The sequence below is a fragment of the Helicoverpa zea genome, chromosome 14 (assembly GCF_022581195.2).
Source record: "Helicoverpa zea isolate HzStark_Cry1AcR chromosome 14, ilHelZeax1.1, whole genome shotgun sequence".
Lineage (NCBI taxonomy): Eukaryota > Metazoa > Arthropoda > Insecta > Lepidoptera > Noctuidae > Helicoverpa > Helicoverpa zea.
In genome coordinates this window covers 5,086,308-5,208,203 of record NC_061465.1, presented here as the reverse complement: position 1 = coordinate 5,208,203, position 121,896 = coordinate 5,086,308, and the positions used below count along the sequence as shown (strand labels likewise).

At 35.8% G+C, this 121,896-nt stretch overlaps 1 protein-coding gene across 1 annotated transcript; it reads right to left on the bottom strand.

The window, feature by feature from the left end:
* Window positions 1-372: 372 nt before the first annotated feature.
* On the bottom strand, window positions 373-78,034 carry LOC124636410. The gene is made up of 17 exons (XM_047172493.1): window positions 77,827-78,034; window positions 76,319-77,704; window positions 68,095-68,183; window positions 45,514-45,700; window positions 32,953-33,096; window positions 20,433-20,694; window positions 12,626-12,806; window positions 7,294-7,438; window positions 6,704-6,961; window positions 6,443-6,572; window positions 5,696-5,859; window positions 4,785-5,016; window positions 4,203-4,364; window positions 3,853-4,004; window positions 3,326-3,438; window positions 2,198-3,207; window positions 373-1,211 (listed from the first exon to the last, which is right to left on the bottom strand). The coding sequence occupies exons 1-16, from the start codon at window positions 78,032-78,034 to the stop codon at window positions 2,509-2,511; spliced, it is 4,512 nt and encodes a 1,503-aa protein (XP_047028449.1). The 3' UTR covers window positions 373-1,211; window positions 2,198-2,508.
* Between the last annotated feature and the right edge of the window lie 43,862 nt (window positions 78,035-121,896).

Here is a 121,896-nt window from a genome sequence, read left to right as displayed (position 1 = left end):
TAAGCACAGACTGCACAATTCAGTTTTGTTGTTAGCATCACCAATATGACGCGAACATCGCTCACGTTGAAAGTATTCGAGACAAACAATAGTTATGTGATGCGTCATTTACACTTGGTCGTTGGCCAAATTCGGCTATCAAATGCAAGCTAAACCTAGGATATAACACCCTGCTATATTATCTACTACATACAATTTACCGAATACAAGGCGTTACTTTACTGATACAAATGGTGACTTTTACACCTAGTATATCGAATACTTTAGACCATTTAGGTATATTATATACTTTCTATACTTACTTTATTCCATCGAACACAGATAGGGGCGAATTGCGAACGAAACGACCAAATGTAATGGAGACAATCGTAGTTGTGCTTCGGGCTATATTTTACATGTACGCCCGGATAATCAACGTTTATTTAAGAGTATAACATTAGAAGAATAAGTATTTTTTTAAAAAATAAACCTGTTAAATCATAAGATACAGAAATGTGTAAAAACTGAGCTTAAGTTAGTGGTAAAATTAAAGCTTTGTTTTTGGATAAAAATTGTGCGAAAGATAAAATTTGTCACCAATTTTCTTAATACGAGTTAAAAAATATATAATACAACATTAGCCTGTCAAATAAAGAAAGTATGAAACGTAGCAAAACTTTTATATTTTAAAAAATCCACTAAAATATCTCGTTATTGGTAAATTATGATAATATAATAGGTACTTAATATGTGCTTAGTTTAGAAATGGTAAAATTGGTGACAATATTTCATGAATTATTTGCTTATATCGTAAATACAACAACAGTATACATATAGGTAGGTATAACATTCTATACACTTCAGAAGGCAATAGCATTATCTATGATAATATTTTGAAAAGGTCTCAAGAACGAGACTTACACAACGGATTTATATATTGAATTTAATTCTACGGATAACTTTTCAATATTAATTTGTACATCTTGTACAAGTTACTGTAATTTGTGAACATTTATAAAGATGATATATTTATATCAAGTTTTATATACTGTACAACTTCGAATAACAGGTTCAGGTCCGCTTCAGTCGTTTACTAGAATCCCGTAGCATTTGAACAAGACGTTGAGTGGCAATTATGTTATTTCTACTTCTCGTGGTATTGTTGGTTATATCGAGAAACTTTCATGATCGATTAGACGAAAAACCACAATAACGTGCTATAACATGGATATGTTATGGACCATGTGATTAATTCGGGCATTATTTATAATGCCCGAGCATTATGAATAATGTCTAGCTTTATCGGGCCAAGTGATTAATAACTATCTTAACTTCATTATTTATCACATTGCACGGGCATTATTATATTGCTACATGACAGTTGGGCAATTTGATAATAAAGCTATATATTTTATGCGGTGCGAGGGTGGCAGTTGTTCTAAAAAATAAATCCTGTTACTTGCCACACATTTTATGATTATTGTTTTAAATTATATGTTCTATTTTAATGGGAAATTATAAGTCTAGCCACAAAATTATTAATTGGACAATTGTCATCTAATTTACTAACTCGGCCTCCTTTTTCTTGATCTCATTTTTCTTGGCTCGTTTTTTTTATGGTAGAATTTAATTTGGATTCAAAACATTGTATTAAAAACCGAACTTAGTGACGAAAACGAATCGCTGCAAAACCGACTCCACGTAGTCTTGTCTGCCCTACCCCTAGAGTGCAATTCAAAACCGCGTAGGCGCGGAGGGGCGAGGCGGCCTGCGAGCTGAGGCGCAGGCATTTGAAGCGCTCGCCGCCGCGGCTGAGGCTGGCCGGCGGGGCCGGCCAGCAAGCCGAAGCTGCGGTGGTGAGCGTGAAAACCATCTGCGACGATAAGCTCGCATGGGACCGCCGGAGCCCCGCAGCGCCGGAGCCGTGACAGAAGCCATGCTTGCTGCATGTTGCATGCTTACTTCTATGCTCTGTCAATTGATCTGGGATGTGTTATATTTAGTTTATTTTAAGTTAAATGTCAATAACAATAAAAAAAATGAATTACTAATAATTTGTATTACTTTGCCCAAAAGGTCACGGGCAATATGTATAGTGACCGGTCAATTTGATTGTTTGAATAATTATTATCAAATTGCGCTCTCATATTGGGCATTATTCATAATGACCGGGTATTATGTATACTGCCCAATTTATCACTTGGTCCATAACAGATATAAACAATATGTTGATGTAAAATTCCTTCGCCAGACGATGAACGTTTTATTCGCAATTTTTGGTACCAAAAATAGAGATGATTATGCTGAACACATCTAGCTAGATGTAAAAAATATAGGTATCAATGAACAACAACAAGGAGTAGGTATCCGAGAAGTGTACAAATATTTCTCGCACCTCTACAGTACTCGAGTACATCTATAACAATAATACTTTTAGAAGGCGTCAACATACCACATTATAAGAAGGACCCAGCCCAGTCACTCTTCATAATCTATCTAATACACTGATATTTCTCACAGCTCCATGTTTTATATACCATAATCGAAACTCTCGAATTCCGAGAACCTCGAGTCCTGTTTCTGAAGGCGCTGTTGGCAGGCCTCGATGTAGCTGTCCTGGATCCTGTACATGCCCGAGTTGGCCTGGTACATGAGGGTCTCCAGGATCCGCTCGTTCTTGATGGCCTTCGACGGGAGCACCACTTTTATCAATTCCTGCGGTGAGATCCTGTACAGTTTCAGATCTCTAGCTAATCTTTCCATAGTGCATTTAAATTCATTTTTGGCATCAGTCTTATTAGCGGACTTGGCTTTGATTTTGTTTCGAGCCCAACTGAGCATCGCCTCGAACTTCCTCACTTCAGGCACCTCGAGGTTTCTGCACATGATCATCTGCACCATGGACTCCGATAAGTTGAGGAACTCTGGCGTTTGGAACAGGGCATAAGCTCGCTGCTCAATGAATGCCAGGATCATGTTTACCAATTCCGACGCTGACGTATATCGCCAGTAGTAATTCTCTAATGATATGAGCATCGTGCATACCACTTCTATTCTAAGAAACTGCTTGGCATGATGGAAACACGCTTGTAATAATTCAGGCAAGTCGTAATGTTCCGCAGCGCAAATGAGTCCGGGTATCGATGCGCAGGTCAATGGACAGCTGCCGGTGTGCAAATAATCGAGAAGAATGCGAAACGTCTCCGGATCGAATTCGATTATTGAAAACTGAAAAACAAACCAAACAAAATATGTCATAATCATTTTTAGAAAACAAATACACAACAGGAACTCTATTGTTGTATCTAAACATAAGGAAAAATATTTAATATGTTTAAAAAAATACCTCAGTTTGTGCCAGCTTGGCGCGATCTACTTTTTGAGCATCGGCGCATACTGATAGCCTTGGTACAGCGAGTGCTGCATTTTTGTCTTTTTCCTTATCTTTTCCTTCTTTATCTGCGAAAAGAAAACGTGTAAATGAGAAAAGTATACAGTTATGTAAATTAAGTCCTAAATAAGTATAAAACACATAGTATCAGCTGTAACGAGGAATGTTGCGCAGAGGTTTATTTTAGGCGCTTTGTCACTATTGTGCTTCGGAATTCCTCTACATAGTATTTCAATACATTTTATTCCACATAGTAACAAGGATTGGAACATTCAATCACAATGTTGTGATTGTGATGAATTTAGAATAGGAATACGGTGACATAACTATGTATATTAACGTTCCGTAATATTTTTGAGTTCGATGGCATTAGCAAACGATGAGATAACAACTTTTTTGTTAAGATTGCTTAAAAAATTAAAAGAGGGGTAGTTGAGGGGTCTCTGGAAGACGTGTGTAATAACAGGAACAGAAATACTTACTGGAACAGTCCTGGGAACTAGCCCATTTCTTTTTGTCTTCCGCGTTAAGTTGGGAATGTTGTTTGCGTATGGAGCGTCCCCAGCCCGCCGTGATGGTGCCGAGGCGGGAGAAAGCGCGCTTCACCATCGGCGAACTTGGTACGCTTTTTGGTCTGAAATTGAACAAGGAGTTTGTAAAAGGCTATCAGGCATTGTTGTTAGTCCACATATCTACTAAGTAGCCCTTTCTTACGCCTGAGTAGTATTTCTTAATTTCACCTCCATATTATTGCATTGAAATTTTCATTGTTCCTTTTATTGTACTTATGGAAATAATCATTAGTGTTATATTAGTGGATGTTTTATATTACCTAGGTGATTCAATGTCGGGAACTTGTAAGAAGTTGCTGCTCTTTTGTCTAGCAGGAGTAGGGGACAGCAAGGTTGGAGCCGGACGCGCCAAAAGTTCTGCCACCGGGACTTGAGGCGACCCGAAGCCGGTTTGTATGCCATATAACATCTCTTGGAACACCCTGAAAACACAAAATTAAGGATACATAAGATATTATAAAAAAGACCATAAGTTTTTTAGTCGCTCATATGCATTTAACACTCACAGAGTTCCACAGACTCGTCAGAAGAACCCACATTCATTTATCAAATTATTTTTGGAGCGAAAAAACAAAGAAATAATTATGGGCAGGACATATCTGTCAAGTGTCAAATAAGCGTACGGTGAAAATAGAAAGGGAATAGGGGTCACAAAAAGCCAAAATCAGAACAGATAATTATTTTGATGCGACCAGACGAATAAAATGGAAGCTACAATATTGTTTAGGTTTACTAGAAAATCTATTGCAACTGAGCGTCAATAAACGTTAGTATGATCTTATGTAGTGTATCTGTGTATTGTATGGTATGGTATAATATACATATATGTTCCTTATTTTTACCTGCTCCTAACACCAAGAATGGCCCTAACGCCAATAAACTTGGTCTTCTGCTTAGACTGGCCCACTAAGAAGACTACATCAAACAGTTGAGCGTTCTGCGCCATGTTGAGCTCGCTGTTGAGGAAGACTCGTGTGAAGTCCTTGGCGAGCTGGTCATAGTCTTCGAACTGGTCCCGCACTGAGTCCAGTAGAGGTGAGGATGGTCGCATGTGACCGATGGGACGCCATGAACCTGGTGATAAGATTGTGCTCTGTAAGATATTTTCCTAAATGATGAAACAATTTTATTGGCTTCAATCAACTGTTCGGATCATTTCCTCTGATTTTTCAACAATTTTCGAATACCTACATAATGAACTGGTAAAGAAATCACCAAATACTATATATCACTAAATACATGATTTCCATGTATCGAATTTGAAAGTCTGCCAACAGTGCATTTGTGTTAAAAAAAAAAATGAATTTCATGTTATAATTTCGGAAAAAAATCCCGTTGCATGCATTTTATGTACCCAATCGTTATCTACCAATATATGATAATGATTAGAAACTGTTACAAACTAGTTGATATTAAATTAATTTCTAATGCATTTGGTGTCACTTAACTGTAATGAAAGCTGACTCATAAGATTATGATTCAGAAATATGTATATTAATTGGCATGTGTCATATCTGCTTTTCACTTCTACTCAAGGTCACGTCTCGTGAACAAAAATCGAGAGATATACAAGAAATTACTTCTTTATTTCTGATGGGAAATCATCAAATGACCCTTAACGCCGTGGGTGCAGCGTGAGGGAGTGTCAGACTCTTAATGACTAAAACCCATCACGTTCCTTCTTAAGCACTTATGTACCAGGGACGCGGTTACTCTTTCGGACAAGTCCGCAGCCTCGGCAGGGAAAACTTACCTCTTCGGTACGGTTTGGGTATTTGTCCAGTCTCAGCATGATTCTGTAAGTTAGCTACAATGTCTTCAAGCATTTGGCTACGCGTTCTTTCTTGCATTCTTGCGAATTTGGGCGCGGAATACGATGCTCTTTCTCCATTCACTATTTTTGTGAGTAACCATTCCCTGAAAATTAAAACAGTTGAATGTGAGATAAAGTCAAGGATGCAGTTTAAATTGAACTTCTGAAATATAGAAGTTGTGAGGATAAACATTCGAACAAACATAGAAACTGATTCAACTAGTTCTACTTTTAGTAATGTAGTCTACTCAAATAACTGTTACACCCCAATCCCTAATCTTCTCATCAAAAACTTTACTACATTTCGCATATCTGTTCAGTGCGGTCAATTATAACTTTACCTAAAGCATGTTCGCAGTAAAACTAATTGCAATAGTTTTGTTGAAATTCTAGCAAAAGGATTTTGATTCCAGCTCTAATATAGGTGCGAATTTATCGTGAAGTAGATTCAGTTGTAGACAAACTAAACCGCGCCATCAAGTTTGCGGTTTGACGTGCGGTTTCTTTGTACGACGGCGTTTAATCCTATGTGCTGTTTATTGGATTTTCAATCATGGAAAGAGTTCGACTTAAATTGAAACAAATGAATGTTGAAGTTATCCAAAATTCGAAATTTGAATTTGATTTTACCAACAATCGTGTCTACAATGCTTAGATCAATGACTAGTGAACTTGAGTAGATCTCACCTGAACATAGGTCCTTTGTCAAAGACGCTCTGTTCCCACAAGTAAGGCTTGTACGCGCCCACTTCATCTCGCGTTACCACTGACACTTCGTATCGTGTTGGACGACGCTTGATCTTAGCTGATACTCGGACTGAAACGTTCCATGACAAGAGCTAATATATTTAGAGCAATATTTGAAATTAGAAATGAAGGAATGGTCTAGGCAAGACAATGACAAAATCATGAGTTTCACTAAGGTAAAGTAGGTAATTGTTGTCTTACCTAGTATAAACGTGTGCAAAAAGTGGCTCTTGATGCAAGCAGGGGAAAATGCAGTGTTATCGGCTTCCAGGAACACGACGCAAACAATGTCGTTCCCTATATGCCGCTTCCTTTGTAGTTTTTGAGGGTCGTGTCTCTCGTAAGGCAATAGAGTCGATACGTGAAACATGATTTCAATTCCTCTCCAGTTTGTATAGACGGAATACAAGCCCGTCAGGTCGTGTACTGTGTCTAAACCTCCTTTGTATTTGTCGAAACCTGCGAAGATATTGGATTGCATAGTCATTATAGATTTGTCTATTGTTTCGTTATTTTCGGCCAGGTTAACAAGGTTTTTATGACCACCTGCTTTTAACACAAACCATAGTAACGAGTTGTAATTTTATATATATATAGCTGTTTAATTAGGGGACTGTTGTTTTCGTCCAAATGACGTTAAGATTTGGCTAAATGTTTAAGATGCTCTTTTAATGTCAGCTTTGAAATTAATGTTTATTTGCCGTTGTCTGTGTTAACTGCATGTACTTACGTTTAGTGATCATTGGCAATATAGTCTTTACAGAAACTGTTATTTATATTAGTAATTTTACCTTTAAGTCTGACTTTCTCCCCTAATACTTGTAAGAACTCTTCAAACATTGGTGAGTTTTCATTATTGTCCAGAATCTCTTCTTCAGTGTACTGGTTTTCCTTCACGTATATAACGCCGACTTTGAGCTCAGACTTTATGAATACCTGAAATAGACAACACGAGTTTGTTCAATACAATGTTAAATAGCCATTTTGGTTTTGGCAAATACTGTCGAAAAAAATTATCTACATCTAGAATACCTATATAACTTTAAATACCTAGGCTTTGCGCTTGGCTAAGCTATAATATGCTTGATAAAATTCTGAACGAAAAGCCATTGTCGTTATTAGTGAATTAAATGAGGAAGGTAGCAATTTATTCCAGCATGGCGTCTTTGATCAGAGTGGCGGTACTGTTCGATCGCCAAAGGCCCCGGGGACCCCGCTCATTATCTTTCCTATCTCAGCCTTCATATAACGATCCCCGATGTCCCGGAATAATAACTCCACTTCATTGATGAACTACCTACATTATTAGAAAAGCCTGTAAAGCTTGCAGGATAATGTTTTAAGCTTCGGCTTTTTAATTCTTCTTGTTGGTGAGAGTTCCGCAAATAATAGAACAGCAACTGTCAACGTTCAGACGCACGAAGGCATTACTGATAAAATATTTACTCAGAAGAAAGAACTTTTCTTCGCTCTCAAAATAAATACTAAAAGCATTGAGCCGTATACCTCTTCTTAGTGACGAATTGATAGGAGCTTACCAATTTGACATTAAGACGAACCGTAATCCGGATTAATATGAATACTTTTTCGAAATCGAATCTAGTTTCTCTAGGGACACTTCTAATCTATTTGGGTGCGATTGAGGGCATAGAAAAATGAGAAGATATCTTATTACTGTGTAGGTAAATGTCCACAGAATCGATAGTCCTTTGACACTGAGAATGACAATGAAAATTAGATTCTGAAACAAGATTTTTCATCTTAAGTGCTGCATGTTACAAATTCCAGCAAATACAAACAAATAACTGTACTGAAAATAAATTTTTGTGTTATTCACTAAATTGCCATTGAATGATACAATAAATAAATAATGCCTCAAAATTCTCGTAGACGTCGCCCACTTTTATACTACGATATTTCAATAACGATTGAAAGGGCTTTGTATCCACCTATTTTCTATCTATAGAATCGTTCATTACTATTAGTGGTTCGGAAAGTCTAATTAATATTTGAGTGGGTTCAATACGTATCTATTTCGATTGATTGACAGCAGGTCAATAGTGAATAGTAGACGACACGAAACTCCACTCAATTTTACACGATACACAACTAGAAACTAAATGAATGAATATAAGTTTATTTTTACGATAATCCTTGACTATTTTAGAAACATTTGGTGATCTTGTGATTATAATAAATAATATTTTCGAAATGAACATTTTAATTTATCGCAGTCAGAAGTGTTGACGCACGCAAGAAACATGTCTTGAACATTTTTTCGTGAAACTAAAAAACCGATATTCAGATCCATGAAATTTATTGAAGTACAATCACGAACAACTGCGTTAGCGTGTGCCCGCATACATCAGGTGCGAACTCCAATATTTCAGCTCAGTAACAAAACAACAGACTAGACAAGTATTTCGTTTGATGAGAACACATTTTACTGCCGTTCTACTACCTAATAAAGGCGACATAAAGTTCTGTACATAGCTAGTACTATATTCTCGAGTAGGTACTTACATACCTACATTGGTAGCAGTGTCGCGAACCGAGCATACTTTATGTTTAGTTTAGTAGCACCTTTTGTATCAGTGAAATGTTCATGTTGAAATGGTTGAGCGAAATTGCAAATAAAGTGGAGATGAAAAGTGGACGAATATTTCCTGATGTAATATAAATGACGTCACTCGCAATGCTTTATGAATATGATGCTTACGGTGTAACATGTTATATGGATGTACGTAGCACCACGTAAGAACATTCCGAAACGGTAATTATGACGCGGTTACGCGGTGTCAGAGTATTTTTCAAGTGACTTCATATGGTGAAAAGTTTGCAAAATCTTATGAAACCTTTATCGAATATTTAAAATCCGACTAAACAGAAATGTCGAGCTGAGAAAGTTGTTAATATGGATGGATATGACGGCCACAACTTTCATTTTAAAATGAAAATCTCAACTTGTGGTTGTGACCGCTATCGAAAGGTTATTTAAATTTTCTTTACAGCTAGATTTCTTTCTTTATTGTTCGACTATTGCCATTGTATTTGTGAGTAAATATTATAATTGTATTAAAGGTTAAGGGTGAGTTGTGGATATTTTCTACAGTCGTAGGTACAATTGTAAAAGATACACGTTTTATGACTTCGTTAACGTTTAATGGAGAACGCAGAGATAAGGTAAAGGTATGGGCGAAACCGAGGGGATCTTAATGTTTCCGTGCAAAGCTTTTGAAAATTGATTCTAAATGGTTTTAACAGTGCCGCTGGTATAATTTAGTTTGTCCGCTTTTGTTGCTAATTTGAATAAGATTTGAAAGTTCTTTTGTGTTACTTTTATAGTAAGCCGTAAAAAAAAAAACTAACAGACATGAAAAGCTCATCTTTCATAAAGTTAAAAAATAAGACATTTTCCTACTCCATTTACATCCCATTAAGTCTCAACAGCACCAATTCCAGCGTAAGATAAACAAACAATAACCCAATAATTTTAGAAAACCCCCCAAAGCTAAAGAGGTCGGAGATCATAAATCATTCAGGTGGAAGAAGCCGTCAGCATCGATCTCAAACAAACTCTCCGATAAAAGAAAAAAAAAAGCAACCAAAGAGTCTCAAAGTAGTCGGACTTCTTGTCAAGGCATCCATGTCAAGATGTGTTACTTTATTTCATGTTTTCGGTCAGATTACATTATAGTCGGGAAAAAGTTACAGACGTTTTTCTTATTTATAGGTTTCAATCAAGAAGAGTGTATAACAACCGAAGATTGAAACGCCATTATTAATAGTGTTCGGACGGGCGTTCATCTCAATAGAAATGTAGGTAAGTGCTACAGATAATGGAATTGGATATTCGTTTTCTTAGGCCTCTCTTGCTGTACTAATAAATGTTCTCGTTTACACGTAATTTAACGTAGGCTTCGATAATTGTAATATGTGTTTGGCGAATGACGCCATTATTACAATTCTTTTTAGTTCATTCAGCTACGTAAAAAATAATATCTTATCAATTCTGAAGGAACGAAGCATTCACTGTATGTCTGTGTATCCTATGTAATACTATGTATGCCATATTAATAGTTTATACATACAAATTATTACTAATCGAAGCAATAGCTGAGAATAGAATATATTTTATTCTCACTAAGCTCTTTTAATATTTGAGCAAGTTTTCAATAGATTTTCAGTTTATAATGACTGATAAACTTTCGGTTGGAATAGTAGCAGTTTTTAATGAGTTACACAATTGGGAATGAATCAGCATATTATTTCACGCTGTGTTAACTTCACATTATCCTTGGCAAGGGCATACATTAACTTAGTATATTTGTAGTAGGTAAGTAGGTTGATGTATCAATACTAATATTATTGTTAGTTCTATAGTGCGCTGTCTATTCTTTCGTATCTCTTCAACAAATGTAAATGCTCCTGTGGAAATTAATGAAACTTTGTTATTTTAACGAACGTTCTTAATTGGTCAAATTATGTAGGTATTCGGGTTGCCAAGCAATTAGATTTATTGAAACTTGACATTTTTATTTTGGTCAACGTTTCTCACGCAGTTTCATTCGATAAAGCTTGGCCAAATTGATATACAACTCTTCCGAAATGGCCAGCTGTAAATATATAGTGTGCATTAACATTTTCCGCATTTTCTATTTTATTTTCCTTCATATTGTATGCCCCACTCAACATTATATTTACAAAGCCGACATAAACAGTGGATTCAAAATGTATAGGACGGACAGGGCCGGGCCGGGCTCAACAAAGTTCCCACTTACAAGCGTACGTTACCTAATGAAAATTGGCAGTTCAGTGGATGGAAGCCTAACAACCACTACATTCAAAATTGAATCTTTTGCACCAGATTTTTACGTGTATTTTCCTTTCACACCACTATAAAGACATTTGAAACATTTTTTTATTTGCCTGTGGACGTTTATTGTATCACTTTATAATGGTAGTGGCCAGTTTAATTTATTTTCGCTTTTCGTCAATCTGTTATTTAAACGTCCGTTGCCTGGGAGTTGGGTAATTATTCGGTATTTGTAATATTTAGGTAATGCGCGTTACTAATTGCCCGCGGTGGGATTTATTATTACGCATTTTGTTCTAAGTATTTTCTTCATAATATTCAAACAATAAAGTGTCGGTTTTTGGCTTAATAAATGTGTCAAGTTTCTTTGAAGGTGAATAATTTATTAGTATTTATTACATTATTTTGGCGTACGACATTAGGGTCCTCTTGTAGGTTATTTTATTTTACTTCTAATTTTATATACTTCACTCTGAATAGGAATAAGCACACGAGAATTTATTCCGGTACCTTTGTTCTTAACTTAAGGTGAGCAAACGTTTGAAGTTCATTTAAACGACTGGTTGTTACGAGTAAGATGAAGTCTAAAGTAATTAGCTGTTACGTTCCACACACGTTACGTTCCGCGGTAACTCGCGTTTCCAATTCAAAGTTATTGCCGGCTAATATTTTAATGTGTCCCATCGTACAGGATTTCATGTGAGCATGAAGTTTGTGAGGCCGGAGAAGTAGTTGCGTCTAACTTGTCATTACTCCATTACCGTGAATAGCTCGGAGCTACGGCGAGGCACGTTCCCCGGGGGGTGTAAGGAGAGTGCGCCGATAGACGTCCCCCTACGCTTCTCGCGACTAACGGGCCTCATCAATGTTTCACGGCAGTAAGCGGCGGCATCGTTTATTCGTAATTGGGAACTGAAAAAACAATCGCAGCGACGAGGGAAAGGTTTTACTGCTAATTTACTTGCGATCCTGTGTTCGCTTCGTGCCGAATGCTAAATGAGATAAGACGGGTTCGGGCGTGATTTTCTAATGTTTGTTTTGCTTTCTCAGTGTGTGCTCACCCTTGCCGTGACGTAAGCAAATGTATTAGGATCTAACTTTACTTGGAAACCTTGTTATGTAATTTGCGGAATGATGTTACTACTTTATATAATTTGTATTATCTGAAAGCATATTATGTTTCTTTTTCTATTTTATTGTCATACCTACTGTTCTCTCTTCAGAGGCCTTCTAAGTTTCCAAAGTGGTTTTAGGCAAATAGAAGCCCTATTTACCTGGATATTACGTTTTAATTTCAATGCTCTCACCTGGTCCAGCTTGAGCAGTTCTTCGGGCGTGTCGGGCAGCTGACCCAGCATGAGTGGCGGGTTGATGTTGACCTCCTTGCCGAGCGAACGCACCACCTCCTCACGGTTGTACCGGTCGGCGAAGACGCATGATGCAGGAATCAGCCCGTGTACTGTGTAGCTTATTGCTCGGACTAAGATCCTGTGACCAAAAAGAAGAAGATTTTATTTATCTAAACTAATATAATGGGGGCTCCAATAGGCTCCAAAACTACTGCACCGATTAAACTGAAAAGTGACATAAAATTTCACTGTTGGGAAGCTAGATTACCCCCGAATAACACAGGCTATGTTTTTATGGGCTGGAGTACAAAGGGACGCGGGTGAAACCGCGGGACAACGGCTAGTAAGTAGATAATGACTGAATTCGTTAATGATGATATTATCCAGATTATCTCCGAAAATATAAAATTCAATAACAATCCACAAAAAATATGTAACCTGAAAACTATAAAATAATTTACGCAGTCGTTTTGGCAAAGCCGACAAGTATTAAGCCGGGATAATCACGTTCGAACCTCAACCAGATTTTGGTTTACATTCGCATTAAAACGACTCACAGCTAAACGCTTTGCCTGAAAGGGTTTGTTCGAAACGTCGACAAATTGAAGGGTCTGACCAAAGAGGTTTAGGTACCTCCTTATTGGGTATAGCAAGCTATGTACCCTGCCTTTTTGATACAGGCAATCTGCATTAAGAAGAAATATAAAAGACTTGTTTGCCTTTGGAGTCCGCCAAAATTTTAATTTTAACTTATACGAAAAATTTACCATACTTGACGCTAAAAAAACACGAGATGATGCAACTGCCTCTTAACCCGTTGTATGCTGGAGCGCAGATATACGCGAGAAACAATTGATTACCTTTTGTTTTATAATTAGCAACATACAAGCAGTTAATCTGTATTCCGAGGCTTCAATATTGTGGGGACTGCATCTAAAATTTCCTGTCTAAATAAACATGCGGTTACTTTAGTGCATCCGAGCCAAAATAACAGCAAAGGTAAGCAAACAGAATTATAAGAGCGCCGTGGTTTGCAATTGTTGACTTGAGATAATAGACACGACGAAATTAAACTACCATTAACTAGGGACTGTCATTTGTTCTGGCTTTGTTTGGCGGTAATTAGGTTAACTGCTTTGCTCCACTCATTTACTTTATCCGGAAAGTTTTTCCTAGTTTTCTGATTTCAACCTTCATGTTCGGTTAGAATGTGGTACTTTGTGAACTGATCAACAATATATATCGAACCCTTTTTCTGATTCGGATCATCAGCTCTTTTCATTACAAAACAGATGTTGATGAGTATTCCGATGGCTAATTGTAAACAGTAAAGCATTAGATTACTGAATAGCATTAGCAATGTTAATCAAATTAGTTGTTTATATCGATCAAAACCCACATCAATACATATCGATCACAATGCCATACTAAGTGATTTAGCGCTAATCTCATTGTTCTGTTTTAGCGACAATAAATTGAACACTCCAAACGATCCAATGCATGATATTCTGAAATTAATTGCATTGCACTCTATTAATGGTTTAGGTATTCAATGAACGAATGAACTATGAATGAATGAGTAATGGAATGAAACCATTAATCGGGGTTAATGGCTTTATAACCCCGAAGGTAAAAAGTAAGCAATTATTAGCTACATGGGCTAATAACTATCGGTAACTAAACATGCTAGTACCAACTACGAAATTGGTAGGCTTTCGATTTTATTATGAACAAAGTTATTTCCCGTCATTAAAGGCCATGTTATATGTGATTAATTTTATGGTGTTATTGTCCAATTAAATATGGAACTTTATGTTTAAATTACGATAGCCTTATTCTAGCTCTATTTTGGACAATTATTTTCTTATTTACAAGATGTTGGTACGTATTTCATGTGTGGTAATGCTACCCTCGGGAAGAGGGCGCGACTATTGGCAGCTGGGGACCACGAACACGCAATTACAATAGCCGAGCACCTATTAATTATAAAATTAATTCGCTACTTACTATTGTTTTGGGTCACATGCGTTTTAAGTAAAACCAACCTATTATAATAACCATATTTCACATTTCCTCCCCTTTCGGTATATTTTACTACAACAACAAGCCTATAAATATTAATAGATACACATATTGTGCTCGAAACATTAATAGGTTCTAAGAAATGTTCCCACTAAATAATACCTGCGTATTGTTATATCGGGTGTGTCGTTCACAATCACATTAAATCATATCGCATATACTTTATGATAATCTAAAAAATAACCTAATCCATTCAGTGGTTTAACCACAGGAGTCATTTTTCGTTTTTATAATTTACAACATCATGTGTAAAGCAGAGATAAAGTTAGGAGTATCGTATGTTTTGATCAGTTGACAGCTGTCAGTTTTCAATGGAGAATTTCAGTTGTTTGTAATGACTGACTTTTATATGGTGTTCTAATTTTTGCACATTTTTATTCCATTTACTTTGTTTGAAAAAAACATTTTTTTATTTTTACGTATTTTTCTTTTATCTTTGTGTTAATCGACATATATTAACCAGTATATTAACGCATTTCATTTAATGTGATTATGAACGATACACCCGATATATTGGTGAATTCGTATAATAATTAATGATTAGTAATTAAGGTTCTGGAAATACAACAATTCATAACAAGAAGACGAATACCTGTTTATGATAATAAAATATAAATCTTTCTATGAGACTCCGTGCATCGAATAATTTAATTTGCTAAATAAAACGTCTAATTACGCAAGCTTAGTTAATCTTAGTGTCGAAGATGAACACGTATATTTGAGATCAGCTAAATCGGTCTAAAAATTTGAACAGGCAACGTTTTTAATTAAATTCTCCCAGTGTCTCGCCGTTTCAGTTTTCCTATGACAGAGAATAATGAAAATGCCGGAATTTACGGCAAGCGGCCGAGGAATCTCCGCGCGAGCAATTCCTATGTAAAAAGGAGACATTTTTGCGGCGTGTCTTGATTTTATATGATGTAGTGTTTTGTTGTTTGTAGCCAGCTCAATTTGTTTTACACATTTGGCTTGATTCAATTTTTACAACGTTAAGTTAAGAAAATGAGTTTCGGATGGCCCGTCAAGTTGGCATTCGTCGAAAGTAAAAAAAACTGACAACGCGTCTTACCAAGGATATCGAGTAGGTACTTACGGAGTAACTGGGAAACTGGGTTGAGAATGTTAGTCCAGCTCGAGTGAAAAAGACCCCAATATAGTTCGACAAAGTCTTCGTTTTTTTAATATATTCGAAAAGGAACAGATTACAACGAACCAGTTAAAAAGTGGCTCAATATTTTTTTTAATGTAAAAAAAACAGCCGTACTGTACGTAACAATGCAGATGGAAATGTATAAGAATTCCGGTGAACAAGAATGGAAATGCACGAAAAATTCGTAGGAAATATTTCAGTTTCAACGCGCCCGTTCCGTGGTACCCCAAAATGAAATCAACTTGATTGACAATAAAATACGAGTTCCAGTTGATTAGTAAGGGGAAAATTTGGGTAAATGGAAATGGCGATGGCCACTTCACTTTAACTGACTGAGAATACAAGCCTTTTAATATTAATATTTTCTCTAAGTTACGCTAAGGCTTGTTCAATATTTTATGTGAATATAATATTTATTTTTTATTATTAAGTAGGCGGTAAACTAGGTACATTATTATGCTTGAGATAGTCACTGGACCAACAGAGGTCTCCTTCAGATTGAGCACAAAATAAAGCATGAAAATATTTTTGCAAAAAAAAGATGTGACGTATTTATTATTTCTTTGTTAAATTATTTAAAAATACTAGTTGCATTGAAAGTTAGTACTTTATTAGTTAGGTGATCTCACCACAAGAATTTAGACGATTATAATAAGCTCGTTGCAGCTATTATTGCGCGCCTATTTTAAGAAGCCATGACAGCTGTCGTTTAGAAATTAATACGACGACGCGATGAGCAAAAATATTGTTGAGACGGAACAATTTCTGAATGTTTTTAATGTAATTTGTATCTCTCGTGAAGTCGCGCCTGTCATGTCAACAACTGACTGTTGTAATGCCAAAATAATTATTGAATTTTTTGTGTGTTGTGAAGACTGTCCTGTGTAGTTTGAAGTGGATTCCGAAAATGTTGCTAGATTGAATCGTGAAATATTAATGAGTGTGAAAGCCTTTTGTCAATCGAATTTCTGGATTTACAGCTCTTATCTAAATTTTATTTTTTTTATTTTTTTTTATTTTTTTTTAAGCCGTCTCTGCCTTTGAGCCGTTTGGGGTTGTAACCCTCGGGCCGTGGGGTCCAAGTGCTCATCTCCTATATAAGGATATCGCTAAGCGACTTGCTGACACTTCAGGTGACCCAAGGGCTGGTTTTTATTTTGGCCAAAAAGTAAGCATTGCCATCCAACGTGGCAATGCTGCCAGCCTCTTGGGTACACTCCCGGTGGGCAGCGATGAGGAGGAGTTTTTTGAAGCAATTTTTTAAATATTTTTATTTATAGTAAGTGTATATATTAGGTAATAAGTTAGTTGTATGTTGTATATATATTTATTTGTAAAACTGTGCATAATGAATAAATATATATTATGTGTCATAATGAATAAATATACTTATCTATATTAATATTATAAAGCTGAAGAGTTTGATTGTTTGTTTGTTTGTTTGTTTGAACGCGCTAATCTCAGGAACTACTGGTCCGATTTGAAAATTTCTTTCAGTGTTATATAGCCCATTTATCGAGGAAGGCTATAGGCTACGGTACGGGAAGTAGTTCCCACGGGATGCGGGTGAAACCGCTGGCAGAAGCTATATAATATACTATAATATTTGTTTCTGGTACTATTTTTTCATACCTTTAGGTATCGTAAAAAATAAATTATAAAATATTTTACTATCATACTAACTTAAGATAAAATTTGTGAAAATAGTAATAAAATACTCTTACTTTATTTACGGAGGTCTCCGTTTGTGAACTAAAATTTAATTTATCAATTTTCGATGTTCGAAGTTTTTTGCAAAGTCTACAAGTTTACATTTCTTGGAATTCCATTGTATAAACTTTCATAGACATCGGTCTGATTTTCGGCCTTAGAAGCCTACGTAATTGACGGGTCTATTTATACAGTAAATAAATACTTTAGTACGTACTATAATGGAGTGAATTTAAACAGTTCAGAGTAGATTTAAACACGAGTGTGTGAAATTCGCTGGTAGTCAATTTGAATAGTCCAAATACGCCTACCCTTTGAACAAACCCTTTGCTATCCAATTGCATGTAAATCAGGCATCAGGGTCAATCCTATGTTAAATTTTATAGGCTTACAGTAAACATGAAAGTATGATCTTGTAGAGAATTTGGCCTTTTCAAAGCAGTGACCACGCGACGGTTAACTATTCTTGGGCACGCTATAGTCTCGTTGAAGAATATTGCCAATCTGGATGTTGTTTCTTGAAGGGTACGTCTATATTTAGAATTGTAAGGTTACGTTAGTTCGCTTATAGAATAACCAGAGGATTTTTTTTACAGGCTGTAGGACAATTTAGTATATTGTTAGGATTTTTCAGCCTGTTCTGCTAAAGCAAATTACACGTTTTGTCTAGATACGATTCTTATGCCTGGTCTACTTTTGCCAAAATAATTTCGACAGAATACAATTTCGTACCTTAATATTTTAGTACGATTTTTTAGACCTATTTTTTTAGTAGGTAAGCCAGATCAAAAGCCAGGTAAAATATCGAATTCCTCGTAGCCAGGAATATTGCGTCCTACTTACAGTTTTATACAAATTTGGTGGGAGTAATCATTTGCGGAGACCTTAATAAAAATGCCAATGTTTACGCAGGCCTACAGGAGGGCGATGTATCATGGTATTCGCGATCAAAATGAATTCCATATCGCGGAATTTTACTTCAAAGAGAGAGATAGAAATTTATATGTTTTTTTTATAGTCTTACAAATTACTCCCAAAATTCTAAAAGGCATATTAGGCAATTTTATATAGGTCCTATATTAATTTTCTCATCTTCCATCCAGGCTATATAAGTGTAACAGAAGGACCTAATTAAAACGAAAGTATTTAATCATTAAGGTTTAATAAAACCATCATAGAACGACCGCCTGAAATTCCAGAGTTATTTTATTACTAAAAATGATGGCACTGCTCTCTCATATTTCGAAGACAGGAATGTGATTACACGGAGATACCTTGTTTAAAACATCGTACCAGAAATATCTGCTTGGTTATGAAAATTTTCTAAGTGCTGCCAATGTAACGAACTTTGTGATACGAATTTCGTTTTAATGAAATACCTAAAGGTATAATTAAAATTCGGTGGAATTGTAATAACACGTTTTCCGCGTGTAAGGGTGAGGCCACATTTGAATCGCCTAGTCACCTTCGCAACTGCGCTCGCTGCCATTAAAGGCCGTTTGTGACATTTATTGCTTTTTAAGACGTACGAACGACTTGGCTGTAGGTCGGATTGTCTCTCGTGTACGAGAAATAAAAGCCTAATGAATTTTACCTTAATTAAGGAAATGGAAGGGTGGCACGAACAACTGACACGGCTAACTTTAAACATTTTCGTTGATGTGTTGTGTATTCACACCGTCATTATTGAGTAGCTTTTGGGGAGTTTAACACTTTGCTTCTACATTATGCTAATTGAATTCTTGGTTTACGAGAGGGTCTTGGAGGTAAACCCAAGTGAGGTCATCGTCGTTACGGGCCAGTTAATTATAGCTCCTACAAACACTATACAAAGCCCATTCCGTTTACAATACCTTGCCATTTTTAATTAAAATGCACCCCACGGAGGCAGATAGCACTCCCATTTATATTGAGAATAAAATAGGTACGCAAAAGTTTATTTGCTTTGCGTAATAGATAAAAAGATCCTTAAAAGTACTCCTTGTGCATCAGAAAGATTTAATTGAGATAAGGAAAGATGTATTGTTGTTCATTAAAGAAGTTGAATATAAAAGGCAATTCCTTTGATAGAGGTGATAATAACGTTGTATCCTCAACTAGAGTCAACTCAGTTAGTAAATATGTTTAGGATGCTCTATTTACACATATATTTACATAAGACTAAAATCTACATATTTATAAATAATAAATTATATTAGTCAGTCATAACAATAATAAATCAGTAATAAACTCCACCATAACGCCGAGACTCAAAGACGGCCGTGGATGCCTCATTAGGAATTTCATATTTTGCTAATCACTTGTCGGCTCCATCCTGAGGAATATTGGTTTAATATAATGATATCTAATTAAATTCCATTATCTGTGCGATATGATAGGATTCAGTACATTCCGAGAGTTTCAATATTTACAAATATGCTGGAGTTTATCGATTCGCTGTTAACTTATAATATTAGATCTTTGTCGGCATCGCTCGGATATTCATTGCTTATGCCGAGTGTTTATTGTGTAGACTGTATGCTCGATCAACGGATATTTGATTTAAGTTTGCAGAACACATAGAAATCATGTTTAGCTGGTTACATTTGTACTAAACTTAATATTATAAAGCTGAAGAGTTTGCTTGTTTAAAAGCTTTAATTCCAGGAAGTACCAGACCGATTTTTTTTTATCAGTGTTAGATGTCCCATACGCATTTATCGAGGTTGGCTATAAGCTACTTTTTGTTTGAATGAGTAAGTAGTTTCGGAAGGACATGGTTGAAACCTCAGACATAACCGTAGCAGAAGCTAGTTGAATAAAAAACTCCTTTTTGAAACATACCTGAACTGGTCCCTGCCATTAAGCGTCTCCTGCTTAATCGACAGTATAACGGGCCCCAAGTCTTCATCATTCGTGAAGTAGTTCCAATGCTCAGTTCCATAGAAGTACTTCTCATAAGTTTCTTGTTCCACCGAGGTAAGCTCGAAGCCTCCCGACCTCTCCCACTGTTCCTCGATGGCTGTTTTCTTCTTTGGTGTGCTGCCTCCATTGTCACTACTGTCTTCGGCTGCCTCGTCGAGAGACCCTGATCTTCTGTGGCGATCTGTTGGTGAAGAAGAATAGGCACTTTGTTAATAAGTGTTGGGTGATTGGTTTACTGCGTTCAGGGGAAGTAGTGAGTTTTGGTTACCAAGATGTGGTAAATGCTATCGGATTTTGTATGTCTTCGTAGAGGTCCTTGATTTCTGGAATGTTGATCTTATTTGATGGGCACTCATCTAGGATTAAATACAAACCATTAATATAGCGATTGGAATGTGAGTGGATGCATATACATAACTGCCATATTCTATAGGACGTTAATGCATTTACTTACACATTGGTTTTACCGAGAAGGACAAAGATTTTTAACTGGTTTCTACATATACATAACTCTAAAATAGCTAAATGCGAGTGCAAAAATTGAAATGTCTTGGAAAAAAGAAATACTTAATCCCATCCCGTATTTAATAAATCGCCATTGGACATCTATCCGAATTTACCATCTTTATCCAATAAATATGTGGGATTACTAGTAAGACGATACACAGTTTAAGACAAGAAATATCAGACTGAGACCCACTTTATCTAGGCCAAAAAAATAAGTCTTAGAGAGAATCCTTTTAGCCCGTCTAGCTCGCACACTACAGACTAAACAGCAGGCCGACAGTTGTCCCTATGGCAATTTTTTAAAGAACATCTCGAATCCAATCAAAATTTTCAGTCGGTCCGACGCTCACTAAATATCTGACTGTTGCAATGTGCGTAACTACCATTCATCGACTGCTTTATAAGCCCAAACACGCTATCACCCGACTAAAAGTTAGCAACGTGCGGGAGCTGTAAGTCTGAATGACTAATACGTAGTACGTACTTATATATAGAAATCCACAGATATTGGCCGATGACGTACCCGACCCCAGCTTGTCACAGATAAATGATGACGATAAAGTTTTGTTGTCACGCTTCGATATGTCACGAGCGATTTCTTTCCAAGCATTTTAGTCACGCAACTGGGATGTGGTGTGACTCACCCTTAACTTTGCCTTTAAAATGTGATACTTCCTAAGTAGACTTGAAGAGATATGCAGTAAGAAGAGAGAGAGTTATATTTAGAGAATATGCCTTTAAGTAAAACTAAGTTGGTGCAATTAAAAAAACTACTTTTCCAATCGGGGCGGCGGGATTTTTCGGAAGAGTTATCGCGGCCCTAGTACATCAAAGGCTTAAGAAGAAACATGATGGGTTTTAGTCAGTAAGAGTCTGACACTCCCTCACTTTCATAATTCAATGGTTTCCCATAAAAAAGTACTATTCCAATAAAATATTCAAGTTTGGGTGTGAAAAATGAAATGGTTCAAGTTCATTAATAAACATGTCATTATATAGGCACATATAGAAGTCATAACAAAGTTAAGTATGCTCACACGTTGTTTCAAACAGTCTTATTTTACGAACGCAATGATAACACGATTTGTCCATTAGCCTTTTATTAATAAGACAAAGAAATGAGGCGTGTACGAGCTCAAAGACAATAAGATGTCTTAGCTTATTAGGTGTATAAATATACTTAAGATTTTACAGTAACTTTCAATATGGGTGGAAAGTTTTGAAAGTGACTTTGATGGCCCATACAGTGGGATATTTAGAGAGCTTTTGAAAATGAGGAAATTATCCACAAAAAAATATAAGTAGGTAAAAATATTGATGGTAAAATATACATATATATCAAAATCAAAAATCATTTATTGGCTTGGCTGCAAAATAGCACTTTTCGAACGACAAAAAACATAGAAATAGGTACCATTACATAAGTTACTACCTATATTTTCCAAAACTGAACGAATTTCTTTGTTTAATTTTTTCAGGCTCAATATAGATGATGTTAATCAGATTATTAAGTAAGAGACACGTGACGCCCACATAAAGCAATGAACGGCAGATGTCCTGCGGTTATATTGCCTCAGAAGTTATTGCATCCATGAAGTGAGATCATTTAAATTTAATATTTCCATAATAAAGCTTCAGCGGCGCTGTAAAGGAGAAATGGCTGTTATATGGATGGATTTTTCCTTAGATAAATTGATGAATGTGGACCTCTAAAGCTTTTGTTTAAAAACCACACTTTGCAAGTCATAATATTTACATAATACCTGCGAGCCAATGTTAGCAAGAAAAATTCCTTTAAAAATCTTTTCTTTTTATCTGGGTGCGTAAATCTCGCATGATGCGGATGAAAACAGAAAAACGCTGGCAGATGGTAGTGTAATCATAAAATAGCTAAAACAAATCCCCGAGACATAAACGGACTATATAACACTATTTAGTTATAAACAGTATCTTATTCAAATAATCACTTAATACAAGGCTTAGTATTCTCACCGGAGGACTACGTTTGGAAGGCACGTGTCACCACTGTTATCGGCACGGCTCGCATGTCGGCCGTCGCAAAGCCCAAGCTTACCATGTCAGAACTGCCTCAGTTCACATATTCGAACAGTTTGAATTTAATATTACGGCATATCTATATGGTTCTAATAAAATAGTGGGTTAATAATACTATATAGTAACTCATATAGTGTTATTAAATAAAGTTAAGCAAACGCTTGAGAAGTGTTTAAGAAAATGTTTTTAAACACGTGCAAAACGTCTGTTTACTTTTTTTTGTAGTAACACCAATGGTATTTAGTGAGTGTAAAACCAAAAGTATCTAAGAAAATTGAAGCCTCCTCTTTTTGGGAAGTCGGTTAAAAATAGAACAGAGAGATGGAAGTGATTTTGTTTTGGCCTGAAGGAGTAAACTGCTTGGACTAACATGCAAGTATTTTATTTTACATCAACATAATTAAATATTTACTTCATTTATTGTAGTTTGTATGTAAAATCCGTTCCACTATGTTAATAGGAGCATATATTTTGTTAGCTCCTCAGTATTCAATGGGAGTTGATTGCGGCTGATGACGTATCATTTACAAGTCGCTCTAATTGGGTCAGGATTTATAATAGACGGCTCTTGTTTGTAATTAATGTATTAATTATTATTTCATATTGTGTGGCTGTAACAAGCTTGCCTTCTTGTTAGTGGGTTCTGGATTATTCCTGTGATGTATAGCTGTACCTATAAAATGTATGATTTTGACATGGTGCTTTTCTGCCTGTCAAGGGTCTATCCATACATATTTTCGTACCGTAACAGCCTCCGCAAACTGCAGACGAAAAGTCCGTCGATAGTTGGCTAATGGCAGCTTGACAGTTTATTTTGATGGTGCGAATGCAATAGGCGGTCTGATGCCTGGTCGTTGCAATGATCGCACTATCATTAATCTCCATACGGAATTACGAGCCCGATTGACTTATCTGCAGACTAAAAGTTTGCAGTGTGCTGTCTACGGATGCTTGTAACGAACGAGAACCTTTCCTCTTAATTTATTTGAGCAATCCAAACCAATACGGGTGTAAGCTTTTCCCAGTAGGTGTACACTCCTTTCAGTGACCCATTTTTTACCCACTACCTATATGAAAATACCGTTTGTTTGTCCAGGCCTATGTATAGCGTCGCCAGCCGACAAATTGCTATGAAACCCGATCCATAGCAAACATTGTACTACTGAGTAGAACATACATACCTCACCTCTATCGGGAACGTCTATCAACTGTACTATGTACATCAATATTTTGTGGGTTTGTCGATTTGATATAGGAATATACCTCTGGGTTTCAATTCCTCGTTTTACCTAGTGTATGAGGATGCTATTGTTTCTCTGTATTATGTGGAGCTTTGGATATTGTATTCTGATGACCATACCTAGGGAAATGCTTTTAAAAATACACGTACATACTAATAAATTCTGTGCTGGTCTGAGTACCTAACATAACGTTTGCCTAGTTTACTTTGATGACGCTCTAAATCTATTTAATTTGTTTTTTTTTTGGTGCAACCAATAAACAGACCGTTGATCCATTACTCGCTTAGGTATCGCACACCAACTTTTTGATTAGCCGAACCATTTACAACCGTTAAGAGAATTTATTTCAAAATAGAATTATGAGCTTGTAAACGTTCTTCCAATGGTAAAAATATGGTAACACCAAAAGGGTAATAAATTAACATAAACGATGTCTTCATTTCTATAACAGTTTTCAGTTCTCAATCAGTAAGGCGCACGCTCTTACGCTAATCCTCAGCATAAGCCTCTGTATTCGTAGCTTTGAAAACATATACGAAATCATCTCATTTAAGCTGCTATCTACACTTGACTTAACTCGAAATACACTCATTCTTATGCAGCAAAGTTAGTTTAGTTTCTATTTATATTGCAACAAAAGCAAATTGTAAGTAAATATTTAAATCATTAACTAGCTCCCATCACCTACCTAGATTTTAGTCGGGAAACTTTTCGAACCAACCCTTCATCGAATACTATGTCGATAACGCTGAAATGAGAATCGAGAAACTAATTAAAAATATCGTTATCAATACAATACAGAAATTATTGGAAAAATCTCCAACAGACTGAAGGGTTCAAACGAAATAGAAAAGAACAAAAGATTTAATACTCTCTAAAGATTGATGAAAAAATATAAACTTCGTTTTCATTCAGCGTCACCAAAATAAATTTTGTCGCCAACATTTTTGAAGTCTGTGAAATGACAGGGCGTCAGAATAAATTATGGGGAATCATATTTTTGTTCAGCATTAATCTTTGAACTAGATATTTTACTGTCGCATCGCAATTGCACGAATATGATTTTGTTTGTTCGCAATATACATAGAAATATTATACTCATTTTGTTTCAAATATAAAACAAAGACACCAAAATTTGATTTTAAACTGATTTATATTTTCTATCAAGGTCTGATTGGAGTCATAAAATTATATATAATAAAACCTAGCATCAAATAGAGAAACATCTGAAATACATATGTCACTTACTACATCTTACTTATATCTTACTTCTTACTTATATTATAAATGTGAAAGTTTGTGAGAATGTATGGATGTATGTTTGTTATTCAATCACGCAAAAACGGCTGGACCGATTTGATTGAAATTTGGTATGTAGATAGGTGATACCCTGGATTAACACATAGGTAATTTTTCATCAACACACCACGCGGGCGAAGCCGCTGGCGGAAGCTAGTAAGATATACATATAAACGTAGCTTCCAGGGGCGCCATACAATTTTATAGGCGATATATTTTCGCCATATCATGCTTGTTATTCGTCCTCGCGCTGATCCGTTTCCGAAGATGATGTGACAATTTTATAAGAATATCATTGGCGAAGATCAGATCACGTTTCATTCAATTCTTCGAATGATAAATTATATTCGTACAAATTTTATTACTGCGTAAGGAGAGATGTTGCTATAAATGAATGTATTTGAAATTATGGCGATAATAATATCCTTATTTTGGAATACATATTTATTTCGTCTGCGTTTGCCAAAAGTCTTATAGGTATGCTGTTAGGTACAATCCTCATATAAAAAGGATACGAGTATTTCAGTGAGTAGAGTCTTTCTACATCCAAATATAACTAATTAAACTCCAAGAAAAGTATGTAACAAATAACTATGCAGTGATTGATGATCTCTCGGGGGTAGGGAACTAAAACAAACAGCGAATGCTAGTGTATTCGATACCTATCTAATTTGGAAATGGATTCGCCATTGAAAGGTAGTGAGCTTTGTAGCCCGTATTGATTTTAACTTCCAGTTCGGGTTACGTTTGTTTGGTCCAATCCACATGTGAATAAATAAAAGCTAGTAGCCAGAGAATAAGGTTTTGTTTTTCATTCCAGAACTGATTTTAGCCAATACAATGAGATAATACGGAGAACTTTGTACAATTAAAGTCATCAATTCATTGTGTATTGTGAGGTTTTTTTCAACTTAAGTTCTTTGATATTATGTATGGTATCAGTGTAACATATTTTAGGCTTCATACATAATATGATATCTTGATAGGCAGGCCTACAGACTGATTGGATCTACAAATCCTATTTGGCCTATGTGTTAGGCAGAACGTGTATAATATTATGGCTATCAAATACGCACATTGATACTTTGATCTTGTTACTTATCATGAAGACTGATTGATTCCTATTTTTTCTTGTTATCTGATAAAAATGTGTATAACTTAAATAAATGCCATTATATAAAACAGTTTCACCATGTCTCTTAGAAAGTAGATGCCAAAAAAATATTTAATTGGTAGGTTCTTATATCTTTTTCCATTACGTTCCGGGAAAACCGATCGTGTTAAAACTGTGTCTACTAAGGTATAAAGAAAACACTACAGTAAAGTAGAATTTATAATGAAGTGTGTATTTAATCTCTCTCTACTAAATATAGATTCCGTGACCGCTACTATGAAGGTAAATATTTAATGAAAATAGAATTTTAATAATAAACATGGAATTGGGTTAGAAATATTCGCGGATATTTTTGTGAAACGACGTGTACCTGCCTATTTATAAATAGTTAAGAACACAAATAATACAATATGTCTCTCACAGGTTTATGAGATCTAAAATATAGTCAAAAACAAAAGGAAGAAGGATCTTTTATTTAAAGAGTGTCCATGGAGTTTCTTGCCGGCTCTTCTCCATGAGACCAATTTTTTGGAACTAGCGTGATGTTTCATAAGAGCCTGCAAAGTCCTATTTGAAATAAAAACATTTGACTTTGAACTTATTTCGATCCTTGAGATTTTTCAAGAAAAAAAATGGCATTTGGATTGCTGATAGAATCAACAAACTGAATGTATATACATCTAACTGTAATGGAAACGAATGGTTTTCCATCAACAACATCCATCCATCAAGTATCTATTTCTGTTCGCGTATGTAGACGCATTGTTTCATGTTTATGGTAATTTTCGGGTTTCTAATCTCAATAAAATAAAACTGATAGGATAGGTTAGGTAGGACTGATAGGTTGAAATCAGAGTACAATTTTAAGGGTTTCTATAAAAATCTTCGCTTTATATCTATAACTAGCCGTTTTCCCGCGGTTTCACCCGCGTTCCGTGGGAACTACTGCCCGTACCGGGATAAAATATAGCCTATGTTACTCGTGGATAATGTAGCTTTCGAATGGTGAAAGAATTTTTTAAAACGGTCCAGTAGTTTTTGAGCCTATTCATTACAACCAAACAAACAAACAAAGTTTTCCTCTTTATAATATTAGTATAGATTTAATACGTTGACCGTCAGGTTTCGTACAACTCAGTTAAATAAATATTGAACAGAATTCCTTTGCCTTACTAACGAGGCGAGTATCTTGTTCCGTGTTCCCGAAGCCATTTCTCAAGCAAGATAAAATAATAACAAGAAAATTACAGGGTACCAGCTACAATTTAAATTAATTGATACCATAATTGATGCCATAAATTAAAAGGGGTCGATACGAGCTAAATTAAATTTCACATACACAAGCTCTTGAAAGCCCTTCAAGATATTATTGGGAGGCCGTAACCATGATTGAAGACATCGCGGCTAGGTCAATGCGTCCCATTATCCACTGCTTCAGCCCCACTTAACTTCATGTCTTCATAATCAATTTCATTTATACGTCAAATGTGAGGGGAGCACGCGATCTTAATAGTGGCGAGGAAAATATTTTCTACATTTATGGTTCGAGAAATATTTATGAATTGTGTGTGTCTTCTTTAATGAATGGCTTTTGATAAAGTGGAACACGTGTGTTTATGTTTATAGAATTGTTTGCTTTACTGTTAAAAAGTCAATTCAGTTGGGCAATAGTGACCAAATAAATAGTTTAAACGTAAGAATTGCCGACTAACGTCCTTAAATATAAACAAACGAGACCAGTCACGTACTGATTGTGATGAAGACTACACTGCGTGCAAAATGACCGGGTCAGTGTGCCATTACAGTATCGCTGTACATTTACACATGACGTGACTTTTGAATAGGGCGACCGATAAGGGAGGAGACGCGACGGCGGGCGCCACAGATCCTCTCACCATCCCAGACAATGAAGGGAACGATAAATTGAAAACGTGTGTCGAATGAGACATCGCCGATGGACAAGGGCGTCCGTTTACACAGCCCGGGTGTCCGGGCAAACATTTTAACTAGAAAAATAGTCAAACAACTTGTGTGCAACTGTATCTGAATGTTGACCTGCTGATATGTTTGTAAAGGGAATTCGCGGAACCGCTCCAATTTTACCAATGAGTTTCCTGTGAATTCATTTCACATAAAAGCGAATGGTATGACCTAGTCACTCTTTCCCCTTTAACATCAATCAAAGCCTTTTGTCCGATGATGACATCTAAATAAAATCACATATACATTAAGTACGACGTTTTAAAATAATAATATCAGCTAGCTTCATTCCTTACAAAACCTATCCCAAAATTTTCAAAACCTCAACACTTAATTATCATTCATAGACCAACAAACTTCTAATAGCAGCCTTAAAGTATGATGTATCTAGCGCCGAGTCTGTTGAGGTACCTTAATACAAGTCAACCAGTAAAACATCACCCGTCTCCCCTGGTCGAAGACGTGTACTCTAAATAATCCGCTTTGCATAACCAATGCGCTTCCAAGTTTCGAACTGAAACACCATTTTCCCTCGCCTACGAACTAACAGTCATTATGGATAGAATGCATGATAAGAGCTGGAAAGATTGAATCTTTAACATCGTATACAGTTCAGAGTTAGTTTATTAGATTTCTCTTTTTTATTTAGGTGCATATTGTTTTGTTTTATTTTTATTATGAACTATAATTATGTGAATAAATATTACCCAAATACCCATTAATGTTTTGCTATGTTGATTAAATAAAATAACTATTAAAAACAGTAACAGTTCAGAATGTAAACATAAGCATTATAATCAGTGTTGCATTTTGCTTATCATAGCAAATTAACGAAACGATTCGAATAGTTGCCATATTTACAAAGTACACAGTTTAATTAGCTCTCAAACACCGATATTTTGTACACTCATTTCGCATTATTTGCGGTCAATAAATTGAAATTCCCCGTTAAAGTTATTTTTATGAAGCCTCGTTACGAACGTTGTGGTATTAAGTTTGTAATACCAACAAGGGCAAAAAGTATACTTAAAATGAATTATATTTTCCAGGTAGAAGCGGCAAAGTTTCGAAATTGCTGGAATTTTATGATATTCGATACTCAAGACAGTAAGTTTTATTATATTGTGAATCGTTCCGCCGTGATTGGATGCTTCTGTTCCATCTTGGTTATTGGAATAATAGGAACTATTTTGTCCTGAAGGCATGTTATTGAGCTAGTTTGATATCTTCGCATTTCCTTTGATATTGGGTTATTGGTAAAAGTATTGTTATTTTTCAGGGATATCGTGATTTATACAGTTTCTTCTTTTTCGTTGCGTAATTAGCAACCAAAAATAACTAATCTTTGGTACTAATTAGAATCAGCCAATTAGCGTGTATAGCTAATCTAACTCTACTTTTAAGGTAATATTAACATTCTATTTTTATACAGGCACGTGTTGACTGAAGGCCGTTTGGGTGTACAAATTCATCATCCCATGTGACACTATCAATATTCACCCAAAACCATCCTCATCATGTATAAGAATACCTATCTAATATAGAAGTACAATAAACCTGATAGGTATTACCAGGAAAATATGTAGGAGTAATCCAAGGATACAGCAACAGAAATATGCTTTTATTTCATTCGAGGTGTTTGTACATTGTCTCCATGTTTCATCTCAGATATACGGAGCAAATATCATTATAGGTAGCATGTATCTCTCAGCTTACATAGAAACACTATCACAATTTTTATAATAAAAAAATACTGGTATATTTTTTGCTACGTCATATAAGAAGAATTATAGTTCGGCCATTCAGAGAATGCGTTCCTGACACGTCGCGATTGAACTGACGACGTAACTACATTCATTGATTATTGATATAATAATGTTGTTTTAATGCTCCTCAATTGTTAAAACGGTAAACAACCAGCAAAAATATTTTTATCGTAACTGCAACGCCATTGCAAAGTTACGTCGTCAGTTCAATCGCGACGTGTCAGGAACGCATTCTCTGAATGGCCGAACTATAGAATGGAACATTATTTCAAATTCATAAATGGATCTATAAAAGCATTTGCAAATCAAAATCCAACACCAGTTTATTAATTCAAATAATTTTAAAGTAGGAACGAACATTCTGAATTCAAAATAAACTTTGTCACATAACGAGTATTTCAAGAAGCGTTCCGAGTTCAGAATCACATTTCACATCACGCTTATATTCAAAATTGAACTGTGAATGTTCACGGCGGGGTTTGCAAAGGTTGTTACATATTGTATGAGGTTTTACTGAATCGATGCGCCGGAAAAAGGAGGCAAATTTAATTTTCGTCTCGACTGTGCGCCAATGTGACAGCAGAAGAATTATCTCGCAACTCTTACGCTTAGTTCTATTGAACTTTGTTTCAGCGTGGCACCGCCTTTTGCCTTTTGCTCGTCCTTTGATTATTTAATAAAGGTTTCAATTGTATTGCTTTTGTAAACGGTTTTAGAGTTATATGAAGTATCTTGGCTATTTTTGGATATTCAGTACCTGCTCTAGTTCTTGTATTCTATACGTTATATCTCACGTAATAGGTATTTTATTAAATGTATACTACAAAAGGAATATCGACAGTAGTCCAGTGAAAATAAAAGAAAGTTAAAAGTTACTTATTCGTCAAAATTATGTTCATGGTTGCGGCATGCGTCGACTGGTATGAAAAGGCCGTACATACATTTGCTTTCAATGAATTCCTACAACATTGCGTTGACTATGTGTCCCTTGCAATCTATTCAAAGCTTTTCGTGCCTTGCGTATTTTACGCGTTCCTTTATTCGCCATCAGATGTTAGTAATTTCATTCGAATTTGAGTTCAACCGCCGTAACCAAATGGAGGTAAGGAAAGTATAAAATTTCATTTTCTTCTCACAGCTAATATGACAGGGGAGGAATCACCGCTAGTGCGACCCCTTATTTAATAAACGCTGAACCCTATATTCATATTTAGGAATAAGATGTTAGTCTTTATCTGGTAGACGGGTTGAGGTGTAAATGCATATTGTATATAAAGATGCAATAAAAGCTAAGCTCGTAAAATGCAAAATTGTAAGATACTAAACAGGCATCGCGATAACTCCTTAGTAAGCTTTGTACCAGCTAATTATTCTTCAAAGAAATGATATCTTGGAAAGTTTTCCTGACTCCGCTCGGGTTGGAGAAAAATATGGTCTCAGAAAGTGTCGGAGTGAGGCAAAGTAATTGCAAGGTCCACTTTGCCGACGGTCGCAAGCCCTCTTTGTGAAGGCTGGGGTTACTTTAGTAGCTTATTGAATGTACGGTGAAAACTTTCCACAGGTACTTTCATATTTGAAAGACGTGTTTGAAACACAAAACATTTTCTTACAATTTAGCAGTGATTTTAAGAGTTAAGAATTAACAAAATTCTTTAACAAAATAAAATGCTTATTTGCAATTAGTATGTCCAATTGAAATGAGATAACGACAACATGTATAAATCTTGTCGCTTGTTTGAAAACGGTATTTAGTTTATATATAATTATTCGTCAACAAATTTTGAGACTTAAAGGCTTATCTCTAAAAACGCAAAATATTAATTCGAAATTAAACGAAATAAATATAATATTCTATTCCAAAGTAAAAGCTAGGTCCAATTTGCGATGGACGTCAAAGTCCCCTTATTCGAAAGTGGGTACTTTAATGCTCTTTTGATAGACTTATTAAATATACCGACGAAACTTCGTTGAAAATATTATGAGCACTTTGATTTTCGGTAAAATACATTTTGTGTAATATATTTTTTTCTCTGGTTCTGACTAAAAGTTCTTGTTGAGGTTTTTAGAACATCACGGACTGGAAATTTATGGTACTGCTGCTTTATTATTTACCACCCAATAATAGTACTCAAAGACTTCCTTGTAGATTTTGTATGAAACTTTAATAAATGCTGAAAATGTAAAATGGAATGGTTTTCATCATACAGAATGAGTGATGAATTTAGCTTCTAAAAATTATCACTGTACATTTTTAGTTGAAGGGAGATATAGTTAATTTTTGATGATAGTAAATGTATTGGTGTCGGAAAAGTCGTCCATCAGCAGTCTCTCTTATGACATAAAAGTTGTACGTGACGGCGGAGTTTTTAGAGAGTATAAGTCCCACATAACCACCTTGTTTGTCCCAAACGCTGGTGGTTTGTATAGGCAATTTCTAAGCTTGATAAAAAGGGTCCTTTATAAAATTTAAATCTTACCGTTATCATCCCGGTCAGGTCCACTGTCGTGTTCCGACTCGGATTCGTCCCAAATGGTGTCCGTGGCTATCTTCTGTCGCGAGCACTCGATCCAGTAGCCGGGAGTAGGGATCAGGCTATGTGGGTACTCTTCGCAGAATTCATCTGGGTAACAAAAAAGGTAATAAGTAAAATGAAGTATGCCCTACAAATGAGCTGCAGGATTGTTTGAAAGAGTAACCGCGGCCCTGGTAAATGAAGGGCTTAAGAAGGAACATGGTGGGTTTTAGTCAGTAAGAGTCTGACACTCCCAGACGGGGTCATATGACGATTTCCCACCAAAAAAACGTATGTACGCGTAAATTGTTTACAGCAGTAAATGTCTATTTTTCTAACTGACAAAAACAACCCAAAACGATATCATTGAGTTTTTCTTTGAAATTAATTTGGTTATCGTTGTTTGAAGGCCACGATCGGCGCTTCCCTTTAATGACTATTAATTTATTTCGCTTCGTTATGTGCCCATTTGAGCGTAACTCTGAGTTTTGATCATTATACAACTTGGTTGTGTACTGATTTTATAGTCAGTAAATCATTGTAACACAGATAAAAAAATAATTTCAGTATTTCACGCAAGAGATATTATGGTTGCAAAGTGAAATGAAATATCAAACAGATCCTCCATTTCAGTGCCTAATTTTCAGGAGCAATATAATCCTTTCAGTCGCTTTAAACGCTTTGAAACTCACGCCAGTTGTCAAAATTTAGCGGAACTCACCAACACTGAACGAGCACTTTATTAACTGAATGTTTCGTGAAAATTTCAATCACTGGAGCTTGGTAAATGTGAAAGTGAAAAGCTTAGATATTCATATGATATGAATATTGAACAAACATGGGAGTCGTAACATTTTTATTTATTTCTGCACTTATCCTTGGGAGGGAAATCTGGTGCTGATGCCATTACCGGGCCGGTTGTGAAATGTGAATAAAATATTTACACTGAAGAGCGAATGCGGAAGCGCCCGTCACGGCCGCTCGGGCCACGGTCCGATAAGTCGCGTCTTTACACTTTTACATATTCAGTTTTGCAAGAATCTCTGCCCTTGTATTTTTATATCATAAAGTTACATGAACATAGATATATTGGAATATTACTAACAATAGTCCTAAGCATTCATCATCATCATCGTCATCTCACCCATAGGACGTCCACTGCTGAACATAGGCCTCCCCCTTAGATCTCCACAGATACCTGTTGGAGGCGACCTGCATCCAGCGTCCTAAGCATTACTTAAAATAATTACCAAGAAATTCATAATAATTCTCTTACTGACTAAGTATCTTTTGTTCCTTGTTGTAATCTTCGGTCTTCTTTCTTCTGAAGTGTGATATTTTCAGTTCTCAGTTCACTGTAAGGTAGAACACCAAACTCTAATCAATATGCTTGGCGTTCATACTTAGAGTGGACCGAAACACTGAATTTCTTCTGTCTGCGGTTGAAGGCTGTCTTCAATCTTGAAAGTTCTGAAGTACCTATTAAAAATTGTAACATTAACATTGTCAGAACTTTACCTATTATAATGAAAAAGTATCTTAATCCTAGGAATTAATTAGTTAGTATAGCTACTAGTTTCATTAGTCGGAATACCTCATTATTTTCCTGCGATAATCCGAATTTTATTCGGGGTCGGCGCAGTATGTTTTCTCCTTCCATACTCTTCTTCAAAATAATCCGGTGTTAATATTATATTCAAGATATTTCTTAAACGGCTCGAAGTTTAGTCCTTAACAGACAGAATATTTCTGTTTATTATTATTCAAGAGCCTTCAACAAACCGTAACGTTGCACTCGTAAAATAAACTTCCATGGATCTTGAGATTTGTTCAATGTGGCCGCTGGGAGCTTATTTTCAAATAAATATAAGATATTTTGAGCCTTTGTTTAGATGCAACTGACCAGACAATCTTGAACTTTGTAAAAAAGATCGACTTTATTTTGAACTCTGTTTCACGCACGAAACTAAACTGAACTTTCCACACCAGTTAGTCTGTCTTTAAATTACTGAATTTTAATTTTAAATCGGACTAGTAGTTCCTGATATGGAAGCCGACCCCAACATAGTTGGGAAAAAGGCTCGGAGGATAATGAGTTAGTGAGAGTGGCGCAAACGAACATTCAGTTTTTTTTTAAGTATTAGTAGGTATAGGTGTAGCATCTTGTTTATAAAGTACACATATACTTAAAACGCGAATCAGTAGCTATCCCATATCTATTTGACATATTCTTATTTGTAAGTATACATATACATAATAAATACGAGCTTTATCGTCACAAGTTGCGTAGTAAAATGGAGGCCGTTCTGTTAACGACACACGTGGGAGGGATACCAGCTGATATTATACATTTACTTGCATATAAAAGTACATATTTTAAATGGATAAAGTAAATATGTAATGGCTCCCGTGAATAGTGAATAACTTCCTGAACCCAAACCTCTTTGGATATGTAAGGAGTATCACTACTTTATGTGGTGGTTTAAATGAAATATAGGTTTTCGGGTTTGGTTATCCATTTACTATGAACAGTTTAAAAAATTTGGGTAACTGTTAGAATTGCTAGCACAATGTTCATCTAGAAAATATTCTCATAGTTATCTTAACGTGAACGCAGACTAAAATGAAGACACAATTTCAAACTAAATCAATATCGCTTAACATTGTTTATGGTTTTTTATGACCACTATTGCATACAGTATTTTTTTTTTATAAATAAAACGCGTTCTAAAACAGCCCTAATATTTAAGAACAGTTATTAAAATTTGGAGAAAACCACGAATTAGCAAGAACAATAAGGTTTTCATTTTATTTATGTGACCCACATATTCGTATCTCTTTGATAAAAGCACAAAGAAAATATTAATTTCCGTTTCCGTAAAGGGTTCCCTTTTGGACTAGACTAGGCTTGTACGACAATGCTGGTGAACATATTTTTATTTCCATACAATACACAAGAGGGAAAAATGTTCAGAAATGTGAATTGGAAGATTTTTTTGGATATACATTTCGGTGGGTAAAGAAAGTTTCTGCAATGTCTTTTTATAACAAGAGAATATTTTCCAAAAAAATAAGAAAAAAGTTGTAGGTATTACAGAAAAGACTGTTTGAGACAGAAAATAAAACTGAAAATGTTACAAGGTTTCAGTAATACAGGTGGACATAGGTTTTCTTGAACAAAACCTTGATAAACTCAAGCAAGGTTGCTACCAACAGATAAACTTATTAAAAACTTTGCTCACAAACTCACTAGAACTTCAGTAACGTTATACTCGGAAGACGTATCAATCGTTGGATTTTCCCTCTATGTACATAATAAAACAAACAAAATATCACATTTTACACGTGCGCTTCATTATTTTTTAATCTCGTTCCTATGTAATGCTATATGTCAGCCATACTTTATGAAGGGCGCGTTATAATAAAGGGTGTTTGTTTCGGCAAACATGGCAACTTAGTGAGTCTCCCGAGTTTGCTCGGCGTTTAATTTTATTGCGTACCTTCGGAATTTGTTAGTCATATTAATGTATAGCTTATCAGCTGGCTTTTGAAATGCTTGGATTTCATTTTTTTCAGCATGGCATATACAGTAATTTAACTGCAATTATATGATCAAGTGAATACATAATTCATCCATGATGGTTCAGGACTATCTCTGAACTTTTATTTCTTACAGTTAAGATCATGATAGTCGATTATTGATGTGATATTCGAACTATTTCAATAAGCGGGTGTATCAAATTATTGTATAGTTCGGCCATTCAGAGAATGCGTTCCTGACACGTCGCGATTGAACTGACGACGTAATAACATTCATTGATTATTGATATAATAATGTTGTTTTAATGCTCCTCAATTGTTAAAACGGTAAACAACCAGCAAAAATATTTTTATCGTAACTGCAACGCCATTGCAAAGTTACGTCGTCAGTTCAATCGCGACGTGTCAGGAACGCATTCTCTGAATGGCCGAACTATAATACCTATGTCTAGTTTCAATTAATTGTTAGTATAATATACCTAGCAGTAGATTAGTACGCTGGCACTAATCTGTTTAAACCTGGGTTATGAACCTGATCTTATGAAGTGGTCTTGTGATTGTGATATTGATTGCTTATTGGATTATGTCTGTTATTACCTCAGTAGGTAATAACTAGTATTGTAATATATGGATTAATCGTTTGGGAAAGCTTTCATCGTGTACCAAGTTAGTATTTATAATTTAATTTGCACGATTTTGTAATAGCTTTAAAATTTTGTAGGTCACGTTAGCCACAGACAAATTTTAACCGCCTTACCACAAAAACTTTTAAACGTCAGTTTATGCCTTGTCTAAAAAAATGTCAAATTATGACGTTGACATATGGTTCATTTTGCAGCCAACATTTTATTAGACAAGTGTTAAACAGGGTTTAAAGTTTTTGTAGTAAGGCCATAAATGTTTGTCTCACACAGGAATATCGCATATTTACCCACAGACAAACATGCAAAAATGTAGAAAGTAAACAAAACGAGAAAAATGATTATTTACTACGTCAAGCTGTAATTAATAAGCATCGTTACGTTTTAATTACTAACGAACACACTCTTCTGTACAAAATTCATTCTTCATTATACTTCGTTGAAACAAATTCTGGCCTGGCAAATTTTTGAAGCATTTAAACCAGAGGTTGGAAAGTGATTAGCTCGGAAAGTTTCTCTTTGTTACAGTTACGATGTCACACCAATTAGTATCGGAAAAGGCTAGTTTGAACTTGCAAACGGCAGCCGATCATTGGTTAAGTGGAGTCAGTTTGCATACCTAGTCGATTGTGATTGATTTACGTCGACTGGAAAATCTGTCCAGTGATGAGAGCTACAAAACTATAGGAGAGCTGTGACTTTAATTGAAACCGTATTTTTATTCTCACAAGACCGTATCTGCTCTTTTGTTTTCAGATTTTCTAGAAAACTAAGCTCTGTCACCTCGGGTAAGTCATTTCCTCAGATTCCCACTCCATCTTAAAGTGCAATTTTACTCTATAATCTTTCAAAAATATGACTTTCTTTTCTAAAATTTACCCATGCAGCTTATTTATTTATTCAAAGTAGCTGCATATATAGGTGGCAAAGAAAGGTAAACAGGAAAAATACCCTTAAAATATGTTGCCCTATATTAAGGTTTATGCATAAGATATGCGTAGGAGTGCGCGGTCCTTTAAAGAAAGTTGGAAAGGGAGGTCATAAAATATGGCGTAATAAGTTGGTGATGTATGGTGTATAAAATTATGTTACCCTTTTTGGACGCGGAACTTGTACGGGAGTGATGTTTGCTCAATATTGGTTGGTGCCCTATAAAATAATAGGGCACGAAGTAAGTCAATTTACTTATATAATATTTTTAATTTTAGCATATTGCCAGAAAAAAAACCAATTTGCTCAAATACCCCAAAACACTGGACTTTTAAGATAACATCTCTATTTCGGACCCATATTTATCCGTGCCGTATCTTAAAAATACACATGTAAGTACATAAAACCTTTTTATCCATTATTTAACCAACCTACATCCCTTAAACAGTCCCAACATAACTTGTATAACACGAAAGAAAAATTACTCACTTCCACTATTTTTCACATTACCGAATCCAGGTTAAGCCGTTTCGGATACAAGGAAACTTGGGTACGAAGGGGCGAAACTTTGCAAATATATTAGGTCCACAGAATGGGCCCACACAAACACAATTTGGTGTTGGGTACCGCGGGGCCCTTTGGTCCAGGGCTGCAATCGGCACGTTCGTGTCCTTAACTATAAATTGAAATGAGATTAAAGAAAATAAAGCAAGGAGACTATTTCGGAAGATTAAACAATCGTTTGTAAGCAAAACAATAATTTGAATGATGGAAAATTTGCTGTTTCCCTATTTCAGTATCCAAAGAATTTCTAGCCGACCGTGAAACACGAATATATTTTATCTACATAATTCTTTATAAAGAAGTAATTTTTTGTTACTGATCGATTTCGCTATTTATTTTTTTTCTCTTTTATGCAAGCCCTACAAAAATGTTACCAACAGTCCAATCAATTGCAAAAAGTCCAATCGGGATGTGGCGTGTGATAAATCAATTTTTAACTAAGTGCCAAACTGTTGGCTTATTGATTAAAAGCTCTTCGGGTTTTCGGCAGGGTACTAAGTTAATAACAGAAGTTTTCAGACAGATCTTATTGAGTAAGGAATAGTTGGCCGTCTGTAACTAGGTAATCAAGAGGTAGGCGCCAAAAATATTGAGGAGACCTTAGATGGATCAGTTCTGGGTAACGAGCGGTCATATCATGCCAAAAGTTTGATTGTGATTCCCTAACTACTAACCCGCTAAGATTTTTGTCTGTTTCACGTAGCACGTGCTATGTTTCATCAGATCAGTGCAGATAATAATATATTTATAGCAATAAATTTTGTCCACCCTTTTAAGCAAACAAAATGAAACAAAACAAAAGACCTCTAATATCTATAACATAACCTTTTATGAAAGTTTCCACTACCCACGCAATGTTATTCTCGTTCAACATAGACTGTTTGAAGTCCTAAAATATCTTTCAATAGAACATTATAATCTCAAATGGATCTAATTTTAGGCTTAAACGTGACCTAATTATGTCTGCGCGGATTGTGCTGGACAGACGCAGACAAACGTTGCATTAGCAAACGTCATACAAGAAGGAACATTAGCCATAATTACGAGGTTTTTGTAAATAATTGTGTCAAAGAGATAATATAAGATGTTAAAAATATTCGTTATACTAAGCAAATAGTTGAATTACCCCTAATCTTTTTTGGGTGGAGGGGCAGGGAGTGTCCGACTTTTACTGACTGAAATTTAGCCATGTCTTTATTCCAATGGCGTGTTATCTCTATCGTGACACTGGATCAGAAGAATTGTGCAACCCCAAAAAGATCAAACAGAGGACAGAAGAAATTTCACGAGAAACCTCGGCTCCCAAGACGAAAAATCAAATCCCAAAAAAGTTAAATATACTTCGAAGAATACCTAGCCTCACAATACCTACAAAATAAATTTTGCAAGACACCATGTCCCGTATCCCGTACTTCAAAACAACTCAACGAGTCCCACTTGCCAAAAAGTGTTGACAATGCATTACCTTCTACATACAGTGCCAACAAAGGTTGCGTGCCAAAATAACGACGCCTAAATATTGTACAGACCTACCTATTTGTTTACCAAAGCCTCCTTATTCATGTGGCTGGCCACTGGATTTATTATTAGAAAAGTTTTTACCTTTTCGCGGTTTCTGGGTTTTGTTGATCAGCTCAAACGGGGCAGGATGCGGCGGAAATTAAGTTCCTTGCATTTGGTTTCGTGATCGCTGGGAGGGTACTGTCAAATTGTGGACTTTGGAGTGACGTCACGGATTGGTTGATGTATTAAAAGTTTTGTGTGCATTGGGATCCCCTCTGCGGTGACGTTTGTTGGCAGTTGATAGACGAGGTTATAGTGGTGTGTCTTAACTGGTTAGCAATAAATCATGTTAAGGGAATTCAGCTTAGCCTAGAAAGGTAGGATTTCTTACAGATTTTTTACTAAAAGTTTGTCATTTTAAAAGCGATTTGGTCAAAAAGTCTTTTAGATTTGTATATTTTATATCTGTATTCATATACCTATTTTATAACTAGCCCGCTCAAAAATCTGCTCGTAATAAGGCCAAAATATCATTTTAGCAAATATTTTCTCTATTAATGTTGTATGTATTTCTACGTAGTAATAAACACGGTTGATTAATATGGATACAGTAAAAGTAATTGTTCGATGAAAGTAACATAAATTTGTATCTAATGGAAAATATACAATATATGAAGTCCTATTTACAGTCCTTTTCCAATTATATGTTGTTTATATTTTATATAAAATTTTGCATTCCGTTAAAATTTGTTTATATAGTTCTTCCATTCCTAATGTCATCATCATCCATGTCCTGCCCTTATCCCAATTGTATTTGGGGTCGGCGTAGCTTCTTATTTACTTCTCCTTATGGGTATTAATACCATATATTGAATACCAATCTAACCTATTTCCCAGCTACGCATACATCTTGTAAATTAAACTTAACACACAGGTATGCAACATATGTATGTAAGTCAATGCTGTCAGGTAACACATATTCTCCATTGGCGCCGACAGTTATTGACTGGCCGAGGTTAACCGGCACCTGACGGCTTCCGAATACTGGCAAGTTTATGTTCTTACAGGTATTTCATATTTCACTTGAGAATGGAGCTGACTGGTGGTTTCGTAAGTATGGGACCTTGTGAGATGTAATGTTAATGGTTTGTGTATAGTGTGTCCTAAAATATCTGTTGGTGTGCTAAATTTGAGCCATGTTTGGAAAAACTTAAAAAAAATGTTTTATTTTGAAAGGAAAAGATAATCTTGTAATGTAATAATCTATAAGGTCTATACTCTATTATGTACTAGCTACCACCAGCGGTAGTCAACACCCGAAGCCAGTGGGAATTCACCCGAATAAAATGTACCAACAAACTATCATCCTCGATAAGTGGGCTATATGTCACACTGAGACTTTTTCAAATCTTCTTCACTCAAAAATAAGGACAGAATTGTCAAAATCGGTTGAGTTAATCCAGAGGTTACAAAGTCACAAAACCTCTCTCCGATGTTAGTGTCCTAAATGACGAACTACAAACATTTCTACATAAACACTGATTGAAACACAAGTCAAGACCTAGATAGGTTATGTAATTACGGTTTAACTATTGGCAATAATGATTACTCTGTAATTAGGACATACGGATCAAATATCTGGGTCTAACTAAGTACATAGAATACTATGTGTTAAGCATTAACTTGCTTAATATGTATAATTACGGTCGCTCATTAAACCAAATGACGTGAGAAAAGCCTTTGGAAAATTGATTTAGGCAACGGCTTTTGGTCTAGAAACTTCTATAATTTCATTATTTTAATGAGGTCGTTAAATGTCCATGTAAAATCTTGGGTAAAAAGAATTTTAATGAGAAAAATCTCCAACTCAAAAATAAAAAATAACTTAATATTTTTTTACATAAAAAAACAGATATAATAGATGTTTAAAAATAAAATAAGGTCGCAAGGTAAGCATTATGATGAATGGAAAATCATCTGCATGTCTTGCAGTTGATACACTCGACAGAGGGAAATTGGATTTCAAATACAACTTTTTACTTCCATAGAGCGATGAAATTGTGACACGTGTCCAGAATATTTTGATTTTGTTTATTATTGTTTGAAATGGATTTTTATATTTTTGCATCGGGGTTAATATAACAGCAGTGCTACGGATAGTAATTTATTGACGGTGAATATTTGAATCACTTTTATCCAATAAGTACTTAGTAAAAGTAATATTGGAAAAAACGTCACATTTCTAGAATCATCTTTATAAGAATCCGATCCTACTTTAATTAGATTTTTTATTAATTCCGTCAGAATTCTCATACTGCTTTTATTAATACTACGCTCTGATTTCAGTTCCTCGAACTTAGGTTAGAAACCCATATTTTTATATTAAAGCTGTTCGCCAGTGTTGGTTTTTAATTTAAAAAAACACTCCAGGTTTAAAAGGAGAAGCAACAAAACATTACTCAAATATTTATCACTGGCAAACTGTGGATGTACGAAAACATACCTCAGTGTAATCCTCCGGGATTCACAGGCGTGGGTCAAAGAGCAGAGTACATAAACTCTTGACAGACAACCCTGTATCATTTACAACATTACAACTAAAAGTTCAGCCTACGTGCCCTTTGAACGTTACAACAAACCCTCAAACCTAACCTGTAAAACGTAAGTAGCTAAGACGAAATAAACTCTTTACTCCGCACTAATTCGGCTCGAACTTCGCAAAATCTTAATTTGAATGAAAGTAAAACTGTACGTAATTATTCTGTGAATTTAGGAACGTTTAAAAGGAGAGGGGAATGGTTGGCGTGTTTAATCTTGTCAATTATCCGGAAAATTGGCGCGGCCGGAGTCGGTGGCAGTCCCACAGAGGTTTTATCAGCATTAGCAGACTTTGGAGCCAGACTAATTGCGGTCACTGACCGATTAATACTATATTTTCATGTAATCACAATTTCAGGCTCAGAGTTGCTGAGGGTTAAAGTTCAGAATAAAAACTGTAGTACCTAATGGCTTTTAAAATTACTTAATTCCATCTTACATAGATTTGGAAAATTTAATGTAACTTATAATTACGTAACTCATCATAATTTTTATTTAGTTTCAATCCTAGTAAACAGAAATACTTTCGCTTTCATAGCAACATATATTGAAAAAGTATACGTTGAGCATACAACCAAGCAATATTTACGAAGAGACAACCATTTACTCCAAAACTTATCTATAAAAAATATCAATTTAGAGTTCTTTGAACTTTGAAACCGTTAAGACATTATTCCGTTAACGGTTTCATCTCACATCGCTCTCATCGATTCCATTTTATATCTGATCTTTTCATCTACAATCGAATTTGCTGTGAAGATGAAGCCATTCAGGGGAACACGTATTTGATACTTTCTGTTCGTACGTGAGGACGGTTAGGACTTTCAGGCTTTGTATGGAAATCTTGTCTAGGTAATAATGTAGGTGGATGACGAAGGAAAAGCCAAACATATGTAATTTATGAACTGAACAACAGTTAAATAATAGACGCCTGTTTTAGTCACTGAAAGTCCTATAATTATATAATTTTGTCCATAATTTTGTCGACGGGCGTGGGTAGTAAATCACATGTAAAACCTTAGGTTAAGACCTCAGCCAAACTGCATTGCCTGTTTACGAGCTCAACTACAAAGTTCTGTTACCACCACACCACGACAGGTCCTGAGAGAATTCGTCAGGTTCCACACATACATTATTTAAATTCCTTCAATTTTGCCGAGACAGACTTCGGTCGTTGACTTCTACGTTATAATGTACAGCAGAAATAGTTGAGACTTACGGGCTGCTTCGGAGCGATAAACAAGAGTCTTGGTTTTATACTAGCGTCACGTACAACGCGAATTTTTGCTCCACGATCGAAATTATGTTGAGGGATATCGAATATTAAATGAAAGAATAGGGTACATATATAGTAGGTACAGAGTATTACATCTTAGCAACTATATTGTGCTTTCTTTTATGTAAGTTAAGATACCATTATAACGATTACAATTGCGTATGACCCGGGTTTGACAACGACGGATAATAATAAACGGTTTGATAGCTTAAAGTAATTACCGTCAGGATAATCAAGAGAACTCTCTAAGAGTAATTTTTACCTTATATATTTACATATGTAAATGATTGCTGATATTTTTTTCAAAATTAAAGAATTTTAAAAATCTTCGTTACTTTCACTTTCAAATTCTTAGCTGCAGCTGAAAGTCGAGAACTTGTCAAGGATCTACAAGTTTATCAGTCCTAAGTCACTTCAATCGGATATCTATCCACTTTATCTGAACTTTAAGAGGTGTCAGGGGTCAGATTAACGACCTTACAAAAAACCAGCTTCCCTCAGCTTATGATACTGATCTTCCTTAGTACTACTTAGTAGCAATTACGAGCTTGTTTTCCGAACATTATCGAGTTCATAATGACCTTTGAAAAATCTCCCCTGAAGCCTTAAAGGCCGGATTGTGTTGAAAGAATAGCCGATTGTTGGTACTTTCGCGCCGCACTTTATGAATGAAACAATGGAGGAAGTTTTGAATTAATTGATGTTGCTGTTTTTATTTGATTTAGGACTTTTTGTCGTACGTAATTTATTTTTGCAAGAACTTCTGTACATGCTGTTTTCGATGTTAAGTAGTTATGTATTTTGACTTTGACATTATTGTTACTTGAATTTATTAGTTCTTAGGTCCACAAATGTTTCTAAGCCTGCATTATTATATCCCTAAATAATTTATACCAGCTATTAAAACATGCAGCTATGAAACGACTAAAATGATTAATCTAAAAGCATGGATATAAGTTTCAGTTTACTTTTATTATCATCTTAGCGCTAAGCTGCCCAGCGCACTGGATATGTCAAGAGCCCTGAACAGCGTTGAGAGATACTTTATCTAATTATGTTAATTTCGCTTTTTCAAACGAGATTCCATTTAAATGTTTTTCTTCTGACATTTGAATATGAATGACAAAAATCTTGGCGGTAGGTTAAAGGTCTTACGCTTACAGTTAAATGTTTTGGGACATACAAAAAAAAATGTCCGTGGTTAAATGAAGATTGTGCTGGCTATTTTGTTACAATAAGTCACATTTATCATAATATATTTTTACATCAGAAAAAGGTACACTTAAAATAGTGAAACTTACGCAATGTACAAAAATGCAATATCCAATACCTAGGTAGTAACATAATAATCTATTTAGTTTGACATGCATTTTTCACATTCAATAACAAACGACCACAGAAAAAAGTTTGTTTTATACTACATTTACCCTGAAAAAAAAAACAAAAGCAACTCACACAGAACATTTGACATACCTGAGCAAGCCTGCGGCGGCAGAGGGAATATGAGCGTGGTGGAAGACTTGCGCCTGGCCACGGCGCAGCCCAAGGACTGGGGTTTGAAGCTGCGCAGCTGCTGCATGAAGTCACTGCACTCCATCAGCGCCACGTCCGCGAAGTGCAAGTCGCACAGGATCTGGTTCTTGAAACGGCGAGCGCGTTTCTGAGGAGACGGAGTTAGGTTAGGTCTTGCCTGTTTATTTCAGTAGTTAACTACGAAAGTGTCAAAAGTCATGTTGACCTATTGGTTAAAGCACCTCCTGCTTGTATTTGCCTTAGGTCAGGCAAATACCAATATATCTTTTCTAAGTTATATATTACGTACATGTGTTTTTTCAGTTCATCTTTCATACCAATGGGCAATGACTGAGGAAAGGTGAAGAAAAAAATCTTGGGAAACCTGGACTTTAATCAAATCTTAAATTGCATTGAGTAAAAGTGTTAATTGACGCTCATCCCTTATCTGTATAAGAAGAGACCTGCAGTGGGATGACAAAAAGCTCATGATAAACTAACGAGATACTTTTGACCATTAACCTAAGCTTGTGTAAAAAAGTTGCTATGCAGTTAATCTGATATCAGAACAAAGCTCAACAAAACCGATATAAGAAAGTTCCGAAACCATCAGTCAAGTGACTTTTCAACTGACAGCTCAAACCTCGAGGGGATAGAAAAGTAACGCAATCCTGAATCGTGGTATCACTCTTTGGAAACAATATCGGTATTACACAGAGTAGACAATACGTCTCTTTCACCGATCAACCCCAAAAATGTGATGGAAAACCCATTACTTTCATAATAAATTCAACAGCGAATAAATATTACACCTTGAATAAAGCAGACGTGTATATAAACGTAGGTAATCCTTTTGGGAGACCTTAACAATATAACAGTTGGACCGAATTACAAATTAATATGCTCGTAATATTTCATTTTGTATTGAGAACCATTTAGCCTTTATCTGTTTTTGAATATTACCAATTTATTTCGGTATGTGTATTCTGTGTAGGTAGAGGGTGAATGTATTGAAAGTCGGTGCTAACAGCCGAATTGAGGTTAATTCTTTGAGATTGAACGCTAAAGTTGAGTTAGTCCGTATCGATATTTTCACACTTAAGAAATAAGGTTGTGAAGTCACATATAGACCGATTTTTGTGAAACAAAATCCCCTTATGATATAACCTACAGTAAATTAATTCGTATAGGTAAAATATACACACTTTCATACAGGTACAAAATTACGAGTACTAAATAATAATATTGGCTAACATTAACTACACAGCTACACATCCCAAATGAGAAGCTCTCAAAAACATTTTATCCCAAACTATTCCTGATGAGTTTTTCCATAGTCAATAATTTGAAAAGCTGAGCAAACAATACCGACTCCGTTTAGTGTTATTTCAACAAAGGGCCCTCTTATTAATTTCATTCGCAGCCTCCATAGCTAATAATAATCCTCGTTTGACAAGGAGTAAAGAACAAAGGAGTTTTTCATATGACGTTGTTTATTAGCTTTGCCGATTGCCAATTGTTTTTTTTTAGAATATCAATATTCTTATTTCAAATGCATAGTTAGCTTTTGTTATATAGCTTTATTTTTCTTTTATTCGTCATTCTTTTGTTTTAATTTGGTTTCTATTCGAATGTGTTTCAAATTATTTATTTGCATTCTAGTGTAATGTAGGTACAGGTTAGACTTTCAGATGGATCTAGATTGTTTTTGAAATTTTTGTTGCTCATTCGTATGTCTACAGCTGTTGACAATTCTGAAATGCAAATAGTAGCTACATTTATTTAGTACTCTCCTATTTATAATTTCCACCTATTACACCTAACCCAAATAAATATTCTGATAGCAATTTTCTTCTATTGTTCATATAAAATTGCTAAATAAATAACTTAAGAACAAAAGCGTTCATTGTTGTTACAAAGGATTGCTATTAGCGGGTCCGTAAGGACCTGACCGAGTAAATCTTAGCTATCGGGGATTAGCGATTGTCTAAAAACAATTTTCTTAAGATATTTGGGTAAACTGTAATACATATAACCATCTACGTACCCTTTATGTATAGATAAGTCCTACAATTGTCATCTTTTTTTTCTAGAATTTAGACCTTTTAGGCCTACTTTACGCAAAAATTTGATCAAATTGTTATACCATGAATACGGGTAACATATTAAAATCATATGCATAAAGCACCTAATGTCATATATGGACCAATCTCCGCTGCAAACTACAGGGTTTACGCAGCATGAAATGAATGAAGTCGGATTGAGGACACGAAGTAGCAACCGTAATAGGGAACTAAGGTACAGCTGCGTCACTGGGTGATAGGTTCGCGTGCCAGCCCTGTCATGCAACGTTGGGGTATGGGGCAAGTTAAAAACTGGCGCGTTTGTGATTCCTTGCTTTCGATAACTAATGTTAGGAAGTACTGTTCTGATTTGAAAAAAAAAAAAAACAGTAAGATAGTCTATTTATTAAGGACGGGTGTGCGGACCAATGATGAGATATGTGGATAAAACAGCTGGCAGGCTCTAGTATGTTGATAACGTAAGTTTTGTGTGTAATTGGTTACATAGTAAATGGTGCAGCTTTGTTTAATTGCCTTAAGTGATTCAGTTCCTTTATGGTAAGTTAACATGATTTACTTACAGAATACTGTTACCAGTAAAGCTTGTAAACAAAAATAGATGAAGCCAATTATTTAAGAAACTACTCTTAAAGTATTTATGAATTAAAATAGCTTTTCATTTCTCACCATAATAATATGACGTAAGATCTACCTTTGCCTCAAAGCAAAATTCAGACTTGTCACGTTCTATAACTTCGAATATTGGCTCCAATTGAAGCCAACATATTGGCTTCATGGAAATTTATCGGCTATACCAAACCTTATTACCTTGGCCAAATGTCGACAAATATTGGGCCCGAGACGGTTTTCATTTTATCCAATTGTTTATGACTTGCACAGATCAATAAGACTTACATTTTATTGATATGTTTTAGCTTGGAAGAAAGCGTGCATGGAAAGCATTTTCTTTTCCATACGGTTCGCTTAGTCTTGCATTTTTAAACTGAAAATTACGATGTCTGGTGTATACAGAAAATAAAAGTTGTTCTTATTCACATTTATATACCTAATACAATATTATATTAGGTCAAAATTGGAATAAAATGTATAAATGCTGGCACAATATTTTAATATGGAGTTGATAATTTCTCATAACTACTTTTCAATGATTCAAGAGGATTACCTCATTCTTAAAGGTTAATTCTTATTTGATTACAACCTATTTGCTAGATTGAGAGGCATCCAGTAAATTTTATGTACGACTACGAGTAACTGGCCGTTAATGATGATTAAAAAACTTTATTTTATGGGAGCACATTCCCAGTTTATGTCCATTGTTATTTATGACATTAGGAACACCCGACGTTGTAAAAGTACCTACTAATAAGTTCAGAGTCGGAGGCCCGTTTTGCGTTCTGAATTTCAAATGAAATAAAGATTTTTCTTTTTTTGGCTCCTTTGAATGGTTTGGTTTCGCGGCTGGGAATGTACGAACCGTAAAATTGGGTGTTATTTCCATGTTCTTTGTGTTTATTACAAACTGATTGGGTTCGATCTATTGTGACAGATTGAACGATACCAGACGAATACCAAAATGTAATGCTCTAATTTTATAGTCAAAATAATCAGTATACTGCCGTTCTTTAATTCTTGATTTGTTTTGTTCGTGCTCATCAAAGTTTAAACTTTAAATTCACATTCATTATGTTAGCCAAACTAGCATTTTCACTTTTCTCATTCCTCCGAATATCAAATCTGTGCTTGTTTAGCACAAAATCTGAGATAAAGTATATTTTAAAAGCACGTAGGTACCACTCCTTCATAAATACCATCACATGTCAAACAGTATACTGACAAAAGACAAGTTTAACTAAAACCTAATTCAGTACAAAAGCCGTTGAGTACGAAACAAAATGAAGCAGACTTTCTTTTGTTTACAGGCGACGGGAATTTTATGCAGTCTTTTGAACCCTGTCTCGGGCCTTAGATGGTATTTTTCTAGCGTATCGCTGTAGTTTTGTTGTTCAGGTTTATTTACTCGAACATCTTATTATGCCCTGGTCATGTTAAAGAATTTGCTGAGGATAATTTTGTTAGTTTTCTTTTTTAAAAGAGTTTTTTTGAAAAAAGATTTATTTTGTACTTTTTAAACGCTGTGGAGTTTTTGTTAGAGTTCATTAGTTCGTGATCTCTCAAGCATTTAAAATTATTGTTAAAGCTACACAATGCTATAGAAACAACAAATATAACTGTTATAATTGGGAATCCCAAACAAAGCAAAAATTTAATTAAAACCGGAGCCCTACTCACAAAGTTTAAAGTTTGATGGATTTATTTGATACCTGCCAAGTCTTTGTAGGCGGACCGATCAAAGATGTCCAATACCGCCAACTTGGGCCGTTAGTACTGAAACGCTAACAATTTCATGGAGACAAATTTTCATTTAGATCATTTAGCGCGATAAGTCAAACGTATTATCGGCTGAATTTTGATATGAAACGAAATATTGTTTTTTGAAGTGTTTGCAATTTTATTTTTTAGAGGGAATTTATCAAGTGGTGATCGGTCTTCAATCAGAAATCATTGTTAGCTTATTCTTGCATGAAGACAATTTACAATTGAATTAGGAAACTTAACTTTCATCTTTTCTTGAAAATTCATAATAAGTATATCTTATATTTTCAGAGCAACGAAGCGCTTCTCGCAAAATAAAACGAATATTTTCTATTTTCATTACAGGTAAAAAATAATTAAATTTTCAATTTAAATACAAAGGCTGTTTGTTTAAAAACAGCTAACATTTGTAGCAGCGTCACTTTGCTGATACGTTCAAAAATCCTTTAATTTATTGTGCTTAAATATGTTATGGACCGTTTGGTTACTGGCGTGGAAAACCTACCTTATTCGAAAAAAACATATAGTTGATAGAGAGAATGCAAACTCCAATTGGCTTTGCGCTGAGGTAAATAAATATTGATACGATAGACTGCGGGAGACAAAATGAAATATGAAACGTTTGCACAAATATTGCATGCAAGGAATATTGCTTTGTGTTCTGTAGTAGTTTGATAAGCTACGCGGCCAATAATAAGAATACATAGGAATAAAGAAAACCACGAAAATTGATACATATTTGCTGCTGAAGATAGCTTATAATATCGTATTTTTTGTGCAAAAGCTGTCTCGACTAGCAACAGTAAGAGCTTCAGTCATTTAAGTTTTTAATTAAATAAAGTTTATTTTGTCTGTTCATTCACACATTTGAAAATGCTCTACATTTACTTTTCCTTTCCTCAAAGAATGGAAAACACCGAATCGAATGAACAATAGGCTCACAATGGTCTTCCTAATTAGCCCAAACTCATTCATTCACCGTTGAATAGGCGTATGAATGACAAAGGAAAAGCGTTTCAGTGAAAAATCGTTTGCTCGAGTATTTTGTCATATTAGACGTATTGGATTAAAACTGAGGGAATAGGGAATAGAGGTGACTTTTATTTCAAATAACTGTAAAGGTTTTCCTTTGTACGGACTTCATATGCAAACAAAATAAACCTCTGTTACAGATTTATTAAGTTGCCTATTCGGCCTTTGTGTTTAGGAATTCGGTACGGTATGCTTTGTGTGTGACGCCCAGCGTTGGTCGAACCCATGAATCCCGGTCCCATATTAAAAAGAGAGAACAAAGTATGGAGATGGGAAAATTAAATGGCTTCCAATATTTGCATAATACTGGTTCGTTAATAGAATGCGTGTTTACATAACTTGGTACATAAGCAATAACTATAATCATTCGTGCTGTAATGTTACTCGATTCCCGAATTTGAATACAATTTGAATATTGTTAGATTGGGTTAGTATGATATCGGTTGCTACGTTGCATGAAATGTAGGTATTGATAGTAGAATGATTAGATTGTAACATAAATTATTTAATTTTGTAATACCTATTTAAAACTTTTTATATATTTTAAATAGTTAGATAAGATCGCATCGCAATCCTGTCTGCAAGTCAGTGCTTCTATTTCATTTCATGTCAATGAATATTGCGATCTGTTTAAAAACCTCCGGATATTAAGTACTGTACTTCAATCGAAGCCACTATTTTCTTTTGTTTCCGTTCAGGCGATAATATTGAGTTTCATTTTAGTGTGATAGTGTCCAGTTTTATTGGTTTCATCTTTTTTAAATAGAATTAAAATATATAAAATTTTACTCATTTTTTTTCGAATAAAATATTACCTACTTAAATTAAGCGTTTTATCACCTACTGACTGTAGATTAAAGTCACCCAAATATATACAAGAATATTTATTGTTAGCCAGTAACTACATATTCAATTAAATTAACACTACTACACTATTATAGTAATCTGTGCTACTACATCAAATAAGGATAATATCATCTCTGAAACCTGTATCTCATTAAGTAACATCCCACGTGTTAATAGTATAATGGGTATGACGTCATCAAAGGCAGGATTCCTTGAACTATATAACGATGGGGGAACCTCGTGAGTTGTCTCTTGTTATAAGAGGTTTTGCCTCTTGTCAGGCTGTGTGGGGAAATACAGGGCATAAGGGGAGGATAAAAAGGCTCTTTAAAAACACTTTTTGTAATAAAGTATTAAAAAAAAAATGTTTTCGGAAGTGTGTGAATCATCTTACCGGATTGTTCGAAAGAGTTACCGCTGACCACATAGTGGGCTAACGAAGGAGCATAGACGGTTTTAGTTAGTAAGTAAGAGTATGACACTTCATCATATATCGGAAAATCATCATATAATTTGCCATAAAAATATGGATATGTATACAGATGTTAAAACTCCCACAAGATGCTCCAATCGTAGGAATGCTAAATGAGATGTAAGTGCCATTTTGTTTGTTTAAAAAATGTTGTTTGTAAATAAAAAAGATTTGGTCAGAAAGTCCACGAATCTATGTTAATGAAGTAACCCTCTTCTATTCATTGCAGCATTAGCAAAATGAGGAAAAACGTCTTTTTACTTGCCCGTCTTTTCATAATATTTTATGTTCGTTGTCATTAAGAGTTCTTAAAGTGATGGGACAAAGCTTACTTCGTGAAAATGTCATAACGTAAAAAAAAGCCTTTTTATATTATACTATGGAGATGAATTCCAGTTGAATCTGTCTTTTTCAATAACTACAAGCCTTGAGTCTTCTGGTCACGAGTGGATGGGCTATCTAGACAAGCGTGCTCCAACTTTGACCACATCATTGGTCACCATCAAGTGAGACAGTGATCAAACGCGAGCCTATTGTGACTGTCGTCACCTAGCCCTAAATATTATCAAATAATATTAATTTATTTTACAAGGCGCCACGATGACGGGCCTCTTAAGAACACATTAACTTTCTATTTTATGGGTAGGGATATTTGCCGGCTGCCATGGAGTGCAATAAAAACTTAACAAAATATTTTAAGGGTCTGAAAGTTTCTCACAGCAAAGCAATCAAACATGTGCTAAGCAGAACTTACAAGCCAATGCCAACCGTTAGGGCAATTAGGACCTTGAGACAAAGGACTCAGTATTGAATAGAAGTGCACATGTGCCAAATCCCAAATGGACCCCGACAACGATACTTTGAACAATTGAGAATGTGTACAAAAAGACTAATAAATCTATCTCATAACAAATAAACGAATACGTGAAACAGGACCTTAAGAACAGGGTGGAGTCAGCGCCGAAGGTGGGACTTGCGAGGATGTAGGAAGGGATAGCAGGCCACAAGGGTTTTGAGGGAACTGAAATGGGGACAGTCGGAGCTGAGTCACGAAGAGTACTAGTAACCAAATACTGTAGTCGAGTCTAGTAGGGAGTCTATATAATAGTTTCTATCAAGTAAGTGATGCGGGAAGAATGTGCGAGTATCGTGTTTGGTGATGGTCCGGTGAGTAAGACGAATACAATTTACTATGAGCAGATATCTGGTGAGTGATCCCTATTATTACATTGGCTCCAGGTATACCAAAGACCGTGACTGGCATCCCAAGGCTGTTATTTCTAATTACTTTGATATTTGAACTTAATTATAGCAAAGCGTAAAACGAGACTTGGCAATAAGCGTAATGATACTGTGCACTGGCGTAAGCGTAAGAATACTGAGCTTTGATTTATGTATTGCGCTTCTAAATATATGTATCTGTCTGGCATATTCTCTCTTGACTACATTGAGGTACCTCTGACATGCGTTTGGTTATAGGGAGGCGGAGAAGGCCTTCTACTACACTTGCATTAATAATACACCTACACACCCACAACATTGCCGTGGACTAGAGCATGACTACTATCATATCGAATACACATTTAGAAGGCAGAACCGCATTGACAGATCGCAATATACATATTTACTATACGGCACTAGCCGTATGCCATGTGCTATTGATAACTATACTTTATCTTGTACCGGGATTCAAATGAACCAAACGCTAGTTAAAGCTACTTCTCATGGACTGACAAACCGGCAGCTGGCCTTGTCTTGCATTTGTTGTACGCACTCTTCCAGGGAGCGGGGGTAGGCTTCACCAACCAACCTAAAACTGAACGATAGACCCGTCCCGAGGGAAGCTAGAGATCGTGTCGCGTCAGCTGCCACCATACCTTAGGGCCCATATTGGATATTAAGGTGGTAGATGGCAAGACACGCATACTGGACAGGCTAGGTTTGGGGATTTGCCGATGCCTGTCAAGAACGGGGCAGATTAAAGGAAGAGGAAGTGACGAAATACCACTTCGGTGTATACCAATAGCGCTTCTAAGGAAAGTTGCCACCGACCGACGAGACACTGCGCTTGCGTTAGATTTGTATATACCAGTAAAGGGTGAATAGGCTCGCGATGGGGCTTAATATGAGCACGCGCCCAGCATGGCTGGAGACTGTCTTGCCCAATGGCAGTTGTACTTCGTAGTACCCTGCCTTAGGATTGGGTAAGACATTTAGAACATAGGGAACGTGACCGCTAGAATCTTCTGTGTTAGTCCTGGCGGCACACGTACGACATGCCAACTGCCCTGTGGTAGCCCATGTCACTAATCGGGGATTGTAGTTTTAAAGTGTAGATTGAAACATACATTGTTGTACGCAAGCGTTATGTATATTTTATGTTAGGTAGGGTTGCTACTCCTCTCACTCTCTACTAGTATCTGTAATTCAATTTGTACCCTGCATGTTAAGTTTGATTTGATTTGCTGACGTCCCGTCTACCCCTGTCCCTAGTTTTTATCAGGCGAGACTAAAAGTAAAGTTAATGCATGGTCCTCTAAGGTGGAAGAGCGTCCAGTAAGGTGACGAGCTCTACAGGGTTGCGCGGACGGCGGGGCGCAACCTCTTCCCCTTCGGGGGAAGCCTGCGGTATTTATATATGTTAGGAAAAACGAAAATTTTTACAGCCTAGGGTTGTCTTGGAACGGTTACATTTGGCGCTGCGTGACCAGGATTCTCGTCATTAAATGTACTGATTCACATCAGTGCAACGAGAATAAAAGATCTAAATCGGTTACTACACAAAAACACAACGTAGATTTGATTTCATACTTATGGTCCTAGACGAGGCATTACGGCAATAAAACAGCATTGGGTTCGATTCCCTGTGATTTTTTTGTACAACGTGATGAACTGTGAGTTCATATGGCGATGATTACGGTTACGGGTTCGACTCCCTAACAGAAGTGTTGTATAAAACGAGTCATAATTACGACGAATTTTATTTATGGGTTCGATTCCCTAACGAAGACCTAGACTCTGGCTAGAGGTGAAAGATAATGCAAAAATTAAGAGAAATATAACTACGGTTATGATTTACGGTAATGGGTTCGATTCCCATATATTACCAAGGGCGTGAATTGTATATACTTATGGATGGATACAGTTGGAAATACAGTTATGGGTTCGAGTCCCTAACAAAAATGTGCAGCCTATGTATTTATGTATGTGATTGTAATTATGAAAGAAATGAATATGTGAAATACTAGGACAGAAAAAAATGGCAGATGGCTAGAGGCAGGATGTTGGTTCTTAAATATTAAAATAATGTTGTTCTGAAATTTCACTATAAGCGTAAAACTGTTTCAATAAGCGTTATGACACTGCGTATTTGCATAAGCGTAAGGATCGAATTAGTGTAAGAATACTGAGCGTACCTACCTTAAAGAAAATAAACGTCATGGCCGTACACCCCGCTTCTATATAAGTATATAACGACGTATATAATTACTTTTGGTTTAACTGACGAAGCGACAGCTCCCTCTAAGTTGTATTTACGGGTGATTTAAATATTTATCTTTGTAATTCCTCCACGCGTGGGAAAACAATATATTGTGTGGCTATTGATATAGCCTCTGTCTTCTGTAAATAGATACTTGGCTGGTTATGTTTTAAATTCCAGGACACTAACAGTCTTCATGTACGAGACTACATATGTAGTTTCGGCATAAATCTGCGTCGCTGGGGTTCAAAGTTTCATCAAAATCGTCGTGCGCGTTCGTCGGCTGATGTACCTACGTACTAGCAGCCCTAGTGTGGATGCGGTTGCGAAGCTAAGTTGCCAAATTATTTAAGTTAATCGATAGTGCTTAATCATATTCCAGCTCGTGATGATTGAATCAATGTGGACATGAGCTATCACGGCTGTGTGGAATGCACAGTGTATCCTTTAATGACAGACTTATATTGGCGTTTCCATTTAAATCGGGAAAAAAAAAAAAAAGGGGAACTGAATTAATGTTTGTTCAATGTTCTGTCTTATTAGTTGTTTTACAACCGGCTCTATCCTCTTAGAATCGGAGGGGGGTAAACCCAGTTGGGACGAATTTTTACATTGTTATAAATAAATTATACAACTATCATTGGATTAACTTCCAATTAGAATCAACTTCTAATTAGTACATGTGCGAACTATTCCAGGATAAAAATGCTGCAATAATTATCACGACGCAACGGAGAGGCCTAAGTTCAGCAGCTGTAGTAGGCTGAGTTGATAAGGGAAGGTAACGCGGTGCCATTATGAAAAGCTCTAGTAGAAGAAACTCTGGTATGTATATTCAACTTATAAGCATGCGCAGATTCTTCTACTAGACCGAAACCAGAGTGATTTCATCAAAACGTTGTTTCATCTAGTACGAATCTTATTGGTGGAAATATTCCGTTAGACAAGCCTTATGTTTTAACTGACTGATGGTAGGAGCTCTCCGGCCTATTGTGAAATCTCATACGCTGTACTGCGTCACGCGTCTGATTTTCAGAGGGGGGAATGTGACTGTCGTCACCTAGCCCTAAATATTATCAAATAATATTAATTTATTTTACAAGGCGCCACGATGACGGGCCTCTTAAGAACACATTAACTTTCTATTTTATGGGTAGGGATATTTGCCGGCTGCCATGGAGTGCAATAAAAACTTAACAAAATATTTTAAGGGTCTGAAAGTTTCTCACAGCAAAGCAATCAAACATGTGCTAAGCAGAACTTACAAGCCAATGCCAACCGTTAGGGCAATTAGGACCTTGAGACAAAGGACTCAGTATTGAATAGAAGTGCACATGTGCCAAATCCCAAATGGACCCCGACAACGATACTTTGAACAATTGAGAATGTGTACAAAAAGACTAATAAATCTATCTCATAACAAATAAACGAATACGTGAAACAGGACCTTAAGAACAGGGTGGAGTCAGCGCCGAAGGTGGGACTTGCGAGGATGTAGGAAGGGATAGCAGGCCACAAGGGTTTTGAGGGAACTGAAATGGGGACAGTCGGAGCTGAGTCACGAAGAGTACTAGTAACCAAATACTGTAGTCGAGTCTAGTAGGGAGTCTATATAATAGTTTCTATCAAGTAAGTGATGCGGGAAGAATGTGCGAGTATCGTGTTTGGTGATGGTCCGGTGAGTAAGACGAATACAATTTACTATGAGCAGATATCTGGTGAGTGATCCCTATTATTACATTGGCTCCAGGTATACCAAAGACCGTGACTGGCATCCCAAGGCTGTTATTTCTAATTACTTTGATATTTGAACTTAATTATAGCAAAGCGTAAAACGAGACTTGGCAATAAGCGTAATGATACTGTGCACTGGCGTAAGCGTAAGAATACTGAGCTTTGATTTATGTATTGCGCTTCTAAATATATGTATCTGTCTGGCATATTCTCTCTTGACTACATTGAGGTACCTCTGACATGCGTTTGGTTATAGGGAGGCGGAGAAGGCCTTCTACTACACTTGCATTAATAATACACCTACACACCCACAACATTGCCGTGGACTAGAGCATGACTACTATCATATCGAATACACATTTAGAAGGCAGAACCGCATTGACAGATCGCAATATACATATTTACTATACGGCACTAGCCGTATGCCATGTGCTATTGATAACTATACTTTATCTTGTACCGGGATTCAAATGAACCAAACGCTAGTTAAAGCTACTTCTCATGGACTGACAAACCGGCAGCTGGCCTTGTCTTGCATTTGTTGTACGCACTCTTCCAGGGAGCGGGGGTAGGCTTCACCAACCAACCTAAAACTGAACGATAGACCCGTCCCGAGGGAAGCTAGAGATCGTGTCGCGTCAGCTGCCACCATACCTTAGGGCCCATATTGGATATTAAGGTGGTAGATGGCAAGACACGCATACTGGACAGGCTAGGTTTGGGGATTTGCCGATGCCTGTCAAGAACGGGGCAGATTAAAGGAAGAGGAAGTGACGAAATACCACTTCGGTGTATACCAATAGCGCTTCTAAGGAAAGTTGCCACCGACCGACGAGACACTGCGCTTGCGTTAGATTTGTATATACCAGTAAAGGGTGAATAGGCTCGCGATGGGGCTTAATATGAGCACGCGCCCAGCATGGCTGGAGACTGTCTTGCCCAATGGCAGTTGTACTTCGTAGTACCCTGCCTTAGGATTGGGTAAGACATTTAGAACATAGGGAACGTGACCGCTAGAATCTTCTGTGTTAGTCCTGGCGGCACACGTACGACATGCCAACTGCCCTGTGGTAGCCCATGTCACTAATCGGGGATTGTAGTTTTAAAGTGTAGATTGAAACATACATTGTTGTACGCAAGCGTTATGTATATTTTATGTTAGGTAGGGTTGCTACTCCTCTCACTCTCTACTAGTATCTGTAATTCAATTTGTACCCTGCATGTTAAGTTTGATTTGATTTGCTGACGTCCCGTCTACCCCTGTCCCTAGTTTTTATCAGGCGAGACTAAAAGTAAAGTTAATGCATGGTCCTCTAAGGTGGAAGAGCGTCCAGTAAGGTGACGAGCTCTACAGGGTTGCGCGGACGGCGGGGCGCAACCTCTTCCCCTTCGGGGGAAGCCTGCGGTATTTATATATGTTAGGAAAAACGAAAATTTTTACAGCCTAGGGTTGTCTTGGAACGGTTACACTATCATTATGAAAAAAAAAATATTATGCTACTTACGACTACTTCTTTATTAATACTGGCACATTGTAGCCAAATAAATCAAATGAAACCTCATTAATCAAAAACGAAAGTTTGAGACAAGCAATATTTACTCTTATTATGGACGAGCCGAGACTTAAACTGATTTATTACCTTCATTATTTGTTAATATTAAGGCAATTAAGATGACACGATGGGGATGTTTTAATGGATAAAGACGACCCAAGTTTCTTATTTCGAAATATAGGTTAATTCTTATCATTGCCAGTTTTAAATTAGGCTTCTGGCCTAATTAGTGCTGTTAGACGACAGAGTTACAAGATTTTAGGACAATCTTGTATCGTGTCGAATAAAAATGGTCTTAAGAAAAATATCTGTTATCCTTTCTTTTTTCCTTGCACCTGAATTTCGTTAGACATATATGTATACTTCTTAAAGGGTTTATAGTTATTAGATTTGCTCGTTTATCAACTAATGCAATGTCTATTTAAAACTATGCTCATTTAAATTTAAATTCTGCTAAATTCTCCAAAGAACCCAGACAATTTCTGTAATGATGTAAAATAATGACGTAAGATATCCAAGGAGAGAACTAAATCTAACTGACCATCTACGAAGGATATTGAAGATCAGATTGAACAAGATTGAGCCGGAAGGTCATGATAGCGGCCGGGATTAATCACGTCAAGCTGACTAGCCCATGAGATATAAACCAAAGTTTACGCTCCAACTATTGTGTAGAACTGTTTATTGTACCTTGATAATATACTTAATGATTTAATTAATAGCTGAATACAGTGCTTGAATGAAATCGACAGGGGGGTTTTGTTGAAACAAAAGTACAGGTTTTCATAAGCAGGTTTGCAACTCAACCAAGTTACCAATTTCAGCAGTTTATTGGCAGAAATGTCTATTCTTTATTACCTACTTTTTTTTTGAAGACGTCATCATAATGTATCCTTACACCCGAGCCAAGATACCATGACAATAAAAGATACATCGTCTAACACGGGCAAAAGCACATAAATAAAATCTTTATTTCCATAAAACTCCGGGCCAACCGTCCATCTCGCCATTGTCCGACCGAAAAGAGATTTCAGCATTTGTTTCGTCATTCCCCGAGTGATTGATTCGCCTCCGCGGTAATAACTCAGCGTTGGGCTTCCCACGTAATTCGTCTTTGATTAATTTAGATCAAAGTCGCCTTGTCCTTGCGGTATAAGTGCGGCCCTTTATTTTCTGTGCTGTAACAAGGTCATTGGGATCTAATGAGGTCGTTTAGGCTTGTGTGGTTGGACATCTGGGTTTCGCGGTTTCGGAGGTGCATGAACAGAAGCTCATCGTTAAGCAACTTTCGAAATATAACGATCCTTTTTTCATTCTTGCATAGGTGGTACTATTATTAATGCTTGTTTTATTATTTTTTTTTTCAAGTCTCTAACTAAAACCATATACCACTTTTCAAACTTTTGAATCTATACCTAATTACCCTAAAACCAAAATAATGTACAAGTCCTTCCCGCATCACCGCCCATTAATTTTCTATTAGCCGCGAGTCAAAACATGAGTTGCTCCCAAAAAACCTCTTAACACAGGAAGGCAAAATCCAGTCGGACTAATAATTATTTCACTAGGGTTGTGGGCTAACCCTACTCAATGTTTCAGTACAAAAGAGTACCTAGTTTGTTTGATTGACGGTTCGATAATGTAGGGGCGCCGGCCACGCTGTGGTTGGTGTTAAGAAAGCGCTCAGCAGCTCAACTCTGGTCGCGAGTCGAAAAATGATTGATGACTATTGTGCGACCAGGTGAAATGGGCTAGGTTTAGGTGTAAAAATGGATGGACTAGAAATAATCTATACATATAATAAATCTGTAGAAAAGTAATTTTTGTACATTGAAGAAATTGGCAAAAAAAATATCTATACATATAATAAATCTGTAGAAAAGTAATTTTTGTACATTGAAGAAATTGGCAAAAAAAATAGCCAGCATTTTAAAGGATAACTAACAGAACCCATTTCCATCATTTTTGTCATTTTTGTCTGTTTGTCTGTTTATCTGTTTGTTTGTTCGGGATTCACGTAAAATCTACGAATTAAATGCAGACAATGCTTATATACAAAAACTCTACGTAGCTTGGGGTATTACTTAGTTTTTGTTTCATCGAAATCGATTCACTCTATCAAAAGATATGATTAATTTTGTGAATTCAAGATGTAAAATATTACGACACGCAATCTTTTTGTCAAAACTGTACATTTGAATGTTGTACTTATATTAGTTGATCGGCCTATTATTAATCTTTACACAGAAAATCACACCTTAATAAGTAACTTCGGAAGAAAAAAAAATATGAAAATTTTGTTTAGCCAAGGTTAAAGTAGCTCCATCTGTGGTAAATAAAATACATCATCAATTTGTCAAAGGAGCGAGGTGGTAAATGACAATATTACCATACATTCTTTATAGAGGATTATTATTTCAACAGATGGAGTTGTGTATTTTCCGTAATTCACCATATTTTAAGACGAAGTGTAATTTTTCGATAGACATTTCAATAGTGTTTGTCAGTTTGCCGTGCCACATCAAAATCCAACCATAATTATTACCTTGATGAAAGGAAAATTAATAGTTCTCGGCCAAATTTAAAACGGTGCCATCTAAATTATTTTTTGAACATTATGTCAAAAATGATGACTTTAGTGGAACAATTAATTATCATTTAAAGTTGCAGATGGAGTTCATATCAGGATTTTTTCATAAACATAGTTTAGCTTATCTTCCACTAATGTGGTGGCCTTAAAACAAATTACTTTGAGTGAGTAGTATTAAGTAGACCTTAATTATTTTTTTCTGATGCAAAATATGTAAACTTAATCCTAGAAGAAATGAGGATCTATCTCTCGCAAGCGCTGCTAAGCGTGAGGTAGGTAATGTAGGATTCTGTAGCTTTAAAAACAAGCCCAGATACAAAGTGCAGATAAGAAATGGGAGCTTTCTCGATTTAATACCATACACACGTAAAATGCTTTATGCGTCTGAAAACGTACAAATTACGCGCCGCATATCAGAGACATGTTTACTTTCAACTTCTGATCGCAAATACACTGTTCACGATTACGAACAGTCTCAGTAAGACCCGAGCCAAGTCTAAAAAAACACCTTTTATATAAAACTACGTTTGATGTCATTTAATCACAAAGACAGAATTGTTCTCTGTTGCAAATCCTATCCACCTATATCCTATCCTAATCCAGAATGCATTGCAGGTGTGCATTGCACAAAAACCAATGGTATCCTATTCGAGAAGTCAAAAGACTTGACCTGCTAACGTCAGCTTCTGCGCTAAGCAAGTGTTCTTAATAGTAATGAGGTGAATAAATTTTCAGAAACCACAATAACAGTAGGAGCCAAAGCGTATGATCGCTTCATAGAGCTCTGATTGGCCCCAGGTGACCAAGTCAGCTCTGATTTGTTCGTTCATCAGATCCTTGAAAGTGTTTCGATGGATACTTACTGTCGTCCTGTTTACGTGTGACACAAAATATGGTACATAAACGTCCTCCGCAAGAGCGAAATTTTCCCGGTGTGCGGTAGTGACGCACAGTATACAACACTTATGTTTCTTTTGATTTGCTGGCTCCACCAAGAAATGGCAAATTGCGAGCGTACATTTTGAAAATCTTGGCAAAACTGCAGGTTTCAAGTACGAACACATGAAGTGGACTCGCACAGATACGTACATTTTGCCTATTCGTGAACTAATGCAAACATTTCGGTGGAGTCCCGGCTTAGGCCACCACATTAGGCGTGCGTGATCCTCGGGCGTGTGAGTAGTAATGTGGGGTCAGCCTTACCATAGTGAGTAAGTGCACAGAAAATCCCCGTCATACAAGTGTTTCTCCCCAGTAGTGAAACTATCCTACCCTATGCGCCTGCTGATGATGATGACTCATTTTATCATCCATCCAGCTATTCCCCAACTATGTTGGTGTTGGCTTCCAGTCACCGAATCTGTTTGAGTACCAATATTTTGCTTGGAGCGACTACCTATCTACCTATCTTCAATCCAGTCAACTACACAAGACGATATCCATGGTAAGACTGACAGACTTTCTGGCTTCTGATTAGTCGCAGCAGCTGTAGAAAATGTACAAATGACAGCTTTGTCAGACTCAAAGCATATAGACATAGATTTTAGCTGTTTCCTGTAAAAATTACTGACACACCATACGTAATAATTTTCCAAATTGGCTGCCTAGATCCAGAGATATTCACAACGTCACAAACTTTACTTCTTTTGTTTAGATAAATGGTCACATCCACAACACAACCTTGATCAATGAATCTATGCGACTGCTAAGTGCTAATCCTAATTATACTGTCACGTGAAAGAATGCACCTACGGGATAAGTAGTATTTTGACTATTCTATATTGCCCACGCAGACGAAGTTGCGGGCAACAGCTAGTATAACCTATATTACCTACATTTTGTATTTGTTATTTGAAGTCATACAATGGGTCTGTGGTCGACTAACGTGTGAATAATTTGGGACAAATGTAAGAATTATTTACGTCACATAACGTAGTTTATTTATCAGTTTTTCTCGGTATTATATATTGGATATTTTATAGTTTTTATTTGGTTGACGGTTCGATAATGTAGGGGCGCCGGCCACGTTGTGGTTGGCGTTAAGAAAGCGCTCAGCGCGACCGGTGGCTGTGGTCGCGAGTCGAGAAATGATTGATGACTATTGTGCGACCAGGTGAAATGGGCTAGGTTTACTTATAAGAATGAATGGACTAGAAATATAAAGGTTATACTGTATTTCGTGTTTGTTATTTAAAGTTATGCAATGGATCAGTATGTACCTCTAACCTTTTGATAATGTGGGGCAGTGAAGGCACTTTTAAGATAAGAAAAGAAAATATTTTAGAATTATAGTTATTATTTATCGGCTTGTAACGATATCAGTAGTAAATATTTCAAAACTAGATATCCTATATTTTAAATACAATTCCATCTTTAACTACACTTAAATTCATACAAAACTCTCAAACTAGTTAACGAAGACATTTAAATAATCACAAACTTATTACAAACAGCTGTTAGGGTGCTATTATTTATAATAACATTAAAAAGTTACCACTAATTCGTTAACATAGTTTAACAGAACTAAGTGTTAAGCCAATGATAATAATATTATTATTTTAATGTGGAACAACGGTGCTGCCAAATTGTTATTAGTGTGAAGTAACTTTAAACTCTGTATAGATATTAGGAATGTTTTCTGCGCTAAACATATAAACCTTTAGTGCTGTTAGAATTTAGAAGCCATTATATAAATAACTAAATACCAAATGCCATCTCCGGTCTGCGTCAGGGCCGCCGTCACAACTCATCGATCCTCTTGAAATACATATAGAGAGTTGCTACCTAATTGCTACCAGCTACCATTAGTTGCTACCAATTGCTACCCTCGTAGTTTTGAAGATATTCAGCATCCAAAGGTGACAGCCATCCTGATATCAGAATGGCTCAGGCGAATGAATCAGAATGGGATCCTGACGCAGACCATCTCCGGAGTGTCTATTTCGAGTGGGTTGTAAAAATGGGCTGAATATATCATTATAATGCCTAACACCAGTAACTTACTTAATCAACACCACAAACATTACTTTGCTTTACTGTACTTTAATCTATTACTACAGCTATTTCATTAATTTCTATATCTGTGTGTTTGAACGCACTACAATGAAAATAGGCTATTAGTACATTGGCACCGGTATCGGCTTCATCCCTATATTGGTTATCGCCCAATAAGGGTGGGTCACCATTACGCTTTCCAAACGTATTTGTTTCGGTCCCGTGCTAAAAGGGGAATCGAATGGAATACTTGTTCTAATAAAACTTTGATCCAATTTGAAGAAGCAATTATGAATAAAACGTTTATTAGTGCTAAAAATAGATTTCAGTGTAGACATGTTTTTAAATTACATTATTTTTATAATTTCGAAATTCATGACTTGTAGAAAGTCAAACGAGAAAAATCTTTACAATATCTAAGAAACTTATAGCATAAGCATATTAAATATTATAGGCTGTACCTTTGTAGTGACTTTGAGTCAAATATATAATCTGCTAAGGATAGCTTAAAGCTGGTGAGGATACTTGCAATAAGCGTGAGGACTTAACCTGACCTCTTTGAAAGTGAAAGCCAACAAAAACTCATTCGTTCGTTATTTGAGTTTCAGAATTGAATTGTTTAGACGCAGCTGGGTATACTTGGCACCGCTAATTTATAACACGATCCCAAGAGGATAGTTGACCTGCCCTATCGTAAATTTTGTTGTAGCTTACGAAAATGGCAAATTTAAGAGGGCTTTTATTTAATTATCGAATCCCTTCAAAATTCTCGTCTTACGTCTGACATTTTTGTGATCTTGATATTATTTTATATTGATTCCATTTTGTGTTCCTATAAGTAGGTACATATAAGAATTAATTACTACAGTTTTGTGTTTATTTGCTCAGTTTGAATCGAAAAATGGCATTATTTTCAATACTCTTTGGGAAAACATTTACACATCTGCAGTTATTCACCTAAATCTTTAATCACAAGTTCTTAACCGACAAATACAAACAAATTATATTCTTCAGTTAAAGAGGTATTCGTGGCTGAGAGAACAACCGTTATTGTTTACAAACTTCTTGCTTAATTCCATATTTTGCCAAATTCTCCAAACTTTCTTGTCCTCAAACCTTTCAAAAGCCTTCACTTCAGTCCACAAAGCGTGGAAAATCCTTTGGTTTACATTCAAATACTTCGCCACAATGTTGCAGAGGGAAAATGGAAAAACCTGATCTGCATATTTTTGGAAGGCGACTCAATCTGATCAATATATTCGCTACTTTAGTTATAGTGCGTCCTTTTATGATCCAAGTTAAAGAAATTGAATATTTTCTTGTAGCAAGTCGGTTGAGTGGTCACAGCTCAGGGTTAACTGAAGTCACTGCAGTTTGTTAAGTTTGTTCAGCTTTGAATATGTATTCAAATCAATATGAACTTTCAAGTTGATCTTAAACCATTTTTTTATAAAACTTTACAAAAAGTCTTTTTGCTTTCAAGAATATTCAATGAACAATTAAGTTTGATTTATCAATTCTTCTGATGTCGGAGAATAAATGAGGTGTTTCAACAATAAAAGTAAATAAAAGAACTATCCGAATTCACTTATTCAACAAAGATAATTTAATTGATTCAGTTGAAAAGCAACATTTTACGAATTCAAAACAATTTAAAGTCGAATCAAAGAATTAGGAGTACTTTCAGCAATTTAAATGAATTAACGAATTTGAGTATTTTGCTAGGTTAAAAGGATTGAAGAAAAATCGAGGAAACGTTGAGTGGAATTCCAGTTAGCAAAGTAACACATTGAAATGTAAGGTAAAAGAATTTAAAGGGAAATATTAGCTATATTTTTCACTTAAACAGAATCGAATTTAGAAACTTTTAAGTGTTAAAATTGCCTTTGGATTTTTTTCTCTTAGCGCATCCAATCATGATAGGTACAAGTAATGCGACTTCTTTGTAAATTGACGTTTGATTATGTGGTATTTATCTGAAGATTTCAAGTTACCTTGGGTCTATAACAGTAAAACTAGTTAATATTTTACTAAGGTAACATTTCTAACGTTTTAATAATAATGAAGTCCCTGAGTATGATATCTAATCCCTACAAGACTCGACTTAAGTATCTGAGCGTAATACGCTTGCAGCGACTAAGAGGTTTAGTTTATCTTCCATAACAGCTACACAAATACCGTCTTTATAGCTTGCTTCTAACTTGCAACTATTACTAGACTATAACCGTCGTACCACAAAAACTTTTAAACGTCAGTTTAAAACTTGTCTAAAAAAACAAAATACCCGACTGCACACTAAAAAAAGAGTAAAACAAGCCCCACAATAATATTTAATTTATAAATATTGATGGAAAGCATCGCAGGCGGGGACCAACAGAGGCTTATTTATAGTCATTTCGGTTGTGCACCATTTAGCAGAATTTTCGTTGGTGGCGGTCAAGGTGGTCCCCGCCTGCGAAAATTGCGGAAATTTAGAAAAAATATCCCGTGGGACTTTTAGGATAAAATGTATCCTATGACACTCCCGTAATCAAGACAAATCTAACGATACCTCATACATCAAAATCCATCAAGCCGTTTAGGCTACAGGAGGTCACAAAGGAACAGACATACATACATACTTACATACACTCGAAAAACATTACCCTCCTTCTTTGGCAGTCGGGTAAAAATGACAGATAATGACGTTGAAATAAGGTCCATTTTGCAGCCACAATTTTTAGACAAGTGTTGGACACATGTTTAAGTTTTTGTAGTAAGACCATAACTGTCTAAACTTGTTGTCGAAATGTTAGAAACTGAAAGGAATGACTATTTATTTGTCATAGAATTGCAAGCGGAATGTTTAACTTTAAGTTAACATTTTTGATGGTACCTACTTGGGCAGGCAATATTGTCGTTATTATATGGTCATAACAGTTATGATCGTGTCATATTTATGAGCTTTTTTACAAGCCCAGCATGCAATTAAAAATATTACGTTTAAAATCCCATTTTTGTGGGTCAAAACTCTCGGTTTTGCTACATGCGAAAATCTACCAGTGTGAAAGCGCTGCCAGAATATTATCAGAATATTCGAAAAGTTACATTGTTATCAACTGAATATGAAGGTGCTTTAACAACTAGCCTATCGTAATATATACAGATATCGTCATTTAAGGTAAGGCCGGCAACACACGGGCCGCTTGAAGCAGTCAGGGGCGACAGCTTAAAGCTGTCCACTGCACAGTGAACTGCAGAGTTCTATGGACGCACATACACGAACCGCTCGAGCAGTTGCAACTGATTCGGGCGGTCGCAGCTTGAAGCTGTCGCCCCTAACTGCTTTAAGCGGTCCGTGTGTTGCCGGCCTAAGGTAAACATAATAAGGTAAGGTAACTGACCTGGTTGGGCCCGGTGAGGTTCAGCCCGCAGGAGTTGCAGCGGAGACATTCCTCGTGGTAGTGGTTGTTGTCGTATAGGGGGGATGGTTCTGAAATGTTTGGTAAATATTAGTACATAATCAATTAAGATGATGTGGCTAAGGTACATAGCCTTATTATGGTGTGACTAGATGCCGGTTTCCGGGAATAATAAATCATGCTAGAACTGAAAATGTTTCCTTTTTAATTTCCCATGACATTATTTATGTTTTTGTTTATTGATTTAGCGTAGCGCACTTTTTCATATTTTTTTTAATATCTTGTGGAAAATTTTGTAGGTTATATACCTATTTGTATTGTGTGTTAACCAATTTAATTTAAGACTCTAATGTATAGCTGATATTTTTTAAGGTAAGTTAGCCGGTTATAAAAGTCATCGAATGAAATCGATGCTTCAACTTATGAAGTTTGTCTATCATAAGTTACGGAGTTAGGAGTTGATGGACTAACTTAACAAACGATATCAAGAATTAACTGTTTTTTTTTTTTATATATTTGAAATATTGATGTTTCATGATTATTTCAGTTCAAGTTTTTAATTGTCATGTGTGGACTGATAAATAGTTAGGTAATTAATTGGAAATGTAATAACAGCATTCGTTACCTTTACACTTAAATATTAAATTTTTATTGTAAACCCCTATTTTTACTTCACATGAAACTGTTTTACGAAAATCATTAATAATAACACACCAACACAAGTTGCTTTAATAAATCAAGATAACTGACTCTTAAGAAAACAGATGGGCCTTCAATTTGCTCTCAAAATGAACCTTTACCTTATAATAATTGAGCAATAAAAATTCTAAGGGCCGCCTAAAATGGTTAGGAAGGAAAAATAAATTTGAATGTATAACAAGGTGAATCCAAAGCAGCATACGACTGGGTTTAGTTTAAATCCGAATCTTAAAAGTCTATGAGTACTGTAATTCTTTCACTTAAAAGGTCCCATAAAAATAACCTTCAGCGAAGTATTTATTCTCTAATCCTTCATTTTTAATTTGTTCAAAGATATATAATCTCTTTCGTATTTTTTTAGAAATTTTATTAATTCGTCTCCGTATCGGCGTTTTGGGGGTGCTATCATTCTTGTAATTTTGATATTAAAAAGTGCTAATCGTATTGGCCTACTTTAATAAATGATTTTGACTTTGACTTTGACTATCAAAATATGAGCACTTGCCATTTATTGATGACAACTGTGTCAATATTGAGTTATTGAGACTGAAATTGTTGTTAGCGAATATAAAAGCGGGTATCAAATCAAAATACTCTTTAACATAATTATGTGTCTCCATAGACAAATGTAAAATTCTATTTTACAAAGGCTATATTGCAAACATTCTTGAACATAAAAAAATAATTAAGATGGCAACTGCACATTTATCAAGTAACTTTTCAGCTTGCAGCGTAGCAACACTAAGTTGGCATTTTAAACATAATTTTATCTTAAAGCTGAGCTGCCTCGTAAAATTACAAACCCATTTATTAAAAAGTGAAAGCAGAATTTCCCCGTTGCTTGGCTTCGTGCCAAAGGGCGTAGTGGTGTGCCTCGGAAACTTGCCAAAAATCCACACTCCACATTTGAAGACCAAGTTATTGACGACCCCTGTCGTAACATGTGACAACCACTTAGCTATTCTCAGTGGACATTCAAGAGTCTCAAACATAATGCATTATTGATCAACTATATTTCTTTCACAAAAATATAAGAAACAAACTTGACACGAGTACCTATCTAAGTTGATGAAAAGGGCCTCCTCTTTTTAAAAGGTTACTCAGACAGCAAACTGACAGTTCTTTATTTGGATGAATGAGATTTCTCTTTACGTTTTACGAAAACCAATTTTTCTGCGACAAAGTTTTGATTGATCATAGATTAAACTATTTGACACTTTAATGCTACTCGAACAAGGCTCGCAGCCCAAATGTTAGATAGTCGACTGATCATTGTGTTTCTTTGAACAAATTTTGATAAATGGCTCCCGGCTAAGATATAAAGTTAAAAAAACTTTGGCAGGGTACTTGAGAGTCAATATTGATTTTGTATTCATAACAGTAATTTGTTAGACACTCGAAGTACCTTCATAATTTCGAGTTTAAAATTCAATGAACTTGTCGAAAGTGAATACTATATCGTTAGCGTTACATCGTAGTCAGTGAATTGATTCGCTTTACAAGTTAATAAAATGCTATTGGGCGTCGATAAGTACTTGAGACAGTCATAAAACTTAGTTGCCGGTTTCTCTATTGAAATATTAAACGTTCGTCGTAGAAAACAGAGCGTAATTAATGTGATCATAGTAGACGCAATAAAGTGGGCAGTAAATAAGTATTTTCATCTTTTTATAGCTGAGGAAGTATATAGCGGCGATAATATTGCTACATAATGTTATGAGAGGCCATAACAGTGTTGTTTCAATATTCTATGCGTTTATCGTTCTCGTCAGTTATATAATTTTGTTATTAAAATAAGGCAGGCGTCGTATATTGGCTGTTAGAAATTTATGTTGAGCGTGTTTTATCTTTACGCTGTATATCGTGCTTAGATCTGGGAGTCATATTGGAATAAAATTACTGTCTAGATAAGCTTATCAGCTGTTGTGACGGGAGACGCATCGCAGTATTTGTAACAGACAAAAAATGTTGCATCAATGCGGACTTGTTATTGCTAAGCCAATTTTGTATTAAACAAAAAAATCTTTAAAGGTAAGCTTAGAATTAGGCAAAATATTTCAGCAATATTAATTTGTTCTTAATTATTAGTTTTATTTATAGACGTTCTAAGACAACAACTTTTTGTTTGTGGTCTGGATAACAAGCTAGGGTTCTTAATTTTTAAGATCTCATTTATTAAAGTTACGGCTTTATAAACTAACAACAGTATCTAACTATTGAAAAGTTCAAAAAACTAGCCAGACAAAGATATTTTTGACTCATTTCACTGTCTAGCGACCAACGGTCGATTGTAGATAGAAACTGAGAACTTAGAATAGGGCTTGGAATAAAAATAAGTGGTCAAAATTTCACCTGGATTTTGTCCACTATTACACTGCAACTTTTAGTCGATCGACAGTTTGTTTGGGCTCATAAACGAGTATGAAGAAGAATGGTAGTACGCACATTACAAAGATCACTGAAAACGTCGATTGGAATCAAGATTCTCTTTAAAAAAATACATTTGTTTTATATATATTCGGTTTAACTGTCGACTGTTTAACCTGCAGTGTGTAGTTATTATTAAACGTTTTTATGGACAATTGAAGAAATATTACGGTTATGTAATAGACTTCAGAGAAAAGACACCCAATTATATATAAGCATGTTTCAGTAAGCAGAAAGGCTGATATTTTATGGAATTAAGTCCTTTGAGTAGGTACACATGTTTTTCTGAAATTATTATTGGTATCGTTTATACGATGTTGTAGGTACCTACATATGAATAAAATATTGTTGTGATACTGGAGACATGATGTTAAATTGATGTTAAACTTCTCGCAAATAAATGATGAATTTACTTTTCTATATGTAGAAACCTTAAAAGATCTAGTTTTTTTTTGTGAGATTTTGGTTATGTCACTATAAAGGATTATTAATTACTAGCTGTTGCCCGCAACTTCGTCTGCGTGGGCAATATAGAATAGTCAAAATACTACTTATCCCGTAGGTGCATTCTTTCACGTGACAGTATAATTAGGATTAGCACTTAGCAGTCGCATAGATTCATTGATCAAGGTTGTGTTGTGGATGTGACCATTTATCTAAACAAAAGAAGTAAAGTTTGTGACGTTGTGAATATCTCTGGATCTAGGCAGCCAATTTGGAAAATTATTACGTATGGTGTGTCAGTAATTTTTACAGGAAACAGCTAAAATCTATGTCTATATGCTTTGAGTCTGACAAAGCTGTCATTTGTACATTTTCTACAGCTGCTGCGACTAATCAGAAGCCAGAAAGTCTGTCAGTCTTACCATGGATATCGTCTTGTGTAGTTGACTGGATTGAAGATAGGTAGATAGGTAGTCGCTCCAAGCAAAATATTGGTACTCAAACAGATTCGGTGACTGGAAGCCAACACCAACATAGTTGGGGAATAGCTGGATGGATGATAAAATGAGTCATCATCATCAGCAGGCGCATAGGGTAGGATAGTTTCACTACTGGGGAGAAACACTTGTATGACGGGGATTTTCTGTGCACTTACTCACTATGGTAAGGCTGACCCCACATTACTACTCACACGCCCGAGGATCACGCACGCCTAATGTGGTGGCCTAAGCCGGGACTCCACCGAAATGTTTGCATTAGTTCACGAATAGGCAAAATGTACGTATCTGTGCGAGTCCACTTCATGTGTTCGTACTTGAAACCTGCAGTTTTGCCAAGATTTTCAAAATGTACGCTCGCAATTTGCCATTTCTTGGTGGAGCCAGCAAATCAAAAGAAACATAAGTGTTGTATACTGTGCGTCACTACCGCACACCGGGAAAATTTCGCTCTTGCGGAGGACGTTTATGTACCATATTTTGTGTCACACGTAAACAGGACGACAGTAAGTATCCATCGAAACACTTTCAAGGATCTGATGAACGAACAAATCAGAGCTGACTTGGTCACCTGGGGCCAATCAGAGCTCTATGAAGCGATCATACGCTTTGGCTCCTACTGTTATTGTGGTTTCTGAAAATTTATTCACCTCATTACTATTAAGAACACTTGCTTAGCGCAGAAGCTGACGTTAGCAGGTCAAGTCTTTTGACTTCTCGAATAGGATACCATTGGTTTTTGTGCAATGCACACCTGCAATGCATTCTGGATTAGGATAGGATATAGGTGGATAGGATTTGCAACAGAGAACAATTCTGTCTTTGTGATTAAATGACATCAAACGTAGTTTTATATAAAAGGTGTTTTTTTAGACTTGGCTCGGGTCTTACTGAGACTGTTCGTAATCGTGAACAGTGTATTTGCGATCAGAAGTTGAAAGTAAACATGTCTCTGATATGCGGCGCGTAATTTGTACGTTTTCAGACGCATAAAGCATTTTACGTGTGTATGGTATTAAATCGAGAAAGCTCCCATTTCTTATCTGCACTTTGTATCTGGGCTTGTTTTTAAAGCTACAGAATCCTACATTACCTACCTCACGCTTAGCAGCGCTTGCGAGAGATAGATCCTCATTTCTTCTAGGATTAAGTTTACATATTTTGCATCAGAAAAAAATAATTAAGGTCTACTTAATACTACTCACTCAAAGTAATTTGTTTTAAGGCCACCACATTAGTGGAAGATAAGCTAAACTATGTTTATGAAAAAATCCTGATATGAACTCCATCTGCAACTTTAAATGATAATTAATTGTTCCACTAAAGTCATCATTTTTGACATAATGTTCAAAAAATAATTTAGATGGCACCGTTTTAAATTTGGCCGAGAACTATTAATTTTCCTTTCATCAAGGTAATAATTATGGTTGGATTTTGATGTGGCACGGCAAACTGACAAACACTATTGAAATGTCTATCGAAAAATTACACTTCGTCTTAAAATATGGTGAATTACGGAAAATACACAACTCCATCTGTTGAAATAATAATCCTCTATAAAGAATGTATGGTAATATTGTCATTTACCACCTCGCTCCTTTGACAAATTGATGATGTATTTTATTTACCACAGATGGAGCTACTTTAACCTTGGCTAAACAAAATTTTCATATTTTTTTTTCTTCCGAAGTTACTTATTAAGGTGTGATTTTCTGTGTAAAGATTAATAATAGGCCGATCAACTAATATAAGTACAACATTCAAATGTACAGTTTTGACAAAAAGATTGCGTGTCGTAATATTTTACATCTTGAATTCACAAAATTAATCATATCTTTTGATAGAGTGAATCGATTTCGATGAAACAAAAACTAAGTAATACCCCAAGCTACGTAGAGTTTTTGTATATAAGCATTGTCTGCATTTAATTCGTAGATTTTACGTGAATCCCGAACAAACAAACAGATAAACAGACAAACAGACAAAAATGACAAAAATGATGGAAATGGGTTCTGTTAGTTATCCTTTAAAATGCTGGCTATTTTTTTTGCCAATTTCTTCAATGTACAAAAATTACTTTTCTACAGATTTATTATATGTATAGATATGATCTGAATAATTTGTACAAAAATAAGCACGTGAAATCAGTGGACCGCAATAGCGAAGTGAGTAATATTTTCAGGCTTTTTTTCTTGTTTTATCATTTTCTCTAGAACCAAAACTTATGTGCAGTAGTACATATGTAATTTCGATCAACCGGGCAACCTGTGTGCAGTATAAATAAATAAAATATAAAACCTCCTGTAAACTTTCAGAAGAACAGTTCAGAAACAATAAGGAATTGAGGAAGCAACTTGATTTTAGTTCAAATGCAGACCAGAATCAATAGGCACCACTGAACTATTGAATTAACGATAGAACGCGGTTGACGAGAGACCATCACAATATCTATGCCATCTCGATTTTCAAAGGGCTTTGTCCCTTTGTCGTTTTTCAGTGGGGCGGACAATTATATCAAAGGGTACCCATCCTGAATGTGATTGCTAAAAGAAAACGATGTCACAAACTGTTTGTGTTTTTTTTAAACAGACTTTTTTAGGAAAATTCCGAGGTAAATGTTTGAGACAGTATGTAGTGAAGGGGTTTGAGAACCAGTATAGAGCTTTAAATTCTAGTGACATTTATTTTTATCCCAATTTAGTTTTGTTAAATACATTTTGAAAGTTTAATTATTTGATTTTGTATTTAGGTACACTTATTCAAATATTTAAGGGCTTTTTAAGTTTGGTTATATCGTGGAGCAACTAAATTAAAATGTAAACAAATTGATTCACATGACAATAGGCTTATAGTCATCATTACACATGGTTTAAGTTTCTAACTTGTAACATAAGTATCTATATCAGAATTAAATAGACGGCGAGGTACGTCAATATCCACCCCATACCGTAATTTAAATAGAAATTTATCGGAAATGTATTAGTAGCAATACACTTACCATATCGTTTCGGCTCAATGATGACACACGTGATTTAACTTGCGATTAAGTATAAGGACTTTTTATGTCTTAATATATCTAAACAAGGATATACTTAATACGACATTAATTTTAACGCTAACATTTATTTACGACACGACTACTACTTGGTGTTTTGTTATTTTACAGTACACTTATTTACAATTTCGTCCTTAGTAAATATTGTGTTTCACTGATGACACTGGCTGATAAGAAACTATTCTTATCACGTAAACCTTTTCACGACACGAGCAGCAAAACATACAACAAAAATATATTTTCCCGAGAGTACAAACTGTGGATTGTCAAATAATATTTAATAACACAAACCGGGATTCTACTTCGGCTACAACTGTATTTTATAGGAAAACAAGATTCGTTGTAACGTCTACGTTGGAGTATTGCTCACGAATTTTTTCTCGCGAATTTAGGCTGTCAATGTTATGTTATTTGAGGTTATTCGTTGTGTACAGCACGTCACTTTCGTTCTAGTAAACATGGCAGCATTCGGCAACAGATGACAGGGCGCGGGCGGGCGAGCCTGCGCCGATCGCTCGCGTTCATCTCATCTCGTGGTCCGCGCGACCGCGCTGCCAGTTCAAAGTGGCCGCCTGAAACTGCTGGCCCGCCGGTGGCGCCACCGGGCCCCACTCCCTCGGTAAAGAGGGATTTTCACCCGTCAACCCTCTTCTTCCCGTCGGTAAAGCAGTACCGCGAGACAGAGACAAGCGAGCAGCGAGTGAATCGATTGGCTGATCAAAAGGGGCGGGGGCCGAGCACGTGGCAATGGCTGTTGTCAGTGAGTAGTGCTTGTATAGCGATTGAGTTTGCTGTTGTAATGCGTTTCACGTTCCGCAAAAGCTCTTTAGCGCGTGTTAGCTGAAAGTTGTTCGTCGCCCGCCCGCCACTACAGTTAACTTTAATAAAGTTCAAATACCGATTTTCAGAATAACCAAAGTATTATACTTCCAACAATGATATTTAGGTACTTTGTAGGAACTACTAGTTTCATTAATGTGTTTTAAAGCCCGTTTTGTCTTATTTTGTCTTTAGGACAGTTTTGAGCTCTAAAGATGATAAAACGGTTATGTACTCTATAAAATTATATTTAACAAAAACTTACCAGTTTGTGTGCTGGAATCGAAGAACGTGCTCGTAGTCTCAACGGTCATGGTCCCAATAGTTCCATCTAGTATTTGTGTTGAGGAGTCCCGACGACCGCGCGCTCGCATACAAGCATCATCACTTTGCGAACTTTGTCGTCGAAAGTTCCTGCATCTAATCATTTCCTCAGTAGTCGACTGCCGGCGAAAGCCTCTGGCTATTAGTATTTCTTCAGTAGTAGATTGTCTACGGATCATTGTCCTCTCAGGTGGCCGAGCACAAGGACTAGGATCTCTACTCGAGCACGAGCTAGATTCTGGGCTTCGTGCTCGGCCCATCCTGGCACATGATGCTTGTCTCCGTAGTCGACTTCGTCGCCTTGCAGCTGATGGACTTAACTCACCTCCTCCAGCACGATCAGGACTTAGTTGGGAGCGTTCTCTTCTTGGCCTTACTGCAGAGTCAGGGCTTAAAGAATCTCTTCTCGCCCTTCCTTCATCGTCAGGACCTAGTGATGGCCCCGAATCTCTACGTCTAGTACCAGGTGGTCCTATTGGATCATCAAAGGCAGTAGCTTGGCGTTGTAGCCTACCGAGTCTTCGTTCTGGACTGGCCGCAGCTCTAGAATCTCTTCGAGCACGACCGCATTGGGTAGTGGAATCCCGACGACCACCTAAGTTTGGTGGAGACCGGCCGCCAGGAGTGGCTTGGGTAGCTTGAGCTGATTGTGTTGTTTGGGAAGTCTGCACTGTTTGAGTGGCACTACTGTTTGGTGGTGTAGGTGATGTAGGTGAGGGTGTCACAGCAGATGTAATGATAGTGGGCATTGTCATCGTAGGTTGGCACTCTCCATCGGATCGGCTTGGTTCATGAATAGCAACTACAGTCACGCACGGCATATGTGTAGAGGGTCCAGGATCAGAAGATGCATCAACAAAAGATGGTGGTGCTGGAGTTGGGGGTGATGTTCGCCTTTTTCTATGGGTCGCTACTATCCTAGGAGGTGCTGCGACAGAGTCACGACGGTGGCGATGTCCATCTACTGAGTCTCTGCGCTCCTTATTTTCTTCAGAGCCACGTCTCTTGATACGTCGTTCTCTGGTAGGCATGATGGTTATTGAATCTTTGCGGTCCCAGTTGGGAAAATCTGCGCGAAAATCTTGAGGTGCTTTTGAGTCACGGCGCTTGGAGGCCATGGATTTGATGCCTGAGTCGGCAGAAGAATCGCGTCGGCGCCTCGGTGGTGGTTCGTGCCGCGCCCAAGGCAGGGAGCGGGCGAGGTCCGCCAGGGTCTCTCGCCGGGAGAGCGGGGCCCGCTGGCGTCGGGGCGCGCTGCCCCCGCCACCCCACTCGCGCAGTATATCGGTTAATTGAGCCAAAGAGGAGCGGCGGCGACGGGGTCCACCTATAAATAAGTGATTCTAATGACATATTTGCATACTTTATGGATTCAATTATTTCGTAAAATGTTCGTTGGATGTTGGATGTTCGTTGTTTCATGGTTAAGAATGACAATATTCTGCGTACCTCTGGGTTGATTTTCGACGTCTGGCTCCGGCGGTGATAGGCAAGACACTTGCGCTGCCGAATCCCTCCGACTGCCGAGTCTCTGTCTGAGAGTGGATTCTTCTAAGGTAGATCGTGTCAGCTCGTCCCAGCCGTTGCCTCCAGCCCAAACCAAGCCCACTTGATGCGACAGTATTGGTAGGTTGCAAACGAAACATATTGCTGTCATAGTCCTGTACAAAAATAAAAGCACCATTAGAACACTTGCCTTTTGCCTGATAGTAAACTTTGGGAGAGTTGTTGCACTAACGATTTATTATTCCGAAAATTGATACCACGATACATGGTGGTTCGTGTACCCGGTAGTCGGTGCGAATAAGCGTGAAGCGACATATCGCGCCCTTGTGCTCGCATCACCGGCCTGATAACCAAACTACCGATATTAAGTAATAACCACTCCCCTAGCTGTCGACGTGTATTACTTTATCAATAAACAATTGATGCGATACTACAATATTCTTGTCGGATTATAATTGTATTGATTATCACCGACAAATGCCAAGTTCCTTATCATCTTGATTAATTCAGGGATGTGTAAATTGGGTAAAGTTTCATCAGTGGAAAGTGCTTTCCCATATCCATGTTTATCGAGAGCCTTGGAGACGTGTTTATGATGTAGGTACACACCACCTATCGCTAGATAAAAGCTTGTGATTGTTATTGTTGCGGCATAGTCAGTCGACGCATGATGTTTTGATAATACCTATCTGCCGGCTATTCGGATGAGCGAATTTCCCTCAGTGTGACTGACGATCGAGAAACGGTGTTTGATATTATTGAAGTGGAAACGGGGAATGTGTTCAGTCAGTTTGAAATCTATTGGCAATGGGATCCAATTTTCTTGTAAACTTAAGAGTACCTTGTAATAGATAAGTCAGTACATGGCAATGAACACATGAGATTCGAGTTGCGTCATTGATATTAAGTGAGCGTCAAATTGACAAAAAAAGACGTTATGTTCAATAAGCTTTGTTAGAAAAATATTTATTTTTAAAACTAAATAGGTATAATTAAGCTAATTACATTCTACTTTCCTAAATTAGAACCTTTTCCGGAAAACTCTAATGTCTAGGTGACAGATCCAAAGAACGATAACAATTTTCTTAACTTTTGTAATTAATCAAATGTTTTCTGGTAAAAGTTCTAAGAAGTATTAAATTAGGTAATTTTAATCTAGAATTTTATAAGAATTCTAAAGTATTTTACCTTGCTATTAAAAAGGTTGAATTAATCTACGAAGTTTTAACTGCTTACCTATTTACTTTAACTACTAAAAGTTATCGAGATGAGCCTGCCTACCTACATTTATGTCTACAGTGCTATAACTCATGAACTACTTATTATGATAATTCATTAACTTTTAACAATGATATTGTATATGTTTATGAGTGTTTGTTATGAAGTAGTGTTTTAAGAAAAGTGCAGATTGATTTCAAAAGTTTGAAAGAGATAAGAGAGAGAGTTTTCAGATGATTATATTTTCGGCGCTTTTATGTTTGGATTTGATTAAGGAAGACTTCCAATTAAGAACACGGAATTCAGTATACTAGGAACACCTTTAGGTAATATGTCACCTTTAGTGTGTACCTTTAAGTATATGTGACCTGTTGTAACTGAAGTGAATAGAAAAAATATAGACATAATGTTTTAGAAGTCAACCTTTTGATAATCCTTAAATAATAGTTGGAACCTCAAAAGAAAAAATAAACAAAAGAATAAACTGAAAAGAAAAAGCGAAAGTTTGTTTACCAAAGCTTATCGCGTTTAAGATACGTATTTTAATTTTAATGCCATGCAGTTTAATTAAGTTATTTTTCTTTATTTAGGTTCCTGAAACTATTGTTGAATTTTAGTTTAAGAAATTAAAGTAAGAATTTTAAAGCAAAATTTGCTGGGATTTGTCATGCAAAAATAAACTTAAAGTGGCTCAACTTAAAGCAGATTTTAGAGTAGAGAGACATGCGAGGTTCGTACATGTGTTTTGCGGATGATGTTCGATGCTCATGATTTCATGCTTGGTACGTTTCATGCTTGGTTTATATAACCATGCTTGGTTTCCAGGGACCTGTAATGGCGCAGACGAGGTGAGGGGGACTGAGGCATGTCGAAAGCCGGGTCATTGGGTCAGGGCGCTAACTGAGGGTAATTCCCATACACAATTATCACATCAAACAGTTTGTACATCTGAAACAATAGGTAAAATAAATTAATCGTATTAGTTGCAGAATCAGTCTTTAGAGCAGCCGTCTTCCTATATTGACGTTGGTCAGGTACTTTTGGCACATGATGCCAACTTTTCTCATTCATCAAATCTTTAAAAAGCATTGTAACGTCAATATGACGTCATGGTTGCGAATCATTCTGACGTGAAATTCAGTTTCCGTAGGTAACCAACGTCAGAATAGGTGGTCGGCCTAAATATCGCTGAAAAATAAAATCTTTCGTAGAAAATCAGAACAGTTTTTGAGATCGTGTTATGTTTTGTAGAGACTGAAGTATAAAAAGTGAAGTAGTGAAACAGATATAAGTAGACTGTGTATTGTGTTTGCTTGTGTTGTGTTGTGTTCTTAAATTAACCTTGCCAACTTACTTACAAACATCATACTTTTCCTTAGTGTTAATTGGTAACTGTATTTATGTAATGTCATTTCAAATATACCTAAAATAAAAGTAAGAACGTAGGCACCTTCTAATTTTGTATTTTATTTATCCAACAGCTTTACAATTCTTACCTAAAATCTTATACAAACAAAGGAAATAAACAGCATTATTTGTTCCTTAATTATGTAAAGTATAAATGGAGGATTCGTGTTCGGTGTCAGAAAGTAACAAATAAAGGCCTACGTTATGAGATGTCAACTCACAAAATTACCGTTGATACGTCAAATTTGCGATCTCGAAAATAACTCGTAATTTTAGCTTATGTTATTGTTCTATCTTTGGTTATTTTAGAAGAATTATCTGTAGGTATTTGTATTGTGAAATAATAATTTAGTATCTAATCCGTCTCTTCAGTAAGAGAAAAAGAAGTGTTTGTTAAAGTGAGGATAATCTCTAGAACTTACAGAAACTCACGTACTGGTCATAAGGAAAAATCTGAAGAGTAAACGTCCATATTAGCGACCTTTTTTATTGAGACCATTATTAAATACTAAAACCGTGTGCCTCATGATAGATAAGAAGGTGATCAACGTTAAAAGCTATGTTCTTGTTTCGTTTCAGTGGTGATGATGATGAGTGATTTTAATACTTATTCTATGATTTATCGGATCGTTCTTCTACCCAAATTGTGTCTTCATAAGCCTTGCTCGACAGTTAATAAAGTTGAGCAGTACCATATTTTTGTAGATAAACTACGGCAATTCATCAAATGCACCACAAGCTGAAAAGACGCTCATATTTATGACAGCTGTGAATACTCAGTGAGAAAGAAAAAAATTAAATGTTGGAAAAGCGACATGTAGTGAGAACTTTCTACACTATTTTCTAGTAGTAGACCAGCTGCTTAGCTTTTCAGTTCATAGTTAAAGTTGTTAGTCATAGATGGCGGTACTGTGCTAACCGCAATGAAGAAAGCTTGCACAGAATGTCCGCCACCGATACAGAGATGGCGCTAGTAGTAGCTAAGTGAAGTGCTCTTGAACTTTTATCAAGAGAAAATTGTAAATAAAACACCTTTAAAATCACCACCTTTAAAATCATTGCAATTTAAATTATTTAGCATATTATCATCATTTTGTGGTTGTTTATTTTGCAGCCCACTATATGTACTGATTCATAGTTGACTAAAGTTTTCATTGATTAAAAGCCGTAATTAGTGGACGGATCATTTATCAGGAGGCCTTTGTACCTATATATTAGGCGTTTGGTTTAGTGACGGTTCTTCTAATGAATAACACTTACTGAATGGTTTTTGTTTTACTTAAAATTTTGTCGCACACCATTTGCTAAGCATGCTACAAAAGTTTGAGCTTCATGAAGTATTCCTTTTTTAGAAACGATGTATCTGACCTGTGTCATGGATAATATTTCTGTTCAATGCAATGAATATCACGTTACCATTTCATGGAAGCTGTGTAGGTATTCGAAGCGGGAAACTAAATCCCAGCAAAGGAGAGCTTACCAACCTGTTTCATACAACGCAACCAATTAGACATTCACAAGCCGACTTTACTGTACTTCTCAGGTATTTTCTCAATTAAATTTCATGTTGGATTTCCATCTTTTGTGCAGTTTCCTGCTACCATCATAAAGGCAGTTTATGCCCTCGTTCGCAATAGCCGTATAATGGCACTCGAATCGGCTGCTTTTAAGTCGTTAATTTTTTTAAAGAATAGTCCATGAACAAACGGGAATGTTGTTCAATTTAGATTGGTTTTTGATTGATGGGGACGGGTAAAGTTTTAAATGAATTTTGTTGAGTGCGTCCCGTCGCCCGCGGCTGCTGCCTGTCGGCCTCCGGGCCGCTTCATTCAATTAGTCCTCAACAAATAATACGCTCTCTGTAACGACATATTTTGGCGTGAAAGAGTCCATTAAGTAGGTATAGAATTTCACAGAATTGATCGCAGTTAACTTCGCCATACAGAGTTTTGGCACGAAATTGATCGCCCAGAACTTTATTATCTAATTTGTGCTTATTCTGTTGGTACTTGTTCGTTTTCCTGTACCTACACGGTGAATTCTAAATTAGAATTGGAAACAACGCTGAGTTTTGAGAGAACAAACAACTTTTGCATTACTAAACGCTCTGTCAAGCGCAAATAAACTTACATACAAAGTGGAACAGTTAATACATTAGAAATGTTTAACGAGTTAATGGAGCTTAGGCCGCAATTTAGATTAACTGAGCATCAAATAAATGCTGACAAGTTAACACCAAGGACAGGCCTCATGGTGAACTTATGGGGGACCCTATTTGGCTGCGGTAAATTCACAGTCTTACTTTTAAATTTAAATTCACAGACTTCAAAATTTCGATAACCTAATGTTATAGACCCAATGTAGACCTTTACATTAGGTCCTGGTCTACAAAATAGGTTTCCTATGACTATGGGCATCTCGTTAAGCATGATTGGTCTTTATTCAGGTATTTGATGTTATCGTGTTACGTGTCGGGTCGCTCCAATATTGGACATGCTTTGTTACCGTAGGCAGCTCCCAGCGTTCATTGTGAATCCTGCGTTAGTCTCTGGTATTCATTGTTGGATGTTCCAAACCAAAGCTTTTGTACGTGAATTGAAAAATGTTTGTACAAAATTCCTATGTTGTAATGCAATTTGAATGGTAAATTATTTGAAGAAGTCTCTAAAGCATTCACGAGACCGTACAAACCTTTTCGAATTAAAAGTTAGAATTGAGAAGCTCTGTTTATTACCAAAGTTGAGGAGAGTTGTGTCACTTAATTTATTTTGCGTTAGTTGAAGTCTATGTGATCCTTTGATGTCCTACCTATATATCGAGTCCTTTGACGCAGGTGCCTAAGATATTCACATGCAGACTTGGGTATAATATTCTGCACGAGTAGAGGCCATCGGAGCGCACTTAGATGCTTTCGTGCGAAATACAGTAATCGTTATATGTGCTAGATTACTGGGCGCTCAAGGCTGTAGCGATTCACAGAATGTTCGAGTAGGTTTGTGTATCCGAGTGTAGTTATGACGTGATATGAATTGATGAGCGCGAGGATTTCGCCCGCTGACACGCTTTTGTTTTACGAACGAACAGCGTTAGCTAAAACAACAAAAAACCTAATCTGACAGTGAATAATACAAAATGTTATCCACCACATACAGTAAAAATTGCTTGTGCATGTATGCAATTAGTTTTTAAAAGGAAAACCCTAGAGAGTTTACTTTTACTTCTAGTTAATATTTGAGACCTAGGGCCATCACATTAGTATTTTTTATAGTTAAGACTGAATAAAGGAAAAAAGTCAGTTGTGTTAACTTTAGTAGCTGGTTACCATATGACTTTATTATTATAGAGGAGATATTTATGAAAGTTATAAGTTTCACAACAACAGTAAATAGGTATCAAAACTTTTACGCGTATCCCTCCACAAATTTAATTAAACTTGGCTGTATTCCGATATTATGGTTTCATATGATGGTAATATTTGTTCGGTGGGTACGTAGTTCAGAATTGTCGAGTTCCACCGTCGGATAGCCCTTGTTAAAACTTGATGCCGATTACCTCCGATTTTGAACTTCCAATTTCGTAACACGAGTATCGAGGCAATTCTAGATTTGTGGCAGCTAAACGTACCTCAAGCGGCTTCGGGGGTACAGTTACCTGTTTTGCGATAAAACCGAGAAATTCTATAATGATGCAAGGGATCAGGAAAATTGAACTGAAAATTATTACTATGGAAATTGAAATTGATGGCTGTCAAATAAGGTTCGTACAGAAAATGGCCTTATTGAAAGCCGAGTTAAGAACATAATTTATGTGGGCGTTTGATGTTCTCTGATGGTTACATTAAGTGGCTGGCGGTTTATTATTATTGTTATTGCTTTGGTACTGCCATTTTGTATTATTTACTTGACCTATTTTTGTGTCAAAAATGTTGCATATACTGACGACTGTTTTTAACACATTTTGATATTGATCGACTATAACAATAAGAAAGTCAGGGCGTATCATAGTCACAGAGGGGACGTTAATCATTATCAGACAAGAGTAATGCGATTATTCCTGGCTTTCCAACGGCCAGTCGCCATCAGTTACAAGACGGTGACTAATGACGCTATATCTCATACATCAACATAATTTCTTTGGAGTTCTCTCGTGAAATGTAATGAGAAACTTTCTTCGTGCAATATTACTTAGTTGAGAACACTACTACAACCATTTGGTGATCAAGGTAAAGTAAGATTGAGACGTAACAGGTGAGACGAATCACGTCACACAAAAAAAGGGAACCATTTGTCAAAAAGGTTTCTTTCATATTCACTGTTCCCTTTTATATACAAAGGTTGGGTTGCTTAAATTGGTGCGAGTAACACTGATATTTTATTTTTACACAAATATACTTTAGCTTATCAAGGTTTTTGAAATCTTGTTTGGCTTAGTAAGTGAATATATTGGATTTTGTGATTATTGGTTCTGAAAATGTAGCTGCATTGTCCCATGGTCTGCTTTCAAATGGATACTTAAGCTCTGTTCATTCAAGCCATGTTAGATACCTACCTGCATGGTCACTTTCTGCAGAAGAATAATTGGCTTTTGATTTGATTCATATAACTTATTTTCGTCCTTAATCCTTTAACTTGTTTGATCTATTTGGCTTAATATATGAATATACATAATGGGTTTTCACACGAGCCAAAGATAAATTACCAAGTACTCTCAACAAATTGCAGGGTTTACAAAATGGCTGACAAAACAAGGTTTTACTGTCAATTCGATTGTTGTAGAATCCCGAAACAAAACAATACGTGTGAGGAAGTTTGCATATAAACGTATTTGAAACCAGTTTCCGTGGGTCGGCTCAATGAAACGAGCTCTAAACCCACGGGACCATTTCCCTTTATGATTCGATGATAATAAACAGTTACGAATGTAAGCAGGTACGAATGTATAACATGTATTTTTGTATGTTTAGCCCCGAACTTACAAATGTAAGTTGCTTCGGTAAAAAATGAAAGTGGTTTTACATTTGGAAATTTATCGTAAGTTTCTTCCTAAGTAAAGTGTAAGGCCGGCCGATAATGCCTATTAATTATTGTAGCCGTTACAATGTTACATCTGATGTGACTGCCTCGTTGGTCTAGCTGTCGCAAGTGCGGCTGCTGAGCACGAGGTCTCGGGTTCGATTCCCGAGTCGGGCCGAAATCGCTTTGTGGGTTTTAGAAGACTTTCACATAGCAGCCCGGAGCCTGGAAGGTGGTGATTGATACACCCGTGCATCGGAGAGCACGTAAATGTCGGTCCTGCGCCTGATCTCTTTCCGGTCGTGTCGGATTGCCGTCCCATCGGGCTATGAGAGTTAAGGAATAGTAAGTGCACCTGTGTCTGCGCAAATGCTCGTGCACTATAATATGTCCTGCGCAGTTGGCTAATCTCCTTACATGAGAACAGCCGCCGTAGCCGATAATCGGCTAGGAGAACATCATCATCACATCTGATGTTTGCTTTGAGACACTTTTAGGCTTCCATAGATTTGGCAATAAATATCTCGCATACAAATATTTTTACTGCTTGTTTATAATTTATGTGAAACTCGCTATTTTTCAGATAAAATTTAGACTATGTTACTCGGGGATAGTGTAGTTTAACTTAGCTCCCTAGCATTGAAAGAATTTTCCAAAACGGTTCAGTAGTTTTGCAGCTTTTGCGGTACAAACAATTACTTGCGTCATTGTTATTTAATTATATTACTAACTATTGATTAGGTCGAGGCTCAAAATACTACAATAGTTTTAGAATAGAGGTGGTCAGATCAGCTTTATATTCAACAGTAAACTAATTGTCTAATTCTATTTGATTTCGACATTTGTCAACCACAAAGCCTGAATTTCAATACACACACACATTTCTATAACACAGTAATTTTTCGGTCATTTCAATATTAATCTGAATAATAATTATCGAAATTGTTCACGGCTTTGAAATTCCAGCATTCATTTGGATGCTTAACGTGCATACAATAGAATCGGTTTTGAGTGGTAATAAAATGAAAATCATTTTCAGTATTTAGGTAATTCTAGGAAATGCTTTCATAGTTTATATACATATTTTTCAGTATATAATGTTACAAAATCCTTTAACATATATAATTGGTTAATAATTCCATTGTAGTTACGATGAATTTTATAATGATTTCACATTGCTTTTCCACTTCGCAATTATTAATATTCAGTTGAAGAGATTTCATTACTGCTAATTATTTCCTCGTATTTCGTTTGCATTGCGGCTGACGTTTATCATATTACAGTTTCAGTGATATTTGAGTATGTAGGCTATGTATAGGTCAACGAACATATTCAAGCAATCAATAAGGGTATTTAATCCAATCAGATTTGTCTCTGTGTTCAGCATTTACGTCTATACTAGGTAGCATAATTAAGAGGTACCTAACATTTTTTTGTTGGTTTGTTTGAAACTTAAAAGCTACGAAACTTTGGTAAGCTATATTATCCCCGAGTAACATATGTATGCTCTATTTAAACTGGGTACGGGCCCTAGTTCTCACGGAACGTGACTGAAACCGCGTGAAAACCGCTTGTAAAGAAAATCTTATGTAACCTTTAACTATAACCTTTTTCAATAAAACCACTGAAACATTGATTTTAGATAATTTAGTTTTCTTGGTTTAACTTACGCTAGAAACAGTAAACATAAATCACTATGGCCATCCTCATTGCGCTTTTAGCGAAACAAACAGTCCTATGTAAACTTTGCCTTAAGCTTTTATACTGAGAATAGACAGCTTACATTAAAAGATAGTCAAAGCCAATGAATACAGATTTAAATAGCTATCGTATCCTTACTTATAATATACATGCGAAAGGTTATTTGTAAGTCTGTTTTTCCGTTACAATACTGGTCGAAAACTACTAAACTGATTTACATGCTTCATCCCGGCAAAAATTCGTAGGAAGTGGTGGGTGGGCGTTTTTGGCGGCAGTCTTTTGTAAACTTGACTTTCAAAAGTGAGGTTTTTCAGCCTTCTTTGAATAAATTACTTTTTGTTTAGTATCTTTTTATGTTTGGTAAACGGATAGGCTCTAGAGTTTGAGAAAGGACATATGCTACTTTTGAGATGGGCGAACACGTGGGGATAACAAGCCGTAATGAATGATAAATGAAACCAATAAGCTGTAAAGTTTGTAATAATGTCGCGACAATAATAATAATGTCGCGACACCTTTTCACACACGGTCGGTTAGCCCCATGGTAAGTTATTTATTAACTTGTGTTATGGGTGCTAACACAACTGATAAACTACATATAGCTACATATATACATATTTATAAATACATATAGTAACACCCAGACCACGGCCAACAAGCATGCTCATCACACAAATATCGACCGAACCGGGAATCGAACCCGGGACCTCAGGTTCGGCAGTCCGGCTTGGTGACCTTTGCGCCACAGAGGTCGTCAGTTTGTGATCATTTTCTTTTATTGTTGACCCGATTATATTTATGTCGTTTCAGTAGCATGATTACAGCAGAAACACGCATGTTCGACATTGGTTGTGGGTCTGATGTATGCGAAATTTACGCCGTCATCAGCAAAAATATTATGAAGTATTTTGTTACTGATTATAATTTATTGAGGATTTTGACATTAAATTTGACATGTGCATAAGCATAGTAACAATGAGAGTATTCATTTGTTTTTGTGTCTTCGTCGCGGTGCATCAATCAATCTAAGCCAAATACATATAAAAATCTATAACTCCCAGGAGTTGTCCTACAAGTTTTTGAAAGGTTATCTATACGTAAGAGAAAATACATGTTTCACGCACTTTATGTAAGTCGTAAAAACGGTTTCGAAGGGAAAAGGGTTAGGTACCCAGAGCCATGACATCATTAATTTCAATATAACGCGTCCTCTTTAGACATGAATTTTGTAGGGCAACCTCGTAACTCAGATGTCTGACCTGACTACACTAGTTTTTTGATGAAAATATTTTATTTGGCAGAGAATTTAAAATTAAAAATTTGTTTTGACTTTTGTGTTTTTTGTGGGAAATTATCAAATTACCACTCCCGCTTTGGCTTGTTGCATAAGGGAGTGTCAAAATCGTACTGACTAAAACCCCACCATGTTCCTTCTAGAGCCTTTCATACAAGCTGTTGATTTGCATCCGTGCCATATTAAAGGACGTAATGTTATGCTAATGATTCTCGACCCAAATCAACAAAAAAATTGGTACGTAATTTTTTTATTTTTATTTTTTTTCGGGATTCCTTCAATGTCATCTAGCCGTATTTTAATCTTGGCGCGTGTGTTACTGGCCTTAAAACCATGTTGCGCCCTCAAACAAACGCAAACACAAAGCATACGCAACGATCATTCATACATTCATAAAATTGGATTACTTTACTTCTGAAATACTACGACATTACAATGACAAAAAAAGCAGTGTATATTAGCTATTTCCCGTCTACTGTAATTCCAATCGATTATTTACGTATTTTATGTCCTCCTCCTGAAGCATGGCACAAATGCAAATCAACACCTTGTATAATAGGACTGCGTTAACTCTTTCGAACAATCCTGTACCCTTGACATTTATATCTGACATTTGTGTCGTAAAAAAAAATACACAAAATTTGAAGCTTCTTACAATAGAGAAATTACGTGGATGTAATAGGTCTTTACAACGAGTACTTTGGTACGTAATAAAAGACAGTTGAAGGAGTAGAAACAAAGCGATGTTACCCATCATGTTGGAGACTCATAAATGTTGAAAACAACATTTGTATGGCGAGGGCATGGGTTTTATTGTTTATGACACCGTTTATTGGTTTTAGGACATCGTTCGGACAAGATTGTGTGTAGATGATGATAAGAGGTCGGAATTGGTACTCTGGTATTGAAAGGAACATATTGAGGTTTTTGGACTTAAAATATGCACTGATGTTTTAAAAGATGAGAAATATTTTTTGCCCTTAAAAATTACATTGTGATGAAAATCAGGTCAAAACAATAGCATACCTTTTTAAACAAATTACATTTGAACCCTTCTAATGTCACAAAGCAGCAATCGAATAATCAAACTTGGAAACGCAGTCGTAACAAACCTTTTAATCACGAACTTAAATAGTACTTTACTAAGTACATTTGAGTACTTACGTAGTTTATGTTTGTTCTTCAGTAAGTACTAAATGCTGAGGATGCGGCCCAGAGTTTCTTAAACGATTTTGCACTAAGTAGTGAGTTAATTAAATTTCATGCTAATTTATTCGTGCTAATGACTCCTGTGTGGGAATAACAATGAAGATACTTTGGAACGAGTTTTTGTGCAAGTGAGTTATGATAAACTTATGGAAAGGGAGTTTTTTGTTTCCTAATGCGTTATTATAGTTTGTAAGGGCAAACTATTGTACAAAAATTACGTGGCTTATTGTGATTACGTTGCTTATTGTATTTTACGGTAATTAAGGTATTGAAATTTATATTTAAAAGAACTGTTTTTAAATAATGCCGAATATTTCCTTGTTGTATCTCTGTATTTAATACAATTCTGAATACAAATGGGAAAGCTGCTGGAAAATTGAAAATTTATACGTCTAAAACTGATTCCTACATTTGCTGTTGACTATTGTTTTTTTAAAGTATTGTATGTATAGTAACATTAAAATGTGTTAGTTTCACTAAAAGCTTACCTTTACGATTATAGAATTCAGACAGTAGTGTATTATATATTTCCTAAAATCCTGACCTAATTTTAGTGTGCTTACAAAACTTGAGTGCTATTTGAAATTTAAACTATTGTAATATTAAATACATAAACAATATGGTAAGTAAACAAGTAGCATATCCTTCCATAGACCTATTGAGTCTTTACTAATGGTCGTGAGGTAAATACACAACAATATTATCCGGTACTTATATTGTTATGTGCGTTAAGTCTATCAAAAATTATCCAAAATTACTATTGACAAAAGAATTAAACACATACTTATATAATACATTAAATTGACCTACTAAATAAAGGCCAAAGACTAAACTAATTTGGCGTACGTTTTCTTATTGAACTACCTATCAAATTACTCCATAGAGTACCTAATACTTTAAATAATGTCAATAAATGTATAATATCTGTAATGTTTTAAACTTAAACACATCACCATTGACATATAAAGAGAGGAACCGCACGCTATCACGGACTGCAAAATGAAATCAATGTTAATTGGAAGCACATATTAATTTACTTAATTACTAGCCGCGGTCGACTGAAAACAAACATTGTTGGTGAAACAATTTAATGTGTTTGTACTTACATTTTGCTTAATAAATATCACCGATTTCTGCGTCTGTATTGTCTGTTTCAGCATCTGTAACAAGGAAAATGTACATTTTAAAATGTGTCGACGAATTTCCAATATAATTATTGTGTGATATTTTATGTACTTCTGTGCTCGTACTCAGTTATGTCTCTGTTTTTGCGCTTTTAAAGTAGTCCCACTTAACCGGTGAGATGCTATAACATGCGATTTTATATGGAGATAGGTAGGAGTTTCTTTTACATACATTCTAATCATTGTCAAGGCCACGACACACCAACGGCCGATGACGCCAAAAGGTGCTCGAATGAAGACCACGGACTGACAAACGGCCGGTAAGGTGGTTGGGCTATTATCTGGCAAACAGTGAACGCTTCCAACTGGTCTCTTTTTAAATCAATGGGTTCAGTAGCGAACGTGTTACAGCTGAAATAATTATCATGATACCTTAGATAAATTAAACTGTAGGGTTTGTTATGAAGTAGCATGGAACTGTTATTAAATAACACGTAATGCGAAGACACGAAGCACAAACTTAGACCATTATGCTTGCACCGATATCTTATCCCTATTAGTTCAAACCGAACTGGGTTCAAACTTCAGTGTTAGTGAATTAGAATTTAGTAAGTTGAGTTGTATAGAGTTCAAACTATTTTCATTGATTCATAAACAATTCGATATTAGATTAGAAACTCTTCGTCAATTCCTAAAATTGTTTAATAGACCCACTATTGAACAAATTTAGGAATTACGAAAACAAAACATCAAAACTCATCAGCCTTGATAAAAGTTGACTTAAAGATATCCACCCATCCATCACAGCCCCTAGGTTGTCCGTCTTCGGACGTAGGCCTCCTCCAAATCTTTCCATTTCTGCCTACTTCTTGCCACGAAAGATATCATCTTTTATTATTTCAATGTTTTTCTATAGAAGTTGAAATAGAGCACCCTGTAGTAGCTACTTAGTACTTAGTACTAACTTAGGTCAGATTACAACTCCTGCGTAAGTAGCACAATGGAATGAGATGAATACAATAGGAAACAAAAGTTAGCTTTCAAGCAAGTAGCGAATAAAATCTCGATTTCTTTTTTATTTTGTTTTTTTCATAGCGACAGCAGATTGTAGAGGAAAAATATAATAGTGCAAAATGTTTTATTAAATAATAAAAATAGTGGCATTTTCATTCTGTTATAAGTATATTTTGTTTCCTTGTCATCAGCTTTTCTCTTCTTCATAGGTAAGACAACTTTTTTGTTAGGGCTATTACGCACTGTCAACTAGTCGGCGGGCGGCGACTCAGTCCCTCGGCGACCGAAACAGCAACAACCGCTGACCAAGTGCGTAACACCGTATTTAAACTAATGAAAGTCACGGTCGCTGGCGACACGGTCATCAGCGACTAATCGACAGTGCGTACAGGCCCTTAAGCAAAATAGCAATACCTACTTATATGACATTTATAATTTCAGTTAACTATACGAAAAAAAGATTTCTGTTACCCAACGTACACCTAAGTTGCAACTCTTAGGTATAATATAGCCGTAACGAGAAGGTGTTGATTCTCAAAGACCCCAACACCTCTTATTTGCAAGGCTTTAAGCCCGGGGCCAAATTACAAGTCCTCAGGATCACTCTTTCTATTACGTCCGTCCCGTGCCCGTCTTTGTATTACGTTCCGATGTTCACAAAGAAATACATATTTTATATCAACTCTGATTTGTATGTATATTTTTTATCCTTAATTGGTCTCTTAGAGTATTTGTATACTGTAGACTAAACAGTCGGCCGACAGTTGGCCGAAACGATGGAAAAAAATATTTTTTTAAGAAACTAGTAACTTAATTAAATCAAAGTTTTTACCTGAGAGAGAGAGAGAGATAGAGAGTTTTTACAAAGTCTGATACCGGCCAAACAATTAATCGTTGTTACGTGCGTACTACTACCTATTCATTTCCATACTGTTTTATAACCACGAAGAAACTGTCGGCCGACTAAAAGTTTGCAGTGTGCTCTTACTCAGGAGATTCAATGAAGCCTTACATACATACACGTAAAGTTTATGTCAACTTCATATTTTTCTCCTTAATTGGTTTACTTTACTACGAGTGACTTTGAATGAAACTCTGACACATATAAACTTTATATGTAGTTAGCTAACTTTTTTACTTAGTAGAATTTCATGATGTTTCGAAGTTTATGTCGAGTATATTTTTGTATGTTTATTAATTATGTAAATTGATGTTCTACATACAAGAATATACATAGGAATATCTTGAGTTGTTTTCAACCTTTTTTATTTTTTTAGTGATATTTTTTTTAACATTACAATTCATTAAAAGTTCTCCCACGGCAAGGGCAATACTCGCTTCGGCAAACGTAGTGTAGGACGTCCTCAGGCACGGTGGAGTGATGACTTGCGCAAGACGGCTGGCAGGAGCTGGATGCGAGAAGCCGAAAATCGATCTCAGTGGCGTGCACTTGGAGAGGCCTATGTCCAGCAGTGGACTGCGATAGGATGATGATGATGATGAAGGGCAATACATATAACGACAATTTTCAGTATTTATAGTAGATCTATTACAAACCAACATATTTATATTTCGACCTAAATTCGATTAACAACTTTTACCTAATATAAAAAATATGAAATTGAATAATCCCATGTCCTATTTACATGCGCTAATCTAATTAGCGTCACTTAACTGCATCTACCAACAGATAGCTGCCAGTATTAATTAGTTATTAATTAGTGCTCTCGTACTACATTCACATAATTAATTTGGAAAATGATTATTACTTAAACATACTATAATTATGTACTAGATAGTGTAGTTCCTGATATATAGGTACATAAATAATTCTTCTTTTATTAATTCGATTGTGGCTTTGTTCTTGTGTTATTCTTGATAATAGAGCTGGACTTATTAAGTTACAATTTTGCAAGCCTATACCTGGAATACTGTAGACAGTTTCTCGGCAAGTATTCATCTCAGAACGCGGTTTAAACCATGAGAAACCGCAACGTATAAAAATAGTTTGTCGGTAAACGTTTCTTCTCAAACAAAGAAACTTCGGTAATTATTGGTCACGAGACTAGTTCGGAGTACCGATTGCGGAGTTAAAAAAAAAACTAGGTTGCTTCCAAGATAAACTTAGGAAGAACAGATGGAAAGTTTTAAGCTCGCATTTAAGTGCAGCGTTCTCGAACAACCACGATATTGATATATTTGTAGATTCATTTGCAACCGTATATCGACGAATTCTGCTAATTGGAACAGAATTTGAAGTCTCGAAATATTAATGTTATATTGTGGTAATAGTTATTGCAATATTTTTCATCTGACTAGCCTTTTCCCATAGCAATACTTTTGTTTGCCTTAAAAAGCCGTCACATATGGCTTAAGATCCATTTTTTGCCCATAAAGCCAGGATCTAAATTATGGCAGAGGAATACAAAATAATACTCCTCAAATATCTAAGGGAAATCTCAAGTAGGTACGCTGAAGATAATTAGTGCAATTTTCTCGATAATTTTCCCTTACTGTGTCCTATGGGATCGTACTCTGACAAACCAATATTCTTTTCCTGGAACTAGGGTATCGCTATACCTTCCACGATTTGGTTCATCATATGAACGAAAGAAATGTTCAACCTACAAAAATAGAACTGAGATTCGATGCCGCTCTTCTTAGTCTAACTCGTCTAGTTAGTCTTCTTTAACCACTACTTCTACAAGGTTGCTTAGAAATTTTATTTTACACAAAAGAGTGAACCATGGATGTGAACCTGTGTGCGTAAATGTACTTACACATGTATCATTGTCTTTTCATGACGGTGATCCTGCAAGTTCATGGGTACAAAGACAATGTGCATACACACAACAGTATGGCTGCAACTGCTTTCATAAATACATGAAATATAATATACAACGTCATAAAATGGTCAATTTTCCTGCATAAACTTTAAAACTCTAAAATAGATAAAAGATGATGATCTTGTTAGTTCGCTACAGTTACCTGCACTAACGAGAACCCGATACACAATTTGTGAAATAGGGGTATGTGAATATTTCAGTGGAATAAAATTATATCATTTCTGCATATTATATAAAATAATGTATAAAAATATCTTCTTATCATATTTATTTATTAAATTTGGGTCGCTCTGTTCCAAATTAACTTGAAGGGTGACAAACTGTCACAGAATTTTCACGGCGTTGAAGCGTCTTATTGTTTATTTTTATCGTGTATGAGTAGTACCTATGTATGTACGTACCATAGAACTTTTTATGTAAGAATTAATTATTAGTTTAATTTTGTACTTAAAGTACTAAACTGATTTAAATAAATGCTGTTTTATGTGACTGTATAAACATCAGTACCAGTACTCTAGCTAGAGTCTAGAGCCTGAGAAACAAGATGGGCTCCTTTTTATCCAGATATGGGAAGCAGTTCCCTCAGGACAGAGACGTAACTACGGGAAGTAGCTAGTCTGCTATATGTGTGTAACAAAACGAGAAAGGAATTTACGCAATAGTTGCATATACAGGTAAAATCAGTTCCCAAAGCATCCTTAAATAGCAACGTTGATGTGAATAATTGCTGAATTAATTTGACATTGCTTTCATCTGGCTCCGTCAAAGGCTAGTTGGATATAAAGCCGGAATGCACAATACTCGTACATATCAATTTCAACTGAACTCTCTGTAGGATTCAGACGAAATTGGAAATTTTAAACAAAGGCTTTGGCAAGCGAAATAAAGCAATGAGCCTTCCTTTAGTAGAAAGTATTGAGGGTCGTGTATGCAGGTGCTTTTGGTAAAGCCCGAATATTACACAAAGAGGCCTATTGAATGATGATGATTATATTTGTACGATGGTGGTTACTATAGAGGGGATATAGCGTTTTGAAGAGCATAGTGTTTTGTTCATAAGAAATTAAAAGATTTAGAGATATATAGAAAATTATTGTATAAGATAATGCGAGAACACTCGCTTTACATAAAACAATACAAATAAAATCAAATATTTGTTCCACAAACCAATTTCAAAGTACGTACGTGATTCGGAAAATCCTCTACACACAAGAATCACTTGAAATGCAGTTTGACCTTGTATCCCGTATCCCAGAATCCAAAATGCAGGCAGAATAAAGCGAGTAACATCCATATCTAGTTTTATGGCTTTGAACATTTGGAGTGCGTCCCTCAGAGCTTTGTGTATGGAAAAGTTCAAAGAACAAAGCCTGTTCCAATTCCATTCAGAATTTTCAATGGCACTGTACAAAAATGTGAATGAAAAAAAAACTTCGATATCAATCAAATTACGAGAATTTGTACCAGAACTCTGTGGTTTCATTTCATTTATCAACAAAAAAATTTGCTTACGAAAATCTATCAGATTTAGAGATCTATTCTATTCGAACAGCGAGACCATTTTAAAATTCGAACTCCCTTCTCTAAATACACAACCAAAATAGGGCTCAGTCTATTCAAGGCTCGTAAAGTTAGTTCACAAGCGGCAACTACAGAACATTAGTGAATAAGTACTTATGTAGGAATAGGCACACGAGAGGAGCAGACTTGTGCCACCGATCACCGCCGGAACAATTGAAATAGGCATTCCAATTTCCTGCGACTGTTCGCGGAAATAGAATCCGTTTTTAAATGTTATTTTTAGAAGCGTGCGTTTTCTTCGTTTGCTGGTGAATAAATGAAGTTCCATGTATTTGCGTGGGCATGTAAATGTGAAATTTTGGTTTACATACATGACATTAATAAAATCATGTTTTTAATTAAACAGTAATATTTATGATGTAACTAGGTATGTCTGAATAATAAATCAAAAACTCGTGTAACGATTTCCAAATTATATTCCACAGTCCAATTATCACTGAAGCCACAAGTAAACAAGCACTTTGTATAATAAACAATAAACTTTCAATAGCAATCAGTTTTATTTTCTCGTTCAAATTAACTTAGCGAAGTAAGTTCGAGGTGTAATGTTGACGATTAGTTTCCAACAGTTTGTCCGCCGAAAATAATTGCGTTCCAACTAGTTAGTAAGAAGGGAGCCTTGAAAGTTTTTATGTTTTCACACAATCTTGGGCTTATTGAGGCATGTTTCCGTGCGACACAACTTACAAGTTACAACTGCGTGTTTTCTCTTCTTTCAATAAATGGCTTGGCTTAAAGGTTGATCGTGTAATCGTATATAGGTACCTACATATACTGATGGGTCTATGTACTGTAAGTTTACATTCGACTGCTAAGGTATTGAAATAAATAACATCAGTAAAAAGTATATTATAGTGTTCTCGGATTATGAAGACGGTCTTTCCCTGACACAATATTTAATCAACTTTACAAAAAACAGTCGTATAAACCACTAAGAAAATAAAAACAAAACCATAAGCTCGGTCGCCTTCCCAAACATTTTAAACCCCATAAATAAATGGCATTTTTAATCAAGAAAAAAAAAACAAACAAAGCAGCCTCTACGTCCTTGTTATCATTTCCCACCAAAAAGGTTTATTAACGCCATTACGTTTCATTTCAGGCAGAGTCGGCAGGTCCCTTGGAAACTCTCGAATGTTCGCTGGAGCGTCAGAACTCACCTTGATATATTGACAGCTTTTGGACGCAAACTTGCCAACGTAGAAATATTGAGCAGTTCGTGTGAATAATAGGGTTGTACCTCAAGTGTGTGTGTGTGAGTGCCCTGCGAGTGTTCGGGATGATTTGCCAGTACTCACTTGTTTGCTGAAGTTATATGTTGGTATATATTCTTGGGGTCGATTATGCTGTAGTTTCTTGTTGGCGTTTAAGTTTAATAGACGATTATGTAGGCGTGTTAATTTGAGTTGGTTTACCATGTGTATATTGGTATTGACGGTGTTTAATATTAAAGGTTACACTTTGAGTCAAAACGAAGTGATTGAAGATGACGATAGTTGGCTGAAAAACACAATTAGTTAATTTCCACTCCGATATAACCACACTCCTATATTGGCGTATTTTTGCTATAACGTACAGAGAACAAAAACAACAATGACTCCTAAGATACAATCAGCAATTAAGCATCCCTTTCATCTAACAGTGCTATTGTACAGATAAACAATGAATTAAGCTCGTATCCAACGTTTAGAGGAAAAACTTCTCGTTGACATGAAAGAATGAAGGAGGAAGGAAAATGCAATAATAACTCAATTAGTATAGTTAAGAGGGAACATCTTGGTTCTCTCATTAATTACGTTGTTGGTAGTGGCATGGCGGGCCGACCCGGTGCGGTTTGATACGCTGGTGAACGAAATACGCTAGCTTCTTGTCAGTTTGGGAATTTGCGAATTGTTCACAAAGACAGGTTAGATAGTGTATTATTAGTCGCTTGTCAATTATGTTATTTAGTGAAGCTTAATATTTGGTAAGTGGTTTGATTTCGTGTGTAGCTAGTTTAATTTGCCAATTATTTATAGGTTTCTTTTTTGTATAGGTAATAAAATATTGGTGTTCAGGAGTTTATGGAATAGCAAACCTTATTTTAATTAAATGATGTAAGGGTTAATTTTAATTCAAATTAAGCACATTTGAGAATGCTTATTTTAGATATTGATTTTTTCAATATCACCTGCTCACCGCACTTAAAGCGATTGAAAAGTAAAACGCTTTGTATAATGAAGACTAATAAACATTGTAAGAAAACAAATGATACAATGGTTCGCTGTCGTTGATTAATATCCACCTAGTGTTCCGTAGGCACTAAAATTGATATCATAACTCATTCAACCAGATGGATTCGGGTGTATTAATTTCAATTTATTAAATACAAAAAGAATAATAACTGTAAAAGTACCTATTGTATTTCTCTCTCAATTTTGTTGTTTCCAATTTGTTTCGACGGTTTGAGTAATTACTTCTGGTAAGCAAATTGGACAATGTTTTTTTTTGTGATTTTGTAAACTGGAGAGGATTTAAGTCGTGTATTTTTAAGCGTTGAAAATACAATTAACAACTAATTGAATTCAAAATTCAAGAAAAAGAAGTTCTAAGTAAAGAAGGCTTGTTTAATGACAGGCAAGCGTGATCACCGCTATTGTAAATCTGTATAAAAGAGCCCTTCGTGTGGTAATAATATGGTAGATGGAGTGCACCATCTATTTTCATTATATAAGTCCATTCGAAAGGATTACTCTTTTTAATCTCAACCTTGGTACGTGTTTTCCGTTGCTAAGCAACAAAAGTAAATGAAAGTGTGTATATGTGCGGATATTACTCGCCGAAATAAACTTGGTCCATTACAAAATTTATGTTGTGCGAAGCTTATCCGTAGATTAAACAATAGGCCTAAAGCTCTGTGGACGTAAACCTACCAATTTGCATTAGATAAACCAGTTTTGTTGATGATTGTACATATTCATGATTCCATTGTTGAATGAATGTTATACTGAGCAAGTGAGCAACAGAATGTTATGCAAACTGGATTCGTGTTATGGGTGATATTGGCTATCAAAGCTTATAATTTCACCGTTCCGTGGAAACTTCTGCCAGTACCCGGATAAAATATAGCCTATGTTACTCAGGAATTACTTATAGCTATATATACTACTAGTATTTTCTAGCTTTCCAACAATGAGAATTTTTCAATATAATGTTTATTTTTCATTGTATTAGTATAGATTTTTATTTATGAACTTTAGATCTAATCTTTAGAACCTATACTTTTGATTTGGCGGTCAGTAAGCTAAATTGTTTGAGAACGTAAACAATACATATAGGTACGAAGGTGTAAGATGAACATGGTATGATGTAGGTGAGTTTGTTAGACGAAAAAATATGTCCCAGTCAATAGCAGGATTTACAAATGACATTCCAGGTTCGGTGAGAATTTCGGCGTAGAGTGGTGGCTTTTAAACCGATTATTGGAGGGACTGGCACTCGATTAGATTTTCTCATACGCTGGTATTGCCCCAACGGCTGCGAGTACGCTGGTACACAGATAAATGCGGTCAAACACACCACTAACAACACTGGATTTTGTGACAACTAGATTTTGTCCGCGGTTTTGCGAATGTGACGAGGAAGTGTACTTCAAACAACGTTGTGGATAAAAAAGCATATCTGTACCTATTAGTGTTCAAAACTATGTATTAGTTTCTTCATAGTTAGTATATTATAACTAATACAGTTTATCTTTTCTCGTTACTCTTAATCTTAAATTACAAAGTGCAACACAATTACATTAACGTAATCGTGTTAAGATTACATTATTCAACTTTTGCGACTAAGTGTACTACTTATACTTTTTTTATATCTAAACATAAATCTACTAAAATTGTATGGGAAATACAACGCAGCTTACATCTATCGAGATAAAAGTATGGGCCAGCCCTCAATGCATTAGCCGTCCATAATGCGATTCCCATGTCCGCTAAGAAATATGCCTTTAGCTTAATTACGAGTAATGAGAGAAACAATTAAGTAGAGTGCAAAATAAGAAAAAGTGTTAAGCACAAAGACTCTTAAATAATAAAAAAGGATTTTAAAGTAGGTACAAATATCCACAGGGTTTGAGAAAATGTTCTAGTAGTACCCGAATTGTAAAATTTTGGTTAACCTTACAGCTCATAGATTGCTTTTGAGCGATAAGACCGTCTATTGTACCCACACATATTTGTTGGTAATGTCCTTTTCCATGTTTGGTGTACAATAAAGAATATTCTATCTCATAGTACCGCCTGCCATGATACCTCTATAGTATGTACTGTATTAAAATAAATAATAAAAAGTTTTTGATTTAGACAAAGTCCGTTTGGTTAGTAAACTAGAGACGAATGAAAGAGTTGAATTTAAAAAGTTGCTAACACGCTTTATCTTCTGACTAATGCAATTTTCGATGTTTATAAACTTTTGCATAATTTTCAAACTCGTTTATTTTAATTGCTTCTTTTTTGAAAGACTGCAAAATTAGATCAATCAAAACTTTGTAACTCTTTTGCACAGCCTATTTAACGCTCAACCAATCAGAGTTGTATATAATTTCCCACCAACTGGATTCATTACTTGTTTAATTAGAATTCATTATGAAGAAAACTTAAGAGTTTCAGATTTCCGGAGAATGCTTTTCACAACGTAATCGGATCTACTTGTTTAACTTCTGTTTTCTTTGGATCAGCGTTTTTGCTTTACCAGGTTAAATTATTACGTTGATCAGGCCGGCTGCATTTAAATTCCTATAATAAGTACCTTTACAAATTAATAGTGTAAACTTATACATAGTAAATAGGTAAACTAAAAGACGATTCTATACAAAATTGCAATTTTATATAGGTATCATATAGTTCAAAATGAACGAATTTAAAAGCATACAATTGTACCTACGTTTTCCAAAATTCTCACATATTCTTTTAAAATCCATAAAATTCAGCAGTGAAAACATACATTTTAGGGAGTTGGAAATTGAGCTAGATTTCTTTCATCAATGACGCTAAACATGCCAATGGCGTGAGGTGTTTGCCATAGGTACACCGGCAAGCAGTACCTATACTCACGGTATAAGTAAAATTGAACTTTAAATCAAGGTTACTAGAGTGCACATTTGTGTTCATTCCAAGCACGATTCATTCACTGGCGGTTTTAGTAAAAAGGGCGTGCGTTTTGTATGCAAAAATACGTTTGAAACCAACTTTAAGTGTTTCAGCGAGGTATTTCCTAGATTTTAAAAGTATTAACATTAGTAATTACTGAGAACGAATTAACCTACTGAAAAAAATATATATTTCTTGACTAAATATAAGGTTCCAAATAATGTAAACTAAACTAACGAATAAATAGGCATCACCACTTTTATTCAATCTGCTGGAATGGTGGCCAGCGTAATTTATACGTATGAAAGTATAGTCTTAATTGGTACAAAAACATTAGGATAAATGCAAATCGAATAACACATTTACATTTATAGTTTCCACGTTCAGATACCAGCTAAGAGCAATTACTTTTATCACATAAGCAGTTCTTAGTAACACGACTCCCAATTTCGAGTGTATAAGTAGCACTTGAGCGAAGTGAACTACTCAGAACGTTTATACCAACGTTAATACAAAGTAGTTCGCTTATATTGAAATGGGGTTAATTGAAGAAGGTGAACGGATATGAAGATAGTTCACGTCATCATCTCCCGAGCCTTTTCCTAACTAGGGTCGGCTTCCAGTCTAACCAGATGCAGCTGAGTACCATGTTCTACAAGGAGTGACAGTCTATCTGACAACCTCAACCCAGTTACCCGGGCAACCCAATACCTCTTGGTAAGACTGGTGTCAGACTTACGTTCACGTGTTATTGTTTATTATTTTAACGTTACGAGAACAATTAATTAGCTAACTCCTGTTTCCGTGGAAGTTTCCGTTTAATTAATTTGAAGTAACAAAACATTATCTGTGTTTATATATGTGTACCTACTACTTTCGCTACAATGTTTCTGTAGTAGTATTAGATCTTGAGCTTTATTTGTAGGTGTAGCTAATGAAGAAAATGTAATAAAAAAAATAAGCAACGCTAATAAATCGCAAATAATATGCTATCATGCTCTGGACGAATAATTTTTTAATAATTATACTAACTAGGCAAACCTGAAATAAAATACAAGATGTACTTATCTGTTTTCAAAAACAGATCAACTGTTATTATGTTCAAATCACACGTATCACCTCACGGTCCATTACAAGACAAACAAACTAATTATTATTGATACGAGATCATGTTCAAACAAGTCTCTTTATGATATTTGTGTAGGGTGACGGCGGCCGCGAAGTTGAGCAAACTCATTTATCTGCGGCCTGCCTCCGCTCCGAAGTCTCGGCCCAACCGATGTGTTTTATTTACCTATTTTCCTTCTAAAGTCAACGGAGTGTGTATTCTGTCCGCCAATTTTCTAGTAAAAACCTCCGCTGTTTAATCGCTGTGGAAATGAAAAAGATACGTGGAAAATCACATCTATTTCCAAGTACGTGTTACCTTTACTCTATATAATCTTTTAAGTCTCCATTCATCCGAGTATATATTTACTCTCGGTACAGACTGCCCACTTTGATACAGCACAAAGAGATTAAATAATAATGCTTCTCAAACACAACAGGGGGAAATCACGTAAAGATAAAAAGCTCTTTGCTAAAAAGATAATAACGCACACATGCCCGCAATTTGCTCATAAAGCATTCATGTTTGTTTTTAGTAAATTATTATAAAAGAATGCACGTTTATTTTTGCCGTGTCTTGTATGTAAATAAGGTAAAAATTTTGATTGCTCTTTGCGGAGCTGCTTTTGTTTTGAACAAAGAAGTTAACAACAATGGCATTAACCGCTGAATGGAGTGCTTTTTTAGGAAACGACTTTGAAAACGTTTAAGCTAAGTGGAAAACACTGTGTAACTTCATGTGTTTAGAGTACAAACATTTGTATGTACAGAAAATTGAGTTTTTTGTGTCTTCCGTCAATATGAACAGTGACTACAATCTGAGAACACTCCTCAACTAGGATCCAACAGAATCAATACTCATGTTGACAACATAGGCAATTATCGTTTTAGCAAAAACTTTTAAACGTCCGTTGAACACTTGACTAAAAAAATGAGATATTATGACGTTGAAATAAGGCTAGTTTTGCAACCACACTTTTTTTAGATAAGTGTTCAACAGATGTTTAAGTTGTTGTAGTAAGGCTGTAGGTTTTTATTCTCAGATTACTCAGGGATGGTTCGAAATATCGATTTATCTTTAGTAATATATGTAGACAGATATTGTAAAACAAGTTGTCCTAAAACGTAACTCTGACTAACATAATATAAGCTTAAGATAATATTATTCTATTTAACTTTCGTTTGAATACCTAAGTATCGTTTAGGTACAGAAACCTCGGAAAACGGAATTAGATATCCAGTCACGTTTCATGAACTTAGAAGCTAAAGCCTTGAAGGTTGAAATATTCGATACATTCTTATGTTAACCTCGGGTAACTACTGAATTTCGCTGAAAAACCTTTAGGTTTAAGTAGTGACTGTGGCAAACATTAAAATGTATTACATGACATTACAAACAGGTCTTGATAAATAATAATACTTTTTTATTCACAGGCTGTGTGTTAAACTTAAAAAAATGTGAGTCCTATTTATCTGTGTATTAAATATCATGTTAATAACCCGGGACATTTAACACATTTAATTCAGACATGGTATTTTATATTTTGCTGTACTCATTCAGTTCTCTTTTAAATTGAGCAAAATATTTCAGAAATAAAAAGTTTTATTGAAGAGCCTACGTTGGCACCAAGTTAGTTTATTAGAAGTGAAAGCGGGTTTTGCCAAAGTTAAATTATGTGGGGCGAGATACCGGAAAATTTAAGGCGTTAACTCTGTTATTTCTTATCAAGGTCAAACCTGAGACGATTTACGTTTTTATTCAAAGCCAGCATGATAATCCAACTGATTTCATTTTTTAGTTATGGCCTGTTTGTATTTTTAGATCTGTTACATATACCGCAATCACAATAGATAAAAACTTGTCTCACATTTTAAATTGCAGTCTGAAACATTATGTCTTGCACTGAGTGATTTTTAACTTCGTCGATCAAAACATACTAATGGATCGCCTACGTCGTAGCACATTGGCGTAGTAGCGACTACGACGTAGTCGTTTTGACGGCAAACATTTTAATAGGATGAAATATTACACTATTGAGTTCAAAAGAGTATTTGGTATACATAAAGTAATCTGCTAGGTTCATGTTCATTCCAAGCAAAGAATGGCAATAATTACTCGTCATAAATTAGAAGCACTCAGTGGAAACGCTTAACATTAATTTTATTCGCCTTTTGTTCAAACGGCAGCTGTTTTCTGAAAACATAAGCCTATAGCAAAACTCGTGTTTATTTCCTTAGAAATATGGATTGTTAATTACTTACCTCTTTGGATGACTAGGTAGATCTTTACGTGGTGTTAAGATACAAGGTGTTGATTTGCATCTTTGCAATATTTCTGGAGGTTGACATAGAATACGTAAATAGTCGATTGAAATTACGGTAGACGGGAAATAGCTAATATGCGCAGCTTTTTTTGTCATTGTAATTTCATAGTATTTCAGAATTCACCAAATTTTACGAATGAAATTTATGAATTATCGTTGCGTATACTTTGTGTTTGCATTTGTGTGAGATCGCAGTGTACTTTTAAGGCCAGTAACACACGCGCCGAGTTTAAATATGGCTAGGTGACACGGAGGGATTTAGGAAAAAAAATTACGTACCAATTTTTTTGTTGATTTGGGTCGAGAATCATTATCACAATTACGTCCTTGAATATTGCACGAATGCAAATCAAAAGGTGTATGTTCTCTTGTAAACAGTTTTGAAGCTACCTATTAACGTTCATAAAGATGTCACTCACATTAGTATCTATCAGTACTGAGTGTCGTGTATCGAGCACATGCGTATGTGTGTAACACTATTACAAATGATACAACGTGGTTTCAAAACTTGCAAGGGACTATATTTAAACTGTGTTTATACTGTCACAAAATAATTAAATTTATGATTGTTTGTCATTCTTCTTCGCCGTAATAACTATGAATTCTTGGAGTGACATCCCACGCTGCAGGATAATATTTCAATAAAAGCGCTGAATGTAAAGCAAGAATTTATAATATGAAGCATCTTAAGCTAATTTTTGATGGCGTGGGTAGTTGCTTTGGGGAAGAGATTTATTAAACATATTTCTTAAAATAGCATTAAATTGAATCGTGTTTATTTTTGAAATAATAAATATTTACGTTACTGAAACATCTTTTCCGTAGTGAAGTAGATTATACAGCGGTATGCATTCTATAAGACAACATTACTTACAGCCCTTACTGCTAATAGATATATGTACCATACCTATTTCAGAGATAAGATTCATTTTTCTAATGCCATTATCTAGAAATAGTAGATGGATTTAAAGAGAAATATAAAGGTAACTACTACTAACCCCAACATATCCCGATGCTAACCTTTACAATACACATTTCTAGTTCAACCTTTTTCAGGAAAACTACAATACATATAAGTACTTTGTTCTGTAAGTTACATTGCTGAAACAACAACAAAAGATACCTTTTTGCTGTATTAAAAGTACTGAAAGGCTCTCTTTTACTTATTACTGGTTTCAGACTAAAAAAACAAAAGAAGACTGTGTCTATCGAGGTTATACGGTGGTGTTTATGTCCATAAAGTGCTATAGTCCCCAGGCCGGCGAACAATTTTTTTTTTGATACATATACATTTAAGACTTTGTGAGTGCCTTCCTTACGATGAGTCCGACAAACTTTTCGAATGCGCAAATTTTAGTGCCGCTGCGTTTTTTAATGCTTGACTCCTGAAATTGTCGATATGACGTCACTGTGGCTCTTCGTACATACACGTTTCATCTTTTGAGATTCGTTTAATAAAGTTAACTAGAGAGTGGTGGTCAACTTGTCCGATAAAGATCGTGCTGCGTTTGGAGTGTCCACCATCCTGAAAATGTCGGTATGACGTCACTACGACTCTTCGTACATACACGTTTCATTTTTTGAGGTTTGTTTAATAAAGTTAACTAGAAAATTGTGGTACTCTACACCTTATTTGGGAATTCAATTAATCGGCGTCACAATACTATACTTATATTATGAAGTAGAATTTCAGGAGCTAGGCCGTTTTGAAAATCTCTCTTTAAGTTTTACCCCATTTATCTAGAGAATAGGTACATTTGCCAACGAGGCAGTTGCCGCACTTGCGACAACTGCCTCGTTGGTCTAGTTGTCGCAAGTGCGGCTGCTGAGCACGAGGTCTCGGGTTCGATTCCCGAGTCGGGCCGAAATCGCTTTGTGGGTTTTAGAAGACTTTCACAAAGCAGCCCGGAGCCTGGAAGTTGGTGATTGATACACCCGTGCATCGGAGAGCACGTAAATGTCGGTCCTGCGCCTGATCTCTCTCCGGTCGTGTTGGATTGCCGTCCCATCGGGCTATGAGAGTGAAGGAATAGGGAGTGCACCTGTGTCTGCGCAAATGCTTGTTCACTATAATATGTCCTGCGCAGTTGGCTAATCTCCTTACATGAGAACAGCCGCCGTAGCCGATAATCGGCTAGGAGGACATCATCATCATCAGGTACATTTATATAGACATTATAAAAAAGCAAAACAAAACAGGAATAACGAAAATAAAATTATTCCTGTGGCCTTGCTTCCATCATAATCCATTATCCTTTAAACATGAATACAAATAGGCAAAAATAGATCCAGTAAAAGTCGTGGTGGCCTAGTGGGTAAAGAACCAACCTCTCGAGTATGAGGGCGTGGGTTCGATTCCAGGTCAGGCAAGTACCAATGCAACTTTTCTAAGTTTGTATGTACTTTCTAAGTATATCTTAGACACCAATGGCTGACATAAAGGTGAAGGAAAACATCTTGAGGAAACCTGGACTATAAAGTCTGTAATCACCAACCCGCATTGAGCAAGCGTGGTGATTAATGCTCAATCCTTCTCCATGTGAGAGGAGGCCTGTGCCTAGCAGTGGCACGATAAAAAAGGCTGTAACAGTAACAGTAACACCAGATCCAGTACACTTAGTTCTTAAACTTCTTTGGACAAACTCTAAATAAAGTCCACTTATACGCCACGATTAGAAAAAGCAGAGTAATCACAGCGTATAAAAATAAAATACCGAATAAAAAGGAAAATTCCAATAACAATGGCTTGACACCGCACCTTCACAATGATTTAGGATCTCATTATTTTTGAAACACATATCCCCGAGTTCATCGCTGAAAAGAATGATTTAGACTGGGACCTGTCTTATCTTGATTTAATATTAAATGGGGACAGTTAGTAATTTTAGGATGAAATATTCCTCTTTTTTTACGGCTGAGGGTTGCGATTTTAAGCCTATACTTGTCACTTCTATCGAAATAAATGTGTGAATTTGAGTCCAGTTTCTTTTTTCACAATAATATACAAAGGTAGTCAACTGTTCAATAATAAGTGGCAAGTGACATTTAAATTGTGATTAGTCGTCAATGAGTGATTTTTTTACCATTATCCTGTGAAAGCTTCCGAGGACATATTTTGTGCTACCTACATTGAGGAAGGTCTAAATAGTCTACTTTTATCTAGGTGTGTACAGTAAATAACTCTAAATATTGACCACATCATGACCCTGACCTAGAAACCGTTCTAATAATACCAGTAAAACGAAACAATAATTTGAAACATGGATGACAAACAGGGTCATAAATCTTTCGGAAGTCGACAATAATTTTGATGTAGCATAGCAATATCTTGGCTGGCTCATCGCAAGACCAATTTGTAAGGGGACGCACCTGCTTCTCGATTGAGAGCAAACAAGCCTATCTATGTATATACATACTCAACATGTCTACTGTTACATATGTAGGTGCTTATCATACTTCCTACTAATATTATAAATGTGAAAGTTTGTGAGAATGCATGGACGTTTGTTTGTTATTTTTCCTACATTGTATGCAGCTGTCTGTCGATTCTTCTAAAACTTAATACGCGCCTGAAAGTTATTTACGCTAACTGGCGGTACAAACGTGTTGACGACAAAATATAGTACAAACTAATACTTACCAATAATAGCTTTGAATGTTGATTTTAATCTGGAAAAGAGAAATAATTACTTGTTAATATAACATATACTTGTTTGATTACAGTTAATGATGAGGTAAGTAGAATCACAAAAATTGCCTTTGTGAGTGCCTAAAAGGCAAATTATTATAATCCCCTACATCACCCCAATATGTTGTAAGTAGATGTTTTATATTTTAAGCAAAGTATGATGCCACTACTTATGTAAATAACTTCAAACATACAGCAAGTCACACTTAGAACAAAACTGAGGTGGGAAAAAATATGCTCGTTCTGCGTCATTTTATACAAAAGAATAGTTTCCACATTTTTTTATTCGCCGCAGTAAGCGTTATATCTGCACGCGAAGATTTGCAGACAGCGACAAATTATGAATAATATATCTTCTATTGATGCAGGTTTTTTGTATACGACCATTTGTACTGACACAGACATCTCTCACTTTTGTCAAATCTTTAGCTATTTCGATGAATGTGCTACTACGATAATAGAATGGGTAATTATGGTTCTAGTCAAGTAACTTTGCATCTCTGAAGTTCCTTATTTCATGATTGCCAAAATGAATAAAACCTTCTGTGCATGTTTGAGGTTTTGATTGGCTAACTTCGGTAGCTTGGTGGGAGCTGCAATGTTAAGTAAGAGTGTGCAAAGAATGATGTTGCAATGCAAGATGTATTCATGATTGGTTGCTAACAGGTTGCCAGGGAGTGGGCGACATGACACTCGTTAGGGTCTTGGAATACTTGGCAAAATTATACAAAGTCAAAAAGAATTCAATTCTAAAAATTAAATAAAACACTTTTAGCATAAATATTCATTGTACGGAATTGTATTTTGCACTACAACTTAGCAAAGGACTGTGCATTTAACATTTCCATCGTTATCTCTAAATTGTAGAAACTTTGTAGTCAAATATTCTGTAATATAATGATACCATTTCAAACGAGATGCACATAGGTTAGTGACCTGCAGTTCTTTCAACTTAACTACGGGTAACGAACTCCCTTTGAGAATAAAACCTGTATATCATACAATTTAAAGTAGCTAACATTCCATTACCTGCGCTCATTGCTTTTATTATGACCTTCATTGTTAAAATTTATAGACTCTCTTGTTTGTACCTTAATTAGCTTTGAAGCAGTTATGAGGGCCTTTCTGAGGAGCTCAAATGCTTCAGAACATTTTCCGGTTTCGAAGAGCTTCAAATATTGTTAAAGAGTTACGGAGTGTCCTTGACGAGGCAGCTATTTTGGTAATGCATAATTGAAATCACCAATTAGCCATCAGAGATCGTGATGATCAGTGCTCTTGTATTCAGTCCTCATTTTGTGAGGAAAGGTGTATGCCCACAAAATATATGACGAAAAAACAGAAATGCTATAAGGTACGAAACAATAAAGGTAAAGCTTTATTGTGTCCTTACGAGCCTAAAAACTATGTCAACGCGACTGTACTGAAATTACATCCATTTGCAGAAAGGCTGACTTCATCACTTCAACGTAATGTCACTCTGGCTTAAAACGTAGTAGGTGTCTTTCAACTTTTCTGAAAGGAATGTGGGCTTACATCAACTTAGTTAAGTAATGGATATAGGTACACAACGAGAGAACTGGGTATCTTTTGCGACATGAATTAGGATAACCATTAGGTAAAGTCTGCAAATTATGTAGACATTTTATGAATGTAAATAATAAAGCATGGAACAACTGTTTCTTCTGGCTATACCCATGCATGGCAGTAGACGTCAACCAAATAAAATAAATGAGCATCAATAATGATTCCCAATTTAAAAGAATGCTTGCTAAAAGCTGTTAAAGAAACTCGCAAAATTCAAACATCGAATTCACAACATAAGTCGCCCAAAGTCCGCAATATGGCGCATAATTCCGATGTAACGGCTTCTATGGCGTCACACAAATCGATATCATCCCGATACGGTTGCAAAGCATTCAATAGGCCTATCAAATGGATGACCATTACCTTTGTGATTCAACCACTTCTGTGGTGGCTCACTCCGGCTAATTAGTTGCCAGTTCGGCTGAATGCACCGACCAATCTCGGATTACATATCGATACGGAGATATGAATTTTTAATAGACTGTTTGTACTAATTGGTTGTTGAATTTTTATGCTCTTTGTAAAAATTTTAACAGATTTATTTTTTAGTTTTTTATTTATGTTATACATCAGTGTCAACTCCAAGCAGTTTATATTTCGCTTATATTTTGTTTCACTAATTATTTGTCATTTATTTCATTTTAAATCGAATCTGCTTCATTTTCTTGTAATGCGATGAAATTAGTTCTATCTTTTAGAAAGATTTAATACGCTTAATCAGGTCGGACGCTGTTAAAGGTTCATTTATTCCTTAGTGTACCGTAAGATTAAAAGTCTTACCCAGACTAAGGTTGAGTTTATTCGTTAGCGCAATTATGAAGGATCTAATAACCATATTGAGTCTTGACGACCATTTAAATGTACATATAAAATGGGTATTCATTAAAAAATCTTTGCGAATTATTTTATTTCATGTCTAAATGCTATTTTGAGAGAGGACAAAAACAGCCGTGACATCAAAGTCAATGCACAAAGGAAAAGCGTGCACTTTTCAACCTGTCATAAACATTCATTAAATCAAAGTAGGTCACAGCCAGTAAGCAGGGGAAAATCATTAAAATAAAACCTCCTCCGTATTTACAGATTTAGTTCCCAAAAACCTGGCATGTGGGCACAGACAAAGAATGATAACATCCCGACATTTCTGTGCCGTGTCACTGTGGAGAAAACAAAAAAGTTTTTTATCTGACGCCCTTTGAAGATAACATAGTGGAAACAAATAGACTGTTTGAAGTAGAAAGCGAAACTGATAGGGACACGTACCGCATTCAATTGTTTTGCGTGAAAAATTGCCTATCACAATAGTGGTGTTTGGTTTGCTCGGGGTATTTGGGTTTGAATTGACTTTGCTTTTTTCTGTGTGTGCTTTTTTATGTTCGGTCAATGGGAATTGTTCTTTTTAAGGTGAAGACTTTAGTTATTTCTATTTCACTTTTTTAATTAATTCTGCTACCAACGTTTAATTACATAACTATTTTAAAGTCTCGATGAAACCTATCTATTCAATCTTTAACTTAATTGCATTATATATCAAGCTGCTGTAACGGTGTTTGTTCCCCCATTTATGGATTTTCCATTATCATCATTTTTACTTGTTTGTAGTTAAACATGTACGTAAAAGATTTACCTAAAAATACAAACAAAAAAATGATGATACATCACCGTCAAACCGAGTGATTTTATTCAAAACCCAGAACGACAAACAATAAAAAATCTTGCGGAAAAATAAAGCCAATCCCTGGAGATGAATTTACATAATAAAGAACGGTTTTACGAAGGTTTGGGATACAAATATCTGCGCATAATCGAGCACTTTGTGGAGGAATTGAATTTTCTATCCATGTAGTTAGGTGTAAGCATTTTATTCCTGTCCTGTTACATTTTCATAATCTTTGTCCTGTTACATTTTCATAATCTAGACTATTTATATCGCCAATTTCAATCAATCACTTAGCAATGACAAATCGTTCTTCCGGGACTATATTTGTGAGTCCACCCACTCAAAACCAAAAATAAATACAGGTAGGTAATAAATTTCAAAAATATAAGAGCCTACTTGCGTGTAACGGACCAATTTGTCGTCAAAATCGAAACACATTATTCTCTGACGTAATATTCTATGAACCCTCGTCCATGTAAGCTTTTATAATTGAGCACCTCCTCGCTACGGTATAAGCATGAAAGAGAAAATGGAGTGTGTTACCCGCTTGTTTCTGCACGAAGAGCACGGGTCATCTGAGGGGCTAATATCACTTTTATAATGGACCTGACGACAATATGACGAACAAAATCTCTGAGCTGATGCTTGTAAATGAGTAGTATAGTCTCTCTTTAGCCAGCCTTTGGTTCATTATGCGTCTTGCGTAGAAAAAAAAGCTTGATTTGGCTTATGAACGTTGCGTGCAAAGTCATGGTCAAATATTTTGCAGGCTCTTTTAAAACGGCAGTCTAGTTGCACTGTGTTCGCCTAATGACACCCTATAGTCATAGGATTATCCTCTGTCTTTTGGTTAATTACAATACATTTTAGGTGAGTTAAATCTGAATCTGGATTGATTGAAATCTTGTAACACTTTCAAGTTTTATCGAAGTGTAGGTAAATGTGCAGATTCTGGAAGACCTTACTTAGTCTTCATAGGTTCCCTGAACACGAGTTCAAACATTCATAATGCATCAATAGGTACAAAGCCCAAGGCCACAGCAGGAATTCTAGCAAATCCCTAAACAATAAAGTATTGCATTTACCCTTAACAATAGGGTATTAAGTTCAGAAATTGCAAGGTACATCATTATGTAGCGAGGCTGCCTACGCTTACACAGTATATGACATGCTTTGAAGTTTCCGAACGAGATCAATACCTATTGGTTACGTCATGCTTGGGACTTGGTAATTTTTATAACGAAGTGCATATTTTATGGATCGGTCATATTTTATAAATTTCTTTTTCGTTAGAGATAGTGATCTATATACTGTGAAATGTTATAATGCTGTTCATAGTGTTCATAAAAACACAAATAATAGACTAACTTGCATCCTAAAAATATGTATTGCTTAGTTGCATTGGCTACTACAACCAAGCAGTTAAATTATCGTGTTGCATTACCATGTAAGTCTATAGATCGTGCCTCACATACGACATTCACAAAAAAAGTTTCACCAGCGAAAACACAAAAAAACTGCCTCACAACTCATTCTCATCAAATACCTGTTGCACCAAATACAGCCAACAAAAAAAAAACACTTGCCAGCAATATTCATGAAAATAAAGACACAAAATAATCTAGGCCATCCACGCACGAGGTATACTGCGCGCCATGGGCACTGACCTGTTCTACAATTTCACGCTGTTACAAGTTTAAAACAACGCCGGTCCGACTTGCACGCAGCCTATATACACGACACATCAAAGGGACCCGCCGAGACATAAGGCTCGGTGAATGAACAAGCGAGTCTGAATGACATTGGTGTTAGGTTTGAAGTATTGAGTTCTAGTTCGGTAGGAGTAAAATGAAAGTTATGTATTTTTGAAGATTTTTAGTCTCCTGTTTTTACTTAAGAATAATATATTCGTGGCTAATTGACAGCCACACAGGTCTAATGATCGTAAGGTTAAGCAGCGCTTGGCGCGGTCGGTCCGTTGGGCGTGATGAGCGACCATCTTGTCATGACAAGTTCCTCCGCGTCTCAGAGGTAGGGCATGCAATACCGGTTTACCGGTTTCGGTTTTACCGGTAAAACCGCCCATTTTCGCGATTTTTAATTTACCGGTAAAAATAATATGTAACCGGTAATTTACCGGTTTATACGTTTTTGCGATAATATATAGCAATTGTTCATTTAACGTCAAATCTTCATTATGTGGGCTGAACATAATGTAATATTGCATACATTACATATTGTAAGAGTGTTAAAATTGCTGTTTTTTAGGAAAGTAAACTTATGTGGCTCCATAACTACTCTAGGTTAGATACAAATCTTCATTCTCATCTTAATTTATAATATCTAAACAAATTTTATTCATTCGGTTATTCTGAAAATCCTCATAGCTGTCAGCTCCTATTAGGTAAAAATGTAGGTTATGCTTATTTTACCTACTCTATGACCTTATTGAGCAAGGGCTTTTACTGCACTACCATGCGGACAGCTCTGAGGACACGGTGGAGCACACAGTCTAGGTGTGCACGGCCGTGGAAGGGTACCGCCGTCTCGTCGTCGAGCCAATAGGCAGCGGCGACCTCTCGCGTTCGGCCCTGGTTCAAGCCATGGTCCGGAGTGAGAGGAAATGGGAAGCCCTCGGCTCCTTCTGCGAAGCAGTCATGCTCGAGGAGACGGTTTAGCGCCTGCGAGTTCGCACCTCTCATCCCAGCCGCTGTAGTGGACCAGGAAGACACCACGGGCGCCGAGTGTCGAGAGACGACTCCCGGCCACCGTAGGCGTCGGTCTGTGGACGGTGAGTTCGGGTGGCTCATCGTTCCTCCGTCTGCATAAACAACAGACCCGTGTCGGCGGCCCGAGTTATTCCACGCGCAGGGCTAAGGCCTGCCGGGGTTGCGGGATTGTTCGAAATGTCCATTTTTTCACGGTAATTCTTAGCGTTTATCCCGTCTTGTGACGGGGTCCGCTTTCCGTATCTTCTTCTTCCACTTCAATCTATCCAGGACATCTTCCTCTTCGAGTTCGTAGATATTCATGTCATTCATTACGACACTCAACCACCACCGTTTCCGTATATTGAGATACAACATTGGCGATGTATTCAGGTGGTCTCCTTTTTACATGGCCGAACCATCGCAGCCGTTTCTCTTGCATTTTGTCGGCGACATCACGTACGGATGGTACTGACATGTTTTTTTGTTACGGCCCACGTCACAAAAAATGTTTACTACCTTATACCTTGTATTTTTAATTATTTTTTGCTTTTAGAATACCCAATCTTATTGATATAATATCACATTTTAAAAAAATACAAAAATTAAAAAGTAAAAAATATTTTAATTACCGAATTTTTACCGGTAATTTTTATTTTACCGAAATTGCATGCCCTACTGGTTCTCGGCCATGATATAAACATCTTTAATAGACAGTAGCTCCATACAAAAAATTGCAACTCAGCTGCATTCGTTTATACTGGAAGCCAACCTCATCATAATTGTGAAAAAGTTAGGCGGATGATGATGAGTCATTATTAGAACATGCTAAATAACAAGCAACATCTTTGTTAAAAGTTGATAGAATTATCTAAAAAAATGTTTCAAGCTTGTTGTTCCTTCCTCCCGCCCGTGTGTAACACTTCGGTCTACATCAGCTGTTGTCCGAGAATATGGACGCTACAATATGATGTCCAAGCCGTCCTAAGTACACTCTCGTCTATGGAAATTCACCATCCCTCGTTATTACACGTGGGCGCAACCACTCAAAATGATAATCATATACGTTATATTAAACTGATATTACGGTCCCAATGTATTAATGTACTTAGATTATCAATAGCTTTAGATTTTTGCTGAATAGGTGCAAAGGTGCTACTTAATTTAGTTAATAGTTCATAAGTATAATTAGCAACAGTAAGTAAGCTATTTTAAATATAATATCTTTGAACTGATTCAGGCTTAATAATTACGCTTTTAACTAATAGGTGTTTCAGAGTTTGGGCTCTTCTTAATACAGATTGATTATTTTTGTAAAAAATTACCTCTGATGAAGGGCTTTGTCAACCCACCTTATTTAAATAGTAATTTATAATTTTAATTAAACAAAATGAAGTTGCTGACTAGTTGTACATATTATTAATAAAGAAATTGAATATTGTACTTTTTACTATAATAATTGAATAAACAAAATATTTTTTCGTTAAATAAATTGCATATTTCTTTAAGATGTCTTTAAAAGCTGCGCAATTATTTTCTGTAATGAGAATGTAATTCCATCCCTATATTAAAAGCTACGATAGTTTAATTTTCATTATTTAACTCCGTGAAATATAAAATAATGAAAACGAGAGAATGAAGAATATTTCAATATTAAATCTCTGGATAAATTCCAGTTCGGTATTTGGTAATTAACATTAATTATATCACGGAACCCTTTTATTGAGCAAAAGGTATTTCAATTAACTTGAATTGAAAAAATATGTTTTAAATAATAATATGATATTCGTAGGCGATTTTTTTTGTAAATTCATTTTGCAATAATATTGTTGAAACTCTGTTCATCAAAAAGTTGTACTATTTCATACGTTTTTACATAAATCTGTTATCTGAAGTATTTGATTAAATCTTGAAGAAAAAAATCCTACCGCACCAACAAAAATTTACGTAATTTTGTAATAACAAGATACCTGTTTACATATACCTAAACGAATAACTACACCACAGTCTAATTAGCTACACCTCACACACACTATTCAACTGTCAAAGCGTTCTCAATAAGCCCTACCAAGTGGTTACTCTGTGGCCTGTAGTGACAACCCCCGCCCCTGTCTTGGGCCTATAATTTTCAAAGCAATCGTTGATTACTTGGGGCTACAGTTATACGGGGCCCACAGCACAGTGACCCAGTTCACATTGTTTAAGAAACCTCCCCTTGGTCCTGGTATGTTTTCTTTGAAGATGTACAAAGTTTTTGTTCGCTTTAGGAGGTACCGAAACTAAAAAAATGTGTCCGTCTTCAGTTGTAAATTGTCAATTAGTAGAAGAATTTGATTTGAACTTCCATATACAATTCGACTCGATATTCGATCGTGATATTGAAGTTAATGTTGTATTGTATAAAATTACCAATAAACTTTAACTGAGTGGAATACTTTAATTTATAGAACTACTGCTGCAAAAAGTTAAGGTTTTGTACCTGGTCCTATTAACTCAAAAACATAAAAGACTTCTAAGTACAAACATACTTTTCAAATCCTCTCAAAGCTGAAAATTCCTAAATTCCGTTCCCAATGAAATGCTCTCTAAAACGGATTCTCACGAAAATCTGTTTGAAATAATGAATGCTATTTACTGCCGTGGTATAGTTGATTTACTACAGAAACACGCTTTGATAAAAACTATTGCAACAGGTATGAGGAAATTAGGTCCAAAAAACGGATAAATGGCTGGTTCCTGAGCTAGTTTATCGGATTATTTCCTTCAAGCTACAAGGTATATAATACTGATATAAAAAAGAGGAAACATTTTTTTTGTTTGTTTGCATCCTAGAGGCTTTGAAACTACTGAACCGTTATGAAAAATTCACTGTTGTTGTGCCACACTTTTCTTAACATGGCTATATTTTAAACGGGTACGGTCAGAAGTTCCCACGGGACGCGGGTGACACCGCGGGATAACGGTTAGTCTGATATAAAATGCCTTAAAAAAGTTTTGAAACACGACAAGAAAGTATCTACGAGAATTTTCCGTATTACCCATCCTTTTTTTTTGCAAATAAAGAGTTCATAAAATTGTGAATTTATTTACTGTTGCAATGAGTTGTGCTATTAACGCGTAACAGAAAGTTCTCATGTTTTACATTGCAATGTTTGCGCATTAACTTTATTTACACACTTTTAATGCAGCACGGACGAGTAGTTAGGAAACTGAAGCTAAATACACAGCTAAGTTAATATTTTATTTTTTAGATTAGTTACTGTTTATGATATAAGCAAGAATTTATCAAAATACAGTTTTATAACGGAATTGAAAATTACTTCTTGTTATTGTATCGAAATTAGGCATTTAACAGCAGTAATTTATTTTTGTGATTAGAACCAGAACTTGGATTTTGAAACTGATTTCATGATTAAAGTCAGTATTTTTAAATGGCGTGAAGTGCTCTTAGCTAGATATGTAATTTACATCATATTCCGTTAACAAGTCGTGATTTTACATGTTTCATGCACTGTGAAGCTTAAGCCCAGGATGCATACCAAAAGCTTTGACAAATCCTCTTGTACAAACTGTATCTTGTAATCTTGAACAAACTGGTTTAAGCAATGGCTGAGGCGCATAAGAAAACGTTTTCTGAAATAGCATCTTTGTTCGCGCTTGTGGGTATAAATATTTCATGCTAGCTCTTCATGTGCTGTTCCTAAATACAAGCTTTTGCAATTGATAGACTTTCTTAAAAATTACGCTTATTTGAGAAACTGTATAAGCTAATACAAGGTATCTCGTTTATACTACGTCATAATGCAATCAGTGTTGGCTTGAAGGCTGCTATATAAGGTACTGTTGTTGACTGAATTACTTGCATGTTTATGTTTTAATTTTCTTATTATAAGGAATTTCAGGAGTTGGCGCTAGATGGCGTAAATGGAAAGAGCTGCACCGACAGGAACTGGGTTCTTAAATTGATGATGAAGAGAAACCGTTGAGATGTGACTGATACATGTAATAAAATCATCAGATTTTCTTCATCCTTTTCACCTTTATCCATTTTTAGTTCACAGTCATAGAAAAGAGAAACTCAGCGTTAATTTCATCCGCAATGTTTTAAGTATACAAAGTCATTAATTATTTATTATAGTTAAAACCAAAATCAATTCGTTAATCTTTTAAGCTCATTAAAGAATTAACGCATTATGAAATGGTTTAACCATTTTCGTCGTATAGCTACAAATAATGTGATTTATTCTTGCTAATATTTGACTGGAAGATGTCAGGTTAATGGCGGAACGTAAATTAGCTTGGCTGTTAACTGACAGTAAATAATTACTGATATTTGTAAGGCAAATGAAGAAAATAGTGTTACGATACCTATTTCTTAAACAGAAGTATAACTCATTAAATAATGACTATTGTGGTAGAAATGAGTCAATACGACTTATGAAGTAAAAATACAAATTCAAACTTACTTTTTATTTTTTCCCAGTTGCTCCCATTTCATATCAAATGCAAAAAATAATTTCGTTTAAAGAAAAGCAGTCAAACTTGTTCTGCTATAACATACCAAGTATATTGCAAGGTTCGTTTTCTAAAATCTAATAGGAAGGACACGTTCGAACATGCAATACGTTTGATCAGAGACCCGGTACACCGAAAGTCCCCAATATCAATTGGGGACTAGCCACCTGTGAAAACGTGCTCGAACTTCGCAAGTATATGCGCACACATACGTGTTATATACACACATAGGTACGTAGTGTATGTATGTGTGTTGGAGTTCATGGAGAACAAAATGACTAGCGGAGGTGTCGCAACGAAAAATCTCCTCAGAAAGTAGCGCGCCAAATCAGGGTGTGCGGGGGACGACGAACGTTATTGTTTTCGCCCGTATTGGCCCTTTTTTGAACCCGGCCATTTTTTTGTAATCTATATAAATAAAAATGAAATGTTGTTCGTTAGTCTGATTAAAATACATTCTTCCGGTCCGCTAATAATGTCAGTAAAAATATATAACAACTTACCTAAAACGATCAAAGATGAAACGAAAACGACTATGTTTATAAGTAAATTAAAGAAATTTTTACACTCTAAATGCTACTACACAATAAAAGAGTACATGGACGATAAGTCAATAAAAAAATAATAAACACCAATACAAACTACTTTACAAGTACATACACACTCTCACGCACACACACATACACAACAAACACACACACACACTCACACACACACACAATAAGATAAGAATATAACATATTAATATATTTCAGTTTTTTTTTTTAGTAATAAGTATAGATTTAATAAAACTAAACTAGGTAATAAATAAGTACTGCAAACCTCTCCTACCTCTTTATGCTGTGCCCTACCGGGTCCATATTGTTTCCAATATATTGTTTAAACTTTATAAAAATACCACCTGTATTACATATGGAACGCAAATAAAGATTTGAATTTGAATTTGAATTTGAATTAAAACTCGAGAACGGCTGGGCCGATTGAGCTGATTTTGGTTTTAAAATGTTTGTCGTAGTCTAGGGTAGGTCTAAACGGTGAGCAAATAAGGAAAAAATTAAAAAAGTATTGTGTCGTCTGTACTGGGATTCTATAAAACTCGATCAACAACTCGCATTTCACTTCGATTCGTAATGTCATTTCATACTTTAGGGGAGGTAGGGGAGGGATGGGCACTTTTTCACAATTTATTGCATAAAAAATCAGATTTTACAGATCATTATCAACTTTTATTGCCATTTCTTATATTCGGCTAGATATAATGAAAGAGCTTTCCTAAAAATTACAATCAGTTTCAACATTACGAGATATTTAAACGGTTTTATTTAGCTCACCCCGTTTGTTTTATTATTTATTCTTGGATCAAATTTAGTATTCAAATTTCACCCTCTTCCTGTCAACCGATTGGTCTGAAATTTTGTATACACCTTTAATTAAATCCAATATGGCCGCCGGCATAAAATGGCACAGCCCCCTCAATATGGGTATCAAATGAAAGGGCTACACAAGTAGAATTAATAATTATAATTACAAGTATAATTGTGATAAAATCTACTTACCGAGCAAAACTACTTCTTCACCAGCATTTGTTAATGCCTCTAAATGGTCTTTGATAGCACTATAATTAAAAATGAAGCTATCGTGAGTAGCTCCTCCATATGTGGGATCCACGTGTAAAATATTTAAATCTGCATCTGTTATCTGAAAAAGAAATAAATTACAATGACTCTATTATACCTAATTATAATTGATTACAACATTGAAATCCATTTTACCAATTGCACATTTCTTGCATGGTAGCCTTTGCGGCAGTAAAACCGTTCTTCGTTCTCTGCTGGTCTCTTCATTGCCACCAGAGTGCCATCAATACAGCCTATGGTGGCTGGAAACCCAAACCTTTTGTAGAACCTGTAATTTACAATAATCACTAACATGATCAACTGTAAAAATAAAAGGGTCAGTTTAATTATAATAATATTAAAATTATATTATATCTAGGTACTAACCTTTCTTTTAAAATTTGCCTTTCTTGCTGATTTTGAGGAAACCTTATATATTTTTTTACTACGGCCGGATTGTTCAGAGCTTCCACTACTTCATTTATGCAACGAGATGCAGACGGTTGCGATAAATAAGTTCTGATGCCCTCTTTAATAACCTTCTGGTAACTGCCACTAGCCAAGAATGATAAAGTACATAGTATCTGTGAAACAATAAATCAATAAAAAATGTAATACCTACTTTATCTGGATTTAGTGAAAACAAAATTGAGACCAATTTGGTTATTTTCATGCTTAAGAGAATACCAATATTATAACTGAAGTACAGAGGCTTTTGAAAACATATCAGCTGGCGGGGAAACCACATAAAGGGAATACTCCTTATTAAGAACTAAGTGTTTTTCTTATTATTGTGTGCTTGATTACAATTTTTCAACTATAAACTGTGTCAATACTTACTTTTACACGAGTTGTAAGTCCTTTGCCTCGACGTTTTGTGGGCTTTATCAGGGGCAGTAAATCAGACTCCAGTTGGTCAATTAGCTCCTTTGACAATCTATATATGCTCACATAGTCATCATCGCGAGTTAATAAAGGTAAACTACGAATTCTAGCAGATTGTTGACGCTTTTCTAAATTATCTAAAGCATGAGCTTCTTCTAATAAAGATTTAAGCAAAAACATTCTAGCCATCGTTAAATGTAGGCACTTAATCACTTTAAAACACTTAGAACTTTATTTAAACACTATTTTAAATATAATAGTCTCTAGATCAAGTTGGCAACGGTACCTGAAACAAGATTCTATAAAGGATTTTTCGCGCAGATTTATAACCTCACAAATTTTCACTGACGAAGAAAAGCCTCCCTACCATAGAGAGCATTGGACACTTTTG

What these genes read in the sequence shown, in the direction of transcription:
- LOC124636410 (XM_047172493.1), bottom strand. Translation starts at nt 78,034, where the DNA reads ATGACAGCAATATGTTTCGTTTGCAACCTACCAATACTGTCGCATCAA. An exon ending in CGATTCCAGCACACAAACTG is followed by an intron (nt 68,184 to 76,318) that starts GTAAGTTTTTGT and finishes CAAACATTTCAG; the next exon opens with AACCATCCCCCCTATACGAC. An exon ending in ACCTCACCGGGCCCAACCAG is followed by an intron (nt 45,701 to 68,094) that starts GTCAGTTACCTT and finishes CCGTCTCCTCAG; the next exon opens with AAACGCGCTCGCCGTTTCAA.